This window comes from Haliotis rubra, unplaced genomic scaffold (assembly GCF_003918875.1).
Source record: "Haliotis rubra isolate DU_JTF1 unplaced genomic scaffold, ASM391887v1 Scf229, whole genome shotgun sequence".
In the NCBI taxonomy this organism is placed as follows: Eukaryota; Metazoa; Mollusca; class Gastropoda; order Lepetellida; family Haliotidae; genus Haliotis; species Haliotis rubra.
In genome coordinates, this window is record NW_025766325.1 from 91,385 (window position 1) to 218,521 (window position 127,137).

At 41.7% G+C, this 127,137-nt stretch overlaps 3 protein-coding genes across 3 annotated transcripts in view; all 3 read left to right on the top strand.

Moving 5' to 3' along the window:
• Nucleotides 1–25,156, top strand: part of LOC124277861 — a 68,873-nt gene extending 43,717 nt beyond the window's left edge. The window contains exons 11-20 of the mRNA XM_046713575.1: nucleotides 4,384–4,403; nucleotides 9,909–10,024; nucleotides 10,677–10,800; nucleotides 11,343–11,361; nucleotides 12,855–12,883; nucleotides 13,594–13,715; nucleotides 15,330–15,450; nucleotides 17,848–17,990; nucleotides 19,033–19,153; nucleotides 23,277–25,156. Of these exons, the coding sequence (XP_046569531.1) occupies nucleotides 4,384–4,403; nucleotides 9,909–10,024; nucleotides 10,677–10,800; nucleotides 11,343–11,361; nucleotides 12,855–12,883; nucleotides 13,594–13,715; nucleotides 15,330–15,450; nucleotides 17,848–17,990; nucleotides 19,033–19,153; nucleotides 23,277–25,154 (2,693 nt within the window). The 3' untranslated portion in view covers nucleotides 25,155–25,156. The remainder of the gene's footprint in view (nucleotides 1–4,383; nucleotides 4,404–9,908; nucleotides 10,025–10,676; nucleotides 10,801–11,342; nucleotides 11,362–12,854; nucleotides 12,884–13,593; nucleotides 13,716–15,329; nucleotides 15,451–17,847; nucleotides 17,991–19,032; nucleotides 19,154–23,276) is intronic.
• Nucleotides 25,157–25,266: 110 nt separating this feature from the next.
• On the top strand, nucleotides 25,267–27,608 carry LOC124277863 (DEAD-box ATP-dependent RNA helicase 42-like). The gene is made up of 4 exons (XM_046713579.1): nucleotides 25,267–25,364; nucleotides 25,579–25,583; nucleotides 25,920–26,431; nucleotides 26,528–27,608. Exons 1-4 carry the CDS (start codon nucleotides 25,267–25,269, stop codon nucleotides 27,434–27,436), a joined length of 1,524 nt encoding a protein of 507 aa, XP_046569535.1. The 3' UTR covers nucleotides 27,437–27,608.
• Nucleotides 27,609–45,693: 18,085 nt separating this feature from the next.
• LOC124277859 lies at nucleotides 45,694–110,236 on the top strand. Its single transcript, XM_046713573.1, has 30 exons — nucleotides 45,694–45,766; nucleotides 47,141–47,715; nucleotides 47,883–47,928; nucleotides 48,600–48,736; nucleotides 52,653–52,755; nucleotides 55,536–55,551; nucleotides 56,308–56,336; nucleotides 57,004–57,128; nucleotides 59,548–59,674; nucleotides 63,754–63,772; nucleotides 67,354–67,376; nucleotides 74,846–74,961; nucleotides 77,106–77,229; nucleotides 78,535–78,553; nucleotides 79,564–79,592; nucleotides 80,754–80,875; nucleotides 83,268–83,388; nucleotides 88,176–88,194; nucleotides 91,161–91,474; nucleotides 92,386–92,404; nucleotides 93,154–93,195; nucleotides 93,238–93,350; nucleotides 93,998–94,140; nucleotides 95,796–95,916; nucleotides 96,509–96,527; nucleotides 98,301–98,437; nucleotides 100,637–100,779; nucleotides 101,554–101,674; nucleotides 104,764–105,618; nucleotides 105,721–110,236. The coding sequence occupies exons 2-30, from the start codon at nucleotides 47,171–47,173 to the stop codon at nucleotides 108,427–108,429; spliced, it is 6,456 nt and encodes a 2,151-aa protein (XP_046569529.1). The 5' UTR covers nucleotides 45,694–45,766; nucleotides 47,141–47,170; the 3' UTR covers nucleotides 108,430–110,236.
• Nucleotides 110,237–127,137: the final 16,901 nt, after the last annotated feature.

A 127,137-nucleotide genomic window follows, 5' to 3' on the forward strand; every position in this document is an offset into this window, starting at 1 on the left:
ATGAGTGTAATGGATAACTTTGATCTGTGAGAGGGGAGATGCGAGGAGATTAGGTTCCTATGCCCCATGAGTGTAATGGATAACTTTGATCTGTGAGAGGGGAGATGCGAGGGAGATTAGGTTCCCTGCACCCCATGAGTGTAATGGATAACTTTGATCTGTGAGAGGGGAGATGCGAGGAGATTAGGTTCCCTGCTCCCATGAGTGTAATGGATAACTTTGATCTGTGAGAGGGAGATGCGAGGAGATTAGGTTCCCTGCTCCCCATGAGTGTAATGGATAACTTTGATCTGTGAGAGGGAGATGTGAGGAGATTAAGTTCCCTGCACCCCATGGCGTAATGGAGGACTTTCATCTGTTGGAATGGAGATGTGAGGAGATTAGGTTCCCTAAGCCCGTTGAGTGTAATCGAGGACTTTGATCTGTGAGAGGGAGATGTGAGGAGATTAGGTGCCCTGCACAACATGAGCGTAATGGAGGACTTTGATCTGTGAGCGGGGAGATGTGAGGAGATTAGGTTCCCTCCACACATGAGTGTAATGGATAACTTTGATCTGTTGTAGGGGAGATTTGAGGAGATGAGGTTCCCTGCTTAACATGAGCGTAATGGAGGACTTTGATCTGTTGGAATGGAGATGTGAGGAGTGATTACGTGCCCTGCGCCCGTTGAGTGTAATGGAGGACTTTGATCCGTGAGAGGGAGAGATGTGAGGAGATGAGCCCTGCCCCAACAACATGAGCGTAATGGAGGACTTTGATCTGTGAGCGGGGAGATGTGAAGATATTAGGTTCCCTCCACCCCATGAGTGTAATGGGGGACTTTGATCTTTTGGAATGGAGATATGAGGAGATTAGGTTCCCTGCACCCCATTAGCGTAATTGGGGACTTTGATCTGTGAGAGGGGAGATGTGAGGAGATTAGGTGCCCTGCGCCCCATGAGTGTAATGGATAACTTTGATCTGTTAGAGAGGGGATATGTGAGGAGATTAAGTTCCCGGCACCCCTTGAGTGTAATGGATAACATTGATCTGTGAGAGCGGAGATTTGAGGAGATTAGGTTCCCTGCGCTCCATGAGTGTAATGGATAACTTTGATCCGTGAGAGGGGAGATGTGAGAGGGGAGATGTGAGGAGATTAGGTTCCCTGCGTCCCATTAAGGTAATGGGGGACTTTGATCTGTGAGAGGGGAGATGTGAGGAGATTATGTTCCCTGCGCCCCATGAGTGTAATGGATAACTTTGATCTGTGAGAGGGGAGATGCGAGGAGATTAGGTTCCCCGCGCCCCATGAGTGTAATGGATAACTTTGATCTGTGAGAGGGGAGATGCGAGGAGATTAGGTTCCCTGCGCCCATGAGTGTAATGGATAACTTTGATCTGTGAGAGGGGAGATGTGAGGAGATTAGGTTCCCTGCGCCCCATGAGTGTAATGGATAACTTTGATCTGTTGGAGGGGAGATGTGAGGAGATTGGGTTCCCCGCACCCCATGAGTGTAATGGATAACTTTGATCTGTGAGAGGGAGATGCGAGGAGATTAGGTTCCCTGCTCCCATGAGTGTAATGGATAACTTTGATCTGTGAGAGGGGAGATGTGAGGAGATTAGGTTCCCTGAGCCCCATGAGTGTAATGGATAACTTTGATCTGTGAGAGGGGAGATGTGAGGAGATTAGGTTCCCTGTGCCCCATGTGTGTAATGGATAACTTTGATCTGTGAGAGGGGAGATGTGAGGAGATTAGGTTCCCAAGCCCCCATGAGTGTAATGGATAACTTTGATCTGTGAGAGGGGAGATGTGAGGAGATTATGTTCCCTGCGCCCCATGAGTGTAATGAATAACTTTGATCTGTGAGAGGGGAGATGTGAGGAGATTAGGTTCCCTGCGCCCCATGAGTGTAATGGATAACTTTGATCTGTGAGAGGGGAGATGTGAGGAGATTAGGTTCCCTGTGCCCCATGTGTGTAATGGATAACTTTGATCTGTGAGAGGGAGATGTGAGGAGATTAGGTTCCTGCCCCCCATGAGTGTAATGGATAACTTTGATCTGTGAGAGGGAGATGTGAGGAGATTATGTTCCCTGCCCCCATGAGTGTAATGAATAACTTTGATCTGTGAGAGGGAGATGAGGAGATTAGGGTTCCTCTGCCCCATGAGTGTAATGGATAACTTTGATCTGTGAGAGGGAGATGCGAGGGAGATTAGGTTCCCTAAGCCCCATGAGTGTAATGGATAACTTTGATCTGTTGGAGGGGAGATGTGAGGAGATTAGGTTCCCTGTGCCCCATGTGTGTAATGGATAACTTTGATCTGTGAGAGGGGAGATGTGAGGAGATTAGGTTCCTGCCCCATGAGTGTAATGGATAACTTTGATCTGTGAGAGGGGAGATGTGAGGAGATTATGTTCCCTGCGCCCCATGAGTGTAATGAATAACTTTGATCTGTGAGAGGGAGAGATGAGAGGAGATTAGGTTCCCTGCGCCCCATGAGTGTAATGGATAACTTTGATCTGTGAGAGGGGAGATGCGAGGAGATTAGGTTCCCTGCGCCCCATGAGTGTAATGGATAACTTTGATCTGTGAGAGGGGAGATGTGAGGAGATTAGGTTCCCTGTGCCCCATGTGTGTAATGGATAACTTTGATCTGTGAGAGGGGAGATGTGAGGAGATTAGGTTCCTGCGCCCCATGAGTGTAATGGATAACTTTGATCTGTGAGAGGGGAGATGTGAGGAGATTATGTTCCTAAGCCCATGAGTGTAATGAATAACTTTGATCTGTGAGAGGGAGATGTGAGGAGATTATGTTCCCTGCCCCATGAGTGTAATGAATAACTTTGATCTGTGAGAGGGAGATGCTTGAGAGATTAGGTTCCCTAAGCCCCATGAGTGTAATGGATAACTTTGATCTGTGAGAGGGGAGATGTGAGGAGATTAGGTTCCCTGCGCCCCATGAGTGTAATGGATAACTTTGATCTGTGAGAGGGGAGATGTGAGGAGATTAGGTTCCCTGCGCCCCATGAGTGTAATGGATAACTTTGATCTGTGAGAGGGGAGATGCGAGGAGATTAGGTTCCCTGCGCCCCATGAGTGTAATGGATAACTTTGATCTGTGAGAGGGGAGATGTGAGGAGATTAGGTTCCCTGCGCCCCATGAGTGTAATGGATAACTTTGATCTGTGAGAGGGGAGATGTGAGGAGATTAGGTTCCCTGCACCCCTTGAGTGTAATGGATAACATTGATCTGTTGGAGTGGAGATGTGAGGAGATTAGGTGCCCTGCGTCCCATGAGTGTAATGGATATATTATGATAAGGGTCTTGGGTCCAAGTGATGGTTCCGGTGAAACACCTTATCTAACTGGCGTGCTGGTCTGCTTGGGGGAATTAACTCAGCAAAATAGTCCGAAGTCACAAGAAGCTAATCACAATTTTATTTACAAGAACGGAGTAACATGGGGTGGCCACAGAGAGTCGGTACAACCCTCTGGGCTGAGGGCTAGAGCTGACCTTTGTTGGGAGTCTAAACCCTACTGATGGACAAATGAAGTTAGAGACTTTTTATCTACAATTAAAACAATAAAGAGATTATGATTGGTTGACTGATACAAAAATGGGTGTAACCTACATTAGCCTATCAAATACAGAATATACAAATGGGGTGTGTCCTTCAATGACCAGACAGGGCAATTACTTAACTCGTACTCCTTCACTGTCCTCATCCACTCTCTAGATGTGAGCATACTAAGTATATATACAGTTTTTGACAACAATGGACAGGCGATGACTCAACAATTGACAGATAGAAAAACAATAGCACTTCCTTGACCAGTTGATGTGATGTCAGACACGGCCAAGGGGGATTACCAATGAAGGTTATAACTGTCTTATACAATAATTAATGGTCTGACAACTCAATTTACAATGCGGTAGTGATAAGGATGTACAGTAGTGATTAAAACTACAGGTTAGCGTCATATATATATATTACAATAAAGTCTCACATGTCTTGAGTACATAGTTTTGGACTTTTTAAATATTCTGACGATGGCTGTCCTGAATTAGTCCCTATAACAGATAACTTTGATCTGTGAGAGGGGAGATGTGAGGGGAGATGTGAAGAGATTAGGTTCCCAGCACACTTTTTCACATGTCAATCCTCTCTTTTCACAATCTGCATTTTTTTGTGTCTTTTTGTTTCCCAACAAATAGTAATGATTCAAAAAGGCTATATTTGTTATAAATGCTGCTTGTTTCTGTATTCCAGAATCAAACAAATATCAATAAATAAATTTTTGCATCTTTTGATTTCCCCACACCTTAGAGTTCAATAAATACGAATGTTTCAAAAAGGCTATATTTGTTATAAATGTTGCTTGTCTCTGTATTCCAGATTCAAGAAATAATGCAGAGGTTTGTATGTTCTCAATTCCCTCTTCAACATGCTAAAACATCTGTCAAGTATCTCTCAAGTAGGGCACTTTTCTATATACGCACCTAAATATTTGACATAATCATAATTCGTACACATAATCATGAAGAGTATTTTGCCATTGCGAGGGATATTGATGACTTTGTCTTCTTGTTTGATACTGGTATCTGTCTAGTAGGGCACCTGCTCAATACACACATCACTTTGGTTTGATACTGGTATCTGTCTAGTGGTTGCTACTGAAAGAAACATCAGATAATATTTATTTTTCCTTATCCTGACTCATGTATTATTGCTTGTCTCCTTCCTTCCGCGAACGTTAGTGGAACACTTGTATCTCCTTTTTGAAGCCCCCTTCAAAAAAGCAGACGTAAAATCACTACTGCCTCCCTCTTCGTTTTGGCAGGAAACGGCACCACCCGTCTTCCCACTCCTCACTCTCTCCTTCGCCCTAGTGGACGGTTGGGAGAGCACCTGGGTCTCCAACACGGCACTATATCCTTTTCTAACTTAGTTATTACCCTATAAGTTACCTTTATAAGGTTTCAGGGAGTATCCTTCTACAATATGGTTTGAAATTTATTAGCAAATTTGACTGTTTATTCATGGTTTCACGTGAGTGTTCAGTTTGTTTACATTTCATGAAAGCCTGTTTTCGTTGTAGGTTTAGGTTCTCTGCTGAAGACCCGCATTTGTTGTGCCCCAGTTGCACAACAACATGTACTTCCAGCTCTCGCTGTAAATTATGTCAGCAATTAACAAAAATTGAATTTAATAATTATTATTCTCTGTACTTAGGCGTGCTAAGGATAAATCCAGGCGACTTTTGTGAGTCATGGCTAAACCGGCTGAGTCCCTAAAGAGCTGTCTATCGTTATCAGACGACATACTTCCATCCAGTGACCTGCCGGAAGCGTCCTCAGAAGATGGACGTGGGATGAGGTCTGCCATTACGTCGAAGAAAAGGTCTTCTAAGTCGGACAACTCCACAACCCATATGAAGAAAAAGAGGCCATCTTCGTCGCAGAAGAAGCCTTACACCCCTAAGGCTTCAACCAGCTCTACTGGGAGTTCATCACAGACTACGCGGACTTTTTCTGCTGAAATCGTCCCGATAGAAGAAAGAGGCTTATATGATGAGCCGTTGATACTCATCCCAGAGATGCTGCATAAGAAAAGGACGCAGGCCTCAGCAACGGTAACGTCAGCAACCCTCTCTACGCAGTCCGAGTTACCTTCTACACTGACAGCAGAGATCAATGAGGCACAGTGATCCCTGGGCCATATCGCTACCTTCTCAGATGCGACATCACTACAGTCGTCGCAGACATTCAACCCCGGGGCCTTCATGCAGCAATTCTCTGAACAAATGATAGAAATGATGGAGAAGCGCTTCGCGCAGGAAAGAACCTCACATGATGGACAGCCAGGCGGCTCTCATGCCCAAGTCATCAACCTCAGAGAGGATCCAGTGCTGCACGAAGGACCCCACACTGATGATACATCTGAGAGGCCTACCAGAGGATCTAGCTCTAGGTCTAAGAGCAGACCTACACTGCATGACGTCAGCAAACCTGCGCGAAGGAAGGGACATTCATCCAACCAAAATAGGTCGTCATCTGATGATGAAGCTAATGAAGAGCATTCGCGCAGGCTACCTACATCACAGAGAGGCTTACACCTCCAAGAAGATACTGAGAGACGTCTCAGGACTCAGACCCTCAACAAAAATCTCTCACCTGCGCGAAGGTCGTCAGATAGATCATCAAGAATGTCACCATCACCTTGCAGGTCGTCACGGGATTCACCACATAGGAATATACTGCCTTCGCGAAGGCAACCCCGGACACGTAGACGCTCCCCTCCACGCAGGTCGCCATACAGATCTCTTCTTAGAACTACACATAGTTCTACGTACGCATCTCAACACAGATTGCCACGCAGATCTCCATGCAGGGAGGATACTCAACGATCATATCCAACTGGACATGATACAGAGGATGATGGCGGAATCATATTTTCGGACTCAGAAATAAAATATTGGATGGCTAATGGACTGGACCTAGCGTCACCTGCTAAAGATAAGAATGAAGCATTCACGTGCCTAATGAAGGACGATGATGTAGACACAATCACCCTACCTCCAATTGACCCGGTCCCGGACGTACCTGAGGACCGTGACGCAGCCTTCAGGAAGGCAACAAAGTTCCAGTCTCCAAATATCCCACAGTTCAACGCATAAAGCCACAACACTCTCAGATGCGTCACTACAGCTGCAGTCGTCGCAGACCTTCAACACGGGTATTTTTATGCAGCAAATGATGGACCTAATGGACGGTTCGCGCAAGCCTAAAGGACGAAGCTGTGGGAGGTAATCGGCATGAAGAAATGTGTGAAGGATCACACACTTGACAGTCATGCTCTGCAGTTTCGACGATTAATATAGACGTCTTTGGACCATCCCACTTCACCCTCAGACCTTGACACAGGCTACCCACTTCACAGAGAAAGAAACCTACACCTCCTAGAAGGTTTAGAGAGACGTCTTGGCACTCAGACCCTCAACAAAACCTCTCACCTGCGTGAAGGTCGTCTGAATTATCATCAAGGGCGTCAACAACACCTCCCAGGTCGTCACGGGATTCACCACTTAGAAATATATTGCCTTCAGGAAGGCTATCCCGGCCTAGAAGACGCTCACCTCCACGCAGGTTGCCATACAGATCTCCTCTTAGAACTACACGTAGTTCATCATACTCATCTCGGACGTACCAGAGGACCTGGACGCAGCCTTCAGGGTGGCAACTAATTTCCAGTCTCCTAATATCCCACAGTTCAACGCAAAGAAGTTCTCACTACATAACATGGATCCCTTTATGAAGGCACAAGAAATAGATGAGAACTATAAAATCATCAACGACTCCCGGACCAAATCTTACAAGATTGATGACAAAAAGCTGGCACAGATAGACACTATGACCAGAAGGATGTTCTTCGGACTTAACAGATCCAGGGCAATTAATGAAATGCTCATCTCCAAGTTCAGAAACTCTACTGCAGAGGAAGACCGGATGATTTATTGTGCCCTACTAACGCAGAAAAAGGATCACCAATTTATGTCAGAGCATTTATCATACATATCAGCAGCATTGTCGCTCGCCAGAAGACAAGGACTATTGTCTTCATGTAATTGGAGTGAACGCGTCACTAAGACTCTGTACAGAGCTCCATGGTCTACAACATCCATCTTCGCAGGGGAGATTGACGAGGTTGCCAAGGAAGTCACAAAGGAATCCAGGGAAGTCATGATGATTAAGTCCATTGATACACTAGCCAGTGTCATCAGGCAGACGTCCCAACGCTACTCTGGCAAATCTAAATTTGCAGGCATCCAGAAAGCAAGAGAAAAGAAAATGGGAACCTCCAAAGGAGGAAAGGATTCTTTTCGTCGCCCATCCAGTAAGAGGACGATCCGGACGAGGCAGGGCACCCAGAGGTGCCAGAGGCTTTAGACGATGAAGGACGGATTCAGAACGACTGGAGTCTTCCACCCCCAGCTCGCAAGCTCTACTCTCTCCGTGGCCACTCCGACAGTGGCAGAGCCTGTTGGGTCTCCTCAGGTCAGCACAGGATATGACGCGCAGAGGGAGATTACAACTACGCCCACTACAGGTCTTCGTAATTGCACATCTGGACGATCCGGACCCCTTTGGACTCCCGGACAGACTAAAATCATATCTACTATGGTGGACTCAGAGATCGAATGTTTGCGGAGGCACCTACTTAGCAGAGCCGGAGTGCAAGACGCATCTCTATGTGGACGCATCTCTCCAAGGATGGGGAGCACACCTCGAAGTGTCAGCTGGGAAATGGACATTACAAGAGAAAGATCTGCACATCAACATGCTAGAAATGAAAGCAGTGATAAACGCCATACTCCACTGGACCAGCATTTTAAAGAATGCTCATCTAACAGTGGCGTTCTACATAAGCAAACAAGGGTCAACAAGGTCGGCGAACCTCCTGAACCTGTGCTTTCACAACAGACAATCTGAACATCCACATAAAAGCATGCCACATTCCAGGAGCCAAGAATGTGATAGCAGACGCACTATCTCGTCCAACTCAGCTATCCCCAACAGAATGAATGCTCCATCCAGAAATCTTTAAACAGATCATACAAGAGGAGCGCCACTAATGGACTTGTTTGCCACAAGATTCAGCAATCAACTGGTAACATTCGTCTCTCCAATACCAGATCCACGAGCATGGGCAACAGATGCTCTAAGCATCTCTTGGGAAGGACTAAATGCTTACGTGTTCCTCGCCACTGAGGACGTCTCTGGCATTCACCATTTCGTCCCACTTGTTGTAGCACAACAATTGACAGTTCCACAGAGGCACTGAGACAGTCTCGCCCTTTTATCACATGACTTGCAAAAGCCAACACTCAGGAGAGTAACAGCTTTAGAGTCCATATGCACGTCTAAGACAGACAAGCATAAGTGATAAGACCCAGTACTTGTAAGGATGTACTCGTACATAAGAAGGGTCGCTTCTCCACTTGATGCTTGCATCAAGAGATGGAGTTGCTAAAATCCACATAAAAATGTTAACAGAAGCAAGGACCAAAAGTTAACAATTGTGGTCCCCCCGTCAGAGAAAGCTGGAAGTAAAGGGTTACAGCAGCAGCAGAGCCTAGCAGTAAAAGAAGTGCTACCAGGAAGTTCCCATAGGGGGGGGTATGCAAGACGTAAATCACCAAATTGGAATCCAGAAGTGGCTTGACTCACCACCAAATTTGTAGGATTCTACAAGCAATAATACATGACTCAGGATAAGGAAAAATATGTAATTTTCTGAGTAAAATTGATATTTTATACTCATGAGGTAAGCCCTCCCAACCTCCCCGCTAGGCACTTTGGATTTCCCAGAAAATCTAAGTGTCTAGCTTGCAATTCGGAGAGAGTGAGGAGTGGAAAGACGGGTGGCGCCGTTTTCCCGCCAAAACGGAGGGAGGCAACTCATGGTGAGTAGTGATTTTACGTCTGCTTTCTTGAAGGGGGGCTTCAAAAAGGAGATACAAGTGTTCCACTAATGTTCGCGGAAGGAAGAAGACAAGCAATAATACATGAGTCAGGATAAGTATAAAATTTCAATTTTACTCAGAAAATTACATTATCTAACTCAAAAGATTTGTTTGTTTCGTTTGTTTGCTGTTAACACCACAATCAACTGTAAATAATTGAGTCTGGACCAGAGAATCCAGTGATCAATATCATAAGCATTGATTTACGCAATGGGGATAAAATGACATGTGTTAACCAAGTTAGTGAGCCTGAACCCCTGATCCCAGAATACATTTTCTGGGCCTCAAAGTTCTTCGTATCTAGTCATACACTGTACATATTTCATTTTGTAGAGGCTGAATGGCAATAACGTTTATTTATTGTTTAATTTCAGTGCCATAAATTTCTCTGTTGTAGACGAACAAGCTGTTTGTGAATTATATACCTCATGAAGCCACTGCCGATGAACTGAAGCAGCACTTCTCCATGTGGGGGAAAATCACCTTTTGCAGCTTTGAAGGAAAAGATAAGAAGTGAGCATCTCTTCTCCCAACCTCTTTAACCCCCCTACCCCTTAACACATACACATACACACCACCCTCCACACACACACACACCATCTCTGTAGTCTGATTGATAGAGTGTGGAAAAATTCAATTCAAAACTGGTTCATACATTAAGATATTAAACAATGTTTTTTTCTTGTTACCCTGCCTGGAACTTTCAGGGGATAGGACAAGTACTGCTAGGAGTTGTATGCTGTGTCTGTCTGGTGTCAAACCCACATATGACACCGCATGAGCACACATGTCTGCCATGTAATTTTCTGCATCACCACAAATTTTTATAATCTTATATCTCACTGTGCATTTCTCCATTTTGGATGAGTGACTGGAAACACTGTGAGATCTGTTTCCAGCTTCAGAAAAACACCACACCCGAACACCTGAGCTGTATTGACTTGTTGTGAGTTGTGTTCTCTTCATGGGTGCCTGTCTCTGATTATCATTAATATCACAACCAGGCTACAATATAATTTTTCCCCCTACTAATCTTACCTATAGTTACTTCCCTTATAATTATCAGCTAAGCCTTGATCTGTAGACATGTTATATTCTGCCTTTCAGTCCTTGATTCAGAAACTCTGTTCAAAGCAGTGTAAAACCCAGCTAACTCTTGTTACAGCAACAGTCGCTACGGCTTTGTTTGCTACCAAGAACTAGAAGATGCTCTGAAAGCAATGATAATGCCACACACACTGAAACACAAGAAGATTTTTGTAAGTGTGGCAGAGAAGACGAACACACAAGTGAGTACATGAAGCCTCTTTATGGTTTTGTTTGTTTGTTGTTTTATGCAACAGTCAGCAATATTTCAGCTATATGGCAGCAGTCTGCAAATGACTGAGTCTGGACCAGACAATCCAGTGATCAACATCATGAGCATCCATCTACGATATTCTACACAACCGATCAATGATGACATGTATCGGCCAAATCAGCGACCCTGACCAACTGATCCTGTTAAATGTCTTTTATGACCAGCATGTTTGGTTGCATCCTCGATAATCTCCTGGGTATACATTACGATCACTCTCCACTATACCCTGGATGCATCCATGCCTTGGTCCCATAATTGTATTACCTCCCTTTGCTGGCTCCGCATTCTCACAGTAGCCAATCAGCTAAGCCGCCGTTACATCTTTGTCAACAAAGATAGCAGTCGCAGTCGCAAAGGTTTGTTTGCAGTGCTGAGGTGCCTCTTTCAAGTTATTTCAGTTGTGGGTTCAGCTTTTTTTTTGTTCTAATATCTTTGTCTTCTAATGACACATCATCTGTTTTTTATTTTCAGTTGCTGGAAGCTTCCAAAGGTAGGTTATTTGCTCTATATCTCGAATATTTGGATTGCCATTGATATGACATTAAATACATTAGAAACCCTCTATATAGTTTTTAAAGCACCAACATGTGTTTCTTGTTTTTCATACTACAGGCTAAACACTGATGGTTCATGCAGAAAACTCACGTGTGTTTAGCTTGCAGGCCATGGTGATACAGAGAGCTCCTGTGTCTGGCTTGTAGGTCATGGTGATACAGAGAGCTCCTGTGTCTGGCTTGCAGGCCATTGTGATACAGAGAGCTCATGTGTGTCTGGCTTACAGGCCATTGTAATACAGAGAGCTCCTGTGTCTGGCATGCAGGCCATGGTGATACAGAGAGCTCCTGTGTTTGGCTTGCAGGCCATGGTGATACAGAGAGCTCCTGTGTTTGGCTTGCAGGCCATGGTGATACAGAGAGCTCCTGTGTTTGGCATGCAGGTCATGGTGATACAGAGAGCTCCTGTGTCTTGCATGGTGATAAGGAGAACTCCTGTGTGTCTGGCTTGCAGGATGTGGCAATACAGAGAGCTCCTGTGTGTTTGGCTTGCAGGTGATACAGAGAGCTGATGTGTTCCTGGCTTGCAGGCCATGGTAATACAGAGAACTGCTGTGTTCCTGGCTTGCAGACCATGGAAATACAGTGAGCTCCTGTGTTCCTGGCTTGCAGACCATGGTGATACAGAGAGCTCCTGTGTTCCTGGCTTGCAGACCATGGTGATACAGAGAGCTGCTGTGTCTGGCTTGCAGGTCATGGTAATACAGAGAGCTCATGTGTTCCTGGCTTGCAGACCATGGTGATACAGAGAGTTGCTGTGTCTGGCTTGCAGGTCATGGTAACACAGAGAGTTGCTGTGTCTGGCTTGCAGGTCATGGTGATACAGAGAGCTCCTGTGTTCCTGGCTTGTAGACCATGGTAATACAGAGAGTTGCTGTGTCTGGCTTGCAGGTCATGGTGATACAGAGAGCTCCTGTGTTCCTGGCTTGTAGACCATGGTAATACAGAGAGTTGCTGTGTCTGGCTTGCAGGTCATTGTAATACAGAGAGTTGCTGTGTCTGGCTTGCAGGTCATGGTAATACAGAGAGCTGCTGTGTCTGGCTTGCAGGCCATGGTGATACAGGGAGCTCCTGTGTTCCTGGCTTGCAGGTCATGGTGATACAGAGAGCTCCTGTGTTTGGCATGTAGGCCATGGTAATACAGAGAGTTGCTGTGTCTGGCTTGCAGGTCATGGTAATACAGAGAGCTGCTGTGTCTGGCTTGCAGACCATGGTAATACAGTGAGCTCCTGTGTCCCTGGCTTGCAGACCATGGTAATACAGAGAGCTTCTGTGTCCCTGGCTTGCAGACCATGGTAATACAGAGAGCTGCTGTGTCTGGGTTGCAGGTCATGGTGATACAGAGCCAAGGGGACATGGCAGACATATGGATGTGTTATATGATTTCATAAAATATCAAATATGATGTAGGTCTTATTGTTTGTTTCAGATCCAAAGATAATGTCAGCTGTTGGACAGGTATGTTCTCAATGCTCTCTTTACATGTTCAGGCCAAATAAACATCTGTTCTTCCACTGTATATATAATCTCCTAGGAATTGTTACCCAGCTTTGAAAGACTGGTTGCCCATAGAGGCAAGGAACCACTTCAAAATATTGTGTCTTGCCTATAGATGTCAGCATGACCTAGCTCCAGCGTATCTCAGTAAACTCATCTTAGATCACAAGGCCCCCAGAAACCTCCAGGCAGACCACCAACATCTCCTGTCTGTTCCAAGTACTAAAGGGGTGGTGGGGTGGCCTAATGGTTAAAGTGTTGGCTCGTCACGCCGAAGACCCGGGTTCGAATCCCCACATGGGCACAATATGTGAAGCCCATTTCTGGTGTCCCCCGCCGTGATGTTGCTGGAATATTGCTGAAAGCGGCGTAAAACCAAACTCAGTCAGTCAGTCGCAAGTACTAAACTGAAACCCTTTGGTGAAAAGGCTTTCAGTGCATCAGCCCCCATACTTTGGAACAATCTGCCCCCTCCCGCCATGAAGAGTTCACCAACCACTGACACTTTCAAGTCTCAGTTTAAAACCAACCGCTTCAATAAATAGTACTCTGAGTGACTTCATCAAGTTCTTTCAGGACTGTTTTACTGTTTTCTTTACATTTCACCAATATTCCGGGAAATTTTAAAATGTGGCATAATGTTTTGTATACATGACATTTTGTTGTTGCAGAAAGTACAGAATTGTTATCTTTCTGTGTCCAATGTGAATGTCAATACAACAAAGGAGGAGCTATACGAGTACTTCAAGAAGTATGGAAGCCTGGCTAGCTGTGCGGTCAAACCGGCTGGCTTGTAAGTGCAGTTGTTGGCTATGTTAGAGGAGTCAGTGAGTGAGTTTTATGCCAGATTTAGCAATTTTCCAGCAGTGTCAGGGACACCAGAAATGGGCTTTAAACATTGTACCCATGTGGGGAATTGAACCCATGTTTTCGACATGACAAGTGAAGGCTGTCATCACTAGACAACACCACCGCCCTCTTTGTTAAAGGTGATATACAGTAAAAATTTATACAGCTATATTATTTATATAGCATGTTAAAACTTGAATCTGGAAGGCAAAAATCCTAAAGGTAATATTTGTAACAAAATTTTAAAACATACTTGTATTCTGGAAATTTCCAGGAGTTAATGACCTGTGAAGATCCGTATTAGAATTGATCTTCAGTAACCCATGCCTTTTGTAAGAGGCGACTAGATCGATGCTCATGCTGTTGATCACTGGATTGTCTGGTCCAGAGTCGATTATTTACAGACAACCACCATATAGCTGGAATATTGCTGAGTGCGTCATAAAACTCACTCACTCACCAGGAGGTAATAAGCATAGTTCTCATCATGTGACCTGACATTATCATGGAGACTCGACCTTCAGGCAGACACTGTTTCTGTGTTGTGTTTGGTTACTACCATTACGACCATTTGCCATGACATCCCCAGGCAATTTGGCTCAATGACCTTACACATATTCATCCATATCAATGTAAATGACATCAGTTTTGAAAGCAGCAGGGAAAGAAAGGTATATTGGTCAAGTGAAAAATCAGCTGTCAAACAAATGTCAAGATATATAGATTAGGGACCACAGTGAAATGCTGTTTCTGAATAAAATTGATTTTGATCACATTTTAAAAAGCGTGAAAAAGTTACTCTTGTGTAAAATGAACCAGGAGTAGATAGATTGAGCCCCATGTTTTGTATAGATTGTACTGGATGTGACGAGAACAGATTTCAAGCACAAATGTCTTTAAGAGGGGACAATGATTGAACCTCATCACTTGTATAGATTGTACTGAATATGAGGAGAAGAGATTAATAGCACAAATATTTGTAATAGCTTTCAATCATTGAGCCTCATCACTTGTATAGATTGTACTGGATATGAGGAGAAGAGAACAATAGCACAAATATCTGTAATAGCTTTCCATCATTGAGCCTCATCACTTGTATAGATTGTACTGGATATGAGGAGAAGAGATCAATAGCACAAATATCTGTAATAGCTTTCAATCACTGAGCCTCATCACTTAGGAGGCGACCCATAGGAGGCGACTAGTGAGAGTGAATGACTGTTGACGATCCTAAGTGCTTAGATTGATGTTCATGATCACTGAATTATCAAGTGCCATGAGGAGGTTAGGTTCGCTGTATTCCTTGTCTGTAACGGGAACATGCACCCCCTAATAAGCCTGTATTCTTTGTTTTGTCACAGTTACTTGTCTTCCTGGGACGGTGGGGTAGCCTAGTGGTTAAAGCGTTGGCTCGTCACGCCGAAGACCCAGGTTCGAATCCCCACATGGGTACATTGTGTGAAGCCCATTTCTGGTGTCCCCCGCCGTGATGTTGCTGGAATATTGCTAAAAGCGGCGTAAAACCAAAACTCACTCACTCACTTGTCTTCCTTTCCAGAGATGAGCAGATTGCCCTTTTAGCCTACGTGAAAGAAGTTGATGCTGCATGTTGCTTTCGTGACGATCACTTTCTGAATCAGAGGAAACTGTGTCTGCGTTGGACTGACTTGACTGGCTGGGTAAGTAAATGTGATCTTGGCTCAGTGATAAAGTTGTGTAGAGTAATGTCCTCTGACTACCAGGATCTGATTGTCAAGTTATTATTATTTATTATCATTATTATTATTTTAGGATATTTATATAGCGTGCATATCCACACAACTAATACATGCTCAAGGCACTGGTACTGTTTCCCTCAATCATTGGATGTCAATCTCAGTTGTGTAGAGTTATATTCCCTGACTACCAGGATCTGATTGTCAGGGTCACGATATGGATGCAATATTGCCGATGTGACGTTAAATAATAACTCACTCACTCTGATTGCCAAGTCAGTTGTGTAGAGTTATGTCCCCTGTCTACCAGGATCTGATTGTCAAGTCATTTGTGTAGAGTTATGTCCCCTGTCTACCAGGATCTAATTGTCAAGTCAGTTGTGTAGAGTTATGTCCCCTGACTACCAGGATCTGATTGTCAAGTCAGTTGTGTAGAGTTACGTCCCCTGTCTACCGGGATCTGATTGTCACGTCAGCTGTGTAGAGTTATGTCCCCAGTCTACCAGGATCTGATTGTCAAGTCAGTTGTGTAGAGTTATGTCCCCTGTCTACCAGGATCTGATTGTCAAGTCAGTTGTGTAGAGTTATGTTCCCTGTCTACCACGATCTGATTGTCAAGTCAGTTGTGTAGAGTTATGTTCCCTGTCTACCAGGATCTGATTGTCAAGTCAGTTGTGTAGAGTTCTGCCCCCTGACTACCAGGATCTGATTGTCAAGTCAGTTGTGTAGAGTTATGTTCCCTGTCTACCAGGATCTGATTGTCAAGGCAGTTATGTAGAGTTATGTCTACTGACTACCAGGATCTGATTGTCAAGTCAGTTGTGTAGAGTTATGTTCCCTGTCTACCACGATCTGATTGTCAAGGCAGTTATGTAGAGTTATGTCCCCTGTCTACCAGGATCTGATTGTCAAGGCAGTTGTGTAGAGTTCTGTCCCCTGTCTTCCAGGATCTGATTGTCACGTCAGTTGTGTAGAGTTATGTTCCCTGTCTACCAGGATCTAATTGTCAAGTCAGTTGTGTAGAGTTATGTTCCCTGTCTACCAGGATCTGATTGTCAAGTCAGTTGTGTAGAGTTATGTCCACTGACTACCACGATCTGAATGTCAAGTCAGTTGTGTAGAGTTATGTCCCCTGACTACCAGGATCTGATTGTCAAGTCAGTTGTGTAGAGTTATGTTCCCTGTCTACCAGGATCAGATTGTCAAGTCTGTTGTGTAGAGTTATGTCCCCTGACTACCAGGATCTGATTGTCAAGTCTGTTGTGTAGACTTATGTCCCCTGTCTACCAGGATCTGATTGTCAAGTCAGTTGTGTAGAGTTGTGTCCCCTGTCTACCAGGATCTGACTGTCAAGTCAGTTGTGTAGAGTTATGTTCCCTGACTACCAGGATCTGATTGTCAAGTCAGTTGTGTAGAGTTATGTCCCCTGTCTACCAGGATCTGATTGTCAAGTCAGTTGTGTAGAGTTATGTTCCCTGTCTACCAGGATCTGATTGTCAACTCAGTTGTGTAGAGTTATGTCCCCTGTCTACCAGGATCTGATTGTCAAGTCAGTTGTGTAGAGTTACGTCCCCTGTCTACCGGGATCTGATTGTCAAGTCAGCTGTGTAGTGTTATGTCCCCTGTCTACCAGGATCTGATTGTCAAGTCAGTTGTGTAGAGTTATGTTCCCTGTCTACCAGGATCTGATTGTCAAGTCAGTTATGTAGAGTTATGTTCCCTGACTACCAGGATCTGATTGTCAAGTCAGTTGTGTAGAGTTATGTCCCCTGTCTACCAGGATCTGATTGTTAAGACAGTTGTGTAGATTTATGTCTCCTGTCTTACAAAATCTGATTGTCAACTGCAAGATTTGCTAGACTCATCTATCCTGTGAGTCACCTAATCTTTTCTTTCATGTCTCCTTTCTTGTGCACTCAATATTTAGTGTTGACAGTAGATGAGAAAAAGTTTGTATTCAGTAACACAGACAAGGGAAAGTTCATATTTCTATATGGGGTTGTGAGTAGCTTTGTGGTTAAAGTGTTCACCCATCATGCTAATGACCTTGGTTCAATTCCCCGCATGAATAATATGTCTGAAGCCCATTTGTTGTTTCCTCCTCCATGATATAGCCATATTATTGCTAAAAGCAGCATCGAAACCATACTCCCTTTTGACCAGGATATAGTCAACCCAGTTTTGCAGAGCTCCATTGCCAGGATGTGATTGTCGCTTTATTCTGGATTCTTCCTTTTGATGATCCTTGATCCACTGTATATATACTCACATGTTTTCAAGATCTCATATTTAAGATATGACATTCATGGATGTGAAAGATGTAATGTAATTATTTCCATCAATTCACTCTTTCACATCTAGGTTCCCCACAAGGCTGAGCCTCCCAGTAGGAAGCTGAGAATATCAGGGTTGGCAGCACACACACACAGTTACACGCTGATGTGCTACTTCTCCAGATTGGGAAGAGTCGAGGAGTTTGAGCTGGTGAAGGATGCGACATTGAGGTTAGTTGTGTCCCTTACACCTGCCAGTATCTGCTGGGTTAAGTCCCAGATTGTATTAATTGTGATCTTGTCATGGTCGATGGTATAGTCTGTAAAGAGGCGACTCACATGGTCATGCTCACTTACTTGGATGATGCGTGCCAGCTTAAACCTCATCTGTGTAGGTTGATGCTGATGGTGCAAGGATTGTCACATCCCATTTTGGATGTTTACTAACTGCTGTCATATAGCTGGAATATTGCTGAGTATTGCAATAATATTCCATGTTAGAATTGTTTCCTTGCAACCTGATCTGCACATGGCCAAGTGATGGTAGGGTTCTGGCTGATTGTAGGCAAAAGTGGTCATCATTGTTCATAATATTAATCACTAGACTGGTCCAAAAGCTTAAAACATTTATGCTCTCACTATTTATACCCCCGCTACAAAGTAACGGGGGTATATAGCGTTCATTCTGTCCGTCCGTCTGTCCGTCCATCCATCCCGAAACTTTGTCCGGAGCATATCTCTTAAAGTTTACATGCTAGGTTCACCAAACTTCACACACATGTTAATCATGACCCATTGATGTGCCTTTTGTTATTTTAAAAAAATATCAGAATTTGTTTTGTTGTTGTTTCCATGGAAACATGACTTAGTGCAAAATGTGTTTGATGGTTACCTGGCCACAGCATATCATCGAAACTATACATTCTAGGTTCACCAAACTTAATACACAAGTTAATCATGACCCACAGATATGCCATGTGCTAAAAAATAGCAGTCTTCATCTACGTCCACTTCATTGTGTGCAACAAGTTCAATTGTATGTCAGGTTTCCACGGAAAACACAAAAAAGTAATGTTTCCATAAATTATTACTGTAAGCAGTACGTGGCAAAACAATTATCTAACATGTATATGAAGTTTAGTAGAGTCAAGGAGAAAGCGTTGTGAGCTGCTGATCCTTGTCACATTATATATATCAATATCAGTCATTTCCATGTCCCAAAGTGGGAAGCGGGGGTATGTGAGCTGTGCTCACTTCTACACTTGTTTTTCAGACCAACTGGCTGTGCATTTGTGATATTTGAAAAACTTGGTGATGCAGAGAAAGCAGTATCAAACAAGCCACATGTTATTGATGATAAGGAGATCAAAGTCACCTACGCCAGGCATCATGAGGTAAGGAATGTATAGGGGTATGTGATCTTGTGAATATTGTCCCTACACCAAGCCTCTTAAGGTAAGGCACGTATGGAGCTATGTGATCTGGTAAATGTTGTCCCATACACCAAGCCGCCAATCAGGGTATGTGATCTGGTGATGGTTGTCCCATACACCAAGCCTCCAATCAGGGTATGTGATCTGGTGATGGTTGTCCCATACACCAAGCCTCCAGTCAGGGTATGTGATCTGGTGAAGGTTGTCCCATAACACCAAGCCTCCAATCAGGGTATGTGATCTGGTGAACGTTGCCCCATCCGCCAAGCCTCATAAGGAAAGGAACACATGAAGGTGTGTCATGTGGTGAACATTGTCCCTACACCAAACCTCTTGAGATTAGTCTCTTATGAGAGTATGTGACCTAGTAAACATTGTCCCCAATGCCGAGCCTGTTCATTTAAGGAACATATGGGGATATATGATATGGGGAACTTTATTCCCTACACCAAGCCTACAATGAGGGTATGTGATATGGAGGTATGTGATCTAATTAAACTTGGCCCTCTACCAAGCCTAAAATGAGGGTATGTGAACACAGCCTGTTTGAAAGAAATGTAATATGGTGACCAAAGATGCTTTCCAAAGCCTCCTGTAAGGATATGTGACGCAGGTACCACAGTCCTCTACACCAAGCCTCCTGTCAGGATGTGTGATGCAGGTACCACAGTCCTCTACACCAATCCTCCTGTCAGGATGTGTGATGCAGGGACCACAGTCCTCTACACCAATCCTCCTGTCAGGTTATGTGATGCAGGGACCACAGTACTCTACTCCAAGCCTCCTGTCTGGATATGTGATGCAGGGACCACAGTCCTCTACACCAAGCCTCCTGTCAGGTTATGTGATGCAGGGACCACAGTACTCTACTCCAAGCCTCCTGTCAGGATATGTGATGCAGGTACCACAGTCCTCTACACCAAGCCTCCTGTCAGGTTATGTGATGCAGGTACCACAGTCCTGTACACCAAGCCTCCTGTCAGGATATGTGATGCAGGTACCACTGTCCTGTACACCAAGCCTCCTGTCAGGTTATGTGATGCAGGGACCACAGTCCTGTACACCAAGCCTCCTGTCAGGTTATGTGATGCAGGTACCACAGTCCTCTACACCAAGCCTCCTGTCAGGATATGTGATGCAGGGACCACAGTCCTCTACACCAAGCCTCCTGTCAGGATATGTGATGCAGGCACCACAGTCCTCTACACCAAGCCTCCTGTCAGGATATGTGATGCAGGTACCACAGTCCTCTACACCAAGCCTCCTGTCAGGATATGTGATGCAGATACCACAGTCCTCTACACCAAGCCACCTGTCAGGATATGTGATGCAGGGACCACGGTCCTCTACACCAAGCCTCCTGTTAGGATATGTGATGCAGGCACCACAGTCCTCTACACCAAGCCTCCTGTCAGGATATGTGATGCAGGGACCACAGTCCTCTACACCAAGCCTCCTGTTAGGATATGTGATGCAGGCACCACAGTCCTCTACACCAAGCCTCCTGTCAGGATACGTAATGCAGGGACCACAGTCCTCTACACCAAGCCTCCTGTCAGAAGCGAGGCAGCATCTTGGAGAGACATGACACTGCCCTTGTGAAAGAAGAAAGAGGCAGCATCTTGGAGAGACATGACACTTTCCTTGTGAGAGAAGAGAGAAGCAGCATCTTGGAGAGACATGACACTGCCCTTGTGAAAGAAGAGAGAGGCAGCATCTTGGAGAGACATGACACTTTCCTTGTGAGAGAAGAGAGAGGCAGCATCTTGGGGAGACATGACACTGCCCTTGTGAGAGAAAAGAGAGGCAGCATCTTGGAGATACATCACACTGCCCTTGTGAGAGAAAAGAGAGGCAGCATCTTGGAGAGACATCACACTGCCCTTGTGAGAGAAAAGAGAGGCAGCATCTTGGAGAGACATCACACTGCCCTTGTGAGAGAAAAGAGAGGCAGCATCTTGGAGAGACATCACACTGTTGTGTTGTGAGAGAAGAGTGATGCAGCTTCTTGGAGAGACATCACACGTTCCTTGTGCGAGAATAGAGAGACAGCATGTTGGAGAGACACCACACTGCCCTTGTGAAAGAAGAGAGAGGCAGCATCTTGGAGAGACATGACACTTTCCTTGTGAGAGAAGAGAGAGGCAGCATCTTGGGGAGACATGACACTGCCCTTGTGAGAGAAAAGAGAGGCAGCATCTTGGAGAGACACCACAGTGCCGTTGTGAGAGAAGAGTGATGCAGCTTCTTGGAGAGACATCACACGTTCCTTGTGAGAGAATAGAGAGACAGCATGTTGGAGAGACACCACACTGCCCTTGTGAGAGAAGTGAGAGGCAGCATTTTGGAGATACATCACACTGCCCTTGTAAGAGAAGAGAGAGGCAGCATTTTGGAGATACATCACACTGCCCTTGTGAGAGAAGAGAGAGGCAGCATCTTGGGGAGACATCACACTGCCCTTGTGAGAGAAGAGAGAGGCAGCATCTTGGAGATACATCACACTGCCCTTGTGAGAGAAGAGAGAGGCAGCATCTTGGGGAGACATCACACTGACCTTGTGATAGAAAAGAGAGGCAGCATCTATGAGGGACACTAACTGACCTTGTGAGAGAAGAGAGAGGCAGCATTTTGGACATACATCACATTGCCCTTGTGAGAGAAAGAGGGGCAGCATTTTGGAGAGACATCACACTTTCCTTGTGAGAGAATAGAGAGGCAGCATCTTGGAGATACATCACACTGACCTTGTGAGAGAAGAGAGAGGCAGCATCTTGGGGAGACATCACACTGACCTTGTGAAAGAAAAGAGAGGCAGCATCTTGGGGAGACATCACACTGACCTTGTGAAAGAAAAGAGAGGCAGCATCTATGAGGGACATCACACTGACCTTGCGAGAGAAGAGAGAGGCAGCATCTTAGGGAGACATCACACTGACCTTGTGAAAGAAAAGAGAGGCAGCATCTATGAGAGGCATCACACTGACCTGGTGAGAGAAGAGAGAGGCAGCATCTTGTAGAGACATCACACTGACCTTGTGAGAGAAGAGAGAGGCAGCATTTTAGGGAGACATCACACTGGCCTTAAGAGAGAAGAGAGAGACATCACCCTTTCCTTGTGAGAGAAGGGAGAGACAGCATCTTGGAGAGACATCACACTGTTGCTTTGTGAGAGAAAAACGAAGGCAATTTCTTAGAGGGACATTATTGGTTTTGATTGTTTGAAGATTTGTTACTGTTAGTATTGTAACATATATATATATAGACTTCTCCCTGAAGAAAAAAGTGAAACATGCTGGAGAAGATCCATGTCGTGTGATTATTTCAGAAACTTCTTCCTATATATATATATATATATATATATATATATATATAGCACTTAAGAGAACCCAGTGCATGTGAAACATTAAGCCATGCCCATTAAAAGCGGTATTACTCTCAACGTTACGAAATGTTGGGGAATCCCATAAACACTCCACGGAATTCCCTTTCTGCTTTCCCATATCATCCACAGGATGTTTATGTGATATACATGCACATTCAAGATTGTCCATACCACCCTACATGGCCTAAGGCAAGAAGTGTGGAACCAAGATTTGTGCAAGCTTGCTCACTTTTTATTCTCTTGGCTGGGGAACATTTCTAAAAAGCATATTTTTCAACTGTGTCTTCTTGTTTTCATCACTTTGAATGTATATCATCTTGTTTTTGTCTGCTTTGATGAAAATAGTCTTTGATTAAACAATCATAAATACCATATGTTTTCGTTGTCAGATTTACTTATTAGGATTGACAGTGTATATTTTTTCGGTCCGTAAGGTATGAACCAAAAACCTGATGTGCAGAGTTTTGTAAGTATCTGCTTCACAGTTTCATACAATTTTTCATCAGTTTTTCAATTCATACCGCATGTTCTGAAAAATACACATTGTCAATCCATAAATGTTGTTCTTCACAGTTTAAAGATTTTATTTGCCACTTTGAAATGCATCTACATGACTGTGACCACGTTTTATGGTGATAGGATCCACTAACTTTCTATGAGCAAAATGTAGCTTCATACACTTCAATTTTGTTCCTTCAGAACCTGCCATCTGAAACCTTTCCATCTTGGAGGGAACAAAGACCCCAAGAAACTGTTCAACAACAAAGATTGCCTGAATCTATCAAATCACTGAATCAAGGTTATGATCCACCAGAAGCTAGAGAGCCACGAAGGTTGCTTGAAGATGCACAGCCACGAAGGTTGGTTGAAGATGCACAACCACGAAGGTTGCTTGAAGATGCACAACCACAAAGGTTACTTAAAGATGCACAACCACAAAGGTTGCTTGAACATACACAGCCACGAAGGTTCGTTAAAGATGCACAACCACAAAGGTTACCTGAAGTATATCAGCCAAGAAGGCAATCCACTCAAGATCCTTTGATGTCACGTTTGACACAAGTAGACAGCATTCCAGACATGCCATTAGTAGCTGAATACGAGTGCAATGTCTCTGGGTGTTTATTTAAAGGCAAATCAGAGCAGTTTGACCATCACTGGACAAAGATTCATGAAGCAAAGGTTCTTTATCTCATCTGTTCATTCTGTAGCATGGAATGTGTAGATGCAGATGATTTTCGTGAACACCTGGATTTTTTTCATGGGATTGAGGACAGAAGTGAAATGTCAACATTCCTGCTTGGTGCTAGACAAGAGGAGAGAGACAACATTCACTTTGTCATGCCTGGCAGTGTGACCAGGGAAACCTGCATGAAAGTGACCAAGCCTCCACAAAAGAAAGATGCTGAAGATCATTTATCAGGATTCCATTACCTGAGATGCCCCAAATGCCCCAAATCGTTCATGAAGAAAGACTTTCTTCTGCTTCATATCAAGAATAAGCATCAAAACACAGAGATGAGGACTGAAGAAGAACCAGAAGCTGTTGAGGATAACTCTGAAGGGTCTGAAAACTTACATTTTGGAAGTAGTCCGCTTGAAAGGGCTTATGATGAATTTCAAAGACAAATATTACCAAGATCCGAGACAGACATACCAACAATTTCAGATATTGGTTCAAGAAGTGCTGGAAACAGGCCTATGCAGACAATGCCTACATCTTCATTAAGTGCACCATTGCTGTCTAGCCAGAATGTGCAGAGGCCTCAGTTGCCAATATTGCCATCACAGCAGCCTACTCCAAGGTCTGATCCACAACTTCTAGCATCCCAGGTGCCCACTCAACAAGCAGTGCCTTTTCATGGGCAAGTAACACCCTTCTACCCCTCTACAGCATCTGTTCCCAAACCTGTGCCACCTCCACCTCGCCCTCCACCTGTCCCTCTCCCTCCCCATCAGCTTTATGTTGGAAGTCAGTCATATTCATATCCTCGGCCCCCTGTCTCTTTGTTTTCAAATACATCAACTCGGCAACCAGTGGTGGCTTCAAGGCCTGCAGTGAGTACTCAGTCATTCATAGTTCCTCCTGTAAGCTATTCTCAAGTGCCTTTTCAGCCCCAAGTAAGAGCACAATCACAGCAAGCTTCTGTTGTGGCTTCCCCACACACCCAAGTTGTTGCATCAGTTGCTCCTTCAGTAGTCCCACCAACTTCTCCTCGAGCAGGTGCCCCATTACAACTCCCACAGACTGGGCAAGTAATCACCCAGTCTGTAAGTGTTCAGCCACCAGAGTTTGTAATGGAACAACCACCTGTTGCTTCTCAGTCAGTAGTAATGTCAAGTGAAGATCCTAGTAGCATCCCTGAACGTGATGCTCAGGATTTAAAAGATTTTGACATGGGCAATATGACAACTCAGGAAACGTCCCCTGAATCCGAAAGTGAACCAGAGATGGTAACTGAAAAGAAAGCAAATGATGAATTGAGAAGATCAGTCCAGTCTGGGTCAGTTCTTGCTCTGAGTCCAGAATGGACAAAGACATTGAAAATTGCACATCCCAAAAAAGTCATCTCTTGAAGAAAACACTTCTGAGAAAAAATGTAGCTTCAAAACCCAAGTGAAATTTGTTCCAAAATTTGATAGAACACATCCAGATAGTATACAAAGGTTCCTACTTTGGAGTCACATAATGATGGAAAGATTAGAGGATGCTAATATTAAAGTAAGAAGGAGACTTAAAGCAGATGAAGGAGAAGGTGATGTAGCAGTAGGTGATGATGATGAAGACCCTGGGGAAACAGGTGGTGGAAAAAGTACTGCAGTTAAAGGAACATTGAGTCAAGCACATAAGGATATGAAAGCAAGGGCACAAACTGTTGCTAAGAAAGTGGTTGCAGCCTATAGAAGTACGAACAGATACACAAAAAGAACAGCTGTGTCAGTTGCATCAAATAAAGGACAATCTAAAAAAAGGAGTGGGTAAACAAAGGCAGCCTCACAGAAAGGCTTTAGCTTCGTTGTTTCACAAGTCCGCTTACATGATAAAATCTCAGTCTATGAGAGCCAATGTGGATGCTGACTTAGTCCATCAGGGTATTTCATGGGTCAAAAGAGACATTAGAAGAATGCTTGAACAAAATAAGATGATGAAGTGTGAAACTGAAGAAGAAATTAAAAAGGCAAGCTTTTCAGCAAAATCAGATGACCGTAGTCAGTCCTTTCAGCAAAGGACAGATAAAGGTGAACGGTTGAAGAAAGGGAGGAGAGATAACAGTGATCAATCAAGGAAGGAACGTCAGCAGAGGACAGATAACTGTGGCCGGGCAAGTGAAGACCTTTCGCAAAGGAGAAATAACAGTGATCGATCAAGGAAGGAACATCAGCAGAGGACAGATAACCGTGGCCAGGCAAGTGAAGACCTTTCACAAAGGAGAGGTAATGGTGATCGGTCAAGGAAGGAACGTCAGCAGAGGACAGATAACCGTGGCCGGGCAAGTGAAGACCTTTCGCAAAGGAGAGGTAATGGTGATCGGTCAAGGAAGGAACGTCAGCAGAGGACAGATAACCGTGGCTGGGCAAGTGAAGACCTTTCGCAAAGGAGAGGTAATGGTGACCGGTCAAGGAAGGAACATCAGCAGAGGACAGATAACCCTGATCGATCAAGATATAAACATCAACACAGGACAGAGAGCCGTGGTCAGTCAAGTGAAGACCTTCAGCAATTGACAGATACCCATGGTTGGTTAATAGAAGAAATTCCTGGCAGGAGAGACTGGAATGTGGAAAAAGAGGAACATGTGGATGTGTACATGGATGAATATGTGAATGAAAGTGAAGAGTATGCTCTGGCCTATGTGGATGAAGATGGGGTTCATGTGATGGATGATGGTTTTGTGATGGGTGAAGGAGGTAATGCTGAAATAGAAGAGAGAATGGATGAAGAAACTGAGGAGGAGTATTTGGAGTATAGAGATGATGACAGAACAAGTTTTAGTAGTGCAAGGAACAGCAGTGTGAGAATGAGGAGGGATGAGGATGGAAGGCAACAAAGTTTTGAAGATCAAATGTACAGAGTGCCTGTCTTTGTTGAAGATGATGGATATTTTGATGAAGGGAATGAATTCTTTGTTGAAGAAGAAATTGAAGGATTTATACATAGTGAGAGGGTGGTTGAGGTGGTGAAATATGATGATGAGCATGAAGGAGCTTTCAACATAGCCTGGTCTGAAAGTGCTCATCAGGATGGCAGGATATTACCAGGAGCAGGGAGTAGCTTGGGCAGAGAGGGTCGAAGATTAGACAGATATAGAGGATTCCCAAATCAACATGACAGCTTCAAGAGAGACAACTCCGTGACAAGAGGAAGTCAGGGACGAAGATCCAGAGCATATAGTAAAAGTTCCAGTGCACATAAATCAGTGAGACGGCGTGGTGAAAAAAGAAACAGAGGTCGGGAGATTCCAAAACACACTGAGCATGTCAGAAAAGATGATTCAATGAAAAGAGATCAAAAGGAATTTGTTGATGATGGTACCACAAAATCTCAAAAGATGCATAGCAAAAAGATTGATGACAGAGATTACCAGAGAAACTTGAGAAATCGATCCTTGAGAGACAAGGCTAGCAGATCCAAGACAAAGAGTCAGTACTTGAAGAAAGAAGGCGTTGACACAAAGAATAAGGACCAGATGAGCAGTAATAACAAGAAGAAAAGGAAGAGTGAAAAGACAGAGGGGAATATATTTGAGCGGAAACAGGATGACATCAGTGATGGAGTTCCCAGTGGAGATGATAGCATCTGTGAACTTGACATGGATGACGTTGATATGGGTGACTTTTTTGTCATGGATGAAGTGTGAATTTGAAGGTCTGCTGATCATCATTATGAAGTTATATGTTTTCACACGAAGCAGATGTCTTTAGCCATTGCTCAGCAGGGCCAATATCAGCAAGGGAGATGTCAGTTGAGATGGTAGCCTCTGTGATTTGACATGGTGTCTTTGGTGTCATGGATGGTGTGTGGATTGGAAACATTGACTGACTGAGTTTAGTTTTACGCCGCTTTTAGCAATATTCCAGCAATATCACGGCGGGGGACACCAGAAATGGGCTTAACACATTGTGCCCATGTGGGGAATCGAACCCGGGTCTTCGGCGTGACGAGTCAACGCTTTAACCACTAGGCTACCCCACCGCCCCTGGAAACATTGATGATAATCATTATGAAGGAACATGCTTATGAAAGATGCGAATGCCTTTTGCCATTACCCAGCAGAAAAATACTGATATCAGCAAGAATGACGGTTGGGATTGGTGAGTTTGATGACTTTCAGGTCATGGATGCAGTGTGAATTGGAAACTCTATTGATAATCATTATGAAGCAGCAAGCTTTGAAAAAGAGCTGATGTACCCAGAAGAACAAGCTATACAAGAGGCATTTTGTTGGTGAGTTTACAGAACCAAAGGCCATAGGACAAAAGGTGTCTCCATAAAACTGAGACATTCTGTTCTGGAAGAAAAGAACTGGAACCTCTTCTTTGAGATGTGAATGGGCTGTGGGATAGTATAGTGGGTAAAGTATCCACTCATTTGGTTCGAATCCCCACATGGGTACTATGTGTGAAGCCAGTTTGTGGTGTCAGTAATGTTAATGAAATATTGCTAAAGCAGCGCACACTGTACCCACTCACTCAGTCTAGGTCTTGGTGCGGTCCAGTTTTTGCCATTTGTTTACTCATTTTTGAGATTATGAGTGAGACTTGTCATGCTGAAAACAAACCATTCTTTTGAAAATCCTACATCACAGCCGTAAATTTCAATTTTGCCTGTCATCACATCAGATCTTACAGATTTTCAACAGACGCCTCTTCAGAGCCAAACTTTAATTTAACCCTCTGTGTGAAGTGGATGGAAAAGCCCATACTTGATTCGTTATTCATTTGGGATTAGTCCGAAGTTTGTAAGTGTTTGCTGAAACAATCATTGATGTATTGTGAGACTAATGAGGCAAATAACTGTATGTATGATCTCTTTATTCATGCCTCTGTTCTGCCAGACTTGATATTTGTACATACATTTGTAAGATAATTTTGTTATTTCAAATTATGATAATCATGGTGTTATCCTCCAAGTGGATCATACCTTTCTGTGTATGCTCATCACTCTACCCAGTGATCTGAAGCACTGCACAGCTACATCTGCTGAGTCTTTGTTTCAAGTCTGTGCACCTCCTTAATTATTAGCGATATATCCTTGATTTACCAACGCCATATCTGCTGGAATCTGATATGATATGGTATAACTGAGATACTTTTCAAACTCCAGTGCACCCTCTTTCTTCTATTTTTATTTGGTCTTTTAGTCAAGATTCTGGTTGCTAAATCGAGAGGGTGTAATCAATTTGGACAACTCAGACTGCCTCGTTAAATATAAATTTATCTCTTTTAGTTAGTAACAGTCCCAAAATTCATATGTCCAAAGGCTGGAAAGGAGTTGTTACATTGCAAGTATTCTGAGTGATTGTGACCATTCTTTTTCTTGTACATGCTGCTTTCAACACATTAAAGGAATAGTTCTGCATTTTTATGTTGTCATGTGTTTCCTTTCAGACTGTTAACATTATATGAGCCTCGTCATATGTTGAAATGTTTTGTTGTTTTAAATGATTGCTGCCTTCTTGGTTGTTATAATTGAATCTGCATTTCTGAGAGCTGAAATTGGAAGTACCCATTCATGTCTCCTTTTCCACCTCTCAGGATGTACAATATTTCTAAATATAGCATTGACTAAACTATTCACAGCATACGATATGACGCAACCATATCATATGGTTCGTAAAAGATCATCATCATCACCACCATCACCACCATCATTTATTCATTCTTCTTTCACTTTGCCAATTCTACATTTCCAATATAATGCTTTTTGATAATCAGGGCAATTCAAACCAGTGTCTAGCTTGTGAATATGTTACCGAAAGTCTTTCTCTGTCGATTTTCAAGACTTTACAAACCAGGGTTTGTGGCCATGCTGGAGAAACGTTAAAGCGTGATCACTCAATTTAAAAATGTTTTTTCTTTGAAGAAAAATGAAACAGCTTAAGTTCTTCGTGCATTGTTTTGGCCTCCAATATCTTGTTCATGAGCCTGCTGTCTGGAGAGCAGTTTTAGTTTCTTTCAAAACTGAACAGATAAATTTCTTACACTTTTAGTTATTCATATGGATATGCAGCAGCCTGGGAAGGAGTAAGTGTGAGGGATTTGCTATATGTATTTAGTGATTCTATCTCGGTAATGTCCTCTAATTTCCTGGATTCCTGGTGTACTGAATGAGATGAGAATTGTGTGTACATATATATTTATTCGGAAAAATATCAAAAATGATGTGTTCATTCTTCCTTTTTATGTGGACATTTTTACATAAAATTTAACATAAAAGAGTCTTTTATGCATGAATTCCCTGACTTAATTGTTAAAATGATGGAGAGATTCTTGATCAATATGAGATATTATTCTGCCCCAAATAAAATATTAGGAAATTGAAACTATTTAACTTGTTGTCATTTTTGTCTATGGCCTAATTAACGTTAATCAGTAATTTTCATATATCCTAGAGTTGATGATGCACAGAGATAATAATTCAATTGAATTTCCCTCAGTTCTATCTGGAAGGTATTTAATGCCACAGTCAGCAATATATTCGCTAGAATTAGTGGCAAATAATCTACTCAGACAGCGAGGCAGATCTTTGAGGACTTGGTGGAAATCAGCGACACATTTGAAGTTTATAGTTTCAGTTATATACAGATTAAGAAGCTGGACAGCCCAAACTGGGGCGACTGGGAAAATATTTATAACCATGTGTAGTGTTCGAACTTGAGTTCCTTGGATTCAAACAAGAATAGGAGACTAAGCTCAACACAGTCTACAGTTGTTTCTGTACCCTGTAGTATGAATATTGTGAGTAGCAGTGCCAGATTTTGAATGGCCATGGTATTCTATCTATCTTCATCTTAGTGTTATAAATTGGTGCCACATTTGAATGTTGATAGTTTCGGTAAATTACAATGTGCATAGTTTTGGTAATATACAGAATAAGAAGCTGGAGAGGCCAACGGGAGATGACAAGGAAACCCATGTGCAGTGTGCTATTAAACTATTAAATTGAATAGTCCAAGTTTGGGATTCAAACTCAAGTTCCTTGAATTCGGACAAAAATAAGGGACTCAGATCTACACAATCCAGAGTTGTTTCTGTACCTTGTGGTATCAGTAAAATACCAGTGCTAGTATGGCCATCACATTCTATCTTCATCCTAGTGTTATGAATGTGTACTGCAAACATGCCAGGTGTGAAAACTGATATAAATGATGCCAGTGTTGTAAACAGATACATTTGATGTAAACATGCAGGTGCTGTAAACAGATACATCCGATTTAAACATGCAGGTGCTGTAAACAGACACGTTCAATGTAAACATGCAGGTGTTGTAAACAGATACATTTGATGTAAACATGCAGGTGTTGTAAACAGATAGATTTGATGTAAACATGCAGGTGCTGTAAACAGGGTTGTAAACATGCAGGTGCTGTAAACAGATACATCCGATTTAAACATGCAGGTGCCGTAAACACATTCAGTGTAAACATGCAGGTGTTGTAAACATACATTCGATGTAAACATGCAGGTGTTATAAATAGGGTTGTAAACATGCAGGTGTTGTAAACAGATACATTTGATGTGAACAAACAGGTGTTCTAAACATACATTTGATGTAAACATGCAGGTGTTATAAACAGGGGTTTTGTAAACATGCAGGTGTTGTAAGCACATACATTCGATGTAAACATGCAGGTGTTGTAAACAGTTTTGTTGTAAACATGCAGGTGTTGATACATTCGATGTAAACATGCAGGTGTTGTGAACAGATACATCAATGTAAACATGCAGGTGTTGTAAACAGGTTTGTTGTAAACATGCAGGTGTTGTACACGGAGTAGTTGTAAACATGCAGGTGTTGATACATTCGATGTTAACATACAGGTGTTATAAACAGGGTTGTAAACATGCAGGTGTTGTGAACAGATACATTCGTTGTAAACATGCAGGTGATGTAAACGGGTGGTTGTAAACATGCATGTGTTATAAACATACATTCGATGTAAACATGCAGTTGTTACAGTCAGTGGCCAAAAGTCTGTTCGCACCGGTGACGTCACGGCTATTTCTAGCGGAGTCGGGTCCCCTTTTAAAATTCGCGTATCTATGTAAATAATAAAGGTACTCACCTCAAATTTTCAGAATTTAGAGATATGACCCTGTGCTCTTAGGACATCTCGGAGTCGTCTTGGTAAACTGTCATATAGACGACGAATGTAAACGGGACTAAGCCCAGTCCAAATGTCATTCACCACACGGATGAGATCTTGTCTGGAGTTAATGTCACCTAATCTGGCTTTGAGTTGATATTTAACAGTTTTCCATACATTTTCAATGATATTGAGATCTGGACTTTGTGGGGGCCACGGCAAAGTCGGAATATGATTTTCCTGTTTCCAACGGTTAGCCCGAATGGACACATGACAAGGGGCATTGTCTTCTTGGAAAATCCAATTCCGGTTGACAAAATGCCTGGCAACTACAGGCCACAAGTGGTTATCAAGAATGGCAATGTACTTATCAGTGTTCATGTTGCCATCAACGACAGTTAAAGTTCCCACTCCATACGCAGACACACACCCCCAAAACATCACTGAAAACTTCGAATTTCGTTCATGATCGGTACGAACCCCCAAACAATCGGGTCGTAACCGCTCATGCGACTTTCTCCACACATAAACTTTTCTGTCTATCCCAATCTGGACTTGTGTCTCATCACTGAAAATGACATTATCCCACTCATTTCTTCCCCAATGCAATTTTGTCCGACAAAATCGGCGTCTCTTCTCTCTGTTAACACGAGAAATGGTGATTTTCTTGCTTACCACATGTCTACGGTACCCCTCAGTGAACAATCTTCTTCTGACAGTGCGAGAAGACAGTGTAGTCTGTCCCTGATTGTTATATTTTGCTGTCAAATCCCCAAGTGTTTGCCGGCGATTTCTTTTCACAAGACGAAAAAGCCGTCGTTCGCTTCTTGGTGACGATTTTCGGGGCCGCCCACTTCTCGGCAACGATTTAACTGAACCTCGCTCCCGAAAACGTTTTAAAATTTTCTGAATTGTTCTTGGGTTTATACCTGTCAAATCAGCAATTTTGTAGCTTGATTGGCCTTGCTGTTTCAAGTCAACAATTAAATTTCTTTGGTCAGGTGTCAATTCTCGGTTGACAGGCGGCATGATAGCAGACGACAAAAATATAAACAAAGCAAGGGAGATAATCGCATATTATCGGTGCTAAACATATTTTGTGACCTGTGAAATTTGTACCCCAAATCACATTACGATTGGTGGCTTATCAGCACGGCGAAACGCTCTCAAAGTCAACCTACCCCTCAAAACATGGGCAACGTAACATGTTTTGCGAACAGACTTTTGGCCACTGCAGAATAATATATATACTGAACCACAAAAGAAACGTCGCTTTCAAAACCAAAAGCAAAAAATTGTTCTTACAAGGTGGTATTTTTATTACGATTGTACCGTTTTGTTGTTCAATCCAAATTAACAGCTGTTACCATCATCAGTGTGTTTTCTGATGAAAAAGCATATTGACTAAACGCACCGAAAAGGCAGAGATGGTGAAATGTTCCGTATGACATTCGTGAAAATGAAAATGCAGGTGCATGTCGTGACAACCCTACCAATGAAAGTGAGTCGCAAACTCGCCTTGTTTTGACACAATTACCATGCAACGACTTCCGAGAGATCAGAGGAACCAAGTCTTGGGAAAATTGCAAGTTGTCCAGACTGAACGGAGGGTAGCCAGTCATTTTAATGTTCATGTTAGGACAATCTATCGACTGCAGGAGTGGGTATCAGGTCACCAACAGCATCCAAGACCGTCCACGCAGTGGACGACTTTCAGTAACATCACAACGTAAGACCGACAGATTGTGCGCCACCATGAGCAGGATCGCTTCTCCAAAGCGACGGAAACAGCACGTTAGACCATTGGGACTCAGTGCGTCGACGATTGCGCAGAATAAACCTCTGCTCTCACAGACCATATCGTAGTCCTGTCTTCACCGCCCAAAACGACTGAAATGGGCAACTCGGCATCGAAATTGGCGTTATCGACAATGGAGAACTGTGTTTTTGTCTCATGAAAACCGATATGTGTTTCGACAGCCGATGGCAGATTGAGAGTAGGGTGAAGGCGTGGGGAACTGTTTTCAAACGAGTGTATTGTTGAAAGAAATTCTTGGGGTGGTCCAAGCATCATGATGTTGGGTGCAATGGGTCTGAACCAGTTAGTTGACACCTTGGTGTTCCAGAATCTTGGTCCAGGGTAAGGAAATGACATGGCAGCTGCTCGCTATATTGACCAAGTCATAAGCCCCACGTTGTACCATATTTTGGACGTCACAGAAATCACATCTTCCAGCAGGACAACGCTCCTGCCCACACTGCCAGAGCAACATTGGACTTCCTAAGACAACATGGCATCCAAATCCTTCAATAGCCTGTACTCAGTCTGGATTTAAGTCCAATAGAACACCTTTGGGACGAGATTCAAAGAAGACTGAATGACCTCCAACCAAGGCCAACAACTGCGGCCGGACTCGATCAGGCATTTCGCAGTATATGGACCCAAGTGACTGCGACCTTCATCAACCGGCTAATTCATTCCATGTACAGACGATGCAACACCTTCCACGATGCCCATGCATTGGTGGCCACACACAAAAATTGAATTTTGGGTATCTTAATGGCACCATTTTTTATTTTTGTTGATTTTGTTTGTGTGAAGTCAAAATGTGATTCCCGAAAATGTGTTAACGACAATTGTCAAGTTTGAACTCAATCCTCCGTTTTCATTGTTAATTAGAATTAAAGTGTGTGCTTCAAGAAACCGCTATCGGTGCAACATTTCTTTTCAGTATATTTGACTTGAACCAACTTCCGCTTAATAGCTATAATCTTTCGGGGGGGGGAGAGCCTAGCCTAGAGTTTGGTTTTTCGCCGCTGTTAACAATATTCCAGAAATATAACGACGGGGGACACCTGAAATGGGCTTCGCACATTGTACCCATATGTGGAATCGAACCCGGGTCTTCAACGTGACGAGCAAACGCTTTAACCACTAGGCTACCCCACCGCCCCATAAACAGTTTGAGGGGATATGATACACAAGCTATGCCTGGTCCATCCCAACTATCAAGGTCGACGGAATAAAGCACAGCCGGCCAGAGTTTTACAGACGTAATTTTAAGTTCAAGGTTTGTGAATCAGGTTGGATAGACGTAATTTTGAATTAATTTTTTTGTGAATCTTGTTTGACAGTCGTAAGGTTATATCCAAGATCCATTACTATTGCAGGACAGTCATAAGTTAAGTTTTGTGAATCTCGTTACCAATCGTATTTTGGAGCAGTTCATTTACCGCTTCACATTCTGTAGAATCGAATTCAGCGATGCAATAACCCAGTAAACTAATAACAGCTCAGTTTTATGTGGAGCTACTGTCCAAGATCCCATGCCCATTTACAATCTGGTTTTATTTTTTTATTTGTGTCAAACTGCGACTTGTTCACCTGCAAGAATAGCATTTTGTTTGTTTGGTTATTGATTCACGCCATACTCAGAATTTTACCAGCTCAATGGCGGTTGGTTGGTTTGCAGTTTAATGCCGCACTCAGCAATATTCCAGCTATAAGGCGGCGGTCTGTAAATAATCGAGTCTGGACCAGACAATCCAGTGATCAACATCACGTGCATCGATCTACGCAATTGGGGCATGTGTCAACCAAGTCACCAAGCCTGATCACCCGATCACGTTAGTCGTCACTTACGACAAGCATGGGTTAATGAACACCAATTCTAACCCGGATATTCACGGGTTGCGTCTACGACGGTGACCAGTAAGTAATGGAGACCAGACATTCCATGGTTAACATTATGAGCATCGTTCTACGTAATGGGGTACAATGACATGCATCAACCACGTCAGCGAGTCTGACCATCCTGGTACGGCAAGCATGGGTTCTTGATAAATAGAGAATTTCACCCGAGTGTCTTATAATATCAGATATATCACCACGAGTTGATAAACTTACAAATATCCGACACTTGCCAACAGTTTTGGGTGATAAAAGAAATCATCATCCCAAACTGTGTTCTACAGGAGATACTGCTTGTGTGAGATCAGACGATATCTCGAAGGAGATATCATTTTGACAGTAGATTATGTACAATGCCCTGACAATGCTATGACGTCATGAACTTGATGACATCGCATGCTATGCAGTACCGTGTTCAGCGATTGTAGGAAGTCCCGTGAAAACTAAAGAAGAGTGATTTTTCGATTATAAATAGAATCTCACCCTCGTGTCTTCTGATATCAAATATATCAACACTCGTTGATAAAAGTAAAAATATCCACGGTAAGCCTCAGCTATTTTGTAACTTTATCAACACGTGGTGATATATACTCAGCAGCAAAATAAAACGTCAGTACGAATTCAAATCATTACAGAAATGAACATAATAAGCGTATCTAAAACATTTTTTGCTTAGATTATCTGCACACATCAATGAATAACTCAGCACAATTTCAAGACATTACGTGAATGTTTGCAGTCCATTCAGACTCTTGACTTCAGTATCTAGTGTGACCACCACGAGTGGCAATAACTGCAGCACAGCATCTATGCATGGAGTGCACCAATCGATTGACGAAGGCCATTTGCACCTGGAACCACACTCTGAGAAAGGCCTGGTGCAATAAATCGGCTGTGTTCGGCCATGGTATGACATTATTCAGTCTCCTCTGAATTTCATCCCAAAGATGTTCAATTGGGTTTAAATCATGACTAAGAGCTGGCCACTGCATAATGTTGACGCCATTCTGCTGTAGGAAGTCCCGAGTAGCTCTGGCAGTATGGGCCCTCCTCTCCCTGGACCAAGGTTCTGAAATACCACAGGACCCACTCTCTGGTTCAGGCCTATTCCGCCCCATACCATGATGCCTGCACCTCCCCATGAGTCACTTTCCATTGCACATTGATCTGAGTAACGCTGGCCACGTCGTCGCCATATTCTTGTTCTGCCATCTGCAGTTGATACACAGTACCGACTCTCATCTGTGAACAGAACAGTTCTCCATTGCCAGTTTTGGTGTTGTAGGGCAAACTGTAGACGTTCACGCCAATGACAAGGGGTGAGGATAGGTCCACGGTAAGGTCTTCAGCAATGGAGGTTCACGCTGTTAAGATGTTGGCGTACTGTATCAGTACTGATTGGTCTTCCGTGTGTTCCCACTGTCTGGCGTGCTGTTTCGGATGCCTGCATGAAGGGATTCTGTACATGCTGTCGCACAACATTGCGGTCTTGTCGTCTTGTGGTCACTCTTGGTCTGCCAGTACGGGGGCGATCATTTGTGGTGTTGGTGGCCCAGAAACGTTGCTGCAGCCTGCAGATTGTCCGAACGTTGACCTGGAAGTGATTGACAAGGGCTTGTGCAGTGTGGCCAGCTTCAAGTCTTCCTAGCGTCTGTTTCCTCTGAGCTGTCGTGAGTCGCGGCATCCTGCTGACGTTGTAATGTGGATGTTTCAACCAGGTTTGGGGATGCATTTTATAGGGCTGGTCCTTGTGCACAGCACGTGCAGCATGAGTTGCATGAAAAACATGGAGCACACCGTACCATCTCCGAGATCAGGTTGTGTTTTTGAGACCATTTCCTGGGTTCCATTATGAGTTTGGGAAGGAATGTCTGCTCAGGTAAAGTTGGAGATGTCAAAAATATACCATCAAAACATTAAATGAGTTTACAGTTATCCGTTTCTTCGAAGGAAAATTCCAGACTGACGTTTATTTTGCTGCTTAGTATATTTGATATATAAAGACACACGGGTGAGATTCTTTATTTATGTTCACTCGGGCTGTTAATGGGTCGTAGACGACGTTTAAAGCGGTCAAGTGTCATGTATTTGGGTGAGTCAAGATTCACTTCCTTGACAGGCGTGGTCGGGTCTGGCGACGAAGAAATGAACGTCACGCCAACATTAACGTGAGAACACGATCGATTTGGAGGAGGTATCACTTATGGTATGGGGTGGTATCACTATGACTGACCCAACCCCTCTTCATGTTGTGCAAGGAAGGGTCACAGGGCAGTACTACCGGGACAACATACTGACACCCTTTTTTTTGTCCCATTTGCTAGGCACTTCGATCGTCATTTCGTCTTTCAGGATGACAACGCCCGTGCTCACCGTGCACGTATCGTCAATAATCACCTCCAGTAACACAACATCTATTATTTGCCATGGCCAGGAATGAGCTTTTATCTTTCCCCCATCAAACATGTCTGGGAGATGTGTGCGTCAACGTCAAAGGCCGCTGACTATGAACATGGAGGAATTAAATGCCAAGGCCATCTATGGCCGACAAGTGAGAACACGTCACAATTTAATTCTGGACTCACAAAAGTCCAGAAACTCTCCGCACTGTGGGCACTTTCTGACAAGGAATTTGACCAAATTAAACATGCAGTTATGAATATATGCCAAGGATGAAAAAATGGAAAATAATTTTTTAAATGGGCGAGAATGTTTAATTTTGCTCAGAATTCATGTTTTGGAGGTTGTAAATGAATGAGTCTATGTTTATAAGCATCGTGACAGTCAGAGTATGATTGCTTACTGTCGAGGAAATGATTTGTAGATGTTGCAATAAGTTCTTAGACCCGTGGAATGCCGCTGCCGATCGAATCTAGCCCTACATAGGTGCTGTCAACGTGGCTGGAATGAATAAATGAATTTAAAAGGTGAGTTTTCGCTGTGTTGGGTGATCCATGATTTTGGCTTGGAATTGCGGAGGTAGCTGTTTTCGGTGAGTCGTGGCGTATAACTTTTGAAATAACGATCCGATTGTGACCATTTATAGCTCATTTTGTAGGGAAATCATCTCGCTTTCGATCCGTAGGCCTCGACGGGGCCTTAACAATAGTTTACGTGGTGAAATCTAACTGTGATTGAGGAGGTGGTGGTTCCGTCGTTACATCCCTTTCCTTTTATATAATGTAGTACTAGGGTTGGGTCTATATACCTATATGTCTTTCTAACGCTGTTTCTAAGCGTGACACGCCCCTGTGTATTTGACATCATTTGGGAAACTATGAAACAAAATACTGCCTGATATCTGAACGACATGAGTGTATTACAAATGGATTTTTATGACTATGTATAACGTTATACATTCAACATTAAAAATATGATTGCCATAAACGAGATAAGTGATTTTCCTCTGTAACGTCAAACGACGACAGAAAGGTCACCCGCATAAAGATAAGGGGTTATAACTCTGCTGCGCTTAACACATTGTCAAGGTCATTGTAACTCGGGTCACTCCAAGAGAATTTGCTGTAGATAAGCACACTATAAGCACCAAAAAAAAAGCCAAAGACACTATATTTTCACGGTTCATCAAACTATTCAGATACAAAGATCCACTCTATAACTGGATACGTTTTGGTAGTAAATTACAAGAAATAGTTAAATCAAAAGATTTGAGAAAGGACGTAAGAGCGAGACGGATAGCCCTATCTAATAGGTAAACGTGTCCCTTATTGTCCTGGTTTTGTACATGTATTTTCACTAATGGTGCACCATATTGACAGCCTTATCTCCACATGTAATATATATTCTGAAACAAATGACACCATTCTAGGTGACGTCATGGCTTGTTTTGTGTATGTTGCAACGTCGAAGAAAGACGACACTTATATGTTGGTTAGTATATCTCATCTAATTTCCGTCCAGAGAGTAAAAATCTCGGTTTGTCAGTCAGTCTTTCGACAAAACATAAAATGACTGATTTTCCAAATCAAATAATGTCTTTAATTAATAAACAATCAGACATTTTGACCGTGTATCTTAATGTAGATAACACGTGCACCTGTTTGACATAACTTTAACGTAAATGAAAAAGAACATTTCACAACAGACAAATATATTTTCAGGAATTAGTTAAGACTTCTAGTCACATGGGCAGTATTTCAGCCATATACATATTTTAGGAGAGGGTTTTTTCTTTGTTCATGATCATGTGGCATGTGGCTATTTGTGTTCATGAGGATACTACGAAAGATGCAAAATGTAGCTCCCTTCTAATGGGCTGACTGACTGAGTTTGGTTTTACTCCGCTTTTAGCAATATTCCAGCAACATCACGGCGGGGGCCACCAGAAATGGCCTTCACACATTGTGCCCATGTGGGGATTCGAACCCGGATCATCGGCGTGACGAGCCAACGCTGTAACCATTAGGCTATCCAGAGAAGCATGTTCTCCTGTCAGGTGATTTTAATGCCAGGATGAAGCAGTTTCTAGATTATATACCTCATGACAACATAGACTGTGTGTAAGATGATGATGACTATCCTAGTGATGAGTTTGACACTCCTAGATCCACTAAAGACTCTCAGACTTACAACAAGTATGGTATAAAACTGTCCGAGTTATGTCGAACATTAATCCATACATTAAATGGACGAATGTATCATGATAAGTCTGGTGAATTTACCTGTGTCACACATAATGGGTCAAGTGTTGTTGATTATATGTTAGCTAGCTCATCACTATTTCCCCATGTCAGTGACTTCGGAATCGGAACTCTGGACCTTTCCTGTCATTTCCCTCTGTACTGCATCCTCAATATTCCTTTAATTCATATACCCATCAGAATAAAGAAGTAGGTAACTGGGTTAGATATGTGTTTTCTAAGGACTCCAACAATCAATATTTGAATAATTTCACTAAATCATTCATGGCTACCCTTGATACACTGAACGAACTCGTATATACAGACATCAATGAAGCAGTAAATTTATTTACCAGTGTATTCCAGGAAGCAGCAGCTCATACCTGGACTGTGTATCACAACAGACATAACATGAGTTCTAGTGATAAATCTCAACCTCCATGGTTGGATGAAGAGTTGGAACAATTAAAACATGATAAATATTCTGCACTTAGAGCTCATAGAGATAATAATCAAGATCTGGATATATTTAGACAACTCCGTAATTTGTTCAAGAAGACATTCAGTATCAAGAGAGATAATTACATGTATACACAGAGACAGAAACTTGTTGAAGCCAGCAATGATCCTAAGCAGTTTTGGAAATTACTCAAACAGTATAAAATGTCTAGTAATATATCTGCCTCTATTTCTTGTCAACAGTGGTTCAATCACTTTTTGTCCTTACTTTGTGTCAATGAAACAGATGTTCTAAATGTTGTTGAGTCTCATTCCAATTGTGATATGCCATTACTTAATGCAGCAATTACTCAACAAGAAGTTTTGTTTCATATTATGAATATTTCTACTAATAAGTCATCAAGACCTGACGGTGTAGCTTGAGAATTTCTTAAAGCTTCTTGTAATTATATTGTACCCTTTCTTACTTCCATTTTTAATGAAATATTTGACAGTGGCAATTTCCCTAAAAGCTGGAGTAAGAGTATAATATGTCCTTTATTTAAATCTGGCAGTAAAGATGACCCTAATAATTATAGAGGTATATCCTTCATTGACTATATTTGTAAAATATTTACTTCTATTTTGAATAAACGCCTTCAGAAATGGTGCGATATTAATGAAATTAGTAGTGAGTCCCAAGCAGGTTTTAGAGCTAATTATTCTACAACTGATCATATATTTTCCCTCCAGGCTTTAATTCAGAAATATTCTTGTAAAAAGAAAGGGAAGTTTTACTGTCTTTCTATTGATTTTTCCAAAGCCTTTGACACTATTAAGCATGATGTTTTACTTCAGTCCCTCTCTGAAGTTGGTATATGTGGTAACATTTTTAATGTTGTAAAAACAGTGTATCAGAATTTATCAGCTTGTGTTAGAACATCAAAAGGTTTGTCTAAATGTTTTTCTTGCAATATTGGTACCCGTCAGGGATGTGTTTTAAGCCCTCAATTATTTATTATCTTCATTAACAAGTTATGTACTTTAATGGAATTGGAGGGTGGTTCAGGTGTAACTGTTTCATCAGATTTTAATAATGTATGTTTACTTATGTTTGCTGATGATGTCTCGGCACTGTCTGATACATGTAAACCAATTACAGAAAAAGATTAATGTTTTTGAGAAATTTTGTAAACTCACTGGTATGTCAGTAAATCTTAAAAAGACTAAGATTCTTGTTTTTAGAAATGGTGGGCCTCCAAGAGATTATGAAAAATAGTGTTACAATGGTAAACAAATTGAATCTGTATCTTTTTATAAATATTTAGGACTTGTATTTACACCAAACCGTGTAAGGCGTAAAGCCCAGACATGTCTTGTTTCTCAGGCCAATAAGGCATTATTTTCTGTAAATAACTTCCAAAGAAAAATGGGTGGTGTCAATTGTAAAGATTTGTTTAAAATATTTGATTGTATGATCTCACCTATATTATGTTATGGAGCTGAAGTTTGGGGCACCAGTTATTGTAAACTCATAGAGTCTGTACAAATTAAATTTTGTAAGTATTTCTTAAAAGTTGGTAAATCAACTTGTAATAATGTGGTACTTGGAGAATGTGATAGACTCCCTTTACAAATTGTATATATGACTAAGGTTATCAAATATTGGTGTCATTTATTGTACTTACCCTCAAACAGACTCCCAAAACACTGTTACAAGATGCTGAAATCATTAGATGATGTTGGACGTGTAACTTGGGCAACTAATGTTAAACATATTTTATTTACTAATGGTTTTGACTATGCATGGGTCAGTCAGGATATTGGTAATGTTAAGTATTTTATGTTTCTTTTTAAACAAAGACTGACCGATAATTTAAAGCAATCCTGGTATTCTTCCATTGAAAATCACATAAAACTGTTTATTATTGTCAGTATAAGACTCTGTTAGATGTAGAAAAATACTTAAATTGTAATATTTATTTAAATTTGAGATCTGCCCTTTCAAAATTTAGATGTGGAAACTTTAATTTAGCAATAGAGACTGGGAGATATGAAAATATTGCTTCTAATGAAAGATTTTGTTTATTTTGTAAATCCAAAGGTATTAATGTTGTTGAAGATGAGTGGCATATTTTGTATATTTGTGAATGTTTCTCTGATATTCGAGAGAAATATATTGTGAAATATTTAAGTCAGCCTCCGACGATAAACAACTTTATACATATTATGCAATCTGCAAATGTCGATATGATTAAGAATGTTTCTTTATTTTTATATTATGTACAAATTAGAATTAAGAGCAGAACATTTTTATAAATCATTGTGTACCATTCATGTGATGTGTGATCATGCATTTGACTGTATTATGAGCCAGTGGCCTCTTACTGAATAAAACTGTCTGTCTGTCAAATGTTACATTTGACTACTTTCTATACGGCATTGTGTAATCAATAATAATGTCATATTGTCCAACGTATTCCATTTTTTAATAAATGGTATTGATTTTCGTAATTGAATTAACTGAAGAAAAAACAACTTATAATAATAATAATAATAGGCCATTTATATAGCGCCTTTCCACGTCACAGGGATATGCTCAAAGCGCTTCCTGAGCTCAAGTTAAAACTATATGCAGCTGGCAGGTACGGATGATTGGAAGTCACTTGAAGCGGAGAAATAGATGACTGGGAGATATACCACAAATTAGATTGTCTTTTCAGTTTTGTGTACACCTTCTTAAACAGAACTACACATTCATCCACAGCAATAGTCATATTTCCGTATCAGGAGCAGCGCTCGAAATAATCACCAGCCCGGAGGCCCCGCTCTAACTAGTCTGTTTCTCAGTCCATCAACCATATTATTATTATGGTCGTTTTTCACGACCTAAAACCCGTCATGAACAACGACTATGTAAATATTGTAAGAATAGTGCAGTTGAAGACGAGGTCCATTTTCTATCGATATGTAGTATATATTCGGATATAACGTCAGTTTTATAGCAAAAGGCACCTTCTCTTAACCCTCTGTTTAGCTTGATGACTCCTGTCGATTAGACCATTTTTATTATGGAATGTGATAACCTAGTACACCCCTTAGCTGTTTCAGTGTTACTTATGTTTAAAAGAAAATCATTATAACGTACGATATTACACCACCCACCCAAGTTTTACTATGTGTGTATGGAGAAATAGTAAGACCAGAAATTATTGAGAATTTTAGGAATATGTTTAATTGGATTTCTAGTATAAACAACCTTGACCAGCTATTAAGTGCTTGGTTTCATTCAAGAGAGACAACTCCGTTAATCCTTTTTTCATTAGTTTGTGAAGAGTTTTCCCCCTTTGCTAGCAGACGACATTTTCAGTGATCCTCAGTATGGATGATTTAGACAAGAGGAAGTTGATTTTAGAGTAATATAACAAGGACATCAGATCAGCAAAAGTGATTTCCAGTAGAACAGGCATCCCTTTGTCCACTGTTTATCGTGTTTTGAAAAATATTGCAAATGGATATGGCATTGAGCACCAGGGAGGCGCAGGTAGGCCCAGAAAATTGACTGTCGGTGACAGGAGGCGGCTTGCTATTCTTGTTTCTAAATACAAACGAAGGAGTTTAGAAAACTTAAGGCTGCATTATGGATATGATTGATAGAGGAACTGTGGCTGTCTGTAAGGAGACAATTAGAACTGAGCTGCATGCAATGGGTTGGCAGAAAAGTCGAGGAATTCCATCAGTGATCATGAAACCTGAACAAAGGAGTGAAGGTTGAACTGGTGCTTACAGCATAGACATTTTAACTGGGACAATGTGATTTTCTCAGATGAAAGTTCTGTGTGGCTGTTTCTTAATACACTGAAATTCTGGACCAAACAAACTTAAAGACCTTTATATCAGCGCCCAAAGTACAGACCGAAATTTAACGTTTGGGGTGGCATATCTGTGTTAGGGGCAACGCCCCTCTTTGTATTTGAAGGGAATATGAACAGTGAGCGGTACACAGATATTCTCGAGGGACATTTACTTCCATCTGCTCACGTGTTCTATGGAAATTTTTGGATTTTCCAGCAGGACAACGATCCAAAACATCGTTCAAAGCATTCACAGGCCTGGTTTCAGACCCAAAATATGACATTATTAGATTGGCCAAGCTATAGCCCTGACCTAAATCCAATAGAAAATGTTTGGGGACTTAAATCTGACAAATATTGCTGAAATGACAGAAGAGGTGGTCCGATATTGGGACAGCATGGACCACGACTTTCTAACTTCTTTGATCAGTAGTATGCCCCGCCGCGTTGAAGCCTGCATTGCTGCCCATGGTGACTTGACAAAATACTAACTGTTCACCTGTCTTTGAATCTGGAGTTATGTTCTGCAAATATTCACATTTAATACGTGTGTAATGAGTGAAAAAAAATATAAAATTTACAATCTTTAAATTCTCAATAATTTCTGGTTGTACTGTATATTATATTTATGCAATGTTTTGTGGATTTTATGTGTCTTATTTCCCAACTGCCAAGCCCTCCTTGCAATGCTAATTAATAATTAAAGCTCTAAATAAAACAAGTCTAGATTTCCTCAGGTTCAGGTCAGAATCAATCTAAGTAAACTTAGGCTCAGTATTATTCGTTACACTGCTATGTCGCTAACGTTCGACAAAGCTCGTATATTGCGATATGCGAGACGGGGCCCAGCTTAGGAATATGTAACATATTAAAACTTCTCTCGGCGCCATAGGCTTCGCTAATGATTTTGTGGAAACAGTGTAAAATTGTGTACAGTGTAGTCTATTTTGTTTTTATTGGTTTGACTTAAACAAAATGGGCATGCAGCTTTCATTCAAGGCCTGTAGATTTGAAAACCTGCAGGCGGCAGCAGGCTCTAATGGTAAACTGGCACATCAAAGTATTGCAAACACTGATCAGGAGCTTCTTTGTGTGTAAGCTGGTTCAATGCTCCCATTGCGCCCGCTAACTTGCGAATTTTGAGATATGCGAGACGGGGCCCAGCTTATACCGTGTACATTTAGTACTTCCGGTTTGCACGCAGCCGACGTAGAATACACGCGAGAATTTTATAGAAAGGGGATTTGTTCATGTTTTGGTGAGCCAAATTAATATTGACATTTGGAAAGAGTTCCTTCCGTTCCCCCAACTCTAAACCAAACTCTAAACCTAACCCTAAACCTAGCCCTAACTTAAAGGACTTTTAATCGTTTGTGAGTTCTTTAGTAATTGTTGTGTTAACTTTTGTTTATAATTCTAGAATATTTATACATATTATTTGGGATGGGGGAACGGGAGGAACTTTTACCTGACATTTTTGTATAGAACCCCCCCATTGAATATGTTGAAGTCTGCTCACCGGCCAAGCTGGAACCAGCCTTTTAAGTCGAGCATTATTGAAGACCGTTTAAGTTGCAATATCCAACTCGACAGTTATTTTGAACCTGAAAAATAATCTTTGTTAAACTTTTTGAAATATTATTGTTAACACTGGAATTTACTGTATCCCCGTTTTATGGGATTTCATCCATTGTTTTCTCTCTGATCACATGTACAACAAAAACAATGTCCTTATCTTATGAAAGACAACTTAATCTTAAAACAATTAGCATTTATGATGTCTGCTTAATGGAACACTCCATCTTATAGCTACTGTCTGAAAACATATGATGTATAAAAATATTTACCCCTTGATACAGGCCTATTCCTCTGTTGAATCTGACTGTTCAACACTTTCACAACAAACACCTTAGTCTTAGTTGAAATCAGCATGATCTGAAGTAGATATAGATACATGTGTACCACTAAGTTTCTGCCCCTATACATTTCTTTTAAACTGTTTTCCATATGCCACTATGGGCACAGGTTGCCCAAATATCACTGTTCACTGTGCCAAGTTACATCACTTGGGCACTCCAGAAAGGAAAACCTACCTCAATGAATGCAAAGACTGGGGACTACAAACCATAAGTCTGACCATTCTAATTTCTAATGGTTAAAGCGTTGGCTCGTCACGCCGAAGACCCGGGTTCGAATCCACACATGGGCACAATGTGTGAAGCCCATTTCTGGTGTCCCCCACCGTGATGCTGGAATATTGCTAAAAGCGGCGTAAAACCAAACTCAGTCAGTCAGTCTAATTTAGACCTCACTTTTTACTGCAGGATACAATTCCGTATTGTTATTGAAAGTACCAGACCATTATGGGTTTTTTAAAAACAAGATGGGACCATCGCGAAGACACTACAGCTGATATTGAAGGAGCTGATATTATTATGAAGTCTTAGAATAAATGCTGTTGAATTTAGAGGGTGGCTTGGTATAACTGCCATTCATTTCATATTGTGAAATTCAGTTGGCATCATTATATTATTATGTTATCTGCTACATACAAGATATGTTTGTGATAATTTTCTTGAATTAACAATCCTTATATAAAAGAAGTAAATGAAGAATTATCTGACCGTTTCAGACACCCAAGGATATATGACACTGCACTGTCATGTCAGGCTATCAAGGCTATCCCCAAGGTCAGTGGCCAGGAGGTTATGATGAAGGAAGGGCATGGGCACCTGGAAACACTGATGAACAGAATAGCCAGAGTGAGACCGGTCCCTTCGTTACGGCGCCAATGTCCCAAGTCATGCCAGGTGGTAGTGAGGCTTTTAAGCGGCCGGCACAGTCCTCAGGGAAAGATTTTACTGATGAAGAAAGGGCATGGGTACCTGGAAACACTGATGTTCAGTATAGCCATATTGAGACAGATCCCCACATCACGACGCCAGTGCCAAAAGTCATGCCAGGTGGTAGTGAGGCTTTTAACCGTCCGGCACAGTCCTCAGGGGAAGATTTTGCTGATGAAGAAAGGGGATGGGTACCTGGAAACACTGATGAACGGTATAGCCATATTGAGACAGATCCACACGTCATGACGCCAATGTCCAAAGTCATGCCAGGTGGTGGTGACACTTTTAAACGTCCGGCACAGTCCTCAGGGGAAGATTTTACTGGTGTTCCGGATGCCAAGAGGTCACGTTTTGAAACGGGGTAGGTGTTGTCTGTCAGCGTTTTTTCATGTGGGATACTGTTGTATTATGAAGCTGTAGTATTGATGTTATTGTTTGTGATGTTTATTACTGTGGTGTCAAGCCACTACAGAACATGTAACATTGTTGTAAACACAATGTCATCTTCAATCTTGATGTTTGTTGCAGAGGTTCACCTATCAAGGGTCAGGATGCCGACTGGATGTGTGGCACGGTGAGTTCTCATGTTTAGCGTATGGGGTTGTTTCTGAGAGGTTGAACCTGCTTTTGTATTGCAGGTATTGCTAAAAGTGACATGAAAGAATGCACACTCAGCATTTTCATGCTGTTACTGATTCCTCCTATTCCTATATCGGGGGCGGCGGGGTAGCCTAGTGGTTCAAGCGTTGGCTCGTCACGCCGAAGACCCAGGTTCGATTCCCCACATGGGCACAATGTGTGAAGCCCATTTCTGGTGTCCCCCGCCGTGATATTGCTGGAATATTGCTAAAAGCGGCGTAAAACTAAACTCAGACAGTCAGTCAGTATTCCTATATCATTTTTCTCTTACCATGGTATATATGTTACATACCACTGTTGTCCACATACCAGTAAAACCCATGAGGATCCAGGTTAGAATTGGTCTGTAGCAACCCATGCTTGTCGTTAGAGGCGACTAACGGGGGCGGGTGGTCAGGCTTGCTGACTTGGTTGATAACATGTCATCATATCCCAATTGCTTTGATTGATGCTCATCATGTTGATCACTAAATTGTCTGGTCCAGACTTGATTTCTTTACAAACTGCCGCCATATTGCTGAGTGCGGCGTTAAACAACAAACAAACTAACAATCCTTCCACCCATTCATCTATTCATCCATCTTTCTATCCATTCATTTGCTGTAGACTGATGCAGCTGATAGGTCAAGGACGTATTTTGTCTTCAACCTGAAGCTGAAGACGACAACATCTGACCTGTTCAAGTACTTTGTAATGTTTGGGGACCTGACGAAGTGCCATGTATTCAATGACGATGAAGGACAGTGAGTAGAAAAAGACTACATGACAATTCACTCTGAAATCTGCATTAAATCTGTGAAATAGTAACAGAGAACTTTCTTACTTTTAAAGTTACAGGCCATTTTCCAGTTTCACAAGATGAAAAATATGACAGAATTCTTTGCCAGGAATCTGATTTTGATTATGTTGCAATAAAGACAATTCAAACTGCTAATCAAGACCTAGATATTATAAACACTTTGACAGGTGTAACTGTGATCTTGCAAAATCAGTTGGTTATGTAGATCATGATGGAAACTTTGCTAGACATTGGCATGTGGGCTGGAGACCATTGCGCACGTTGTCTACTTTCAAATTTCTAATAAAATGACAAGACTTCTTTACCTGTGTTGGGGCCAAGGGGAAAGCTGGGGGTTAGTTCGTCATCGTTTGTTCGTCACGCTGAAGACTTGAGTTAGAAGCCCATTTCTGGTGTAACCAACTGTGCTGGAATATTGCTAAAAGCTCCATAAAACCATACTCATGCACTCACCCCTTACTTGTGGTGATGTTAATCAGAATGACTTTGGAGTTAATGATGCTTTTTTGGTATTATGTCTAGTATGCTAGGCTGGGATGGGATGATGGGATAGCCCAGTGGTTAAACCATTCACTTGTTATGTCGAAAACACAGTTTGATTCCCCATATGGGTACAATGTGTGAAGCCAATTTCTATTGTCAAGCGCCTTGATATTGCTGGAAAATTGCTGAAAGTGGTGCAAAACTAAATTAACTGTAAACTAAATTGGAATTGTGGTCAGCTTTACTCTATTTTTCCTGTTTATCATGTTTATGTAGTATTTTGCCTCTTACACCCTCCATATTAGGGTCAGGATGCTTTCCAAACCATACATTTTTTTTATTCTTGTCCTATCTCATGTCTTGTACTCTCTCTCTTCAATTCGACCCACTGAGTGGAAACGAAACTGTAAAACCCAAGCTTGGCCTCTCTTGTCCATTCGCCTGTGCGCCCCATACTGCTCCCCTTATAGGACAGTTCCTGTTACTCCTTAGAAGCATGCAGCATGCTCCACTACCTGCTCATGTGACCACCCATCTCTCATTATTCTGTTTCTTGTCTTTTAAGCCTAGAACTTTTCCTGACGTCCCTTTTTTTCATCATGGGGAACTTGGATTCATCTTCTAAGGGACTGTTCATAATTTATGGCTAGGGGGGTGTGTGCTGATGATTTTAAGGGGGATTCACCCATTTTGTTCTTGGGATCTAGGGGCGGTCAGCAATTTTGTACACACATACTAGGTGGGGTCAGCAATTTTGTACACGCGTACTAGGTGGGGTCAGCAATTTTGTACATAAAAATATGTTTAAAATCATGCTTAGAAATTATGGGACGGGGATGGGGGGGTCTTGATTTTGTGCATGACATGCAGGGGGGTATTTTTTTTTACATAAATGTTAGGGGGGGTCATTCACATTATACATGCTTCTCCATAAAAATCATCATCCTAGCAATAAATTATGAACGGTCCCTAAGAAGAGGAAATTTTGCAACTAATGAAAGAACATGTTTTCCACATCAGACAGGCACACCACTTGTTTGACTGCATTGGTTTATGTTCTTTGGATCACGATTGTGAGTAGTATAAACACTTTGGTCTGCCGAGAAGGCTAAGAAAGATCGCCCTGTCAAGATCACCGTCGTTTGGTCACCCCTGTTTCGGAACAGGAGGATTTCCTAGAAGCGTCATCTGATTCCTACCTTGCGTCATCTGTTGGGTCAACTGGGTGATCTGATCATTCACCTCATTGGACTGTTCCCTCTCGGGTACTGGTAGTAGACTATTCGGCGAACCCCAAGGAGTTGTCTACAGGGCCTCTTTGTCCAGCTCTCGTTCACCCTGGTCGCTATCCAGTTCGCCGCATTAAGATTCCGAGAACGTCCCTATGTCAACTCCGGCTGTAGCTTTGATGAATCCACCCTTTCCAGACATTCGTCGTATCAACCTGTCTTGTCAGTTCCTCAGCTTGATGTCCCGGCTGTTACCTCTGGGGTCATCAATTCAATGAATCTTCCAACTTCGTCCTTTGCTCTGGCCATTGCATATTATCGTACATCTTCCCAGGACCGTTCTCATTCGTCAGATCGACCATGCTCCAGGGATCACTCTAATTCGTTGAATCGTCCTACTTCTACTGTTAGCAGAGCTAGTCTTGGCCCAACTTTATCTTCGGATTTACAGATTGACTGACCAATCGAAGAAGTTCCGGCCTCTGCTTTGGGACCTCTCGTCCTCTTGTCTCCAGTGATTACGAACCACTGCACGAGAAAGAGTTTGAGTGCATCACTTTTAAGACCTTCTTCATTGCCGCTTAGGCTACTATGGCTAGTATATCTGAACTTAATGCGTTAGATGTCAATCCTGTGAAGTTCGAGCCGAAGAAGCTGGGTTTTCATTTTGGCTTTGTTGGTAAGAACCAGTTACCAGTTCACCATCTCCCCTCTCTCTCTCCTCCTCTTCCTCTACCTCCCCTGTCCTCGACCCACCAACGCCTATAGAAAAAAAACTTGTACCCCACGTGGTTCACTGCTTCCTTGTACAAGTCTGAATCCAACTTCATCCTTTGTTCTACTTTATGGGCCTAAATGCTTAGATCTTACTCACCTGGTTCATCAGTAGGGCATTCAGTACAGCCGACGGTCTTGGTTTCGTCATACACACTGAGGCATACTTCGTACTAAGATGCAGAGGTGATCACCACTCATTCTTACTGACCTCTACTCATCGGCGCAATTACGTCAGTGAAGTGTGAATTACTGAATTCCAGTGGATTTCAATGTGTTCTGCTCCTAAGTTGCTGAGCGAGGGTCATTCGATGTCGTTCATAACTGAACGTTAACATAGAGAGCTTTCCCCTTCTACCCTCGTATCGACGGTTTCTGCGAGGGCGGTCTCAAAGCAGGGGCTGGTCATATCAAGATCGAGAGATCTTAATTCACTGGGGCTTTCTGTAAATTGTGGCGAGGTGGGGTTTATTTGCTGGGTTGCGTTCTTTCATTCTTAGTTGTGGCAGAAAACCACATTACTTGGGAGCGCCCATCTCCCTGAGAGTTTTGTGCTTAGTACGCTGAGGGGTTCTGTGGATTAACCCATCACAAGCATGGGAGTTATGGAATCTTCGGATTCGTAACAGGCCTCACTTGTGCGTCACTACTGTGATGTCCAACTGTGGGATAAGTATGTGAGATAGGATAAGTTTTAAAATATGGAAATTTTAACTATAAATTGTATATTTATATACTTATCACACCTCATGCAATGGATGCCTGCCCGGCCTCCCCATTACCTTGATTACGACTTTGCTCCAAGATTGAGAATGATGAGAGATGGGTTGTCACATGAGCAGGTAGTAGAGCGTGCTGCATGCTTCTCTGGAGTCACAGGTATTGTCCTATAGGGGGAGCAGCATGGAGTGTGTGGGTGAAAGGACAAGAGAGGCCTAGTTTGGGTTTACAGTTTCATTTCCACACAGTGGGTCGACTTGAAGAGTGAGAGAAAGTACAAAATGTGAGATAGGATATAAATATACAAATTATAGTTAAAATTTCCAGACTTTCTTTTTTTGTCAGTTTGTTTCCATGCAGTATCATACTATCTTTACTTGGTGGTTAAAATGAAAACAGAAGTAGACTCATGAGTAATATGTATTTATTTATAAAAAGTGTAAGATCAGGAAGATAGTAAAATGATACAGTTTCCAATTCTGTATTTTTTTTTTGCATATTTGTGTCATGTGGCAGAAAATGAAACTTGATTTTGGGGTTAAAATAGGACCATAGTAAACACTGTCTGCTACATCAGGTTTTAGTGTGTGTGCAGATTTGAGATTTTAGCGGCCTGCAGCTTGGTCACATAAAACACCTGACATTATAATTCAGGTCCACAGGAACAGGCATTGTGCAGTATGTCAACGAAGAGGCTGCTATGGCTGCTCTCTCTGCTCGACCACACTTCATCCACAAGAAGCGGATTATTATCTCGGTGAGTTTAAATAAACTTGTGCTATCAAGTAGATGTCATGGTTTGTCTCCCTGTAGGTTGTGGTGTACAACAGGTCTCCAGTCCTTCATGCTTGTCTCCCTGTTGGTTGTGGTGTACAACAGGTCCCCAGTCCTCCATGCATGTCTCCCTGTGGGTTGTGGTCTACAACAGGTCCCCAGTCCTCCTTGCTTGTCTTCCTGTAGGTTGTGGTCTACAACAGGTCCCCAGTCCTCCATGCTTGTCTCCCTGTAGGTTGTGGTGTCCAACAGGTCCCCAGTCCTCCATGCTTGTCTCCCTGTGGGTTGTGGTGTACAACAGGTCCCCAGTCCTCCATGCTTGTCTCCCAGTGGGTTGTGTACAACAGGTCCCCAGTCCTCCATGCTTGTCTCCCTGTGGGTTGTGGTGTACAACAGGTCCCCAGTCCTCCATGCATGTCTCCCTGTGGGTTGTGGTCTACAACAGGTCCCCAGTCCTCCATGCATGTCTCCCTGTGGGTTGTGTCTACAACAGGTCCCCAGTCCTCCTTACGTGTCTCCCTGTATGTTGTGGTGTCCAACAGGTCCCCAGTCCTCCATGCTTGTCTCCCTGTGGGTTGTGGTGTACAACAGGTCCCCAGTACTCCATGCATGTCTCCCTGTGGGTTGTGGTCTACAACAGGTCCCCAGTCCTCCTTGCTTGTCTTCCTGTAGGTTGTGGTCTACAACAGTTCCCAGTACTCCATGCTTGTCTCCCTGTGGGTTGTGGTGTACAACAGGTCCCAAGTCCTCCATGCTTGTGTCCCTGTGGGTTGTGGTCTACAACAGGTCCCAAGTCCTCCATGCTTGTGTCCCTGTGGGTTGTGGTGTACAACAGGTCCCAAGTCCTCCATGCTTGTGTCCCTGTTGGTTGTGGTCTACAACAGGTCCCAAGTCCTCCATGCTTGTCTCCCTGTGGGTTGTGGTGTACAACAGGTCCCCAGTACTCCATGCATGTCTCCCTGTGTGTTGTGGTGTACAACAGGTCCCAAGTCCTCCATGCTTGTCTCCTTGTTGGTTGTGGTGTACAACAGGTCCCAAGTCCTCCATGCTTGTCTCCCTGTGGGTTGTGGTGTACAACAGGTCCCCAGTACTCCATGCTTGTCTCCGTGTGGGTTGTGGTGTACAACAGGTCCCCAGTACTCCATGCTTGTCTCCTAGTGGGTTGTGGTCTACAACAGGTCCCAAGTACTCCATGCTTGTCTCCCTGGGGGTTGTGGTGTACAACAGGTCCCCAGTCCTCCATGCTTGTCTCCCTGTGGGTTGTGGTGTACAACAGGTCCCCAGTCCTCCATGCTTGTCTCCCTGTGGGTTGTGGTGTACAACAGGTCCCCAGTACTCCATGCATGTCTCCCTGTGGGTTGTGGTCTACAACAGGTCCCCAGTCCTCCTTGCTTGTCTTCCTGTAGGTTGTGGTCTACAACAGTTCCCAGTACTCCATGCTTGTCTCCCTGTGGGTTGTGGTGTACAACAGGTCCCAAGTCCTCCATGCTTGTGTCCCTGTGGGTTGTGGTCTGTGGAACAGGTCCCAAGTCCTCCATGCTTGTGTCCCTGTGGGTTGTGGTGTACAACAGGTCCCAAGTCCTCCATGCTTGTGTCCCTGTTGGTTGTGGTCTACAACAGGTCCCAAGTCCTCCATGCTTGTCTCCCTGTGGGTTGTGGTGTACAACAGGTCCCCAGTACTCCATGCATGTCTCCCTGTGTGTTGTGGTGTACAACAGGTCCCAAGTCCTCCATGCTTGTCTCCTTGTTGGTTGTGGTGTACAACAGGTCCCAAGTCCTCCATGCTTGTCTCCCTGTGGGTTGTGGTGTACAACAGGTCCCCAGTACTCCATGCTTGTCTCCGAGTGGGTTGTGGTGTACAACAGGTCCCCAGTACTCCATGCTTGTCTCCTAGTGGGTTGTGGTCTACAACAGGTCCCAAGTACTCCATGCTTGTCTCCCTGGGGGTTGTGGTGTACAACAGGTCCCCAGTCCTCCATGCTTGTCTCCCTGTGGGTTGTGGTGTACAACAGGTCCCCAGTCCTCCATTCTTGTCTCCCTATGGGTTGTGGTGTACAACAGGCCCCAGTCCTCCATGCCTGTCTCCTTGGGGGTTCTGTAGAAGAAGTCCCCAGTGTCGAATGCTTGTTGTCCCTTCTTATAATTGAGGCGATTACATCAGTACACCATTTTTGTTATCACATTGTAGCGGACAGCAAATCTTTTGAATCCTATTCTTTCATCAGTAGAATTGCTTCACATCCTAGAAGGGATTATTTTAACCATTCTCTTGAGTTGACTTGAAATTAAGATTTAGTATTCGTGGAATTATTAACCACAATTTTCTGTGACAACTATTTGTTTGGGATTTGGGGATGAAGTAGGTACCTTGTAACCTTTGCTTGTTGTAAGAGGTGAGTTACATCACATGGTCAAACTCAGGGTGTTGGTTGATTTGTACAACATGGCTTGTTCCCCAGGATGTCAGTCTGGTATGGAGTCAGTTACTTCCAGGACAGGTTGCCAAAATGTGACAGTGACATTAGACAACATGTAATTACAAAGGGATTACTGGTTTTCTTTTTTGTCAAAGCTGAAATTTGGATGGTGGGGTAGCCTAGTTGTTTGCTTGTCACGCCAAATAGCAGGGTTTGATTCGAGTACAATAGGGGAAGCCAATTTCTGGTTTTCCCCTGCTGGAATATTGCCAGAATATTGCTAAAAGCATTCATTCACTCACTCAAAACTTAAATTTCTAATTATATACTTTGTTCCTTATTCCAGCATGATCGGGAATTTGGTAAGTTGTCCAAAATATCTTGAGAAAATGCAGGAGTATATGAGAACTTACCTATCTTGTCTAATGAAGTAAAACAATACTTATTACTCACATATGGAATGCTTTCACACAAGAAATTTTATTTATCTTCTTTGTTGAAAAAGGAAAAGAAACATGGATGTATGGACAGATGGATACTGAATTCTACATACCACCCTAAAAACTGCTGTACCATCCTTCCATTCATTTCCTGTTTCCAGAGCAGAACTAATAAACTGTTGAATATTTCTTCTTGAAACTACGGATCATTCCAGTGGTGAACTGGTACCATTTGGTGATTTTTGGAATTTAAAAAATTATGGGATCAGGTGGTCAGGCTTGCTGACGTGGTTGATGCATATTGTAGCTAGAAAATTGCAGAGTTTGGCGGTAAACGACAAGCAAAACAGACAAAGCTTCGAGTTGTCCAATGTGTCAAGTAAATATGGAACATGTGAAAAACATAACAGCACTTAAGCTTCAACATTTGCAGATAGATCCTCTTGATACAACACATGTTGAAAAGCATCTGGTAAAGGGAAATCACTCAATTTTGCAATTTGGTTGAAGCAAATGTAATTGAAAACGATTTCATGAGTGAAATAATATGGGGGCATGGTTTCTTTGATATGTACTGTCCTTGTTGTGGGTTCAAATACTGTAAACAAACAACTGAATTAGGAATGACTATTGATAACAACTTCTAGAATTGCTTGACAATAACTTTATGTGTTTCAGATCCAAAAACGAATCCTGATGTTAAATGGGTATGTATTTCTGTGAAACAAAGATGGTATTTATTCGTTCTTGTACATGGAAGACTAATACTATCCTCAACATTGAGATTTACCTCCTAAACAGTGAAAGGGCCTGCGGGTCAGGTGTTTGGAATATCTGATTGGTGTCAGGTTTGCTTTGTCAGTACCACAGCCATGATCATGTTTCAGCAAAGTGGTCATTTCACTGACAGCTTCAGCTTTCCACCAGTGTCCAGCTTAGATGCTATGTTATGACTGAAACACTGTCCAGTCTCATTAAAACCTGATCTCTCTGTAGCACAAAACAAAGATCTTAGGGGAAGTGAAAGTTGGAATGTATTATACAACCTAGAAAAAGTTAACACAGTGTGTTGTAATAAGAGGTGACAACTTGAATGGATGGTCAGAATATGTGACTAGCATGTCATTGTTTCCTAATTGTTGAGGTCAGTGTTCATGATATCAGTCACTAGATTGTTTGGTCCAGACTCACTAATTTACAAACTGCTTTTGTGTAGCTGGAATACTGCTGAGTGTGGCATTGAACAGTGAGTGAACAAGTCCTGATAGTTTTAATCTGAAAAAAAATAACAGAATCTGTTCATCACTGTAACGATAAATATTAACTCCTGACTGCATATGTAAACTATCCATGGACATTTGTTCTCTCTTGTAGTATTTAGAAAAGTACAAGTTGTATGTGGCTGACATACCTCTTGAAGTATCTGAAGAGGACCTGTGCGAGTACTTCTCCCAATGGGGAAATATAACCTACTGTGATGTAGCAGAAAATGCTAGGAGGTGAGATGTCTCAACATAAAAGGGAACGTATATAGACACTGAGTGTTGGATTTAAAAAAAGGAATCTCCAGGAACCATATTTCGTGTTAAAAACCACTTACAGGTTCCAGAGATCAGACTTGCTGACTTGGTTGCATGGAGGCCAACTGTTAGATTTTGGCAATAGTATTTTTTTATTATTTTAATATGAAGCTAGTTTCCCCAAATTACGTTCTTTCTCATAAGAGATCCTTCTTGGGGTACCTATAAGCATTAAATGTCCATTTTAAAATCCTATGACATTTGTAACTATATTTTCTAATAACATATTTACAAAACAAAAACTTGTTTTTGCCTTGTTCAGCCACCCCTACAGGGCCACTCTGGCTCCGGACAGTGAAGAGCATCAACCTCGTACCTCACTTTTTATTCTGTCATTCTGAGAGAAGGACGTTGCAAGTGAATTCTTCTAATGATGAGTGAAATGATGCAAATACTGAATGTCATCCCAGGTGGATCTCTTTGCCTCTGGAGTGACAAACCAGATACCAGTTTTTTGCTCTATGATACGGATCTGAGGGCGATTGCCTCCAACCCCTTCCAGCTTGATTGGACGGACAGGGTACTGTGGGCCTCCCCACCAATACCACTGATCCCCAGAGTCCTATCGCAGCTTGCCACCCAGCCAACGCTCAATGCTGGTTTCCGATAATTCTCAGGTTTCTGGTTCAGCCTCCTGTACTATTACCCTTTCAACCGGATCTTTTGTCTCAGAACAGAGGGCCCCACCCAAATCCCACTGTCCAGAATTGCCTCCAAGCGAGCGGAATTCCAGAACCAGTTACAGACACAATTCTGGCTTCGCAGAGGGATTCGACAAACGTTCAGTAAGAGGATAGAAAGGGCCTGCTATACGTGCTGGTATGTCAGCACACAGATTCTTGATCCCCTTTCTGCAGATCTAGTCACTGTGTGGATGTTCTTTCAGTCATGGTTGGCTTCTCATTAGGGGTTACACCACAGCTGTTTCACCATGTCATATACCTGTCGATGGTGCACTTCTGGGGCAGCACCCTCTTGTACAGCACTTTCTCGCAGGTGTGGACAGGATCCGTCAGGCTGTCCAGGGACTAGTCCCCAATGGGACTTTTCAATCGTTCTTGATTGGTTGCCCAGTCCTCTGTTTCACAATCTGTCGGTTCTCTCTCTTCAGCTGTTGATGTGGAAGGCAGCTTTTCTTGTGGCGGTAACATCTGGCAGACGGGTTGGGAACATTCATGCAGTGTCAGCGGATCCTGAGCTAACTGTTTTTCACAAGGACAGGGTCAGCATTTGCTTGCCAGACTCTTACTGTCCTAAGACTGACAGCACCTATTAACGGTGCCTATTAAACTTCCAGCTCTATCACAGCCTCCATCATCCGGTACCTCTCTTGCATGTGCTCACGTCTTAGATGTCTGTATGACTCTCAAGGCTGTCCATAAGGATAAACAATTGGAAAGGTCTTCCAAGGAGCAAGTTATACCCATGAAGGTCCGGGTTAGAATGAGCCTTCACTAACCCATGCTTGTCGTAAGAGGCGACTAACAGGATCGGGTGGTCAGGCTCTCTTGCACAGATTGATGCTCATGCTGTTGATCACTGGATTGTCTGGTCCAAAATTTGATTAAGTACAGATTGCTGCCATATAGCTGGAATATTGCTGATTGCGACTTTAAACTAAACTCACTCACTCACTCCAAGGAACAAGTAGACCATATCAAGGTGGCTTGTCTCTGCCATTTGTATGGGTTATATACACCAAGGCTTATCTTGCTCGAGGGATTGAAAGGTCATTCGGTTAGGGCAGTTGCCACCTCTAAGGCGAGTGCTACGGCTGCTGTCCATTGAGGAGATCTGCTTTGCGGTTATTTGGAGCCGACTGAGCACGTTCATCCGTCATTACCAACTCGATAGACACTCGGCGATTGCTCGCTACAATCGTTGAAATTCCCTCAGTAAGCTTCGCTAGCTGGGCTAATAGTTAAGTGGGAAGTTTTTATCGAGTCCCCATACTATACTCTTTCAAAACATTGGACAGACACTAGGCGGGGGGGAGGATATTTCGACATCTTGAATGTCGAGGTTGACCGTTAGAGTTACCTGCTCTTGGCTGTTGGGGCCCTGAGAGGCCCTGTAGGGATGGCAGAACACCCTGACTGGTACTTGTTGATACCCTGCATGGTACTTATTGATCCCCAGCATTAAACACCAAGGACAGCTCAGAGTGAGTATGCTGTGTCTGAGTGGAGTATCCATGTTGAACTGCAGATTCCTCAGAGGGCAAGCACTGTAAAACCAGTGTTTCTTACTTGTATTAGCAGCCTTAAACACATGTTCATAAACATGGTTATATAAGTGCTGTTTCTTGAATGTAAACCCATTTTCACACATCTTTCAGGACCAGAAAAGCTAAGTATGGCTTTGTTTCCTTCGCCAATTATGAAGATGCAGTGAAATGTCTGAACACAACCCACAATTATGGAAAAGGCCTGATTAATGTATCTGTGGCAGTGAACTGCAAGGCTGTGAGTTCCTTTGTTTGATATTATTGTGTTGTTTAGTACCCAATGGGGTCTTAGCTAATTATAATCCAAAAGGGACAGGTATTAGGATACTCCAGGAAGGTAGCAGCACTAATTAGGAAGTGGTTAAAAATCACGCAGAACAGTCAATCAACAGGTATTGCTATGTGGCTCAAACATTGACTAACATCCCTGTTCCATGGTACAATGTATCCTTAGTACCCCACTGCTTGTCGTAAATGATGACTAAATTGAGCAACATGTTAATGAATTGGGGGAGGCGCACTTAGCATGCTACATATTTGTAATAGGGAGGGCTTATTGGGAGGGAGGGCTTATTGAGTGCAGTAATAGGGAGCATTTATTAGAGAGGGGGTGCTAAATATGTTGAATACAGTAATAGGGAGCACTTATTAGGGAGGGGGTGCTAAATATGTTGGAATACAGTAATAGGGAGCACTTATTTTGGAAGGGGTGCTAAATATGTTGAATACAGTAATAGGGAGCACTTATTAGGGAGGGGGTGCTAAATATGTTGAATACAGTAATAGGGAGCACTTATTGGGAAGGGGGTGCTAAATATGTTGAATACAGTAATAGGGAGCACTTATTGGGGATGGGTGCTAAATATGTTGAATACAGTAATAGGGAGCACTTATTAGAGAGGGGGTGCTAAATATGTTGAATACAGTAATAGGGAGCACTTATTAGGGAGGGGGTGCTAAATATGTTGAATACAGTAATAGGGAGCACTTATTGGGGAGGGGGTGCTAAATATGTTGAATACAGTAATAGGGAGCATTTATTATTGAGTGGGTGCTAAATATGTTGAATACAGTAATAGGGAGCACTTATTATTGAGGGGGTGCTAAATATGTTGAATACAGTAATAGGGAGCACTTATTATTGAGTGGGTGCTAAATATGTTGAATACAGTAATAGGGAGCACTTATTAGAGAGGGGGTGCTAAATATGTTGAATACAGTAATAGGGAGCATTTATTATTGAGTGGGTGCTAAATATGTTGAATACAGTAATAGGGAGCACTTATTATTGAGTGGGTGCTAAATATGTTGAATACAGTAATAGGGAGCACTTATTAGGGAGGGGGTGCTAAATATGTGGAATACAGTAATAGGGAGCATTTATTATTGAGTGGGTGCTAAATATGTTGAATACAGTAATAGGGAGCATTTATTATTGAGAGGGTGCTAAATATGTTGAATACAGTAATAGGGAGCACTTATTGGGGAGGGGGTGCTAAATATGTGGAATACAGTAATAGGGAGCACTTATTAGAGAGGGGGTGCTAAATATGTTGAATACAGTAATAGGGAGTACTTATTTGGGAGGGGGTGCTAAATATGTTGAATACAGTAATAGGGAGCACTTATTAGAAAGGGGGTGCTAAATATGTTGAATACAGTAATAGGGAGCACTTATTAGAGAGGGGGTGCTAAATATGTTGAATACAGTAATAGGGAGCACTTATTGGTGAGGGGGTGCTAAATATGTTGAATACAGTAATAGGCAGCACTTATTTGGGATGGGTGCTAAATATGTTGAATACAGTAATGGGGAGCACTTATTGGGGAGGGGGTGCTAAATATGTTGAATACAGTAATAGGCAGCACTTATTTGGGAGGGGGTGCTAAATGTGTTGAATACAGTAATAGGGAGCACTTATTAGAGAGGGGGTGCTAAATATGTTGAATACAGTAATAGGGATCACTTATTGGGGAGGGGGTGCTAAATATGTTGAATACAGTAATAGGGAGCATTTATTATTGAGAGGGTGCTAAATATGTTGAATTCAGTAATAGGGAGCATTTATTATTGAGAGGGTGCTAAATATGTTGAATTCAGTAATAGGGAGCATTTATTATTGAGAGGGTGCTAAATATGTTGAATACAGTAATAGGGAACGTTTATTATTGAGAGGGTGCTAAATATATTGAATTCAGTAATAGGGAGCATTTATTATTGAGAGGGTGCTAAATATGTTGAATTCAGTAATAGGGAGCACTTATTAGAGAGGGGGTGCTAAATATGTTGAATACAGTAATAGGGAGCACTTATTGGTGAGGGGGTGCTAAATATGTTGAATACAGTAATAGGCAGCACTTATTTGGGATGGGTGCTAAATATGTTGAATACAGTAATGGGGTGCACTTATTGGGGAGGGGGTGCTAAATATGTTGAATACAGTAATAGGCAGCACTTATTTGGGAGTGGGTGCTAAATGTGTTGAATACAGTAATAGGGAGCACTTATTAGAGAGGGGGTGCTAAATATGTTGAATACAGTAATAGGGAGCACTTATTGGGGAGGGGGTGCTAAATATGTTGAATACAGTAATAGGGAGCATTTATTATTGAGAGGGTGCTAAATATGTTGAATTCAGTAATAGGGAGCATTTATTATTGAGAGGGTGCTAAATATGTTGAATTCAGTAATAGGGAGCATTTATTATTGAGAGGGTGCTAAATATGTTGAATACAGTAATAGGGAGCGTTTATTATTGAGAGGGTGCTAAATATATTGAATTCAGTAATAGGGAGCATTTATTATTGAGAGGGTGCTAAATATGTTGAATTCAGTAATAGGGAGCATTTATTATTGAGAGGGTGCTAAATATGTTAACAGTAATGGGGAGCACTTATTGGGAAGGGGGTGCTAAATATGTTGAATACAGTAATAGGCAGCACTTATTTGGGAGGGGGTGCTAAATATGTTGAATACAGTAATAGGGAGCACTTATTAGAGAGGGGGTGCTAAATATGTTGAATACAGTAATAGGGAGCACTTATTGGGGAGGGGGTGCTAAATATGTTGAATACGGTAATAGGGAGCATTTATTATTGAGAGGGTGCTAAATATGTTGAATTCAGTAATAGGGAGCATTTATTATTGAGAGGGTGCTAAATATGTTGAATTCAGTAATAGGGAGCATTTATTATTGAGAGGGTGCTAAATATGTTGAATACAGTAATAGGGAGCTTTATTATTGAGAGGGTGCTAAATATGTTGAATTCAGTAATAGGGAGCATTTATTATTGAGAGGGTGCTAAATATGTTGAATTCAGTAATAGGGAGCATTTATTATTGAGAGGTGCTAAATATGTTGAATTCAGAATTAGGGAGCATTTATTATTGAGAGGGTGCTAAATATATTGAATACAGTAATAGAAGCCTTAATATGTTGAATTCATAATAGGGAGCATTTGAAGGGTGCTAAATATGTTGAATTCAGTAATAGGGAGCATTTATTATTGAGAGGTGCTAAATATGTTGAATTCAGAATTAGGGAGCATTTATTATTGAGAGGGTGCTAAATATATTGAATACAGTAGCTGAAGCCATGTCATGTTTTGAATCTTAGTTCATATGATTATCATCGATGTCTGTGTACGAGGTCTGTCACTAGGTCTGTTGCAGTTTATTCACAATGGAAAGAACCATATCCCATAATGAACTCAATTTATTATTTGTGTTTAGTAAAATCAAATATTTATGAATTATTTTTAATGTATTGTCATTTGATGAATTTGGATGTTATTTATCAAAACAAGATATGCAAAATGGAATGTAGCCAACCCAGATGGGATAAAAGCCAACACTGTAATATATAACATTGGACAGTAATGTTGTCATCTGCTATTGAATATTAAACATTTTTAAATGACAGTTAACATAGTTTTTGCACTAGGCAACTATTCACTTACTGCTTGTATTTCATATTCTGGGGGTGGGGGGTGGTGGTGGGGTAGCCTAGTGGTTAAAGCGTCCACTCGTCATGGCGAAGACCCGGGTTTGATTCCCCACATGTTACAATGTGTGAAGCCCATTTCTGGTGTCCCCCGCCGTGATATTGCTGGAATATTGCTAAAAGCGGCGTAAAACCATACTCACTCACTCACTATTCTGGGACAAACCATTCTTTCATGGCCATTTGTGAGACAGGGTTTCTTTTGAGTGCCAACGAGCCAAAATAATTGTGAATTCCTGGGACTAGTTTGCAAAATTGTTTATGTTTGATGTTAAATGCTTGTTCAAATACATGATTCTTTTCTTGATTTCAGCTGAGGGGTGTTGTAAAAGGTAAGATTTCATGAAGACATTGATTTGTATAGGGCTTGTATAGGGCCTCATCACATATATAGTGTGAGTAGGCCATGTCAGGAGATTCCCTGCGCCCCATGAGTGTGATGGGTAAGTTTGATCTTGAACCAGACATGGGAAGTTAGTTTCCAAGCACCCTATCTGTAAGCACAGGCAAACTGTAGCACAAATGTAGTTGAACCGGAAGCCGGCAGGGGTAATGGAGGTCAGGGGTCAGGAGATTCCCTGCACCTCATGAGTATAATGGATAAGTTTGATCTTGAACCAGACATGGGAAGTTAGTTTCCAAGCACCCTATCTGTAAGCACAGGCAAACTGTAGCACAAATGTAGTTGAACCGAAAACTGGCAGAGGTAATGGAGGTGAAGAACGATTTAACATGCGACGAGTGGGGCTTAAAATGTTGAATCAAAAACATTTTATGTGAGTATTTATTAAATATAAGGTTGGAAATCTGAGAGCACAACCCTGTGAGGAAATGGGTGTCTACCTTTGATGGTGGTGATAATTTATTTTGACATTAAAAAATATTTTTTGAACTGAAATGAGGTAAGTTTGTTACGAACCTTTGCTTGCGTTGCTCACATATAAGAAGATTGGTCATTTTTCTCTCAGTTGGGCAACCCTATTTGCACTACAGTTTGCCTGTGTGTAACAGAGGGCTATGGTTGGGCCTTAACACTTGTACTACACATGAGGAGATTGGGTTCCTGGTGCCATGTGTAAGAGTTGACTATGGTTGGGCCTCAACACTTGTATAGATTGTACTAGACGAGTAGATTAGGTGCCCAGCGCCCTGTCTGTAAGAAGCAACTATGGTTGGGCCTTAACCCTTGTATAACTTGTACTAGACATGAGAAGGTTGGGTTCTTGGCACCCTGTGTGTAAGAATTGGGCCTCATCACATGCTTATCCCTCTGTAGACAATCTGGTTCCTGTTTTACAAAGCTAACATGAAATATTGGTTATTGTTATTTCTATTCTGTAACACAGGTCTATGCAGTCATTATGCTTTAATCACTTTTTGAAACAGTACCCTGATTCTTTAGTTTATTCACGTATCAGAGTTAAATAATTATGAATGTGTCAAAAAAAAAACTTATAATTTTTCCTTATCCTGACTCATATTATTGCTTCTTTCCATTTTCTGCCTGAGGTACAGTGGAAATCTCTGTTTCTGTATTCACATGGCCATCTCACCTGAAAGCGCCTCCCCCGTCCATGTGCACCAGCGTCCTCGTGACCTCTCTCCATTTTCGCCCAACAGGACGGTTTGGAGGAAAATTCCTCTGTTCAACAATCCAAGCTAATCCTCTTTTATAATGAGTCATCCATCAAACTAAATGCTTGGATCTTCTTCATATATCCTTTGTACATCATAATCATGGATTATTTTTCAAAATTTGTAATTAATTAGCCATATATTTCGGACTTTGTGAAAGTTTTTTGGATCACACGAAAACATGCTCTATCTGTAAATCAGAAAACTGACCATGACCCATGATGTACTTGTTCTTCTTGCGTCATTTCCAACTGCAATTTGAGTTCTAAATGTAGTTTCTGCTCCCCTCTTGGCCATAACGAATTTGGTTCTGTATATGAGATATGATCATATTGCAGGAAATCAACAACAAAGAGCCAAACCTTACATTGCTTAATAACATGGAAAAAATAACCGTAATCTTTGTTATTTTGAATGAGCAAAACTGTCATTAAGAGTCACTAATATCACATCAACATTTACTGCAATGAAATCACCACTATGTCTCAGAAAAGTTCATGCCTCAAAAAAGACACACACAAATCAGATTTTGTCGAATGTGGCTCTGTTGATGACATATCACAGATAAATAAATTATAGAAATTAACACAAGGCAGCAGTCATAAGACATTTACAGTCTGTGTGACTGATCATTGTTCTAAATCTTTGTCTATCTCTCGTTTTATTCGGTTAAACATTTGGAGACTTTCCACGGTCCCTGGGAAGTACAGCTACACAATCTTGGCACATTCCAGAAATTTCTTTTATTCAGTTTTCAGATTCATTCAAACTATCTTTGAAAGTCCACTCTGAAATGTAATTCTCCTTTTTGAAACAAATATGTTTTAGCTTGAGAAGGCTGCTTTCTCTTTTTATTGGTCGTTAAATGTTCATTATTCTGAAATAGCTTGTTACGAGATAAGCTCAGATCTTTGTGTACTACAACAAACAAACATTAGGCTTAAAAACTGTGATGGGAAAGTCACCAGATCCATACCCATGGCTAAGTGAACTCGTATTTTCCATAGACATAACAGAACTGCTATTTCGTGTTTTGTGCCCAATCAAAACTATATGGTATTGTATCGTAACGTTGGAGGTAAAAAAATGAACTTTGTAAATGAAACTAAATTTGTGTAAAGGAAACTTGGAGGTAAAAGAACGAACTTTGTAAATGAAACTAAATTTGTGTAAAGGAAACTTGGAGGTAAAAGAACGAACTTTGTAAATGAAACTAAATATGTGTAAAGGAAACTTGCAATCAAACATAATTAGACATGATAATTCAATTGTTGCACCTTTTATGCTACCTGTTATTCAACTAAGCTGGATATAGCAATCAGGTGTGTACAAATCTTTTTCTCCAATCTACCGGTGATTCAGTTAAAAATGATCCGAAAATATAGCATCAAAGAATTTTTATCCCATTACCAGAATAATTTACATCTCAAGCAGTTATATTAACAGACATAATATATACTGCTATCATATTAGTATAATGCATGTTTTCTATGAACATATTTAACATAATAATTATTATAGACTCGGCACTTTGGGTTACGTGGCTGGATACATTTTACGTATGAGACAGTTGGACAAGTCACTGTTGACTTCCTGCGGTACATGCAACTTTGATTGTAAAAAACAAAATGTTGACAATAAATTGTGAAATATGACTTCACAAGGGGTCCATTGATGACGAGGCGGTAATCAGCTCGTGATTGCTGAAATTGGTGCTATCGTGGTAGGTTCGAAAAATGGACCCTCAGGAACATGGTAAGTGGAAGTGGTACACGCGTATCGAATGAGGTGTTGCCGATTGCCACACGTTTTCTCCGATGTTACTATAAACAGTTTTAATGAATGAAAATGAGATTATATTTAATCAAATAAAATGAACTGGAGGAAGGTCGTTTTATTGATGATCCGATAATTTACAAAAGGTTTAAAAAGCTTAATAAAATGATAGTACGAAAACCGAAAATACCAAATTTTGGGATTGCATTACGGTATACCAAACCAAAGGCAAAATACTGCTGTTCTACTAATACCACTCATAATAGTGCATATTCGTTGGAGTCCGGTAACTGTTCCATAACCAACGACTGAGTGTCCATGCCCCCCTGTTTTAACTACAGCCATCTCACGTTAATCCGACCCGTGTTCTTGGGAACATAGAAACAGAGGTTTCCACTGTACCTCAGGCAGAAAGGGGAGAGAAGCCTAAATAAGTTTAATATATAATTTTTATAAAAAAAACCCCATTTTGTTGTAAAAGCTATTTGTTTCTTTGTTCCAGAAGAAAGTGATGGACCTGAACAAGTTTGTATTTTCTCAATTCTCTCTTCAACGTGCTCAAACATCTGTCAAGTATCCCTTTAGTGGGGCACCTGCTCAATACACACATCACTTCTGTTTGATACTGGTATCTGTCTAGTGGGGCACCTGCTCAATACACACATCACGTTGGTTTGATACAGATCGTCCCACTAAAATGTAAAAAATGCCGGTGAAAAAGGGAGACCAGGGAGATAGTGTATAGCAAAAAAAACATATTCAACCATGAATTCAGTAAACATTTTGCTCAAATTGTTCGAGAAGAGGATTAAGAGCAGCATAACTTCCTCTGATTGAAACAGGTGACTTGACTTTTTTAATCCCTCTAAAGATGAATATAAATTATGACGTGTACTACCACTAAAGGCTTGAATTTCTCAGTTTTACTCGCCACAATAACATAGATAAGCGGAGGACCCAAAAAAGCAGTCTGTAGAAGGGGGTCGGCTTATCTATGGGTTACACTTACTATGAACAAACAACAGAAGATGACTTTGTCAGTAAAGACGTCAAATTTGCAATGAAACATTACTAGACAAAATTGTTTACCTTTTAAGTTCTAAGTTGTTTTTTGCTGGGCATTGTATTATTTGCAGGGATTAAGATTACCGTGTGTATTTGAGCCGGAAATAACAATCAGCTGTGCACACGTTTCCCGGCGATCAAGTTCAAACATGCACAATAATATAATGGGATGAATTCTGATGCAGTCATCTGTAAAATATAATACAGAATACTATTATTTATCCCAAAGAAATATATCCTAGTATTGTGTAATTTTAATTAGTTTTTGCTCTATAAATGTAAATTATATAATCAACACTAAGGTTATACGGACCCTCATGAATGTGGTAAGCGGAAGTTGTACGCACATGGAATGGGGTAAAATAAGCAAGCCATTTAAATTCACGCATTTTTACTGATGTTACTGTAAACTAGCAGTCCATGGAAAACGAGGCGGTAGTCTGTGGTCTGTGTGTGCCGTGATTAGGATCCCATCGTGGGTGATTGGCTTATGTACAAAACATACCATTTTGACACTGATTTTAAGGGTCAAGTTAGGGGGTTGGCTTATCTATGGTAATATATGGTGATAGATAGAGCTGTGATGATATATTGTAGTATCGATAACTGTGATACTTTATCTGTCGATAAATGTATCAATTCTTATTTTCGTATCGTGATGTGTATCATTGTCCTTAAAATTGTTAATTTTCACTAGAAATTCACGGTTATTTCAAAATTTACACTTTCACTTGCTATCAAAATATACTATTTTTTAAACTTATCCCACCTGACGGTATGCACCTCTCTCTTCTTCTTTGACCCATATGTGGAAACGTGCTGTAGGCTAAGTTGAATCAAATCTTTCGGCCTCTGTACCACCAGTCACCTCTGCCCCCACTCCGATAGAATGACTTGTCAATCATCTCTATAAGCGTGCAGATCGCTCAGATGATCATGTAACGTCCCCTAGCTGTCAATCACTTTCTTGTTGCCCACTGCTGTTGACGTGTGTTATTCTCTGTCTGCCACTCATCTCTTCTTTTCATCATGGGAAAAGTAATCGATCTTCCCAGTAGAGATAACACTGTGACAATTACAGAGGTATTTTTTTCTGCCGCTGATCCTCACAGTATGTGTTGATTGTATTGGATGGTGTGATGGGCCTCACCATTGCTTTTATTGTGCCAATTTGGACGATGAAGCGTTCTCCGTTATCGTGGAATGGGCACAAGACGTAGTGGCAGACAGGGATCGTCGGAGGCTTTCTGAGGGTCCATCATCATCTCAACATTCAAAGCAAGATCATCCGTGCTAAACAGCTTGCCGATCACCATCACTTAACGAAGATTTCTCGATGCAGCAACGGATTCCTACCTCAGTGAGAATTACGTCAGTTATTCCAACCCCAGACTTCGAGTCTAGTATCCGGACAGGATGACTCCCCCCACTCGGGCAGTGAACTTCATACTTTGCCGTCACAGTCCCGATTGGCAGTTCTATGCTGGCAATGTGTCTCTAATTTTCTGGATCGGCTTTTAACTTACCTACAATGATTTATTGTAGTGCGAACTTGTCCACGGCGATCCCTCCAACTCCAGTGATGATATCAAGTTCAACAATCCCTGTTAGTTCAGTGGTTTCTGTCTAGTGCACTGCTTCCATTCGGTGTTACGCTCTAGTGCGCCGATTATGTATGGGTCGAGTGTTCATTCCAGTGCACCGTTTCACTTCAGTTTACCGCTCTCGCTCGGTCCAACTCATTAGCCCAGTGCGCTGCTTTCGATTGGATCAACACTTCAGCCCAGTGTTCCGTATCGACTGGAACAACGATTCAACCTAGTGAACTGTTTTTTTATTAGAACACCTTTTCAGTTCAGTACACCATTACTGTATGGTACAGTGTTTTAGACGAGTGCACCGGTCCCAATTCACTAAGCGCTCTAGATCACGCAGCCGAACCGGATCACCCGACCGAACCGGATCACAGTACCGAACCAGATCACCTATCCGATCCAGATTGTCGAACCAACCTAGATCTCAGAACCGATCTTGATCGCCGCACCATACCAGGTCGCCGCTCCAACAGAACTCACTGATCCGACAGTATTTGCTGAATTGTCAGCATTTGCCGAATTATCTGATTACCTCTATGCGCCTACTGTCATCATGACTTTGTTTGCTAGTTCGCAAACTACGTTACCTACAGTGACTTTTTCTACTGTGAGTTTACCTTCAACAATCCTTCTAACTTCGGCGTTGATACCTACAGTTTATACCGGTGCTCAGCTTGGCTTTTGGGTTATGCTTCCTGCTTCTGTGGTGTCTATGTACGGACAGAGCGTTCACTCCACTGCGGCGCTTTCATTCAGTTCGGCACTTCAGAGCGCACCTTGGGTTTTGATTGGCTCGTCTCTACACACCAATGCGCCGCTTTCAGTCCAGTGTGCCGCTTTGTCCAATTGCACTGCTTTCATTCACTTCCTTGTTTTCTACTACTGCGCTGATCGTATCCAGAGTGCCGCTTTACTCCAATAAGCCACTCTCTTATGTATCAACGCTAACATCCAGTGCAGCGTTTCCAGTTAGTGCATCGTTTCTGCTGGTTGTACAGAGGAAGTAGTCAGTAACGCAGGCCTCTAAATTAAGGCGGATCGTCAAGATTCCTCCGTCATTTACCTTCTGACCTTCACCTTTCATGAATGATTCGATTCAACAAATCTACCCTTTACATAGATATCAGCTCTACAACCACCCAGTTGTGCATTTCAGGAATATTTAGGAGTCCTGTTGCTACAGACTACTCGTAGCAGTGTTATGGTGTATCGCTGGGTGTAATCGTGTTTTATCATCCTCATCACCCTTCCTTTTACACCCTCAGCAAGTTTCTGGACAGATGTGTCAAGTTTCTGTGCATGGTACCAGCAGTGTTGTTTTGTCAAGTAGCTAGCGTCCCTTAGCCCGGATTTTATGGGTTGGGACTCGCCTGGTCAACCGAAGACTGTGTTGTCCGGATTTTTGTCACTATTGCATTGTGGGTAGCATTTGCAATGGCGGACTACTGTTTGTTTACCAGAGACTTGAGATGATTAGAGTGACTATGAAGTGCCCTGACAGACTTGTCTTGGTCCCACGAAGTGGATAACTATCCAAGCCTTTAATTGCCAGTGATGATGAACGGTGACATTCCTGGTAAGAGTGATTATGTTGAGATTCGTCAGCCAGCCGAGAGAAACGGTTTACCGGGGGTGTCCGACAGAATCGCCCGGGAACGCTTTCACTTTGGCTAGGGTTATTTGGTTTCCTACATTAGCTTAAGCCCTCAGTTCAGAGGTCACTGCAGCTATGTCCGGACCGTCCACAGACATCGATTTTACTACCTTCGTCTCTTTTTACCTCTGCCATTCCATCAACTTTACGAATGTTCCGGTAGATTGATGATCCCCATGCATCGCATGTACTAGCTTTCTCACTCCATCTGGCGAACCAACACTTCATTTGGCGAACCAACACTTCAATTGGCGAACCATACGTACTTGCTATCACCGATGCTACTTTCATCACTCTGTGTACAATGTGAACGTTCCTGTAGATTGACTGACAATCTTCATGCCCTGAACCAACTACATTCAGCACTTCTTCAGTACTGTCATGGAAGCTCAGCTAATTGAATGTTTCCTATCTCAGGAGAGATCCCTTCTTCAGTGGCAATAGTTGCTAGGCCTTCTGACGTCAGCTCAAGCCCTAACGTACAGAGGCCATCTCCAGCTTCGGCCGATACAGTGTTTTCTATAGGCCGACAACTGAACCCGAACGAATTGATTCGCCTTCCAGAACCGCTTCGTCGAGTCCTTCAGTGGTGGCTCGATGAACGGAATGTCTGTGCTTGAGTCTCCATGGTACCCCTAGCGCTCTCGCAACCCAAGACTCTTCGTCAGTAGCGAAAACTTCTGGGTCTCTTCCTTCAGTGCTCCATCCTCCTCTCCAGGTTTGGTTGGACGAGTTGATAGATTGCGGTGGAGTCACTTTAAGGCCGTTTGCTCCAGTACATCACCTGTAAGTAGACGCCTCTCTACACAGGTCGCCTCTCACTTTTCAATAAGCAGGTGGCTTCCTATCTACACAGGTCTTCCGCAGGCCTCACGTGCCACATCAAGGTTCTGGAGTTCAGGGCAATGATTCTATCGATCACTCATTGGCAACACCTGTTACAATCAACCAAGCTTTTGATTCGATCGGACAATGCTGCAGTCATGTAACACATCAATCGAATGGGATCCACAGGGTCGCCTCAGCTTCTTCAGTGGACACAACAGTTTTTCCACTTAGTGGACTCTCTCAACATCACGGTCCAGGCCAATCTTATTCCAGGGGTGAAGAACGTCATTGCAGATGCTCTGGATCTGTTTGCTACCCGCTTCAATCACCAGCTTCCAATGTTCGTGTCCCCCGATCCCCGATCCTTAGGCTGGGAACACGACGCTCATACTGCTCAAGTTACGCCTGACGCAGCGGATGACACTGAGCTTGGTCACGCCTTTTTCGCCAGTTCGTAGACCTGCAAGACTTGGCTGATCCAAATCCAGCACCACTTCCCGATCGTGCCGATCTTCTGGTTCATCCTCACTCCGATCAGCTGCATTGGTCTCCGCTCACGTTCTCACGCCCAGTGCATTTACATAAATCGCTAACTGCAAAGGGATATTACAAGCGAGTCGCTACGTCGATTACCATGGCACACTTAACTTCCACCACGTCACTCTATGATGACAATGGAGGAATTTTAAAGCATACTGCAAGGCTAAAGGTATTGTATCTCCCACTACAGCATTACCGCAGATGGTCGCAGAGTACTTCTAGCATCCTAGAACTTCAAAGAAATTGAAGGGTTCTAACTTGTCTACGTACCTGGCCGCGCGCTTAACACAGTTATTGCGCCTGAGCTCCAGTCTCTCCTCAGATCTTACAAAGTTGCTGATCCATCCCGGAAGTTCCGGACACAAGCCTGGGACCTTTCAGTTGTTCTTAACCATCTCCCGTCAGAGGAATACAAACCTCTAGCGGAGAAGGATTTCAAGCATGTCACGTTTGAGACTTTCTTCCTCAAACTCTGCCAAAGTCTTCCCTGATTTTAGGAGGGATTTCGTCGTCGTAAACCAGTTGCCTGGACAGCCGGACAGACTATTCTCCTTTCTGCCGCTGTCTACTATTCTGGGCCCTGACGACACTGAGGATCTCTCCCTATGTCCTGTCCGGACTTTACGGGTCTATTAGCTGCTTCCAAGAACTGTCATAGATTACACAAGAGACTGTTTATTCCTCTGTCAACTGCCTCATCTACAGAGGTCTCTCGTACCACACTGGCATTCTGGATACAATCCACCAACCTTTGTGCCTACACCTATCCTGACCTTCCTCCTCCTACTACAGCCAACCATCATGAGACGAGAGCCTTGGTCTCTACGATGGCGCTCACACAGAAACTGTTCCATTCACGCCATCATGGAGGGTTGTTTTTGGAGACTGGACACTGTCTTCGCCTCATGCTACTTCCGGGATCCGTCTGTCACTGACGTGGAAGGTCTTCACCAACTGTGTCCATTGGTTCTTTCGCAGCAGTTGTCGTTGGCTCACAAACGTAGATAAAATGCAGTTCCTACCTTCGTGTCGGTCTTGCATTCTCTATATCAATGAAAGATATCGATCCTAGCTTTCTTGTTGGTATGGAATATATTTGGGCATAGATCACCTCACCCTACTTGCCAAACTGCGTCCTTTAGCTTGTCAAAAGTTGCAGCTGAAAACCACATTAATTCAGGACTGCCCACTCCCTAGAGTGTTTGTGCTGTGTAAGCCAAGGAGTTATCACTTAAAAGCAACCCATCACAAGTTCGGAGTTAGCATATTGGGAGTTGGTGCTTTCTCCAGGCCTCCTTGTGTTCTGCGACCTCACGGTTGTAGAGTTGACACAGGGTAATCTGCGGCCCACCAGCCAACCGTGGGATAATGCATACCGTGAGATAGGATAAGTTTAAAAGTTTGGAAATTTTAACCTTAAATTGTATATTTATATACTTATCCTATCTCACGCGATGGATTCCCACCTGACCTGCCCCACATCACAGATACTGAAGCTCCAAGACGAGAATGAGAGTAATGGGACGTCACATGATCATCTGAGCGATCTGCACGCTTATAGAGATGATTGACAGATCATCCTGTCGGAGTCGGGGCAGAGGTGACTGGTGGTACAGAGGCCGAAAGATTTGATTCAACTTAGTCTACAGCACATTTCCACATATGGGTCGAAGAAGAAGTGAGAGGTGCATACCGAGAGATAGGATAAGTATATAAATATACAATTCATGGTTAAAATTAACAATTTTTAAAGCAAATAACTAAAGATAGCATACCGTGATGTGCATCTAATCGTATCTTATCATGATATGTATCATATAGTGAAATTTCTGTAATGTCACACCTCTAGTGATAGATGTTGTAAATAAGATGCAATGGACCTCACTGAGAAATTGGAAGAAATAGCGATGATTTAGCATTGTTGTCATGTTTGTTGTTTAACGCCGCACTCTGCTGTATCCCGCTAAGTAGTGGCAGTCAGTGAATTTCCGAGTCTGGACAAGCCAGTGATCTATATCATAAGCATCGATCTATGTAGTTGTTATATGATGTCATGTGTCGACCAAGTCAGTGAGTCTGACCACCCAATCCCATGTCGTCTCTTACGACAAGCATGGGTTGATGAAGACCAATTCCAACTCAGATCTTCACGGGTAGCTAACTCTTTCTTACAGAATGCTCTCTCTCTCTCAAAATTTGGATTATCCATAGTCATACATTGTAAATATTTAGTTTTGTATAGGTTGAATGACGATTATGTTTATTTCTTTTAATTATCAATGAAATTTGATGCATAAATTTCTCTGTTGCAGGCGGACCATCTGTTTGTGACCAACATACCTGATGACATCACTCCATTAGAATATGCAGAGCACTTCTCCATGTGGGGGAAACTCATCTTGTGCAAAATCAGCGGAAAAGTTAGACGGTAAGCTGGTGCACCACCACCCCATCTGTGTAGTCTGCTTGATAGAGGATCACCCCAATCCCATGGGTGGCTTCTTATGACAAACATGAGTTGCTTAATTGTATAATTTTCTTCAAATTTTCAAGTCAAAACAGTTCAATTGACCCTACTGTAACATCAGGGGGCGAACAGTGGGTTACTATAACCCTGCTACGAAATAACAGGGGTATATAGTGTTCATTCTGTCCTTCCGTCTTTACGTCCTTCCATCTTTCCATCCTTCCGTCTCTCCGTCCTTCCATCCCAAAACGGGGTGGTGGGGTAGCCTAATGGTTAAAGCGTTGGCTTGTCACGCCGAAGACCCGAGTTCGATTCACCACATGGGCACAATGTGTGAAGCCCAGTTCTGGTGTCCCCCGCCGTGATGTTGCTGGAATATTGCTAAAAGCGGCAGAAAACCATACTCACTCTTGTTTCAGTTCATTACCACTCGACCGCCTCCGTGGTGTAGTGGTTAGAGCGTCCGCCTGGAGAGCGGAAGGTCGCGGGTTCGATCCCTGACCGCGTCATACCAAAAGACGATAAAATATGGTACTTGTTGGTCCCTGCCTGGCGCCCGGCATTAATGGGTACAACAAGGACTGGTCGGCTCGGAGTCAGTATAATGTGTCTGAGTGGGGTATTCATGCTTCACTACGGCATGGTATCTCAGTGGGCTAGCACTATAAAAACCAGCGTCAGTCTGGGCTAGTACAAGCAGCCGCACATACACATACACACGCATGCACGTCATCATATGAGCGAAATATTCTCAAGCACGACGTTAAACCCAATTTCCCCCCTCATTACCACTCAACTGTGGGACATAAGAGAGAGAAAAATGTGTGAGATTATATAGGATAAGTATGATGACTATACAATTTCTAGTTAAAATTAAGTAAAATCAAATTATTAAGCAGCCCCCCTGTCTGAGTCACTTCAACCCTGTTAAGGTGTCGTTCGAAACTCTGTTCAAAGCAGTGTAAAACCCAGCTAACTTTTGTTCTAGGAACTCTGTTCAAAGCAGTGTCACTTTTATTTGAGGAACAATGACTTCGGCATTGCTTGCTACCAAGAACCCTGTTAAGTTTGCCATTCAGAAACTCTGTTCAAAGCAGTGTCACTTTTGTTTGAGGAACAATGACTTCGGCATTGTTTGCTACCAAGAACCCTGTTAAGTTTGCCATTCAGAAACTCTGTTCAAAGCAGTGTCACTTTTGTTTGAGGAACAATAACTTTGGGTTTGTTTGCTACCAAGAACCCTGTTAAGTTGTCATTCAGAAACTCTGTTCAAAGCAGTGTCACTTTTGTTTGAGGAACAATAACTTCGGGTTTGTTTGCTACCAAGAACCCTTTTAAGTTGTCATTCAGAAACTCTGTTCAAAGCAGTGTCACTTTTGTTTGAGGAACAATAACTTCGGGTTTGCTGGCTACCAAGAACCCTGTTAAGTTTGCCATTCAGAAACTGTTCAAAGCAGTGTCACTTTTGTTTGAGGAACAATAACTTCGGCATTGTTTGCTACCAAGATCCCTGTTAAGTTGTCATTCAGAAACTCTGTTCAAAGCAGTGTCACTTTTGTTTGAGGAACAATGACTTCGGCATTGTTTGCTACCAAGAACCCTGTTAAGTTTGCCATTCAGAAACTCTGTTCAAAGCAGTGTCACTTTTGTTTGAGGAACAATAACTTCGGGTTTGCTGGCTACCAAGAACCCTGTTAAGTTTGCCATTCAGAAACTCTGTTCAAAGCAGTGTCACTTTTGTTCTAGGAACAATAACTTCGACTTTGTTTGCTACCAAGAACCCTGTTAAGTTGACAGTCAGAAACTCTGTTCAAAGCAGTGTCACTTTTGTTCTAGGAACAATAACTTCGGCTTTGTTTGCTACCAAGATCCCTGTTAAGTTGTCATTCAGAAACTCTGTTCAAAGCAGTGTCACTTTTGTTCTAGGAACAATAACTTCGACTTTGTTTGCTACCAAGAACCCTGTTAAGTTGTCATTCAGAAACTCTGTTCAAAGCAGTGTCACTTTTGTTTCAGGAACAATAACTTTGGCTTCGTAGCTACCAAGAACCCTGTTAAGTTGTCATTCAGAAACTCTGTTCAAAGCAGTGTCACTTTTGTTTCAGGAACAATAACTTCGGCTTTATTTGCTACCAAGAACAAGAAGATGCTCTGAAAGCTGTGATAATGCCCCACACAATGAAACACCAGAGGGTTTTTGTACGTGTGTCAGACAGGGAGAGCGGAGCTGTGAGTATATACAGCCTTCTAAGAGTTGTGTTTGTTTGTTTGTTGTTTAAGAGGCACTCTGCAATATTCCAGCTTAACCACGTATGGTATAGATGTACAACTTCTTTAATATTTACAACACGACGTTTCTGAGCTACTTCTTGCCTCTTCATCAGGTGAATGACAGAATATGGTTACAAGCAAAATATATAGAATGTATAGGACTGATTGACTGACTGAGTTTGGTTTTACGCCGCTTTTAGCAATATTCAATCAACATCACGGCGGGGGACACCAGAAATGGGCTTCACACATTGTACCCACGTGGGGATTCGAACCCGGGTCTTCGGCGTGACGAGCCAACGCTTTAACCATTAGGCTACCCCTCTGCCCCAGAATATATAGGAAGCCAGTGAGATATTATTACAGTATTCAAAGTGATTAAGTGATGTGTTTGATTGAGATGTACATAGTTAAAGGGATTAAGTGGTATGTTTATGCAACGAATGTACAGAGTGTTTGTATAACTAAAAGGATAGGATATACTTGATAGGATTGATTAGAGCCACTTATGAAAACAATCATGGGAAAACACACATATGAAAATGCACATCAAACGATGTACAGTGATCAAGGGGAACATTGGAAATATTCCAGCTATTTGGGCTGGAGGATGAGGATGAAAAGAACAGTGGTATTCTTCAGGATTTAGCATATTACATGGCTTTCATTCATTCATGGAACAGACAGCAAAGAGTTTTATACATGTTTAAATATGCATTAATTTTAAGGTCCCCCTTGAAAAGCCTTCGTTTTTAGAGTCAAATCAGAAAGGCCTTGAGAATCACCTTCCCACAAGGCCATGAAAATGACAGCTGTATGCCTGGACAGGCCTTATATGATAAGGTCCTTATCTGTATGAACCTTGTACCATTCACTCACAAATGATGTGTGTTTTGCAAGTTATTATGGTAATGTGTTTAGCTCACAGGTCCTCGTGTCTTTGCGAGGTTTAAAGATGTTAAAAAAGCAAAATCGGGTTTCAATCGACAATAACAAATAACAATAAAGAATTGGTAGGTTTTATGATTGGTGCTCGATAGGCCAATCATCATTTCATTATTATGTTGGGTTGGGGTATACCGAAGTGTCCGGCCTTGTCATAATGTAAAGTACTATGTAACATTTCGAGTCGGGAGTCATCTAAAAAAACTATTTTTTAATCGTTAATCTTCGCAAAGACACGAGGACCTGTGGTTTAGCTGGGTTGTTTGGTTCAAATTTATAAGTATCATGTACTGTCACATCATCTGTTTTTGTTTGCAGTTGCTGGAAGCTATAAGAGGTAGGATATCATTGTAACATTTATTTTGTTTGCTCTATATCCAGAATATTTGGATTAGCAGGACTCTAAATCATTGACGTACCAACACATGTGACTTGTTTTCCTTACCACTGACTGAAAACACTGATGCGATTCTGGTTGTGGTATCTGGAGAATGGAGATAGGTTGGTCCCATTGGGGGTTAGCATTTAAACATTCTCCTGTTTGCTACAGGGAAACTCCTGAGTGTCTGGCTTGCAGGCCTTGGTAATACATAGTGCTACTGTGCCTGGCTTGCAGGCCATGGCGGTACAGAGAGGTCCTGTGGGTCTGACTTGCAGGACATATTAATACAGGGAGCTTCTGTGTTTGGCTTGCAGGCCATGATGATACAGAGAGCTCCTGTGTTCCTGGCATGTAGGTCATGGTGATACGGAGAGCTCCTCTTTGCTAGCTTGCAGACCATGGTGGTACATAGAGGTCATGTGTCTAGCTTGCAGGCCATGGTGGTACTTAGAGGTCATGTGTCTAGCTTGCAGGCCATGGTAATACAGAGATATCCTGTGTCCCTGGCTTGCAGGCCATGGTGATACAGAGAGCTGCTGTGTTCCTGGCTTGCAGGTCATGGTGATATAGAGAGCTCCTGTGTTCCTGGCTTGCGGTCATGGTGATACAGAGAGCTCCTGTGTTCCTGGCTTGCAAGTCATGGTGATACAGAGAGCTCCTGTGTTCCTGGCTTGCAAGTCATGGTGATACAGAGAGCTCCTGTGTTCCTTGCTTGCAGACCTTGGTGATACAGAGAGCTCCTGTGTTCCTGGCTTGCAGACCTTGGTGATACAGAGAGCTCCTGTGTTCCTTGCTTGCAGGCCATGGTAATACAGAGAGCTCCCGTGTCTGGCTTGCGGGTCATGGTGATACAGAGAGATCCTGTGTTCCTGGCCTGGATACAGACATGGCGGGTTGTGTTATGTAATTCATAATTAGTCAAATATAATATGAGATGTTTGAGATGGTGACCTTTTTCCTTCCAGATCCAGACATAATGGCAGCTGTTGAACAGGTATGTTCTCAATGTTCTCTTTCCATGTTCAAGCCAAATACACATCTGTTCTTCCACTGTATCTATGATCTATAGGGTGGGGCCAAGCAGCACAACTTTTTGGTGACTTTCACATGAGGTCAAAGTCATGTGAGGTCACACTAAGACACATGGCTGAAATTTGATGTCATTTTGGATTAGTTCTCGAGTTTTTCTGTTAGGCAACATGAGTTATGTCTTATGTTACTGTCTTTCTAACTTTAAAAGATTTGCAAACTGTACCTCTCAGACACATTTCAGGCACATCTGTAACAAGACTTATGACAATTCCTTTTGCCACTATTTAGGGATACCTCTTGACTGAAGTATCAGGCTGCCATAGTCAAGGTCATTAGGCCAGGGAAGTGTTTTAAGCTACTAAAGGCATAGGACTTTGCTATGCAGCTTAGGGATCAGATGTTATGGAACAAAGATGAATATGTTAGATGTTGATGAAGGCTGTTGTTGCATGATTTATACCACTCTAGTTGGGGATGCACACTCTATTCATCCTCTGGGCTTATTTCAGGGGATCTACAATACAAGGAAAACACGACTCAGTTCTGCTTTCACAAATAGCAAAGTTATTCATGTAACATTATTCAAAGAGTGAAAGAGTAACTGATGAAGGTTTAATTGCACTTTTAACAATATATCCATCAATATCACAGCTGAGGACACAAGAATATGGTTGAAACTGAAACAATAAAATGTTTCAAAGTAAACATTCTTCCATAAACAAGTGTTTTCTTTAAAGTGCTTCTGCTGCTGTAATCAGTAAACAAATATTGAACAATTTCCACATTGCTGGGTTTATTCAATGACAATGCATGTAGAGAGGAGGTCACTCAATGAACCCAGCAACTGGCTGACATCACAAGGCATTGTTTCCCCAGTGTGTTTTGCAGAAAAAGTTCCTAGTGATGTGTTTGTGAAGGTTGTTGTGCTGAATTCAAAGGTTAAAACAATTTTAGGAAGTTGCAGTTCTATTGTCTGAAATTATCTCTGATCATTTCAACATTTTGACAAAAGTTTTAAAGGGTGGTAGTTATGTGAAAATGGACAAATTAAACTTATTTTATGCTGACATCAGGCTATAGATTGTGCCATTACGTTTTGTATACATGACTTTTCTTGTTGCAGAAAGTCCAGAATTGTTATCTTTATGTGCCCAATTTGAGTATACAGACCAACAAAGATGAGCTGTACGAGCACTTCGCGACGTATGGAGACCTGGCTAGCTGTATATTCAGATCGACTGGCAAGTAAGTGCAGTTGTCGGCTTTGTTAAAGCAGTGAGTGAGTTTAGTTTTATGTCACTTTTAGAAATATTCCTTCAATGTCATGGACCGGGACACAAGAAATTGGCTGCACACATTTTACCCTTGTGGGGAATCGAACCCTAGTCTTCGACTTGACAAGTAAATGCTTTAACAACTAGGCTAAACCGCCACCCCCTTTGTTTAATGAGATAACTGGTATACAGTAAAAAGTAAATATAGCTTAAATTATTTATGTAGCATGTTAAAGCAAGTATCCAAATGAGAAAATCCTAAAGGCAATATTTGTAACAAATAAAACCCCAACTTGTCATATTCTGGAAACCACCAAGAGGAAAAAGGGTTAAATTTTAACTCAATGATCTTACACATATCAGTACATGTCCATAACAATATCGGTCAAAACCGTCGTGACAGCAGGGAAAGGAAGGTGTTGATTGATGGAAAACTCAGCTGTGATTCAGATGTCAACATGCATAGATTTGGGAATACAGCCTGGTTTTCAACTTTATTTCTAAATAGAAAATGTGAAACAGTTATTCGAGCTCTGCAGCATAGTTCTGATCACGTGGCCTGAATTCATAGTGGAAACTGTCATTTCATGCAGACACTTTCTCTGTTGTGTTTGTAGCACCAGGCAATGCCTACAATATCAGTCAAAACAGTCGTGACAGTAGGGAAAGAAGGTATACTGATCGATTGAAGAATCAACTGTCAATCAGGTGTCAACATGGATAGATTTGGGAACACAGTCTGAAAATATGTTTCTAAATAAAAAATTTGAAACAGTTATTCTTGTGTAAAATGAGCCAGGTGTAGATTTAAACTGCAAATGAAATAAACACAGATAATGTATTTGATAATAAATAAAATATGATTTACATCGTTACACTAAGAAATACAGAACATGTTCTAATGTCTCTTAACGTGTATACCACATTCACACCTCTCTAACCTAAAACCTGTTTGTTTTACCGTAATGTGTGACTGATTTAGACACAGAATATGACTGAAATATTTTTTGTTAGAGGATCCAGAGGCAGGACTCCTAAATAACCCCATCTTGTGAAATTCCCAACTAGTAGAATCTATCCCTTCACCACTGACTTTTAAAACAGTTTGTATGAAAAATTAAAAAGGAATTGGAATCGTGAATAATCGATAATGAATGTAGAATCAAATTCAAACGCTGTTACACACAAACAAATATTTACATCGGCATTTATTGGAAAATCACTACTAATCACTACTACATCATCTGGTTAATAGTTTCACTATTAATTTCACTGGGTACCTAATTTCTGCTGGGTGAACAGAGGCTATTTTGAACAAACTCACTTGCCGAAGGTGAGACCACATGTATCACATTTGTTTTGTTGTGGGGCAGGCTTCTAGTCTTAGAAACTCTCAAGAGTCAAGCTGTCACACACAGTCACCCATCCAAGGACTGTCCGTGCCGAACATTGCTTAACTTCAACTGATTCGTGACCTGAGGTCTTTGCACAGGAACACACACCTCCACATGATCAGACAGAAAACTGTGGTTTCCATTTCTGTCGATACTGACATCACTGTATCCAAACATCTTTCCTCCTTGCTTAATTGGTCTTTGCACTTTGAAATCCAAATTAAAGACACTTGGTGCTTTCATGTAATGATTTAGTACACCCACAACTCAACATCCCATTTGTGCATCTGGCAAATACAACTAGTAATGGAAAATCACTTCATTTTCATGTAGATCAATGCACTGTAAACAAAATGTCTCTCTCCACGTCAGCCCAAACTCCGCCAAAGATTGGATTTTGATATGCATTTGAGCTGGCTGTGAGATGGAGGTAGTTGTTGCTGAATTAAATCAGGCAATTGAGTGTGGAGATGTGTTCTAAATCTGTGACTGCTTAAAATATTTCGAAAGTGTTTATTCAATATACCTCCTTGAATGCACCTACAGAAGAGTTGAAGGTGCAGAATATTCCCATTAATCTGTGCTGCTCAGATTTCTTGTGCAAATGTCTATCATCACATCACTTGTATAGATTGTACTGCATGTGGATTTGGTTAAGGCAACCCATGCTTGTTATAAGAGGCAACTAATGTGAGTGGCCGACTTGGTTGACACATGCTATCAATCCCATTTGCATAGATTGATGCTTATGATCAGTGCAACGTCTGGCGCCGATTCCATCTCTACAGACTGCCGCCATATAGCTGGAATATTGCAGGGTGTGGCCTTCAACAAGTAACCAAAAACTGGACATGAGGAGATTAGGTTCCCTGTATTCCTTGTCTGTAACAGGGGAACATGCGACCCCTTAGGAAGCCTGTATTCTTTGACTGTTTCGATTTCGTTACATTTACTTATGCTCCTTTTCAGTAATGAGCTGATGGCCTTTTTAGCCTATTTGAAGGAAGATGATACTCTGCGTTGCCATCAAGATGTACATTTTCTGAATAAAAAGAAACTGAATGTACGTTGGTCTCACTTGACTAAATGGGTAAGTATATCTGATGTAAGATTTATGATGAAGTTGTGTCGAGTTATGTACCCTGACAACCAGGATCTGATTGTCATTGCAGGTATGTAGAGTTATGTCCCCTGACTTTCAGAATCTAATCACCAGTACAGTGGTCTATAGAGTTATGTGCCCTGACTACCAGGATCTGATTGTCATTGCAGTTATGTCCCCTGTCTTCCAGAATCTGATTGTCAAGTCAGCTGTGTAGAGTTATGTCCCCTGACTACCAGGATCTGATCGTCAAGCCAGTTGTGTAGAGTTATGTCCCCTGTCTACTAGGATCTGATTGTCAAGTCAGCTGTGTAGAGTAATGTCCCCTGACTACCAGGATCTGATCGTCAAGCCAGTTGTGTAGAGTTATGTCCCCTGACTACCAGGATCTGATCGTCAAGCCAGTTGTGTAGAGTTATGTCCCCTGTCTACCAGGATCTGATTGTCAAGTCAGCTGTGTAGAGTTATGTCCCCTGACTACCAGGATCTGATCTTCAAGCCAGTTGTGTAGAGTTATGTACCCTGACTACCAGGATCTGATTGTCATTGCAGTTATGTAGAGTTATGTCCCCTGTCTACCAGGATCTGATTGTCAAGTCAGCTGTGTAGAGTTATGTCCCCTGACTACCAGGATCTGATTGTCAAGTCAGCTGTGTAGAGTTATGTCCCCTGACTACCAGGATCTGATTGTCAAGTCAGTTGTGTAGAGTTATGTCCCCTGTCTACCAGGATCTGATTGTCAAGTCAGCTGTGTAGAGTTATGTCCCCTGACTACCAGGATCTGATTGTCAAGCAGTTGTGTAGAGTTATGTCCCCTGACTACCAGGATCTGATTGTCAAGCTCAGTTGTGTAGAGTTATGTCCCCTGACTACCAAGATCTGATTGTCAAGTCAGCTGTGTAGAGTTATGTCCCAGGACTACCAGGATCTGATTGTCAAGCCAGTTGTGTAGAGTTATGTCCCCTGACTACCAGGATCTGATTGTCAAGCCAGTTGTGTAGAGTTATGTTCCCTGACTACCAGGATCTGATTGTCAAGTCAGCTGTGTAGAGTTATGTCCCCTGACTACCAGGATCTGATTGTCAAGCCAGTTGTGTAGAGTTAAGTCCCCTGACTTCCAGAATCTGATTGTCAAGTCAGCTGTGTAGAGTTATGTCCCCTGACTACCAGGATCTGATCGTCAAGCCAGTTGTGTAGAGTTATGTCCCCTGACTACCAGGATCTGATCGTCAAGCCAGTTGTGTAGAGTTATGTCCCCTGTCTACCAGGATCTGATTGTCAAGTCAGCTGTGTAGAGTTATGTCCCCTGACTACCAGGATCTGATCGTCAAGCCATTTGTGTAAAGTTATGTCCCCTGACTACCAGGATCTGATCGTCAAGCCAGTTGTGTAGAGTTATGTCCCCTGTCTACCAGGATCTGATTGTCAAGTCAGCTGTGTAGAGTTATGTCCCCTGACTACCAGGATCTGATCTTCAAGCCAGTTGTGTCGAGTTATGTACCCTGACAACCAGGATCTGATTGTCATTGCAGTTATGTAGAGTTATGTCCCCTGTCTACCAGGATCTGATTGTCAAGTCAGCTGTGTAGAGTTATGTCCCCTGACTACCAGGATCTGATCGTCAAGCCAGCTGTGTAGAGTTATGTCCCAGGACTACCAGGGTCTGATCATCAAGCCTGTTCTGTAGAGTTATGTCCCGTGACTACCAGGATCTGATTGTCAAGCCAGTTGTGTAGAGGCATGTTCCCTGACTACCAGGATCTGATTGTCAAGTCAGCTGTGTAGAGTTATGTCCCCTGACTCCCAGGATCTGATTGTCAAGCCAGTTGTGTAGAGTTAAGTCCCCTGACTACCAGGATCTGATTGTCAAGTCAGCTGTGTAGAGTTATGTTCCCTGACTACCAGGATCTGATTGTCAAGTCAGCTGTGTAGAGTTATGTTCCCTGACTACCAGGATCTGATTGTCAAGTTAGCTGTGTAGAGTTATGTTCCCTGACTACCAGGATCTGATCCTCAAGCCAGCTGTGTAGAGTTATGTCCCCTGACTACCAGGATCTGATCATCAAGCCAGTTGTGTAGAGTTATGTCACCTGTCTACCAGGATCTGATTGTCAAGTCAGCTGTGTAGAGTTATGTCCCCTGACTACCAGGATCTGATCGTCAAGCCAGTTGTGTAAAGTTATGTCCCCTGACTACCAGGATCTGATCATCAAGCCAGTTGTGTAGAGTTATGTCCCCTGACTACCAAGATCTGATTGTCAAGTCAGCTGTGTAGAGTTATGTCCCAGGACTACCAGGGTCTGATCATCAAGCCTGTTCTGTAGAGTTATGTCCCGTGACTACCAGGATCTGATTGTCAAGCCAGTTGTGTAGAGTCATGTTCCCTGACTACCAGGATCTGATTGTCAAGTCAGCTGTGTAGAGTTATGTCCCCTGACTCCCAGGATCTGATTGTCAAGCCAGTTGTGTAGAGTTAAGTCCCCTGACTTCCAGAATCTGATTGTCAAGTCAGCTGTGTAGAGTTATGTCCCCTGACTACCAGGATCTGATCGTCAAGCCATTTGTGTAGAATTATGTCCCCTGACTACCAGGATCTGATCGTCAAGCCAGTTGTGTAGAGTTATGTCCCCTGTCTACTAGGATCTGATTGTCAAGTCAGCTGTGTAGAGTAATGTCCCCTGACTACCAGGATCTGATCGTCAAGCCATTTGTGTAGAATTATGTCCCCTGACTACCAGGATCTGATCGTCAAGCCAGTTGTGTAGAGTTATGTCCCCTGTCTACCAGGATCTGATTGTCAAGTCAGCTGTGTAGAGTTATGTCCCCTGACTACCAGGATCTGATCTTCAAGCCAGTTGTGTCGAGTTATGTACCCTGACAACCAGGATCTGATTGTCATTGCAGTTATGTAGAGTTATGTCCCCTGTCTACCAGGATCTGATTGTCAAGTCAGCTGTGTAGAGTTATGTCCCCTGACTACCAGGATCTGATCCTCAAGCCAGCTGTGTAGAGTTATGTCCCCTGACTACCAGGATCTGATCATCAAGCCAGTTGTGTAGAGTTATGTCACCTGTCTACCAGGATCTGATTGTCAAGTCAGCTGTGTAGAGTTATGTCCCCTGACTACCAGGATCTGATCGTCAAGCCAGTTGTGTAAAGTTATGTCCCCTGACTGCCAGGATCTGATCATCAAGCCAGTTGTGTAGAGTTATGTCCCCTGACTACCAAGATCTGATTGTCAAGTCAGCTGTGTAGAGTTATGTCCCAGGACTACCAGGGTCTGATCATCAAGCCTGTTCTGTAGAGTTATGTCCCGTGACTACCAGGATCTGATTGTCAAGCCAGTTGTGTAGAGGCATGTTCCCTGACTACCAGGATCTGATTGTCAAGTCAGCTGTGTAGAGTTATGTCCCCTGACTACCAGGATCTGATCGTCAAGCCAGTTGTGTAAAGTTATGTCCCCTGACTGCCAGGATCTGATCATCAAGCCAGTTGTGTAGAGTTATGTCCCCTGACTACCAAGATCTGATTGTCAAGTCAGCTGTGTAGAGTTATGTCCCAGGACTACCAGGGTCTGATCATCAAGCCTGTTCTGTAGAGTTATGTCCCGTGACTACCAGGATCTGATTGTCAAGCCAGTTGTGTAGAGGCATGTTCCCTGACTACCAGGATCTGATTGTCAAGTCAGCTGTGTAGAGTTATGTCCCCTGACTCCCAGGATCTGATTGTCAAGCCAGTTGTGTAGAGTTAAGTCCCCTGACTTCCAGGATCTGATTGTCAAGTCAGCTGTGTAGAGTTATGTCCCCTGACTACCAGGATCTGATTGTCAAGTCAGCTGTGTAGAGTTATGTTCCCTGACTACCAGGATCTGATTGTCAAGTTAGCTGTGTAGAGTTATGTTCCCTGACTACCAGGATCTGATTGTCAAGTTAGTTATGTAGAGTTAAGTCCCCTGACTACCAGGATCTGATTGTCAAGTCAGCTGTGTAGAGTTATGTTCCCTGACTACCAGGATCTGATTGTCAAGTCAGCTGTGTAGAGTTATGTCCCCTGACTACCAGGATCTGATCGTCAAGCCAGTTGTGTAGAGTTATGTCCCCTGACTACCAGGATCTGATCGTCAAGCCAGTTGTGTAGAGTTATGTTCCCTGACTACCAGGATCTGATTGTCAAGTCAGCTGTGTAGAGTTATGTACCCTGACTACCATGATCTGATCTGATCTTAAAGCCTGTTCTGTAGAGTTAAGTCCCCTGACTACCAGGATCTGATCGTCAAATCAGCTGTGTAGAGTTATGTCCCCTGACTACCAGGATCTGATTGTCAAGCCAGTTGTGTAGAGTTATGTCCCATAACTACTAGGATCTGATCGTCAAGCCAGTTGTGTAGAGTTATGTCCCCTGTCTACCAGGATCTGATCGTCAAGCCTGTTGTGTAGAGTTATGTCCCCTGACTACCAGGATCTGATTGTCAAGTCAGCTGTGTAGAGTTATGTCCCCAAACTACCAGGATCTGATCGTCAAGCCAGTTGTGTATCCCCTTATTGTGTTGGTTTTCACTTCATTGGCATTACCACACAGATCACTGTCTTCATAAATTAATGATCACAATATTTCTTGACACTATTTCGAGTGGTAAGATGAATGTTGTCTTTATTCCTTTGTGAGCAAAATATAATGTAATTCAAAATAGGTATTACAAGATGAAAGCTTGAAAGATAAAGGACAAAATTTGAAACTTTTTCTCCATTTTTATGTCTTATGTCTCTATATTTCAGGGTGGAGAAGATATAAGAGGTAAGAGAATAATATTTTGGGTTATTTTCACATTGATATCTCTGGGTATTTGGGGCCAGACAAAAATATGTTATTGCTCACTATAGCTGCGGCAACATCCCATTTCAGGCCGACCTGTCATGTACTTTGTCTGTTTAATGATCAACAGGAAGTTGATATTAGCCAATCAGAAAGCGGCTTTCTGAACATAGTAAGACAGAACATGTAATTCCTGCCGGCTATGGGATGTCTGCTGTTTTAGATGCTTATCCCCCTGTCATTTGGAATGCAGCGTGCAATGTCCTGATTGGTCATATGAACTCGTACTGCACTCTTACACAGCTCGTAATATTTTTTTAGTATCCAATTTTGTGATGTTAACATGTGGTGTTACTATCCAAACAAATTTATATTGCAAGAGTATGTGTCTTATCCACCGTTACTAAAATATGCTGACAGTTGAAGCTCTCAATTTACTCTGCTGGCTTAAAGGGGCACTTATCCAGAGCGATTACTGTTTTGCACCAATAGTCTAATTAGGTCATCTAGCTGTGAGGTGCTCCCTTGACCGTGACCAGCATGAGGACTGGGCAACTGTCCACGCTAGCAGAATATCTTCAACCTAAACAATTGGATGCCCATCAGATACCATTATCTGATAGTTCTAGTCTGATTCTAATAACCTATCCCAGCGGTAAAACTTTTTCAGATTTTCTGATGTGTGGACGGTATGATGAGTGAACAAGTTTTATCCTATTTCTGTCTTTTTAACCTCAATATTTTCATGTCATGTAGACCAGTGAAGATCCAAGGTAGAATAGGTCTTCAGCAACCCATGCTTGCCACAAAAGGCGACTATGCTTGTCGTAAGAGGCGACTAACGGGATCGCTGACTTGGTTGACACATGTCATCGGTTCCCAATAGCGCAGATCGATGCTAATACTGTTGATCACTGGATTGTCTGGTCCAGACTCGATTATTTACAGACAGTGATCTTACTGTAATATATTGCTCTATTGTGGCTGTTATACAGCTGTGATATTGCTGTAATATATTGCTGTAATGTGGCTGTTATACAACTGTGATATTGCTGTAATATATTGCTGTAATTTGGCTGTTATACAGCTGTGATCTTATTGTAATATATTGCTGTAATGTGGCTGTTATACAGCTGTGATATTACTGTAATATATTGTTCTAATGTGTGTGGCTGTTATACAGCTGTGATATTACTGTAATATATTGCTGTAATGTGGCTGTTATACAGCTGTGATCTTATTGTAATATATTGCTGTAAATCTTATTGTAATATATTGCTGTAATGTGACAGTTATACAGCTGTGATATTATTCTAATATATTGCTCTATTGTGGCTGTTATACAGCTGTGATATTGCTGTAATATATTGCTGTAATTTGGCTGTTATACAGCTGTGATCTTATTGTAATATATTGCTGTAATGTGGCTGTTATACAGCTGTGATATTACTGTAATATATTGTTCTAATGTGTGTTGCTGTTATACAGCCGTGATATTACTGTAATATATTGCTGTAATGTGGCTGTTATACAGCTGTGATCTTATTGTAATATATTGCTGTAATGTGACAGTTATACAGCTGTGATATTGCTGTAATATATTGCTGTAATTTGGCTGTTATACAGCTGTGATCTTATTGTAATATATTGCTGTAATGTGGCTGTTATACAGCTGTGATATTACTGTAATATATTGCTGTAATGTGTGTTGCTGTTATACAGCCGTGATATTACTGTAATATATTGCTGTAATGTGGCTGTTATACAGCTGTGATCTTATTGTAATATATTGCTGTAATGTGACAGTTATACAGCTGTGATATTACTACAGCTGTGATATTAATATATTGTTCTAATGTGTTGCTGTTATACAGCCGTGATATTACTGTAATATATTGCTGTAATGTGGCTGTTATACAGCTGTGATCTTATTGTAATATATTGCTGTAATGTGACAGTTATACAGCCGTGATATTGCTGTAATATACTGTAATATATTGCTGTAATGTGGCTGTTATACAGCTGTGATCTTATTGTAATATATTGCTGTAATGTGGCTGTTACATATTACTGTAATATAGCCGTGATATTACTGTAATATATTGCTGTATTGTTGTGGCTGTTATACAGCTGTGATATTACTGTAATATATTGTTCTAATGTGTGTGCTGTTATACAGCCGTGATATTACTGTAATATATTGCTATAATGTGGCTGTTATACAGCTGTGATATTACTTGTAATATTGTGATCTATGTGTTGTTATACAGCTGTGATCTTATTGTAATATATTGTTGTAATGTGGCTGTTATACAGCTGTGATCTTATTGTAATATATTGCTGTAATGTGGCTGTTATACAGCTGTGATCTTATTGTAATATATTGCTGTAATGTGGCTGTTATACAGCTGTGATCTTATTGTAATATATTGTTGTAATGTGGCAGTTGTACAGCTGTGATATTGCTGTATTGCTGTATTCAGGCATAAATTGCCAGCTTGAATGGCAATCGTTCACTTGTTTTCTGAACACAGCAGCTATGGTTTGGTTAACAGAAGGTGTTGATGAATGATATGACGATCCTGGCGACGTGTTGTTACATGGGGTCGACCACTACGTGGACGGTCATCGGTGCTGTTGGTGGCGTTGTATCGCTGTCTAAACGTTCTATCGTTCCTCCGCTGAAATTGAAGTCATTTGCAATAACTCCAGCACCTGGACCAGTGTCTCGACATCCAATGGCTTGTTGTCGTTGATTTCTCGTTAACCTAGCCATAGATGCTGAGGCCATGCCTTAATGTTGCTATTTTACAGCTATTCTGCTGCATCATTGCTGTACTGTTGGTCTGATACTGCTGTGAGACAAGTATGCAGGGATATATCTGTGAAATTATGATATTAACAAATTTTCCACACAGATATGCTCATGTTTCTTGATTTGTGAACAGTATCGCAAAAATCTGATGCTCAGGCCGCAAAACTTGCCGGTCCTCGCAAACCTGCCAGATACCGCGGTCGTCACAGATACAACAGACCTGCCAGTCCTCCTAGATACGACAGACCTGCCAGTCCTCCTAGATACGACAGACCTGCCAGTCCTCCTAGATACGACAGACCTGCCAGTCCTCCTAGATACGACAGACCCCCCAGTCCTCCCAGACCTCCCAGACCCCCCAGTCCTCCCAGATACGCCAGACGTGTCAGTCCTCCCAGACCTGCTGGTCCCACCAGAGATTTCGGTTTCGCCAGACCCGCCTATCCCGTAAGTCACTTGCTCTTTTTTTCTCACCGATTCTAAGTTTGTGATTCCATTCAAAGTTGTCATTCTACATGTCTTGTATATTCAATATTCATTGTTAACAGTAGAAGAAAGGAAGGTCACATTCCATAACATTATAACCAACTGACAATCGAAAGTTGATATTCGTTATTGGGTGGTTGGGTAGCCTAGTGGTTCAAGCGTTTGCTCATGACACCAATGACCTGGGTTCAATTCCCTACATTGACACACTTGTGTGCAGGATTGTATGGTACAGGACATTTTCTGTTGACAAAATGATGAAAGTGAACAGGATTTGATTGTAAATCATCAGTTAAATTCAACATATTCATGGTGGTAAAGCAACTTGTACAGAGTTATATCCCTTGGCTGTCAGGACCAGATTGTAAACTCTGTGTTGTGTAGAGTTGGGTCCCATTACTACCAGGATCTGATTGTACACTCTATTGTGTAGAGTTATGTCCCCTTACTATCAGGACCAGATTGTCAACTCTATTGTGTAGAGTTATGTCCCCTTACAATCAGGACCAGATTGTCTACTCAGTTGTGTAGAGTTATGTCCCCTTACTACCAGGACCAGATTGTCAACTCTATTGTATAGAGTTATATCCCCTTACTATCAGGACCAGATTGTCAACTCAATTGTGTAGAGCTGGGTCCCATTACTACCAGGATCTGATTGTCAACTCTATTGTGTAGTGTTATGTCCCCTTACCACAAGGACCAGTTTTTTAACTCTGATGTATGTCACACGCATACACCAATTTAATTCAACATTAAAAATGTGGAAGCAGAAATTTATATAAACAAGAATACTTCAGTTCTCCAAATAATTCTGTTCAATAATTCATATAGATTTTGTTAATGATAATGATGGTTCTAATTTATTGCAGGGGATGGAACCAATGAAAGGTAAGAGAAAAGAGTTTTGTGTTCTTTTCATATTGATATCACTGAGTATTTGGGGACAGACAAAAATCTAATTAAAATCATATGTTGTTGCTCACAACAGCTTCAGTAACATCCCATTTCAGCACAACCTGTCCTAGATTTTGTCTGACCAATGAAATGACCAAGAGGAAATTGATTTTAGCCAATCAGAAAGCAGCTTTCTGAACATTGTAGGACAGTACATGTAATTCCCATGGGCTATGCAAAATCTGCCTTTTTAGATGCTTAGTGTAAACCCCAATACACCATATGTTGCATTTGACCATTTCTAAGAGGCATTGTGTGCACTGAAAATTGATGAAATGCTGTTGGAATGCTCTGTAATATTGCTGTGAAATATTGTTGAAGTTTTGCTGGGATGTTTCAGTGATATTGCTGTAATTGCTGATACACTCATGTAACATTGCAATATTGCTGTAATGTGCCAGTTAATTCAGCTGTGATATTACCGTATTATCTTGCTGTAATGTGACAGTTATACAAGTGTGAAATTGTTGTGATGTGGCTGTTATATGGCTATGACATTGATGTGATACATTGCAGTAATGTTGCTGTCATACAGAAGTGATGTTGCTGTATGGTTGCTGTTAAACAAATCATTGCTGTATTGTTGTCTGTGATATAAAGATATTGTGGCATGGGTTCAGCTGTCATATTACAATATTAACGAATACACACAGATACATTCATGCTTCTTGCTTTGTGTACAGCCTACGAATCACCAAACTCTGTTGCTCCTGCTCAACCTGCAGGATATCCGACACCTTTTATTCCAAGAGCCGTCATTCCTGCAGGATTTGTAAGACCCGTCATTCCTGCAAGACCCGTCTTTCCTGCCAGACCCACCATTCCTGTCAGACCCACCATTCCTGTCAGACCTGCGATTCCTGTCAGACCTGCCAATCCTGTGAGTCATTTAGTCTTTCCTTTCATATTTCATTTCTAGTATATTCAATATTTATTGTCAACAGTAGATAAAAGGAAGTATATTCATTAACATTATTTCCAACAGACAAGGGAAAGTTCATATTTCGATAGGGGCGGTGGGATAGCCTAGTGGTTAAAGCGAAGATCCGGATTCGATTCCCCACATGGGCACAATGTGTGAAGCCCATTTCTGGTGTCCCCTGCCGTGATATTGCTGGAATATTGCTAAAAGCGGCATAAAACTAAACTCAGTCAGTCATATTTCGATAGGGGGTGGTAGGTACCTTTCTGGTTAAAACTTCGCTGATCACATTGAAAACCTGTGTTAGATTCTTGACATGGATACAATGTGTGGAGCCCATTTCATGTATCCTCCGAGATGATATTGCTGGAAGATTGCTAAAGGTTGCGTTAAACCATACTCACTTATGCCCTTGACGATCAGGATGTGATTGTCATCTTATCCCTGACTTTTCCTTTTGATGATTTTTGAGACACTATATATGTGCTCTCGTGTTTTTAAGATCGGGTAAAGTGGTAAACATATTCACATGACCTCGATTTGACACACATGGATATTAAACATGTAATGTAATTATATCCATCAATTCACTCTTTCACATCTAGGTTCCCCACAAGGCTGAGCCTCCCAGTAGGAAGCTGAGAATATCAGGGTTGGCAGCACACACACACGGTTACACGCTGATGTGCTACTTCTCCAGATTGGGAAGAGTCGAGGACTTTGAGCTGGTGAATGATGCGACATTGAGGTTAGTTGTGTCCCTTTGTCCTGACAGTATCAGCTGGGTTTACAGTTTGCAAAATTTATGCTGGTCCTGTGGTCCCTGGCTGGTAAAACGTCATCAGGACCACTAAATGATAAGTTTGCAGTGGTCCTGGTGGCCAGTAAATTTTTCAGTAAATCTACAAATGTTATTTTGGACCAGTGAAGTATAGACAGGACCATTAATCATTGTCCATTTATGGTCCTGTTGTCTAGTGGTAAATTTTGAAAGGTTTCTTTCCCTGGGTTTAGATCCCAGATTTGTATTCATTGTGATCTTGTTATCAGTCCCATGGTCGATGGGATAACTGTAATGTAGCAGTTCATCTCTAAAGAGGCGAATCACATGGTCATGCTCACTTACTGGGTTGATGTATGTCAGCTTGACTCAGCTGAGTAGGTTGATGCAAGCTTTTGATTGTCGCATCCCATCTTGGTTATTTACAAACTGCTGTCATATAGCTGGAATATTGCTGAGTGTGGCAATAATATTCCAAGTTAGAATTGATTCCTTGCAACCTGATCTGCACATGGCCAAATGAATCCGATGGTAGGGTTCTGGCTGATTGTAGGCAAAAGTGATGATCCTTGTTCATAATATTACTGTATATTACCGTCAATAAGCTGAATTTTAAGGATAAAAAAAGCAGTCTGTAGAAGGGGGTCGGCTTATCTATGGGTAACGCTCTCATCAAATTTTTTTCCAGGGGTAAGAAAGCAACATCGTATCACTTCAAGTGAACAAACAACAGAAGACAACTTTGTCAGTAAAGACATAAAATTTGCAATTAAACATCACTAGACAAGATTATTTACCTTTTAAGTTCTAAGGTTTTTTTTGCTGGGCATTGTATTATTTGCAGGGATTAAGATTACCTTGTGTATCTGAGCCGGAAATAGCAATCGGCTGTGCACACGTTTCCCGCCGATCAAGTTCAAACGTGCACAATAATATAATGGGATGAATTCTGACACAGTCATCTGTAAAATATAATACATAATACTATTATTTAACCCAAAGAAATATATCCTAGCATTGTGTAATTTTAATTACAGTTTTTGCTCTATAAATGTTAAATATATATAATCAACACTAAGGTTATACGGACCCTCATGAATGTGGTAAGCGGAAGTTGTACGCATATGGAATGGGGTAAAATAAGCAAGCCATTTAAATTCACACATTTTTACTGATGTTACTGTAAACTAGAAGTCCATGGAAAAGGAGGCAGTAATCAGCTCGTGATTGTTGAAAGGGTAAAATAAGCAAGCCAGTTTGTTGACATGTGATTGTCCAGCTACAATAAGTATGATATTTAGCGAAACAAAATATATTATCCATTTTCTGTCAACTACACTTCATTTCAATGCGTGAGTAGACACAATATCATTGTGAATTCTTTGAATAATGTGGACCAAAGTTATAAGTATTGGTAACTGCCAGTTGACTGTGGTCTGTGTTTGCCAGGATTAGGACCCCATCGCGGGGGATCGGCTTATGTACGAAACATACCAATTTGACACTGATTTTAAGGGTCAAGTTTGGGGGTCAGCTATCTATTGGGTCAACTTGTAGACGGTAATATACGGTAATCACTAGTCTGGTCCAAAAGCTTAATGCACTCACTCTTTTATTTTCAGACAAACTGGCTGTGCATTTGTGATATTTGAAAAACTTGGTGATGCAGAGAAAGCAGTATCAAACAAGCCACATGTTATTGATGATAAGGAGGTCGAAGTCACCTACGCCAAGCATCATGAGGTAAGCAATGTATAGGGGTATGTGATATGGTGAAGATTGTCCCTACACCAAGCCTCCTAAGGAAAGGCACATATGGAGCTATGTGATCTGGTGAACATTGTCCCTACACCAAGCCTCTTGAGATTAGCCTCTTTTGAGGGTATGTGATCTGGTGCATGTCGTCCCCTATGGCAAGCCTCTTCAGATAAGGGGCATATGGGGATATGTGATATGGGGAACTTTACCCCCTACACCAAGCCTCCAAAGAGGGTATGTGATATGGGGGTATGTGATCTGGTAACCTTGTCCCTCTACCTACTCTGTTGTGTATGGTTATGTCCCCTTACTACAAGGACCAGATTTTCAACTCTGTTGTCACTTTGTTCATTTCCGTTTTCTTTTTTGTATTCAATTTTAAAGTAGAGAAAAGAAAGTTTATATTCAGTAACAAATAACACTGATGTCTGTCACATGCATACAACAATTTAATTTAACATTGAAGATGTGGAAGCAGAAATTTATGTAAACAATAATACTTCATTTCTCCTAATAATTCTGTTCAATAATTCATATGAATTTTGTTAATGATTATGATGTTTCTAATTTATTTCAGGAAATGGAACCAATGAAAGGTAAGAGAAAAGAGTTTTGTGTTCTTTTCATATTGATATCACTGAGTATTTGGGGACAGACAAAAATCTAATTAAAATCATATGTTGTTGCTCACAACAGCTTCAGTAACATCCACAACCTGTCCTAGACTTTGTCTGACCAATGAAATGACCAAGAGGAAATTGATTTTAGCCAATCAGAAAGCAGCTTTCTGAACATTGTAGGACAGTACATGTAATTCCCATGGGCTATGCAAAATCTGCCTTTTTAGATGCTTATACCTCTGTCATTTGGAATGCTGTTTGCAATGTTCTGATTGGTCATTTAGATGTGACATGTACAGAGAATTCCTCAAATACTTTTTTGTAAAGATAGTGAGAAATAACGTCTGATTTTTGTTAAACTGTGACAGAAAATGTTTGAAGTTGTGAAGACTGGTAATTGGTCCCCCTGAACCTGGATTGGGTCAGCTTACTGGATCATTGCTGGTGTTGTCAATCACTGGCTGCCCTTGTTATCTAAACCACTGCTGCTCTCTTGACAGAGTTGCCTCCCTTGGGCACTCCAGAAACCTATAACTCGTACAAATTCCCTCCATCTCTTGCATTATTGCCATAAATATTGTATTCATTTTGGCAGCAATCATGCAAGAATGATCTTCAGACTTTTCAACTGAAGTGTTTTTCAGCCAAACACAAGATGCTGAATGGGTTAGATCACTGACTTATGTGCTGGTGATCAGGTGCATGACTCTGACAGTGCAGGTTTGAATCCCAGTTGGGGCTCAACCTCAAACCGTACTAGAATATGTACATCAAAAGTGTAAACCCCAATACACCATATGTTGCATTTGACCATTTCTAAAAGGCATTGTGTGCATTGAAAATTGATGAAATGTAGTTGGAGTGCTCTGTAATATTGCTGTGATATATTTTGAAGATATTGCTGTGATATGGCCATAATGTTGCAGTGCTATTGATGTGATACATTTTGAAAATATTGCTGTGAAATATTGTTGAAGTTTTGCTGGGATGTTTCAGTGATATTGCTGTAATTGCTGATACACTCATGTAACATTGCAGTGATATTGCAATATTGCTTTAATATATTGCTGTAATCTATTGCTGTAATGTGGCAGTTATACAGCTGTGATATAACTGTAATGTGGTAGTTATACAGCTGTAATATATTGCTGTAATGTGGCAATTATACAGCTGTGATATAACTGTAATGTGGCAGTTATACAACTGTGACATTACTGTAATATATTATTGTAATGTGGCAGTTATATATGTGATATTATTGTAATGTGTTACTATGTGGCAGTTGTACATCTGTCATATTATAGTAATGTGCCCATTAATCCAGCTGTGACAATACTGTAATGTGCCAGTTAATCCAGCTGTGATATAACTCTAATGTGGCAGTTATGTGTCTGTGATATTGCTGTAATATGTAACTGTGTCGCATTTATACAGCTGTGATCTTACTGTAATGTGCCAGTTTATCCAGCTGTGATATTACCGTATTATCTTGCTGTAATGTGACAGTTATACAAGTGTGAAATTGTTGTGATGTGGCGATTATATTGCTGTGACATTGATGTGATACATTGCAGTAATGTTGCTGTCAAACAGAAGTGATGTTGCTGTATGGTTGCTGTTAAACAACTCATTGCTGTATTGCTGTATTGCTGTCTGTGATATAAAGATATTGTGGCATGGGTTCAGCTGTCATATTACAATATTAACAAATATACACAGATACATTCATGCTTCTTGCTTTGTGTACAGCCTACGAATCACCAAACTCTGCTGCTCCTACTCAACCTGCAGGATTTGTAAGACCCGTCATTCCTGCAAGACCCGTCATTCCTGTCAGACCCACCATTCCTGTCAGACCTGCGATTCCTGTCAGACCTGCCAATCCTGTGAGTCACTTAGACTTTCCTTTCATATTTCATTTCTAGTATATTCAATATTTATTGTCAACAGTAGACAAAAGGAAGTATATTCATTAACATTATTTCCAACAGACAAGGGAAAGTTCATATTTCGATAGGGGCGGTGGGGTAGTCTAGTGCTTAAAGTGTTGGCTCGTCACGCCGAAGACCCGGGTTTGATTCCCCACATGGGCACAATGTGTAAAGCCCATTTCTGGTGTCCCCCGCCGTGATATTGCTGGAATATTGCTAAAAGCAGCGTAAAACTAAACTCAGTCAGTCATATTTCGATAGGGGGTGGTAGGTACATTTTTGGTTAAAACTTCACTGATCACATTGAAAACCTGTGTTAGATTCTTGACATGGATACAATGTATGAAGCCCAATTCTGGTGTCCTCCGAGATGATATTGCTGGAATGTTGTTAAAAGTGGTGTTAAACCATACCCATTTATGCCCTTGATGATCAGGATGTTATTGTCGTGTTATCCCAGACTTTTCCTTTTGAGGTGAGGAAATTGGGTTTAACGTCGTGCTTGAGAATATTTCGCTCATATGTGCATGTGTGTGTATGTGTATGTGCGGCTGCTTGTACTAGCCCAGACTGAAGCTGGTTTTATAGTGCTAGCCCACTGAGATACCTGTGAAACATGAATACCCCATTCAGACACAGTATACTGACACTGAGCCAACCAGTCCTTGTTATACCCATTAATGCCGAGCACCAGGCAGGGACCAACAAGTACCATATTTTAGCGTCTTTTGGTATGACGCGGTTTGGGATCAAACCCGCGACCTTCCGCTCTCCGGGTGGATGCTCTAACTACACCACGGAGGCGGTCTTTCCTTTTGATGATCCTTGAGACACTATATATATATACTGAACAGCAAAAGAAACGCAAGTCTGGCTTTTTTGTCAAGTTTTTGAATAAGAGACAACCAAAATCATGTGTAATCATTTATTCTATAGAAAACAATGTCAATTTAACAGCAAAAAGTTGCTGTTGACATTGAATTGCAATAAGTTCAAATTGATTACAGTCCATCAAATGGAGATACCCCTGAACGCGAAAAGTGACAGTCTCTTTAGTAGCGCATATAGCCACCTTGAGCTTGCTCACAGACCGTGCAACGTGGCCTCATTGAGTTCACTAGAGCCTGAAAGGATGCCTTGGGCAATTGGTTACGCCCAAACACCAATCTCTATTCCAATTGTGCAAGTGTGAGTGGCTGTCTACCTGCCCCAATCCTTCGTCCAATTTCATCCCAGAATGTTCAATGGGAGCCATATCCGGGAAAGAGACGGCCATGGCAAAATGTTAATGTTGTTCTGAGCCAGACAATCTATCGACACCCTTGCTATGTGAGGGCTGCAAATGTCATTGGCGTTGTTGACGTGCCAAAATTGGCCCCACATATGGCCTTCGGCAGTGGATTCAGGCAGCCCAAAGACGATGCCTAATCGTATCGCTGGACACTGCTCCCCTTGACCCAAGAACTAAGGCTGCTGTTACTGTTGCTGCTTGATTTCGGTTCCATAGATGAGTGACCTGGATGAACCGATCTTGCATATGAGTTGTCACTCATTGCCATCTGGTACAGGGACTATCAGCAGCAACCCCGGTTTGCTGATGACGTTGAGCAAGTCGTGTAATGGCGGTAAAATGACAGCCCAGTTGTCTAGCTACAGCGGTTGCAGAGCTACCTCCGTGCAACTTTCCAATGGCCATTCCCCTCTGCTCAGTCGTTAGTCTAGGCATCGTTTGTGTGGCATGTACACCTCCTAGCGTCAACTGAACTGTTTTTTGACACAAACCTTTATAAAGGATACCTCAGAGTGAAATGCATGCTTTCCATCCAGAACCGTGAATGCACGTGCTAAATTGTGGCTTTGCTGCACTGTGGTTGTGTTTGTGCCAGTGTTTCGTATGGACTTCAAATTGCATGACCTCATCTCATCGGGGATCATGACGTCACTTTGCCATGAACGTTCCATAAACATGAAAGCTTACCTTCATGGAATTTCATTTTTTCGAAACTTGCATTTCTTTTGCTGTTCAGTATATGTACTCTCGTGTTTTTAAGATCTGGTAAAGTGGTAAACATATTCACATGACCTCGATTTGACACACATGGATATTTAAAATGTAATGTAATTAGATCCATCAATTCACTCTTTCACTTCTAGGTCCCCAAAAATGCAGAGCCCCCAAGTAGGAAGCTGAGAATATCAGGGTTGGCAGCACACACACCCGGTTACACGCTGATGTGCTACTTCTCCAGATGGGGAAGAGTCGAGGACTTTGAGCTGGTGAATGATGCGACATTGAGGTTAGTTGTGTCCCTTTGTCCTGCGAGTATCTGCTGGGTTTACAGTTTGCGAAATTTATGCTGGTCCTGTGGTCCTGGTGTTCAGTGAATTTTTCAGTAAATCTACGAATGTTATTTTGGACCAGTGAAGTATAGACAGGACCATTAATCATTGTCCATTTATGGTCTAGTGGTAAATTTTGAAAGGTTTCTTTCCCTGGGTTTAGATCCCAGATTTGTATTCATTGTGATCTTGTTGTCAGTCCCATGGTCGATGGGATGACTGTAATGTGGCAGTTCATCTCTAAAGAGGCGAATCACATGGTCATGCTCACTTACTGGGTTGATGCGTGCCAGCTTAAATCTCATCTGTGTAGGTTGATGCTGATGATGCAAGGATTGTCGCATCCCATCTTGGTTATTTACAAACTGCTGTCATATAGCTGGAATATTGCTGAGTGTGGCAATAATATTCCTTGCAACCTGATCTTGTTGCACATGGCCTAATGAATTAGATGGTAGGATTCTGGTTGATCGTAGGCAAAAGTGATGATCCTTGTTCATAATATTACCGTCTATAAGCCAATGCTGATGGTGCAAGGATTGTCGCATCCCATCTTGGTTATTTACTAACTGCTGTCATAGAGCTGGACTATTGCTGAGTGTGGCATTGATATTCCAAGTGAGAACCTGATCTGGTTGATTGTAGGCAAAAGTGATGATCCTTGTTCATAATATTAATTACTAGTCTGGTCCAAAAGGTTAAAACATTAATGCACTCACTCTTTTTTTCAGACCAACTGGCTGTGCATTTGTGATATTTGAAAAACTTGGTGATGCGGAGAAAGCAGTATCAGACAAGCCACATGTTATTGATGATAAGGAGGTCGAGGTCACCTACGCCAAGCATCATCAGGTAAGGAACGATAGGGGTATGTGATCTGGTGAATGTTGTCCCTACACCAAGCCTCTTAAGGTAAGGGCAGCTATGGAGCTATGTGATATGGTGAATGTTGTCTCTACACCAAGCCTCTTAAGGTAAGGCACATATGGAGCTATGTGATGAGGTAAACATTGTCTCTACACCAAGCCTCTTAAGGTAAGGCATATATGGAGCTATGTGATGAGGTAAACATTGTCTCTACACCAAGCCTCTTAAGGTAAGGCATATATGGAGCTTTGTGATGAGGTAAACATTGTCTCTACACCAAGCCCTCTAAGGTCAAGCCTATGGAGCTTTGTGATGAGGTAAACATTGTCTCTACACCAAGCCTCTTAAGGTAAGGCATATATGGAGCTTTGTGATGAGGTAAACATTGTCTCTACACCAAGCCTCTTAAGGTAAGGCATATATGGAGCTTTGTGATGAGGTAAACATTGTCTCTACACCAAGCCTCTTAAGGTAAGGCATATATGGAGCTTTGTGATGAGGTAAACATTGTCTCTACACCAAGCCTCCTAAGGTAAGGCATATATGGAGCTTTGTGATGAGGTAAACATTGTCTCTACACCAAGCCTCCTAAGGTAAGGCATATATGGAGCTTTGTGATGAGGTAAACATTGTCTCTACACCAAGCCTCTTAAGGTAAGGCATATATGGAGCTTATGTGAGCTTTGGAGGTAAACATTGTCTCTACACCAAGCCTCTTAAGGTAAGGCATATATGGAGCTTGTGATGAGGTAAACATTGTCTCTACACCAAGCCTCTTAAGGTCAGGCATATATGGAGCTTTGTGATGAGGTAAACATTGTCTCTACAAGCCTCTTAGCAGGCATCTTGATGAGGTAAACATTGTCTCTAGGTAAGGCATATATGGAGCTGTGATGAGGTAAACATTGTCTCTACACCAAGCCTCTTAAGGTAAGGCATATATGGAGCTGAGGTGAGGTAAACATTGTCTCTACACCAAGCCTCTTAAGGTCAGGCATATATGGAGCTTTGTGATGAGGTAAACATTGTCTCTACACCAAGCCTCTTAAGGTAAGGCATATATGGAGCTCTTAAGGTAAACATTGTCTCTAGCCTCTTAAGGTATATGGAGCTTTGTGATGAGGTAAACATTGTCTCTACACCAAGCCTCTTAAGGTAAGGCATATATGGAGCTTTGTGATGAGGTAAACATTGTCTCTACACCAAGCCTCTTAAGGTAAGGCATATATAGCTTTGTGGAGCTTTGTCTCTACACCAAGCCTCTTAAAAGGCATATATGGAGCTTTGTGATGACAACATTGTCTCTACACTCCTCTTAAGGTAAGGCATATATGGAGCTTTGTGATGAGGTAAACATTGTCTCTACACCAAGCCTCTTAAGGTAAGGCATATATGGAGCTTTGTGATGAGGTAAACATTGTCTATACACCAAGCCTCCTAAGGTAAGGCATATATGGAGCTTTGTGATGAGGTAAACATTGTCTCTACACCAAGCCTCCTAAGGTAAGGCATATATGGAGCTTTGTGATGAGGTAAACATTGTCTCTACACCAAGCCTCCTAAGGTAAGGCATATATGGAGCTATGTGATGAGGTGAACATTGTCCCTACACACCCTCCTAAGGCTCTTGGCAGGTCATGAGGCACATATGGACCAAGCTAGGTGTGACAAGAGAAGGAAAAGTTCATATTTTGATAAGGGGTGGTAGGTTGCTCTCTGGTTAAAGGCTCCCTGGTTAAAGTTTCGCTGATCACATTGAAAACCTGTGTCAGATTCTCAACATGGATACAATGTGTGAAGCCCAATTCTGGTGTCCTCCGAGATGATATTGCTGGATATTGAACATTGTCCCTACACCAGTTCTCTTGAGATTAGCCTCTTTTGAGGGTATGTGATCTGATGAATGTTGTCCCCTATGGCAAACCTCTTCAGGTAAGGGGCATAAGCTGATATGTGATATGGCAAACTTTACCCCTTCAGCAAGCCTCCAGTGCACGTATGCGATATGGAGGTATGTGAGGAGAAAGGTGTAGCATCTCTGAGAAATGTCATATTGGAAAAGTGAGAGAAGAGAGAGAGGCAGCATCTTGGAGAGTCATCACACTGTTGTGTTGTGAGAGGAGAGAGATCTCACACTGACCTTGTGTCATCTGTGCACTACTTGACAGATTGTGATTAGATAAACTGGTCGTGCATTTTATGTCCGCCCAATGAATGTGAAAAATGAAACCATTCCCAACCATGCGGAAAGTAGGGGAATCCCAGGAATACCTTTCTGCTTATCCATATCATCCACTGGAATTTTTATGCGATATTCATGCTCATTCAAGATTGTCCCTGTGACCTTTCTTGACCTGAAGCCAGGAAGTAGGGAACCAATATGTGTGCAGAGCCTGCAGGCTTGCTTATTTTTTCTGTTCTTGCCTGGGTAGCACAAATTACATTTCTTCAGGTTTCATTTCTAATTAGCATTTTTTCCAACGGTGTCTTCTCATTTTAAACAGACACCTTTTCCATGAGATATTTGTTTAGTTTGTTGCTCTTGAACTTTCTTTTGATGCTTCTCTCTGTTGACTGGCAGTAGACCTAATGGGCATGTGAAGTTAAAAAATTGAATAATCACCTGATTCACATCACACCATAGTATGTATTCCTTTACCTTTAATGTATATCATCTCATTGTTTTTGTCTGCTTTGATTAAAATAGTTTTTGATTAAACAGTCATAAATACCATATGTATTTGTTTATTTGTTGGGATTGACTGTGTGTATTTCTTTTCGGTTCATAAAGTATGAATCAAAACCCAATGTGCACATGTTTTGAAGCATCTGTTTCACAGTTGCATACAGTTTTTCATCAGTTTTTCAATTCATTTGGCATTGTCCCAAAAAATATACATATTCAGTGTAAATGCTTTTCTTCACGTTATAATAATTATATTTGTCTTTTTGAAATGCATTGACATCATTGTGGCCAATTTTTAAGCTGACAGGATCCACTAACTTTCTGAAAACAGAACTTTTCATGAGCAAAATGTAGCTTTATACAGTATACTTTAATTTTGTTCCTTCAGAACCTGCCCTCTGAAACCTTTCCATCTTGGAGGGAACGAAGACCCCAACAACAAAGATTGCCTAAATCTATCATATCACGGAATCAAGGTTATGATCCACCAGAAGCTAGAAAGCCACGAAGGTTGCATGAAGATGCACAACCACGAAGGTTGCATGAAGATGCACAACCACAAAGGTTGCTTGAAGATGCACAACCACGAAGGTTGCTTGAAGATGCACAACCACGAAGGTTGCTTGAAGATGCACAACCACAAAAGTTGGTTGATGATGCACAAACACGAAGGTTGCGTGAAGATGCACAACCACGAAGGTTGCGTGAAGATGCACAACCACGAAGGTTGCGTGATGATGCACAACCACGAAGGTTGCGTGATGATGCACAACCACGAAGGTTGCTTGATGATGCACAACCACGAAGGTTGCGTGAAGATGCACAACCACGAAGGTTACCTGAAGTTTACCTGCGAAGAAGGCAGTCCACCCCAGAGCCTTTGATACCAGGTTTGACACAAGTAGACAGTGTTCCAGACATGCCATTAGTAGCTGAATATGAGTGCAATGTCTCTGGATGTTTATTTAAAGGCAAATCAGGGCAGTTTGACCATCACTGGACAAAGATTCATGAAGCAAAGGTTCTTTATCTCATCTGTTCATTCTGTAGCATGGAATGTGTAGATACAGATGATCTTCGTGAACACCTGGATTTTTTTCATGGTGTTGAGGACAGGAGTGAAATGTCAACATTTCTGCTTGGTGCTAGACAAGAGGAGAGAGACAACATTCACTTTGTCATGCCTGGCAGTGTGACCAGGGAAACCTGCATGAAAGTGACCAAGCCTCCACAAAAGAAAGACTTTCTTCTGCTGAAGATGTCCATGACTGCACAGAATGCACATTTTCTGGCTTCACCACTATCACTCATCAGGAAGAAATGCCCAAAAATCGAAAAGAAAGACTTTCTTCTGCTTCATATCAAGAATCAGCATCGAAACACAGATCAGGATGTGCCAAGGCCTCAGTTGCCAATATTGCCATCCCAGCAGCCTACTCCACCTGTTCCACCACTTCTAGCATCCCAGGTGTCGACACAACAAGCAGTGCCTTTACATGATCAGGTAACACCCTTCTACCCCTCCACAGCATCTGTTCCCAAACCTGTGCCACCTCCACCTGTACCCAGGTCTGCCCCTCAGCCTGCTGTAGGAAGTCAGTCATTTCCACAAGCATGGCCTCAGCTGCCTGTCCCTGAGATTTTAAATACATCAACTTGGCAGCAAGCTCCTATTCAATCTCAAATAAATGCACAATCACAAGAAGCTAGTGTAGGGGCTTCAGGACCCACACAATTTGTTTCAGTCGCTCCTTCAGTAGTTCCACCTTATCCTCAAGCAGGTGTCCCATTACAACTCCCACTGACTGGGCAGGTAATCATGCAGTCTGCAACTGCTCAGCCACCTGAGTTTGTAATGGAACAACCACCTGTTGCTTCTCAGTCAGTAGTAATGCCAATTGAAGATCCTAATAGCATCCCTGAACTTGATGCTCAGGATTTAAATGATTTTGACATTGGCAATATAAAAACTCAGGAAAAGGAAAGCGTTCAGGAAATATCCTGTGAATCCCAAAGTGAACCAGAAATGGTAACTGAAAAGAAATCAAATGATGAATTGAAAAGATCAGTCCAGCCTGTATCAGATCTTGTTCTGAGACCAGAATGGACAGAGTCATTGAAAGTTGCACACCCCAAAAAGTCACTGAGTCAGCAAAGGACAGATAATGGCAAACCGTCAAAGAAGGGGAGGAGGGATAACAGTGATCGATCAACAGAGGAACGTCAGCAGAGGACAGAGAACCGCCCACAGTCGAGAGATAAACATCAACACAGGACAGATAACCGTGGCCAGGCAAGTGAAGACCTTTCACAAAGGAGAGGTAATGGTGATCGGTCAAGGAATGAGCGTCAGCAGAGGACGGATAACCGTGGCCGGGCAAGTGAAGACCTTTCACAAAGGAAAGATAATAGTGATCAATCAAGGAAGGAGCATCAGCAGAGGACAGATAACCGTGGCCGGGCAAGCAAAGACCTTTCGCAAAGGAAAGATAATAGTGATCAATCAAGGAAGGGGCGTCAGCAGAGGACAGATAACCATGGCCGGGCAAGCAAAGACCTTTCACAAAGGAAAGATAATAGTGATCAATCAAGGAAGGAGCGTCAGCAGAGGACAGATAACCATGGCCGGGCAAGCAAAGACCTTTCGCAAAGGAAAGATAATGATGATCGGTCAAGGAAGGAACGTCGACAGAGGACAGATAACCGTGATCGATCAAGAGATACACATCAACACAGGACAGAGAGCCGTTGTCAGTCAAGTGAAGACCTTCAGCGATGGACAGACACCCATGGTCGGTTAATAGAAGAAATTCCTGGCAGGAGAGACTGGAATGTGGAAAAAGAAGAACATGTGGAGGTGTACATGGATGAATATGTGAATGAAGGTGAAGAGTATGCTCTGGCCTATGTGGATGAAGATGGGGTTCATGTGATGGATGATGGTTTTGTGATGGGTGAAGGAGGTCGTGCTGAAAGGGAAGAGAGAATGGATGAAGAAACAGAGAGAGAGCTAAGAAGTCAGGCCACAAGAGGTTATGGAGGAGAAACAAAAAGTGTCCACAGAAATATTGATGATAAAGACATGCAGATGCATGACAGAGGTCAAAAGAAGTTAAATGAGGATAGTAGATTTTCTCAGGAGTATTTTCAGTATAGAGATGGTGACAGAACACATTTTAGTAGTGCTAGGAACAGCAGTGTGAGCATAATGAGGAATGAGGATGGAAGGTCACAGAGTTTTGAGGATGAAATGCCCAGAGAGTCTGTCTTTGCTGAAGACGAATATTTTCATGAAGGGAATGAATACCTTGTTGTGGAAGAAAATAAAGGATTTATACAAAGTGAGAGGGTGGTTGAGGTGGTTAATTATGATGATGAGCGCGAAGGAGCTTTCAACATAGCCTGGTCTGAGAGTGCTCAACAGGATGGCAGGATATTGCCAGGAGCAGGGAGTAGCTTGGGCAGAGAGAGTAGAAGATTAGACAGAGATAGAGGATTCTCAAATCAACGTGACAGCTTCAAGAGAGACAACTCCGTGACAAGAGGTAGTCAGGGACGAGGATCCAGAGCATATAGTAAAAGTTCCAGTGCAGATAAATCAGTGAGACGTAGTGGTAAAGAAAGAAACAGAGGTCGGGAGATTCTAAAACACACTGAGCATTTCAGAAAAGATGATTCAATGAAAAGAGATCGAAAAGACTTTGTTGATGGTGGTACCACAAAATCTCAAAAGATGCGTAGCAAACAGATTGATGACAGAGATTACCATAGAAGGTTGAGAAATCGATCCTGGGGAGACAAGTCTAGCAGGTCCAAGACAAAGAGTCATTACTTGAAGAAAGAAAGTGTCGACACAGAGACTAAGGACCAGTTGAGCAGTGGTAACCAGAATGAAAGGAAAGGTGGTGATAAGACTGAAGGAAATGAGGGGAATATGTTTGAAACGGAACAGTATGGCATGGATGACGTTGACATGGGAGACTTTGTTGTCATGGATGACATTGACATGGATGACGTTGACATGAGTGACTTTGTTGTCATGGATGCAGTGTAGATTTGAAACTTTGCTGATCATCATTATGAAGTTACATGTGTTCTCAAGAATCAGAAGTCTTCAGCCCATGCCCAGCAGAGCATATATCAGCAAGGGAGTTCTCATTGAACATGGTGTCTTTGGTATCATGGATGCTGTGTGGATTGGAAGCATTATTCATAATCATTATGAAAGAACATGCTTATGAAAGATGCAAATGCCTCTTGCCATTACCCAGCAGAACAAACTGATAGCAGCAATAATGGTGGTTGGGATTGGTGAGTTTTATATTGGTGACTTTCCACTCTCCAAGAAGTGGAACTGGTGGCTAACTATCATTGCGATGATGTTTCTTTCAGTGCAGTTAATGCATTTCATCTGTGTACTTTTCACCATTTATTTACTCACCTTTGGGATTCTGAGTGAATATTTGTCAAACAAACAAATCATTTGAAAATCATACATCACAGCCATAAATTTCAATTTTAACTGTCATCACATTATCAGATCTTCCAGATTTTCAACAGACGCCTCTTCAGAGGCAAACTTTCTTCTGGTTAGTATTTAATTTAACCCTCTGTGTGAAGTGGGTGGAAAAGTCCATACTTGATTCTTTATTTATTTGGGATTAGTCCGAAGTTTGTAAATGTTTGCTGAAACAATCATTGATGTAATGCGAGACTGATGAGGCAAATAACTGTATGTATGATCTCTTTATTCATGCCTCTGTTCTTCTGCCAGACTGGATATTTGTACATACATTTGTAAGATAATTTTGTGATTTCAAATTATGATAATCATGATGTTATCCTCCATTATACCTTTCTGTATACGCTCATCAGTCTACCCAGTATGAACTGAAGCACTGCACAGCTACATCTGCTGTGAAAATCATGGTGTTATCCTCCAAGTGGATCATACCTTTCTGTATCCACTCATCACTCTACGCAGTGATCTGAAGCACTGCACAGCTACATCTGCTGTGATAATCATGGTGTTATCCTCCAAGTGGATAATACCTTTCTGACTGTCTCATTAAATGTACATATGTATCTGTTAGAACAGGGGCGGTGGGGTAGTCTAGTGGTTAAAGCGTTGGCTCGTCACGCCAAAGACCCGGGTTCGAATCCCCACATGGGTACAATGAGTGAAGCCCATTTCTGGTGTCCTCCTCCGTTATATTGCTGGAATATTGCTAAAAACCAAACTCACTCAGTCAGTCAGTCTGTTAGAACAGTCCCGAAAATCATATGTCCAAAGGGTGGTATGGAGCTTTTGGCCGTACATTTTCCAGTACATGCTGTTACCAATACATAAAAGGAATAGTTCTGCATTTTTGTGTTGTCATTTGTTTCCTTTCAGACTGTAAACATTCTATGAGCCTCGTCATAAGTTGAAATGTTTTGTTGTTTCAAATGATTGCTGCCTTCTTGGTTGTTATAACTGAATTTTTGAGAGCTGAAATCGGAAGTACCCATTCATGTCTTCTTTTTCACCTCTCAGGATGTACAATATTTCTAAATATAGCATTGACTAAAATATTCACAGCATACGATATGACAACCAGTATGAGAGATCATCATCACCATCATCATCATCATCATCATCATCTGAATGAGATGAGAACTCTGTGTATATTTTTTGGTGGAAGACTATAAAAAATGATGTGTTCATTCTTCCTTTTTATGTTGACTTTTTTACATAAAAGTTATCATAATAGAGTCTTTTATGCATGAATTCCATGACTTAATTGTCAAAATCAGGGACAGATTCTTGATCAATAAGATGTATTCTCCTGCACCCAAATAAAAATGATTTGAAATTTGAAGTATTAAAATTGTTGTTATTTCCATCTGTGAAACATCTAACAAATGTTGATAAATATTTTTCTTTTATCCTTGAGTTGACTGTGCATAGAGAAAAAAGTTCAAGTGAATTTACCTCAATTCTGCCTGGGAGGTATTTAAATGTCACAGTCAGCATGTTCGCTAGATACCAGACCTATTTTTAAGGACTGGACTTGGTGGAACTTAGTGCCACATTGCAGGTTTGTAGTTTCAGCTGTATACTGATTAAGAATCTGGAAATCCCAAAGTGAGGCGACTGGGAAACGATTTTTAACTGTGGTAAAACCCATGTGTAGTATGCTATTAAACTATGAAGTACAATAGTCCAAGTTTGGGTTTAAAACTCGTGTTCCTTGGATTCGGACAAGGATATAAGGACAGTCTACACTGTTTCTGTACCCTGTGGTATGTACAGGAGAAACCACGACTACGAGGGTTTACTTGAGATTGTGAACCCTGAGAGGAGGGAACATCCCGAGGACCCGAAGTGAACCCTGAGTAGGAGTGGTTTCTCCGATTTACCAACCGTGTTTGCATAAAATTCTTCTAAAATAATATATAACGATCGACATCAACAGCCCCGTTCAGAACAACATTGATGGGACAGCCCGCAAATGATGGAACAGCCGGTGTCAACTGGGGTGCAACTGGCAGCCAACATCTTGCCTTGCACGCGTAATGCACGTGCTACCCGTGTCCTGCACGTGCGTTGCCCGCAGTATCCGTCTTGTGAGGAACACACGTTTCATACTGACAAACAATCTCATTCTTCACAGCGACCCTTCGTAACCTAGTGGATAAAACCGCCAAGTTTTTACAATACACATCTGATTATATGGTCTAACCATGTGATACTATTTTGAAAAGACTGTCTGAGATGACCCGTTATACGTGAGGTTGGTTGATAAGAATAAAGTAGCACTGTCAGAATGGTCATTATACCTTCATCTTTGTGTTATGAATCATGGAACACGCATAAACAGATAAATTCCATAAACATGCAAGCGCTGTAAACGGATACGTGTGTTCTAATCCTGCAGACGCAGTAAACACGTGTCATAAACAAAGACACTTTTTAACAGACGTGCTGTAAACATACAGGCACTGTAAACGGATCCATGTGGTGTAATCAGATAATGACAATCATGAAAGCACTGCAGGTAAATCTGCTGCACTATATATATACATAAACATACATTTGTAGCAGTCATGTACGTGTGCTGCAAACCAGAGGAGATGAAATTGTGACCACTCGTCCACAACAACGGGAGAACAGGAATATATAGAACGTCATACCTGTGCATTTCGACCTCATGCACTTGAAGAGAAGATGTCATGGTAGAAGAAAAACTAGTTTGACGAACCAGTTGTTTCTCTTTCAATACACAAGATCCAAATACGTTAATCTGTCGTTCTGTATTTTACCTCTCCCTTCTAAATGCACAATCTGTCCGAAACAAGTCACTTACTTTGCATGACCAAATACTTGAGCATGATTATTAATACCAGTCATTCTGATATATTTATTTTCTACACAGAAACAGTGTAGTATGGAACCGTCCGGGGTCCAGGTCTAGAGTTAACATGGAACTAGCGGGTGTTGTTAGAGCTACTTTGAGATTATGGTGATGGTTAGGGGGTTAACTTTTTCTCTAGGGTTAAGTAAGATGTGGTCGATTTTGGGAACATTTTGTAGCTTTGGGTCTTTGGATGGTGTTTTAGACGTGTTGGTAAGGCCATGATGGTGCGTGGGCTTTGGGATGAATTAGTTGATAGTCAAGTTTTCGTTTTGAGTGAGCCTGACCACCGCGCCTCTTACAAGCAAGGGTTGCTGGAGACTTATTCTAACCCAGATCATCACTGGTCGTAAGCAACAGGAAATATTGACCATAAATATTTTCGTCAAACGGGCGGTGGGGTAGCCCAGTGGTTAAAGCGGTGACTTGACACGTCGAAGACCCGAGTTCGATTCCCCACATGGGTACAGTGTGTGAAGCGAATTTATGGTGTCCCCCGCCGTGACATTGCTGGAATATTGCAGAAAGCAGGGTAAAACCAAACTCACTCACTCATAAGCCTCACCACAATGAAAAGACCAAATATTTATACAATGATGACTTTTATTTGTCATCGGCAAGCGACGTTCACAAAAGGACGTGCTTAGTAACATGAGAAATATTAAGACGGAGATACGTACGTACTGAGGTACTTATCAGTAAACATAAATGTCCATTTTGTAAAATGTTTGAGATTAAGGGATTCATAAGGAAACTGAGGTTGAAATATTGGTGATGTAATGTGCGAAACATAACCGACATACGTGCAGCCTATATAAATTTCTGCAATATGGTCTTTGACGACCTTTCTATTTGATAATTGACAAATGAAAAACTTGTAATCTCTGATATATTTTTTTAATTCAGGAACGGTCCCCAGGACGAGTTCTTGACCGGAACTGTCATGCTGTTATATGATATGCATTTGATTTCGTATTATAAGAAATTTCGCGATGCACAAAACCATTTGCAATCAGTTGAACAGGAACAACAACTAAAAACAGTTTCGGGTTTGGGTTGCGGAATATCAACTTGTCCACCGTTTAGGGTACCGGGTGCGTTTCTGTACACAAAGAAGAAGGGATCACTCTGTCACCATTACTCGTCTGAAGGTTGGTATCAGCCAAGAACACATTGGTTGGACGTGTATTCCATGCAGGCACGAACGACATGGCTCTCGTCCAATCAGTTACCGGCAGTTACTCACGTGATGTCTGTTTTTTTACCCAAAATGCAAATTCCAGCAATGCAGAACACTCTTGAGAGTCCATTTGAGTTAGAAACGGCATTGCCACACAGGTCTCTCTTTCTCTGTCGCCATTACCATGTAGAAGTCCTTATATTATACACTTTCCTTCTTTCTCGGTAAAATTGCACATTTCCAGAATTAAAATATATAGTCAATATAATCATTTATCAGCAGAGCTCCAGATAAGATTTACCTCATGTGGGTACTGTACCCACTGTAATTTTTTGGAGTGTGTATTATGAATGTTGAGTGGGTATTTCATTTTCATTTACCCACTGCTTTCAAATATGTGCATATTTCAGTCATTTTACTCACCTAAGTATTATGTCATTGAGTAAGTTTACTAAGCAGGTATGATCTGCCTTATGTTATACCTATTCAAAACCAACTTAAATATGATGGAAAAGATTTCATAAAAAAATCACTTATCTAATACTAACAGTACAACTTGATAGCAATCGATGTCTTTTTCATTACGCAAGCGATTTTTATAAATATATTCCGTACGCATTTGCTTTAAACTTTTTGCGTATCTAACATTTTAAATGCGTAATTGGTACGCAACAATTTCTTTTCAGTGAGTAATTGGAAATTTTCTAGGCGTATTTTACCCGGATACGCAGCTTATCTGGGCCTCTGTATAATCAGAATACAGTACATAAATACAATTATATGTGTTTTAATTCTATGTTTGTTATAAAAGAAATATTTGTAGACCATATCAATGTCATGTAGTGAATATGGTAACAGGTGGAGAGATAAGAGAGGGGTGGGGTCATGCTATATGCGGTAATTACTCTCAAATACTTTGTGTATTGTGTGTGTTAGTCTTATGGGGTGGACCACTTCAAGGACAACATGCTAATTTATTCAATGTTGAAAGGGATTTGGCACAAGTTATTTAACTTATTTCCGCCCACTCCCAAGGTTTAATGTTTAAGCTGGAATAGGCCAGATGACAGCAAGCAACTTGTGTCATTTAATTTGAAGAGTATTTTTTTTTTTTTAATGTGTGATTTTATGCAGGTTCCAGAGCACCGATTACAAACATTCACTGAACACAGAGTCCAGTTCACCATACATACTTTTATGTAACCTGGATTCTGGATTCTGAAGTATTTTTTATCGTACACATATCGTGAACTAAACTCTTTACAGCAAGAAAATATACAAAAAAAATGTTCACAAATTCACAAATCTATTTAGGACATAAACACAACAGGATTATTTCCATTCTACCATGACATATGCATCATGAATAAAACGTGTTTTAAATATGCACCCATTACCATTGCGTAGTGTTTTGACACTACGCGCACTGAACCGGCTCTCAGAAGTGGTTATTGAAGAAAATTTCACTTCTAATTTTTTAGTAGCAGCCAATCAAAAACGAACATACTTAAATGGCATGGTTGAATTGTTATTTAACTCCGCACGCAGCAATATTCTAGCTGTATGGCGGTGTTCTGTAAATAATCGAGCTCGGACCAGACAATCCCGTGACCAACAGCATGAACATCTATTTACGCAACTCGAATACTATATGACATGTCTGAACCAAGTCAGCGCGCCTGACCACCCGATCCCGTTTGTCGCCTCCTACGACAAGAACCGGTGACGATAGATCAGACAAACAAAACTCAGATACAGACATAAATATTGACATTTATTTTACAAGGTTTGCAAATACACAATTAATCCAACAAAATGAAAACAAAACAAAATCATGTGATGATCACAACAGAGGCTGATGGGTAAGGCAATATTGACAAAGATATTTTTGTCCTAAAATCTTGCGTTTTAATAGGTGCATGTCAACCACACTAAGTGAATGAAATAAGTGACATGTCTGACGTATTGAAGTACTGACTGGGAGAGCGGGATGTGCTGGTGTCAGTCAGGTTTAGGTCCGAGTTCGAACTCTGGTGGTATGGGTTCTCTCCACATTAATATAGCCATTACGGAAGGTAAGATAATACTTCAGCTTTGTGAAGGATCGAGCAAGGTGTATGATGTCATTGTAACATATTTTACTCGCATCACAAAGCATGACGTAGACACAAATGTCTTTAAAAGATGAAACCATATCTGCAATTTCATTTTGATATCAACAACACTTTTCATAAACACACACACACACACACCACACACACACATACACACACACACACACACCACACACACACACGCTCCGAAAACCGTTCCTACGCTCCTGAAAAATATTACTTTCGACCGCACGTTGACATCTACTGCAGAAGTGGCGATGATGTATTTGAACATTTTTAATAAATGTGACCGCCGTGTCTTTCAAAAACAACACTAGAGAGGTCACGCGGGTGTCTGTAAAACACAACACTAGAGAGGTGGCGCTGGTGACTTTGGAACACAACACTACAGAGGTGACGCTGGTGTCTTTGGGACCCAACACTAGAGAAGTGACACTGGGATATTTGGGACACAACACTAGAGAGGTGACAAAGGTGTCTTTGGAACACCATACTAGAGAGGTGACACTGGTGTCCTTGGAACACCATACTAGAGAGGTGGCCCTGTTGTGTTTGGGACACAACACTACTAGAGAGGTGACTCTGATGTCTTTGGAACACAACACTAGAGAGATGGCACTGGTGTCTTTGGAACACAACACTAGAGAGGGGACCCAACATTAGAGAGGTGACGCTGGTGTCTTTGGAACACAACACTAGACACAGGTGTCTTTGGAACAGAACACTAGAGAGGTGACACTGTGGTATTTGGGACACAACACTAAAGAGATGACACAGGTGTCTTTGGAACAGAACACAACACTAGTGAAGTGACACTGGGATATTTGGAATACCATACTAGAGAGGTGACACGGGGGTGTTTGGGACACAACACTAGACAGGTGACACTGGTGTCTTTGGAACAGAACACAACACTAGAGAAGTGACACTGGGGTATTTGGGACACAACACTAGAGAAGTGACACTGGTGTCTTTGGAACACCATACTAGAGAGGTGACACTGGTGTCCTTGGAACACCATACTAGAGAGGTGACACTGGTGTCCTTGGAACACCATGCTAGAGAGGTGACACTGGTGTCCTTGGAACAGAACACAACACTAGAGAAGTGACACTGGTGTCTTTGGAACACCATACTAGAGAGGTGACACTGGTGTCCTTGGAACACCATACTAGAGAGGTGACACTGGTGTCCTTGGAACACCATGCTAGAGAGGTGACACTGGTGTCCTTGGAACACCATGCTAGAGAGGTGGCCCTGTTGTGTTTGGGAGACAACACTAGAGAGGTGACTCTGTTGTCTTTGGAACACAACACTAGAGAGGTGACTCTGTTGTCTTTGGAACACAACACTAGAGAGGTGGGAACACCACAGACAACACTAGAGAGGTGACTCTGTTGTCTTTGGAACACAACACTAGAGAGGTGACTCTGTTGTCTTTGGAACACAACACTAGAGAGGCGACTCTGGTGTCTTTGGAACACAACACTAGAGAGGTGGCACACTGTAACACATCACCAACACCCTTTCCAACACTCCTGTACGACCTCAGCGATCCAAGACCACATCACCAACATGGTCGACATCTCCAGCAGATCTATGACCACCCTCTGTCACTGCTAATCGACCCAACTCCAACCAATTCACTATGACAGCAACATGATCGTCTGTTTCGCAACATGATGGTTACAAAGCGTTTCGTCACGCCGATGACCCGGGTCGAACTGAACTATATGTTAAGCCCATTTCTGTGTCCCCTGCCGTGATGTTGCTGGAAATTGCTGCGGCGTAAAACGAAAACTTTAGTAACATGATCGTCTGTTTCGCAATGTTGAACTGAACTATATCTTGTTGAAATTAAAGTTATGGACGATTTAGTCCGACCTGAATTGTGAAAAGAACACCTCCGCACAATCCCGTCTCAATATGTGTTCAGTATTCCTCCTGTTCTGGGCATATGTCATCAGTTAAAATAATCTTACAGCCTCGAACATGGTACTCAGGATATTTATGTGAGGAAACACACATTTATTAAAAGGTTAATTACACCAATATATATCAATATCCTAATATTAACTTTACCCATCAGCCTCTAAATCTCTACGGAAGTTGAACTCACCGCTTCTGAACATACAGCAAAATAGTTAATCGGGAATTGATTTAATCAGGGTCAAGGTCGTTAATGGAGGACATGAGCGTGGGTCGTGAAAGGATGAGGTAGACTGCCGAGGACCAATCAGGAAGTCTTCATGCCTCCGAAGATGCCCTTCTTCTTGGCCTTGTCCTGTTTGGCTGAAAGAAAATAAGCGGATTTTAGCCGCTGTCGTTATACAACATAGTTAAAGAAAAATCTGTTGAAAAGCTCTGACATTCAAAAACATATTTAATGGTTTCTATTGTGTATACTGAATCCACATTTCCTACCTGGAACGGTCTCGGCTTCGGATGCTGCACTGGTGAGGTCAGTAACAGCTGCAGCCGCCGGGGCTTTGCCCATGGCAACAGCTGCAGCTGCTCTCTTCTCCTCCAGTGCTGCGTAGGTATGGGCCTTCTCTCCAAAGCTACCGTCTCCAATCTCTTGACCTCCAACGCTGCAGGCGTACCAGCGTTCTTCGTGGAATATGCCAACACTCTCTCGGCCTCCAGAGCTGCAAAAATCATGGCCTCTTTCAGGCGGCATACCCAGCGTCTGCTGCAGCAGTAGCAGCCTCGGCCTTCTCAACAGCGGCGGCGTACGTCTCAGCGGCTTGCTGATCCGACTCCCGCTTCTGCATCTCTTGTCTTTGATCTATTGACCGAAAGATTGCAGGTGAATTAGATTGGAAAATAGACCAATAATCACCAAGTAGAGTTGCAAATATGGATGGGATTGGAAAATTGATGGTGATATACGTCATCTAGCAAGCAGAGTTAACTTCATCCATTTCTGTAAGAACATAGCCCCACCCTAACCTGTGTCGTTAGAGATAACTAAATGTTAATCGATGGGCTTGCTGTCAATCACCTGATTGTCTGGTCCTGATCTCCATGACTTAATTAGACTGTTGATGAGTGTGGCGTTAAAGAACAACCAAACATTCAACGATCGGTACATGTGAAATGTACACATACAGTTTTATACAATACCTACCATAGCGGTATTTGAGGTATCTCTGAAATTCATATACGGCTAAAGCCAGACCGTGCAGAAAGATCATCTTGTTTTCAGTGCTGTCCAGAAATAAAACAAAATATACTTAGTTTTTATTTTTCCAAAAGAGACACGATAATTCTCTTTCATCGTCCACAATATATTTCAACATATGACCAGTTAATATAATGTGTCGCAAATAGCACGGAGGAATTTCATTCGTTATTCCAAATCAATATGACCAAACGGGTATAATTCATGAATTCATGAATATCATGTAAGTGAATGCTTACTAGAATGACACACATTCGATTGCGGAATTAAATCCTCCTTTTAATATTTGTAATATTCCTTTGTAATATTATGTGACACTGACAAATAAACCATGAATTTCACTCTGTGAACGACAGACATACACTCAAGGGGGTAAGGGGTGACATATTTAAATAACCTCATCACAGGACCATTGTCTTTATCATTACCAGTACATTGATGTACAATACTACCGGCAGAAAATAATATTATTGTTTTTGTTTGGGACTCGATAATATGACACTAACTAACTGCTGACTATTATTGCTGTAAAGAGGATAAGTGGGTTAACTGGAATCGTTCTTCAAAGTTGGGACCGTGCATCGTCCAAACGAGATGACAGCGTCTTTTTACGGCGTGCAACAACAGCAACAACGACAAAACGTCCGATTCAGGCGACAAAGCCGGTCGTCTATGACGTCACTTTGCATGAAAAGAAATCGTCCATACTATTACCCAGAGTTCCATGCGGTCAGCATTGTACCGATGTTATTTAGGAAATAAAGTTCGCTCCACCCCAATGTGTTTTGTAATAAAGTATAGTTTTGCCCTGAACTATTATAATTAAAGCACGAGGACGGTGGTCCGATATTTTCCCGTTGTTAAGCCCATGGGATTAAATAAGATTTCAACTTTTATTGTGTAGGGTGACGTCCCTTTGCAACAACGCAAACACGAGTTTTCATGTTTACATGGCGTCCCAAGATAGATCAGGTACTCTATACCCATGCAGACAATCTCAATCCATATGACTCGCACGCAGTCGCAATAAAATATTAAATTAACATAGGACTCGTTCCTCAAGAACAGTAAGGTATGTAAATAGAAAAAAAGGGGGTGGGGTGTCATTCAAGTTAAGCTTTAAGACAATTCTTGGATGATTGTCTAAGGTTCAGATTTCTTTATTATTTCGTTTACATTAAAATTCATTCCATTTTATCGTGTCTTAGAATAGACGCGTCTTCTTCAGTTACAAGCATTTCCCGAATTTAAGCCCTGGGCTTAATTATGGCTTTTTTTTCTTTGTGAACGAGGTCATTTGCCATTATCAAGCCCAGGGCTTAATTAAGGGAAATACCGGTACTAACGTCAAAAACGAACACGAGAGCTAGTAGTGCATGGATTTTTCAGGTTTCAGCATCGAATCGATACACCGAATCTTGGGTATACATAAACCGCCACCATATAGATGGGATATTGCTGAGTGCGGCGTAAAACTAAACTCACTCACTGAGTATACATAAAAAGTGCACTCGTCAATGGTGAGCTTCTGACTTACTGAAATACTAGTAGTATTGAAAAACAAAATATATATGTGCTAATATAAATACGTTTTGCTCAAGTGAAATAACATTTCGTTCCGATATTGTAACCTAAATTATATATAAGTAAGAATGGACTATCTTATGAAAGACACGTATCTCATCGCTTTACCATAAAAGAATCACTTAAAGCTTTTTTAATGTCGATTAACGTAATTAGATTAAAACAGGAGACCAAGATATGGTTGAGGCTGTCGGTTGCAGCAACCTGGGCCTCCTTTCACAAAGCCCTAAGGTGATCGTAAGTCACTAAGGTAACCTTAGTTCAATGTTAAAGAATGGCAGTTAAGGTTAACCTTAGTAAAGGTTATTTTGTGAAAGGAGCACCTGGTGAACATGCTCAATAATTCGCTGGTAGCGCCCGCTAGGTACCACTGAAGAAGGTACGTGCTCTCATTCCTCATACTTTTCTAACAGAAAGAACATAAAATATATCATGTTTAATGTTTATCTAATATGAAATATTTTCAGATGAAAAACTCTACCTGCGACGCACTGCCGTGGCGGTGGACTACGCTGACGTCTGGGACGTTCACCTGTGCTGTGCTGAGCTGTGACGCAGGTCACAGTTGACAAAGGTAAAGTCTATGTGTGTTTGTGAGCGTTTTGCGTGCGTGCATGTATGCGTGGTTCCCAGTGTGCCTACATCCCAGTTTGCCTACACTGCTATCAAATCAAATCCATGCATGTGTGGTTTGTGAATTGGGTTCCTCTAACCTATGCTAGCAAATGAACTCTTCCATTGGATGATGAAAAAGATTTAATATTAATAAGTAATCATAAGTATTACAGTATGTAGGGAAGCGGGCGTCGTAGTCTAACCACGTAAATGTCATCTAATCGTTGAATGCTTGGATCTTGTCACCATCTGGTCCAGATTTCACCACTTCCATCCAGACATCCTGGACGATGTCGGCTGGCAAAAGCGGCAAAGCAGCAGCTCTTCTGACATGGGACTGTACACGGGGATCGTCACGATACTCTGGAGCAAGACCTTTCTCTGAGACATGTCGCCACAGTGCTTGAGTGAAACGAAAAAAAACACCCTCTGATGTCAGCTTCTGTAAAACGTCTTCGACTGCTCTGATTGCGGCACAATCATAGTCAGTCTGGACAGTGGAGACAGTTCAATACCAGGTCGTCTTGAAACCTCTTCTGTCAGCAAGGTGAACAATCTGGTGTAAGTGTCAAGGGACTTGTTAGGTAGGAGACAGGAGGCAACAGGAAACATCCTCCCCCTCTACAACGCAATGTACTGAGCAGACGACTAATGTTAAATACCTTATATGTAAGGGCCATACCTAATCTCTAAGTAGGGGTTTATTTTCAGTTCCCAAAGTGCCTACGCAACCTTTGTAGGCATATTGGGATGTATATCGTCACAGACAAGAAAGAATGATCAATATTATACCAATCACCTGCAATGTAGCATATATAATATAAACAGTTGTTCCCAGTTGCCAAGGGATCTCGATCCATTTGGAAACGAAGGCCTTCGGCCTTTTTTGGTGGCCTGAGGGTGTACCGTTTGTGGTGCCCTCAGCAACACACTGCAGAAGGACGATGGTGTGCTTATACAAATCTCCTAATCTCAAACTTTATTCAGGAAGTTATATAAAGTCCACTTCTTTCCCAGAATGAAAACCGATAAATAAGTTAAATTAAGGCCATGTACAAAGAATCTCAAGCACATGAGCTTTTGATGGATAAATACTTCTGGATAAGTCACCCAGAAGTGGCACTGGTATGTTCTTACCAGCAATAAAGAGTTGTCTCCATGTCCTCCATGTCTTCCAACGCATACCACATGCCTCTCAAAGAATCAATAAGTAATTTCTTCCAACTGGATCCTAAAGAATTCATATGGAAATTCAAATAGCAATGAGGAATGAGAAATTTAGTTAATGTTCTTTTCAACACGGTCCTCGCTGATAGTCGACACACAGTACCGTGTGACTGGGAAACATATGTTATTACTTTCATGTTGTGCCGGTGTGGATTTTTCGTGTAGAAGTCGTCAATAAGGGGCATTAACACGACTGATGAACAATGTTGTTTCAATGCAAGCTGTATCATGTGTATGTTCTATTAGCAAAATAATAAAAGTGTATTTATAATTATATTGTCACTCTAAAAGTTATTTTCTGTAAGTCAGTTGTAAATAATATTCATGCTCACACATATTGTTTGCAGTTCATAATTATAGAAACAAATAAGGTGTTAATAATGACAATAATCTTCGATCTCAGCCGGCACAAAATATCGCCTGCAGAGGGCAGAGAACCTAAGAATTGAAACTGGAAACGCCACGTGATTTCGGTAATATGTATACATTATATATTCTTTTTTCTGAAACCGATAAATTTAAGTATATTTTAAATTATCTCTCTGGCTGAGTTATAATTGAGGAGGCTGTCTCAAATGTTCTCTTTCTTCATAAAAAAGATGTACACGGACCTTAAACTTGTTTTGAGTAATTTTGATTGACCAAATGACGAACGGAAATGGGGCCCGATCCATAAAGCGCTCGTAGCCTACAGTACACTATTCGTAAGAGTTTACGATCGAAATTAACACAGTTTTAATAATTTTTACGACCGATCCACAAAGCGTTATCAGTCCATTCGTTAATTCATTACCTTACGAGTATTGTCGCGAATAGACTAACATCGTCGCTCTCCTGCTGTGAAGGCGGCGAATATAGGGGAGTTAATGACGTTAGCAGACGACACATTCCGGGTACTATAGCTGTCAGTACTAACACCCCAACATGATATCCAGTCAATCGTCTGCCACCATCAAGCGCCCTAGAAACGATAACTGGACTCACACCGAGTAAGTCTTCTCGTGGAATTTGTCGAAGCCCAAAATCTACTACTTTCGTCATTCACGAACAATCTAACAAACATCATCATGATGAAGACGAAAGCGTCGGATGACATTTCACAGAGGTGAGTGAATCTATTTGCGTGAGTCATATATCTGTTGTATTGACTTGAGTTGAAGTTTGTAAATAATGACAGTCCAAACGGCAATAGCAACCTTTTGGACCTCATGGCAGAACCCTTGCCCGCGTAATGATTGGTTATGAAAACAAATAGGTGACACCTTGGTCACTTCAGTGTCAAGGTCATTATAATTTCCCATCACGTTTGGATACGGCTAATAAGTGTATGCTGACGGTATAACGTGTAAATAAGGGCGTTTTGGTCTCATTGTAGTTAGTTTCAAGTAGGCCTAGTGTTACGTACCTTAGCTCTGCGTCACAGACCGCTTCAGAACGTTTACCGCGTAAAAAACTTGGTCTTCGCTGGGTCACATATAGAGTTACATCAATACAAATAAGCACCTTGGGAATGATATTAGTTTCAAAGTGTTTTACATCAAGTGTTTCCTACATACCCGTGAGACAGTGGACTCACACTGGACTGTGATATCCCATGCAAGTCCAAAGCTAGTTCAGAGAAAACGACCCCTTACTATAGTAACATGCTCATCATACGATGCTCATCATCCAGCGTATCAAGAACCCAAGTTCGGTCCCGAAACGCCCTTTGGTCGTGATCGTGTTGACTCTTCAAATAAGCCAGAGCTAAAAAATATGCCGCCATCTTGATTCTCAAGTTTACGACAGAAATATTTGATTTACGATAGGCGCTGGCCGTTCTTAAATTTTCTCTTAACTTTACGAGTTCTTTTCACTAAGATATCTTTGTGGATCGCTTTTAAGATTTCTGTCTTAAAGTTACGATAGGTTTTATAATGAACAATCACTTGTATGCTGACGACACCCAGATGTATGACTCGTTTTGAAATAGAGCAGGAGGAACAGCACAAGACATGGGCAAAGATGGAACATTCCATCTCTGATGTCAAAGAATGGATGACTCTGAACATGCTTCAGCTAAATGAGGAGAAGACGGAAGCTGCTGTTATGGGGCCTAAGACCAAGCTTTCCAAGTTGTGTCAGGACAAACTACACATTAACCAGACAAGCATCGATATGTCTCCTGTTGTGAAGAATCTAGGCGTCCTAATTGATGCTGGATTATCGATGGAACAGCAAGTGAACAACATATGTAAAAGTTGTTACTTTCAACTGAGAAACTTGGGGAAAATCCGTCATCTCATAACTGAGGATTCAGCTGCAAAGCTCGCTCGTTGCCTGATTCTGACACGCATAGACTACTGCAACAATCTGCTTGCAAACATACCGGCAACACCCCAAGTAAGCTTCAAAAGTGCAAAATCAAGCGGCGAGGATAGTCACCAGATATCCCTCAAGAATGCACATAACACCAGTGCTTAAGGCGTTACATTGGCTCCCAGTAGCGGCGAGAGTGGACTTTAAAATCATCATCCTGGCATATCAGTGTGTTCAAATCTAGCCCCATCATACCTGTGTGACATTGTATGTATGTACATTCCACCACGTTCTCTCAGGTCTGAGAATCAACAGAGACTCATAGTGCCATCATGGAAGAAAATGTCCTTTGGTTACAAGTCCTTTAGTGTTGCAGCTGCCACTAAAATGGAACTCACTGCCAGATTTTCTCAAAGACGCCCAGTCGTTGGAACAATTTAAGTGTCTCCTAAAGACTCATCTGTTCCATTTGTACTTTTAAAGTGACCTTGTACTGCTACTAGTTTTTACTTCTTTTCCTTGACTCTTGTATGCGCTATGAGCACGCCCCAGTGGAGTTTGGCGCCATATAAATGGACATTATTATTATTTATTATTATTATTGTTATTACAATGTTCTTGGCGCTACGAGCGCTTTGTGGATCGGCCCCATTATTCCTGAAACTGAATTCTGCCGATAGTCATGAAGTGGTATTGTCCCTGTATTTGCGTTGTTTGTTGACGTTTTTATTTAATTGTTCCTTTTCCTTTCACATTTTGACAATACTAACCAACATAGACGTGACTCATCTACACCATCATTCCAGCGTTCAATGTACACAATACTCTATTAACTGTAGGTAACTTTTACAGGTGGCCTCTCACTTAGCAAGATTCTGTCAAGACAAGAAAAGTTTATTTTCGCGAAAACCACCCACGGTGGTACAAGAGAATAAACAAATACATATATTACATAAACAGATAAGAATGGTGATATCAGTAGCATAGGTTATTTTAACTGTTTCAAAAATATTAACCGTTCTTTCAACCTAGGGGTCAATTCTCTTCTGACAGCAGCCATGATTGCATCTCCAATGTTGGTTGCTCCATTCTGATAAATGGGCTTGACAATAGCGGGTGCAGAAAGATCATTTATTTTGTTTTTCATTTTTCTATATAGACTAGTTAATATCCATGATGCGCTCTTCAATTTACCTCAAATGTTATGCCGTCGTCGAGATGTTCACGCTGAACAATGGAAATGTACCTTTGTTACTTAGATATGCCTATATGGACACGTAAGGTCATTGTAAACAAATCTTCAAAATAGTGTAAAGGAAACTAATGTATCTGGCTCGGAAATAATTATTCAAATGTACAGCATCAGTCGCAAAATGATGACTTCAAAGTTACACTTGGGGCCACTGGATGCGGAATTATTTTGTGATGCACATTTTCATAGGATCTGAAACGTGAACGTTACATTGGATTTACGTACGGTCCTCCGACTATAACATTACGCTCAATGTAGAATACATTTAGATCTTCTGACACTTGTCTAAAGGTACGAGGTATTGTATACAACACTGACACATAGTCAATTTCTGATAAAAAACTATGTCCAAACCAACAAATTATGAAACGTTCATAAATCGTGTGATATATATCTAAGAATAATTGGACATTGAACATTGTTAATTGCCCATACAGAAATTAAATATGCAATAGATACGAAAAATCTACATCAGACTGTAAACAGCAGCATATATATAATTACCATATGTAGTTTTATTCACTGACCTTGAACCTAAGGGACCGTTCATAATTTATGGCTGGGGATGATGATTTGTATGAAGAAGCATGTACAATGTGAATGCCCCCAAAAAAAATAAAATAAAAAAATTATGTACAAAGTGACCCCTGCATGTCATGTACAAAATCAATGACCCTCCCTTCATATATTTGTGAGCATAATTTTAAATATTTATATGTACAAAATTGCTTACCGCCCCAGCACATGTGTACAAAATTGCTGCCCCCATACACCTCCCTTTAACAAAATGAGTGACCCCTTAAAATAATCATTTCACCCCACCCCACCCCTTGCCATAAATTATGAACGGTCCCTAAAAGAAATTATTAAGTATGCCCAACAATGTTGACGTATGACATCACTACTGGTGACACACTTTTACAAACTGGCGTGTTCAATGACAACATGGTTAAATCTGTTATGTGTGCAATCAGAAATGTTCTGTCAATATGTCGATATGGGAGACGGGCCCCAGCTTAGAATATCACATATCCCGTGCGCAAAACAGTTATACAGTCATTCCCTTCATAAAGATGTTTCATTATCGAAAGCTGCTGACCCTTTAGCTCAACGTTTATGTTTAAATTGTGTTTTGCTTAGCTTAGCGATGTTTCAAAGTTCGTCGGTGCCGCCATTTTCACGGAAAGAGGCGAGTAGTTACGAACGATTTCAGTGTTAGGAGCTTGTGTGTTCATAGTACTTCCGGTCTGCATCCCCTAAGTGGAACGCTAAACCGAAACCTAGCCACAGAGATTTGTTTATGGTTTGGTAAGCCAAATTGATGTTGACAGTTATGTGACGTACTGTTCATGTTTTGTTTTTGCAACACAAGCAGCTTCATGTTTCGAAAATCACCTTATTTTGAAAGAGGGCCAGAATCATGAATATTGAATGCGTGCTTCACTGCTTGTTTATCCACACTGACCACAGCACAGGGGCTTAGTTTAACGTAATAAAGAACGAACTAGCGTCAACGAATTAATGTGACCGCAGGGATCCTATGAAAAATATAGTCCTGGATGCTGGTTTCTTGACGTTACACGTCCACAGTAGATTGTCACTAGCCAAGATGGAACCAATCTTGATCATTATTCTGATCAGAGACCATATATTGATACCAGTATAGGTCCGTCTCTCTATTCTCGCGGGTTTCCTATTCTCGCGGTAAATACGTTTTCTGCCGAAATCAGCCGATGCGTGACACTTTACCTGTTGTTGACATCACCGACTGGTAACTAGGAAGTGGACCAAGTCTGTGAGTGATCAAATTCTTGCAGTGTCACGAAAATTGGGGAGTTTATACCAACTTGGACATATCATTACTTTTTTCCGCCCTTTCGGGCAGGATGACTTTACATACACTCAAAAACG

Excerpts from the sequence above, each read along its gene's own strand:
- LOC124277863 (XM_046713579.1), top strand. The coding sequence starts at position 25,267 with ATGATGGAAAGATTAGAGGATGCTAATATTAAAGTAAGAAGGAGACTT. Across the intron at positions 26,432-26,527 it reads AAGAGTATGCTCTGGCCTAT|GAGGAGTATTTGGAGTATAG; the intron begins GTGGATGAAGAT and ends GAAGAAACTGAG.
- LOC124277859 (XM_046713573.1), top strand. The coding sequence starts at position 47,171 with ATGTCAGGCTATCAAGGCTATCCCCAAGGTCAGTGGCCAGGAGGTTAT. Across the intron at positions 47,716-47,882 it reads AGGTCACGTTTTGAAACGGG|AGGTTCACCTATCAAGGGTC; the intron begins GTAGGTGTTGTC and ends TGTTTGTTGCAG. Across the intron at positions 56,337-57,003 it reads CGAATCCTGATGTTAAATGG|TATTTAGAAAAGTACAAGTT; the intron begins GTATGTATTTCT and ends TCTCTCTTGTAG.